This window comes from Ursus arctos, unplaced genomic scaffold (assembly GCF_023065955.2).
Source record: "Ursus arctos isolate Adak ecotype North America unplaced genomic scaffold, UrsArc2.0 scaffold_4, whole genome shotgun sequence".
In the NCBI taxonomy this organism is placed as follows: Eukaryota; Metazoa; Chordata; class Mammalia; order Carnivora; family Ursidae; genus Ursus; species Ursus arctos.
This window is the reverse complement of record NW_026623056.1, coordinates 25,114,256-25,258,434: the sequence shown is the minus strand read 5'-3', so window position 1 is coordinate 25,258,434 and position 144,179 is coordinate 25,114,256. Positions and strand designations below refer to the sequence as shown.

General features: G+C 40.5%; 1 protein-coding gene and 2 long non-coding RNA genes across 9 annotated transcripts; 2 read left to right on the top strand and 1 right to left on the bottom strand.

Annotated features, from left to right (window-relative positions):
* Positions 1–33,473: 33,473 nt before the first annotated feature.
* Positions 33,474–35,831, bottom strand: LOC130542612 (uncharacterized). Its single transcript, XR_008957284.1, has 2 exons — positions 35,750–35,831; positions 33,474–33,700 (listed from the first exon to the last, which is right to left on the bottom strand). It is a non-coding gene; the product is annotated as an uncharacterized LOC130542612 (long non-coding RNA).
* Positions 35,832–46,909: 11,078 nt separating this feature from the next.
* On the top strand, positions 46,910–50,311 carry LOC130542641 (uncharacterized). Its single transcript, XR_008957334.1, has 2 exons — positions 46,910–47,074; positions 49,614–50,311. It is a non-coding gene; the product is annotated as an uncharacterized LOC130542641 (long non-coding RNA).
* Positions 50,312–54,004: 3,693 nt separating this feature from the next.
* On the top strand, positions 54,005–141,444 carry ATP13A3 (ATPase 13A3). 7 transcript variants are annotated; one of them, XM_044383203.3, is made up of 35 exons: positions 55,669–55,831; positions 56,588–56,631; positions 74,319–74,378; positions 79,408–79,506; positions 80,555–80,728; positions 82,882–83,064; positions 83,349–83,419; positions 85,102–85,182; positions 86,353–86,422; positions 88,376–88,510; positions 88,988–89,060; positions 91,684–91,815; positions 92,915–93,094; positions 93,235–93,392; positions 94,138–94,326; positions 96,023–96,084; positions 99,472–99,622; positions 105,932–106,048; positions 106,665–106,682; positions 106,775–106,928; positions 107,028–107,148; positions 111,468–111,592; positions 113,182–113,357; positions 114,312–114,434; positions 114,518–114,597; positions 115,180–115,222; positions 115,314–115,423; positions 115,728–115,824; positions 116,755–116,827; positions 118,521–118,698; positions 120,202–120,389; positions 125,633–125,721; positions 129,123–129,203; positions 130,716–130,805; positions 137,994–141,444. In XM_044383203.3, the coding sequence occupies exons 4-35, from the start codon at positions 79,456–79,458 to the stop codon at positions 138,189–138,191; spliced, it is 3,771 nt and encodes a 1,256-aa protein (XP_044239138.1). In that variant the 5' UTR covers positions 55,669–55,831; positions 56,588–56,631; positions 74,319–74,378; positions 79,408–79,455; the 3' UTR covers positions 138,192–141,444. The 7 variants fall into 7 exon arrangements, with proteins under 7 accessions (XP_048070925.1, XP_044239138.1, XP_026352069.1 ...); XM_048214968.2 differs by lacking the exons at positions 55,669–55,831; positions 74,319–74,378 and adding an exon at positions 54,005–54,025; XM_026496284.4 differs by lacking the exon at positions 74,319–74,378.
* The last annotated feature ends 2,735 nt before the right edge of the window (positions 141,445–144,179 follow it).

Sequence of the window (144,179 nt, the reverse complement as noted above, 5' to 3'; positions counted from 1 at the left end):
AGTTAAGTACCAGAACTGCTTTGGCATATTGTAGAGGAAGGAATCCAAAAGCTTAGGGAGATTAGTATGTTTGAGTACATTTATCATGTAAGACCTGCTCACCAACTCCAGCAGGGTCAAGATGATACACCTTTCACTATGACTATGAATATAAGTTTGTGAGGGGAGCCTCAGCTTCCTTGAAGAGTTCCCTGGTCACTCTTCTTTATAGGTCAAACATTACAATAAGAATTGCAACTACCAAATCAAGATCTCTAATGCCATGGGGATAATGGGATCTCGAAGTGGCAGGTACCAAATGACATCACTTAGTCACCAAAGACAAGATGGGTATGGTTACCATAATGGACAACTGAGTCAAAGCAATAGTCACACTAGTTTGACTCACAGAGACCTCTGGAATTTAGCTTGTAGATCATGATGCCTTTGAAAGAAAGATGAACAGGGTTAGTAGAGTTCTTTCTCAAGGGAACCTGGACTCCACTTCCTTCAAAAGGTTCTAGGTCTGCAAACCAGTGCAAGTGCAGGAATTGACCAGTGCAAGTGCTGGAAGGCCCATCATGGCTCTCTGTTTTGGTGATCCAAGATATACTATTACTCACTCAACCTAGAACTCTTCTGCTCATACATAGGCAAGATTCTGTGCTGTTTCATGCACTGTGGTCAATGGTTTGGCTGAATGGTCAGGGATTTGAAAGGAACAATATTGGAAAGTTGGTGACAAGGAGGTCTGGGGCAGAGGTAAATGTATAGACCTCTCTGAACGGGCAGAAGATATGAAGATATTTGTGTTTTGTGTGAATGCTCACCAAAGGGTAGCCTCAGCAGAGGGAAACCTTAATAGTCAAATGGATGAGACACCCCATTTCGTGGATACCTGTCACCTTATTTCCTCAATTAGTTCTATCATGCCTATTGAGCTCATGAACAAAGTGGGAATGTTGGCAAGGATGAAGGTTATGCGTGGGCTAAGCCACATGGACTTCCACTCTTCAGTGCTGACCTGGCTAGGGCCGCTGCTGAGTGCCCAGTCTGCCAGCAGTGGAGACCAACGCTGAGAACACTATATGACTCTGGGGTGATCAGCTAGCTACATGGTGGCAAATTGACTACATTTGACTGTTTCCATCATGGAAGGACAAGCACTTCGTTCTTACTAGAAGAGCCACTTAGTCTGGATATAGATTTGCCTTCCCTGCACACAGTGATTCTGCCAAAACTACTATAGGTGCACTTGCAGAATACTTTATTCACCATCATATTATTCTATACAGCACTGCTTCTGCTCAAGGAACTGACTTTCTAGTGAGTGAATGCAGCAGTGCGCCTACGCTCAAAGGACTTCACTAGTCTTACCATGTTCTCCATCATCCCGAAGCAGCTGACTTGATAGAATGGTGGGATGGCCTTTTGAAGACTCAGTTATAGCACCAATATCCCATGGGGCTGAGGCACTGTCCTCTAGAATGCTCATATTTGCTAAACCAGTGTCCAGTATATAGTGTTGTTTCTCCCACAGCCGGGATTCATGGGTTCAGGTATCAAGGGCTGGAAGTAGGAGTTGCTCCACTCACTGTTTCTCATAATGATCCACTAGCAAAATTTCTGCTTTCTGTCCTTGTGGCCTTAGGCTCCGTTCGTCTAGACATCTTAGTTCCAAAAAGAGGAATGCTTCTACCAGAAAATACAATGATTCCATTGAACTGGAAGTTGAGACTGTCACCCAGCCACTTTGGGCTCCTCATGCCTCTTTATTAACAGGAAAAGAAGGGGGTTACTGTCCTAGGCAAAGGATGTGAACATCTTTAAAGAAACTTGATACATACAGGCACATTTTCTACCTGTTCTTCTTATAAGAAATAGAAAAAAGAAAGAAGCACATATATGGAACGAGTCACTTCCAAAATTCCAATATAGGTATTGAGGAATGCATCCACTCGGCTAGACTATAGTCCCCAGTTTTCAGTCAAACATTAATCTAGTTAGGGCACCTGGCTGCCTCAGTCGGTATCACGCGACTCTTAATCTCAGGGTCATGAGTTCAAGCCCCACACTGGGCATGGAGCCTACTTAAAAAAAAAAAAAGATAAAAAACAAAACCATTAATCTAGATGTTGTGTGTGAAGGTATTTTGTAGATATGATTAACGTCTCTAATTAATTGGCTTATGTAAGGGACATTATCCTAGATAATCTGTTGATTTAATCAGTTGAAAGGTCTGAAGAGCAGAGCTGAGGCTTCCCTGGAGAAGAAATTCACCTGAGAATTCCAGCCCATGTTTCCTGGTCTGCCCTATAATTTCAGGCTTACCTAGTCAACCCCCACAATTGCATAAACCAATTCCTTGCAATCATTCATTAATCATTAATATATTCATATATATCTCTTACTTGTTCTTCTCTAGTTGAATCCTGCCTGATATAGACATTAGAAACCCTTGTCTCCAAAGCCCCTCCCTTTTCCCACCTTCCCATCCAGCAGAGAAACCCAAGAGTTAGGGAGCATGCAGGCATAAATTTCTAAAGTTAATGGAAGAACACCTTGTATTGAAACTCGAGGATTTGGAAAACAGAGGGACCTCTGTTCCTCTACAAAATGAAAGATTAAAATTATGTTGACAAAAGGAATAGAAAGTATTCACATAGATCCACTGAAGGTTCACACTCGTCACTGGAGTAAAGAAGTGTGTCCACCATGTTTGGGGTTCTGAGATCTAAAATAGACTCTCTCCTCCAAGGTGGTGTCAAGAATTGGAAACACTTTCATTGAGGCTGCCAAGGGGCAGTGAAGGGAACAAGTGAATAGTGCCTTTTGCACACCTTTGCAAAGTGACTCAGAGAGTGGAACATGGGGTAGAAGTTACAGGGTGACAGATTTACTTCTGCCAAGAAACATCCTTTAAGCGCTCTTTCTGACCAAAGGGAAAGGGGCTGCCTTGGGAGGAAGTGAGAGTCTTGTCTCTGTAGGTGTTAGTAGGTACGGGGTGCCACTGAGTAGGGGTGGTGTGGGAGGTATTCAAGCAGCAGACTCTGAGGCACTATTCAACAGTATAATTTTCTAGTTACTGGAAGACTTAGATACTGAGATAACTTTAAGAATAGTTGGGACCAGGACTATGAGATGTACTATTATAATCTCAGTGTTAAAACTCATTGTAGAGAGCCAGAGCTGGATAGGATCTTTAAAATCATCTTGTCTAACTTCCCTCCTCCTCCCCTTTTATACAAGTGAAAAAGGTTAAGACTCAGAGAGAAGTGACTAGCTCAAGGTCATACAGCCAAAAAGTGGAAGACCTGGGTTGGAACCTGGAACTTGGAGGTGGGTTCCATCTCTCAACATCTTTGCTGGTTTCGTCACCACATCTGCCCAGCAATATCTAGAGACTTACCAGGAAAAAAAAAAATAATGGAAACAATTAAACCTTGACAAATGACCGCTTCTTCGGATATCACTTAAACACAAAGAAATATAAGGAACTCAACTGCTGAGACTCCTAGATAACATCGAGGAAAAGGAGTCATTTCACATAAATCTCAGGGATGATGTCATCTAAACATAGGAGCAGCTGGTGGAAGTGCCAGCTCATTATGAGGGAAATGATTCTTATAAATAGTTTTGATCTAGGGATACTGTTTGGCGTCTTCGCATCATAGATTCCTGAAATAGGAAGACCTTCCATAGAGGTCATCTGACCAGGTCATCTGCTCCTGCAAATATGGGGCTGGGCAAATGCTACCCTCACCCCCGTTTCCAGGGTCCCTCGCCAGCCGCTGCTCCAGCATTTTGAATGTTAGAGGATTCCTAATTGAACGGAAGCTTTTTTTTTCAAACTGAAAGTCGTTTTTTTTTTTCCTATTTATAAAATCAACATGCTCATTACGAAATTTTAAATAATACAGAGAAGAATAAAGAAGACTTAGCAGAAGTCTTACCACCCAGAGGTAACTATTGTTTGCATTTTGATGATTTGATAAGTATCATTGAATTATTTCTCCACGCACGTCTGTTTACACTGGCACAGCCACGGTTTTGTAAAAGTGGGACTAGAGTCTAAGAATGGGCAGTTTTGTCACATGCTTTTTTTTTCATGATTTGTATTAATCTATCTTTTCACTTTAACGGTTTCATGATAAATCTTCATATGCTGTGTGCATAAACCTTAATGCAGTGAGCCAGACCCCGGCCGAGGGATTCGTTTTTCCCAGGTTTTTGCTAACTTGGGGTTATTTCCTACTTCAGGGAGAAAGGTCGTTTTGGTCACCCTTGGAGGGGTGAATCATCTCTTGAAACTAAAAGTAGCTTGCTTCCTCTCAAGTGGTGAGGGGAGTGGGTGTGGGGCTGAGGCTCCCTGGAGAGCGAGGGGGTGGGTGAGAGGCGCTGCTGTCTGCCGGGGAAAGGGAGCAGAAAGGGGCCTTGGGTTTGCTGGAGAAGCTGCCTTGCTCTGGGTGGAGGCCTCAAGGAGAGGGCAGGGCCTGGAGCCCATCTGACCTTGCAAACCCGCCCCCACCATGCCCGGAGCCGCAGCCAGAATTGAGGACCGGGCCAGTGCCCAGCCCAGGACTCAGCTCAGCCAGGCCAACTGTGGCTCCGTGATCGGGACTCCATTCCTGTACCCAGCAGGAGAGGTGCCTGCTTCGTTCCTTAATTCACTAAATGAGGTTGAAGTTTCATCCACTTCTGGGCTTTGGGTACAGATTACTTAAGCAGCTGCCATTCTAGTCACCAACTATTCCCCTCACAATTATAGTGAGAGATACCACCATCCACTAATTCTCGCAGGTGCTCTCTGAGGTTGGGACTGGGGGGCTCTAGCACCCCCCCACACACTCTGGGGACAGCGTGGGATACAAAACTATCCCCCCCCCCCCCGTCACTGAGGAGGAAGGCAGATGACAATGCAATTGTTCTGCATATGCCTTTCCGTACTTACCCAACTCTCTCCTTGGCACAAACTCCTCTAGGTGGAGTTGCTGGGTCTGTGGGAAAATGCTAAACAAATCTTGCGGTGACAGCGGGTGGGGCCTGGGCAGGAGCAGCTGGCCAACTGCTGAGCGCCTTCTTGAGGGGTAGAAACCTAGTGTGGAAGCAGCCGCTGTCCAGGGTCTGGCCTTGAAGGTTCAGAAACTTGATCTCATCAGGGCCCCAACAGTAATGGGACTCGGAAAGCTGACTCACTCCGAGGAGACTGGAGGGGATAAAGCAGAATGCCAAATGATTAATGTATAATGAGACGTATAAATGCCAGGTGAAGCAGGCATCTGGGTCAGCCTGACCAGCCCGTTCCTTCTCCCTGCGGGGAAGTCAGCGGGTGAAGCCAAGTGGTCATCAGGAGGATAACGGTGGCCCTAGAATAGAGTAAGGAGAGTTAGTTTAGTGAGCTGAATGGGGACCCGCTCCAGTCACTCCCCCACCAGGGTGATGGGTTCCCCACAGGTGACAGTGGTTGCAAAGGGAAGTCAGGTGGGTCAGAGGTACAGAAACTGCTCTGTGGCCCAAGCCATTCTCCTTACAGACATCTTTCTTCTATCAGGCAGTCTCGAGGGGCGTGGGGACTCACAGCTTTTCTTGCAAACCGAGAGGGTACAGATGGATCAAATGAGAGCATAGGCCCCTGTTTGGTTTTTTAAATAGCCTATCCATATCTCACGTTTCTCTATTCATCTTTCATCTATTCACTTACTTACTTGTTTAAAAGTGATGATTGGGTGCTGTTCAGGTCCTGGGAGATGGCAGTGAGCAAAGGAGATAAAATTCCTGCTCTCATGGAGTTCACATTCTAGTGGGGGAAGAAAACAATAGACATACGGTCTAAGAAATATACAAAAATCAAAGGAAATACACCAATAAATAAATAAGACAATTACTAACTGCAAAACCTATATGCAAGATATTAGATGGCAATATTTGCTATGAGCAAAAATTAAGTGAGGTAAGGAGTTACAGAATGGTGGTGGGGAATAATTTTTATAGGGTGATCAGGAAGGTCTTTCTAATAAGGTGACATTTGAGCAAAGACCAAACTATACAGATATCTGGGGGAAATGTATTCCAGGTGGAGGGAACAACACATGCAAAGGCTCTGAGTCAAGAGCACACCTGGGACAGACAGCAAAGAGGCCAGTGAGGCTGGAATATATCTATAGGAGACAATGTGGTCGGAAATGGGGTCAGAAGAGTCATGAAGTGGGGGGAAATCAGATCATCTAGGGCTTTGTAGGCCTACATTGCAAAAATTGGATTTTATTCTGGATTATATGGGAAGCAACCATTTCATAAGGAGTTTGGCTGCTGAATGGTGAATAAACTGATTCTTCTCATGTGTCAAAAACAGAGCCATTGAACATTAGGAAAGGGACTGAGACCTCTGCTACTCCAAGTGGGGCCTGCAGGTCAGGACTAGTGTTGCCTGGAGCTTGTTAGACATGAAGAAACTCGGACCTCACCCCAGACCTCCTGAATCCGAACCTGCATTTAAAACAAGATCCCGGGGCGCCTGGGTGGCTCAGTCATTAAGCGTCTGCCTTTAGCTCAGGTCATGATCTCAGGGTTCTGGGATTGAGTCCCGCATGGGGCTTCCTGCTCAGCGGGAAGCCTGCTTCTTCCTCTCCCGCTCCCTCTGCTTATGCTGTCTCTCTCTCTCTGTCAAATAAATACATAAAATCTTTAAAAAATAACAATAAACAAATAAAACAAGATCCCCAGGCAATCTATGTCCACGCGGAAGTATGAGAAGCACTGGTAGAGACCAACCTCCTCATTTTACAAGTAATGACACCAAGTGTCAGTCCACAGAAGTGACTTGCTCAAGATCACAAGGCTGAGCTCATAACAGGGCTGAGGTTCAGGCCCAGGTCTGCTGACTCTGGTGAGCCCGCTTTCTATGGCCCTCACATGACCATGAGGCCAGGGGATAATCAGTCAATGATTCACTCTCCCCCTCCCTCCCTCATCACTAATGCACCATCCCGTAGTCATATACGATCATCTTGCTAAAGATTTTTACCCTTCTATGAACTATAGAGCAAGTCAAGAGAAACTGATGGAAGACTAAGCTAGTCTAATGTAACTGACCACCTACAATGATTGAAAAACCCCGACCATACTATAGGTTTCAGCGGCCATATTTTTCCAACCCCATCTCTTCATCTGCTAAGATTTGCAGGAAATGCCCAGGATGTTTAGGTGTGGTGCCCCCTGAAATATTTCTTCCTCCAGAAGGGTGGGAAAAAGCACAAATTTCATTGTCTTCTCAGCAGAAAATTCCCCTATGGCCTGAAGCAATTAAAAAAAAAATCTCTAGGTGGGTACCACCCTAGGATCTTGGAGATTAGACACAGAAACCCAGGTCATGTCCCAAAAGGGAAGAGTGGAGATAGGAAGGACTATTTTAAGGGATTGATTGGGTGAATGACTGGAAGTTTCTACAATGGAAAAAAGAAGGTGGGGTTATCATCTCTGTCACTGCTATTGTTGTTGTTGTTATCAAAAACTTGTAAATCGTGCTCTTAAATGATTGTCCCTTTCAAACAATAACGGAGATAACGGAGCCTTCTGTGTGCATTTGCAAAGAGAATATTGCTGTTCACCAGCAGCTTTGCTTTAAGAAAATTGGCCCAGAGATGACTGTTGGGATCCAGGCAATTCCCAGAGCAAAACTAGGTATGTTGTTTGAGGACCGAAGAAGGTCGGAGGGCCCCATAAAGAAATGGTTCTGGCAGAGTCGAAGGGTGCTTCCAAGGGAAGCAAAACACCCTCTAGAATCAGTTTGAGTCATCCAGGTGGTAGCAGCAGGGGAGAGGGGAAGCGGGGAGAGAAGGGGTGGGAGGGCGACTTCCATGAGGGGCAGACGGGAGGGCTTGAAGATGTCTCTCAAAGATCAAGCCTGAGGGATTGAGGGGTTACCAGGAAAGTTACTCAATTTCTGTATTAGCCTGGGCTGTTGGCACCAGCTGCTGCCCACCCTCGTCCGCCCCTCCTCTCAATATTAGGCACGACACAGCCTTACTTATATCCCTCTCCTAACAGTAGGATGGTGGGGCAGGGCTCCCACACAGCTCTCTTCCAGAGACATCGGCATCCTGGCTGGACCGCTCTGCCAACTTCACCATCTTGGAATCCTTAGCTTCCAGCCAGATGGACAGAAAAGAAAGTGGAGCTCTGTCTTCACCAATACCCGAAAGGTATTGATCCAGCACTTTCGCTTGTTTCTGCTGGTAAGGATGAGTTACACGGCCCCAGCGAGCCTCCAGGGGTTGGGAAAGCTGGTTTAGGTGTAGACCCAGGAAGTGAGCCCGTGCGCAGCCACAGGGCTGACTCAGCCGAAGCAGGGAACGTTGGGCGCCCACACCCTGAGCGGAAGCTCAGGAGGCAGGTCCGCCCACAGGGAGCTTGCCCCTCCGGGAGAGGCGGAATGGTTCGTGTTTCCTCGCTCCAGATCGCACTCTGGTGCTCTGTCTGGACTGTCCTTGGTTAGGCTCAGGTTGGAAGCTGCCGGGAGCTGCTGAGGCTCTGGCAACCCCCCCCCCTTGTAAATGGCAGAGTCCTGAACTTTGTCGTTGATGGTGAGCAGTGGGGGTGACTTGCACGCTCCTTGCAACACTGAGGTTACGGGACAAATACTCAGGAGCTTTGGATTCTCACCCTGTCTCTCTCAAGGGAGTCTCTTCTCCCTGGATCTTCCTCTCCCAGAGGCAAAGGGAGTGGATGGGCCCAGATGACCTGTAATGTTCTTTCCAGACCTGAGAATCTACTTCTCCTTAGGCACTAGCTTGAACCAGCACATTTCTACCTCTCCTGAGCCCTTGGAAAGGAATGAGGCCTGAAAAACTTGGAGTGACCACCATGAGCTTTGCCCCGACCCGATCCTGCCCAAAGTTGTATAACAAACTCAAGAGATTCCTTCAGCTGCCCAGCTGCTGGTGTTCAGTAGTTGGTAACTATCCAAAAAAAAAAAAAAAAAAAAAAGGCAGGACCTGAATGAATAGAGGGAGAGAGCCGTGGGCCTGTGTGCTGGGACCAGAGGTCAGATTTGAAGGCAGCAAAGTGTTCTGCCTGCTTGGACCTCAGTGAGATCCAGAGCATGAGCAAGGCTCAGAGCATCCGTGGATTTGAGAACGAGTCCCTCAGTCAGGGTCCCGGCAGGCAGCAGTGCATACTCGGAAGTGCTTAACTGGAAGAAGGGGGAGAATAAGAGCTTCACGGAGAACTGTTTACAAAGGTCTGGCTAGAGTGAAAGAACCAACACAGAATGGCAAGGCAGCCAGAAACTAGGACCAGACCCAAAGGACCAGGGGAGCAAAGGGTGTGCCAGGAGGCCTTGAGAACTTCCGCCACGAGAGAAGGGCCTCCCCACGGAAGCCAGAGGGGCAGAGGACATGAGCACTGCTGGAAGAGCAGTAAAGTAGGGAGCAAGGCAGTGCGGATGGGGTGGGACGGACTGGGGAAGCAATGCGTCAACCTGGAATGTCTTGCCAGTGCCTCCCATCGGTTGAGCCCAATAGGAAGCCAGAGGAACAGGGAGCCTGGTGTGACAGTTACAGAAAACAGAGGGTACAGAGCAGGGCAGGGAACGGCTGGGGAGACACGTGGAGAATAACCAGGACTCCGGTCTTGGGTCTCACCCGGTCTTTCTCCCCAACAGTGTGAGAAGAGTCTGAATGGCCTGGACCGGATGGCGCGCTCCCAGGGAAATTCCCAGCCACGTGGGTGACGACAGCAGTAAATAAGAAGGCCGTGACTTTATCTTGAGTCTATATACGGTGTTCCCCTGAAGTCATATCCCATGGCAGGGAGCAGCTTTCACCGCATGTGACGGAGCCAGGTCAAATCTTCCCCGTCTTTCATTTGAGATATCTTTCTGACATTTTGACACAGATTTGGACCCTGTTCTGCCTTTTTCCTGAGTGGTGACGCTCGCCGCTGTCAATCCTGTGAGAGCTGGAGGAGGGCGATAAATTTAGACCAGAGGGTTATTATGCCAGAGCCAATTATTTTAAATACTTGATTTTTTAACATGACCTTGACCTCTATGCCTGGCATAACTGCATATTGCCTGTCCTCGGCTTGACCAGCTTCTCAGTCTCTTGCCGGCACGCTGCTCTGTACCTCCAGCCCCCAGCAGCTATGAATAGCCGGTGTGGACAATGTGACTGGGTGTCGGGCTGTAATCAGTTCCCACTCTGTCAGATAGCATCACTGTCAAAACAAAGTCAGTTATGTGAAAACCCTCGCCATTCCGCCTGCCTCCTTGTGGAATGCACTGTTCTGACTGCAAGCACAAAGCGGCAATTTATAAGCATGAGTTGGTGCAGAAAACAAGACACAAAACCAAGAAAATGAATATGACACGGCCTAGCATAAAATCCAGACCTGGAAACAGACAGGCAGGGGATCAAGAATCAGATGACTTTTTGAGATGAAGGTACACGAGATGAGAAAGCCAAGACACCAGACCTCAGGTGTTTCTTTTATTACGGCTTTGCATGGCCACGTTCACGGTGGAATTACTGTCGGTAGATAGTTTTCCCATGGCACCTTGCAAAGTTCTGAAACAAATGTGTTTGTGCATCGGCCGTGTCTTTTAGTACCCTAGAAACGGGGCAAGGTATAGAAAGATTTTTTTCCTACCCTGTAGTATAGAGTACTATTTTCAAACTCTGGGTCACAAGCCAGGAAGAGCTCACGGAGTCCATTTCACGGAGTATGGTCAGTAGTTTTCACAAAACGGAGTAAGAACGGAAGATTGGCGTCAGAGTAAATTGCCTAGTCAGGTTAACTGGTGGATAATACGCACAGACAAATGTGTGTGGGCTCTTCATGTGGGAATGCCTCTTGGCGGCGGGCCTCAGTTTACTAGAGTTGGCTCTGTGTCAGGGCACTTGGGTCCTTGTTCCAACAGCTATTAATCTCATGAGCGGCCTCCTCTAGACACGTGTCCTCTCTGGCCTTGGTATCTTCATATGTAAAGTGATCCATTCGCACCCAATGAACCCTGAGAGCCTCTCCATCTCCCGCTTTAATGCACATTTATTGAGCACCTACTAGGTGCCAAGCTCTGGGGCTTTAGCCACGAACAAAGAGATCCTGCTGGCCCAGAGTTTATATCCTGGGGCTGGGGGTGGGGCTGGGGGTGGAGCTGGGGGGTGTTGGTTGACAGCCAATCAACAAACAAAGGAAAAGATAAAATGCTGAGGGATGAAGGCAGGATAAGGAGCAAGAGACTTCTGAAGGGTGTGGGTGCCCTTGACAAGGAGGCCTCCCTGATAAGGTGATCCTGCAGTGGAGACACTGGGAAAGAAAATGAAGGGATCAAGCCCAGCGGCTCTCTGCCCAGGCTGGAAAGTGCCTGCCTTGTTCAGGGAAGAGGCCAGAGGGGCTGGCGCGGAGCCAGGGGTAGGGGCCGGCTGGCAGGGCAGAGGGAGAAGGCCAGGCCCAGGGGAAGGGAAGCCAGTGGAGCGCTCCCACCTGATCCGACTCTTGTTGCAAAAGGATCCACATAGACCTGAGGAGGTGAGCTCAGAGGCTCCTAGAATCCTCCAGAAGTGAGATCACGACGTCTTGCCCCAGGACGTAGAGAAGGGAGGTGAGAGGGATACACATTTTGGAAATAGAGCAAGTTAAGATTTACTGATGGTTTAGATAGGAAGTGAAGGAGAAAGAGGGATGTAGGATGAATTCTGGGCTTAAGGCCTGAGCAGCTGGAAATAGATCTGATTGAGGGTGATGAAGAGGGAGGAAGAAAGGCTCGGAGGAAGGGAGGGCTAGGGAAATGTGAGGGCGGACTTGCTTCGTGGACATGCCTGTGGTGATGGATGTCAGCGGCCCTTGGCAGTCAAGATCTGGAGAGAGGCATTCGGGAATAATCTGTACAGGACGAGACAGAAAGCCAGGGGGCTGGATCAGCGGCCCGCTGGAGGGGCTACACAGTGATTCGAAAAGGGCCCCCGGGGCTGATCCCCAGGCCCCTCCAACTATAGAGGGGCCCTGAAAATGAGAAACAACCAGCTAATGGTATTTGACTCTCTGATTCTTTTTAGAAGAGGTTGCTGAATGAGAAGAGGAAAATCTGAAAAATGTGGGTTTTGTTTTGGCATAATTAGCATGGTTTTCCAACCCATCATTGCTACAATTATCATTCCTGATTACGACGATGATCGCTTCTTGCATAAAGCCAGGCAGAAGATTCCTGGCGGATTAAGTGGAAATACGTAGGGATTGACTCAGAGTTTCTTCTAGTTTCTCGGTGTTGTGAAAAAAGGGGGTACATGGCCGCTTCCTTGCTTTCAGCCACCCACTCAGACCAGTTGAAATTGACCCCCAGGGGCTACCCCAGCAGCCCCCAGGCCCGGAGGGGCCCTGCCCACTGGACCGGCCAACTCTGCTCCCTTCCGGCAGTGCGGCTGCAGGGACCCAGCCCTCCCGGGAGCTGCTCCTTTCCCACCAGGAAGGCCAGCCTGAAGCCCTCCTCACACACGCCGCTTTGGTGAGTTCTCGACTTCAGGACTAGCTCTCCAGCCGGGAGCTGAAGACTTCCTGAGTTGAGGAGGACTGAATACAAGCCGCGGCTTATGAAACCTTGTCTCCTGGAAAAAAAGGATTCCAAACTGCAACGTTGAGCAAAAGCTTGTAGGGGTTGCAGGGCGTATCTTTCTGTCTGCGCCTGATCGCAAGCAACTGCACTGCCTATCGGCCATGGGGACGCAGCCGCTGGAAGGCTGTGGTGGCCACACCGAGATTAGAGGGGACAGCAGACTGCTATATTAGGAGCAGCCACAAACGGAACTAGCAATTTTTGCACCCCAGGAAAACTTCCTAAACTGCCTCCCCACCCCCACCCCTCACTGCCACCATTGTCCTCTGCCCGCTGGACCTCTTTCCTTCCCCTAGCAACCAGTTCTCTGATTCTATTGTGACTTCTCTGGGCACCCAAGCTAGGACCCCATGTGTTCCAGAACTGTACCCTGGGCCTTCGCCCTCCTCTCTTTACCCGCTTAGCGCTTAGAGCACCAGACTCCTGAAATGATTACCCTTGGCCTGCAAGACAAGGTGATTTGGAAGCTCACCACCCAAGAGACATGGTGTAGTTAAATATTGTCTGAATCAGAAAGGGAGACGTGGTGAACACTTTTAAGCCTTCTGAGAGCATACTTGTCGGGCTGAGGGAAGGGCAGGCTGCTCTCCTCTCCTACCCACCAGCCTGGAGGGAGGAGGGGTGGAGAACAACACTGGGGCCAATGCACAGCCTCATAGAAAGTCGGATTTTGTTCCTGGCTGTACTATCCTGATCAGAGTACATATTATTTTGGAAAGTCCTTCTTTAGTTTCCTGGTACCTATTGTGCAGGGACTAACCTTATGGCTCCTCATTCCAAGCCTCATACCATTTAGACCCTTCCCAATAGTAAATCATATCCGTTTCACTATTTCCTGTACAGGACACACACACACACACACACACACACACACACACACGCTCTAACATTCTATTCACTAGGGCCACAAGGTCTTTACCCCAAAGTCTTCCCACATCTCTGGGCCTTTGTCCAAGTCTTTCCCTCATCTCTTGGCTCTCAAATCCACCTTCCTAAACCTTAAATTACCTCGTTCTCTTCTCTGGGCTGTCAGAAGAATTTATAACATGACTTCCCACAGTCTGCATGGCACTCACAGCTGTGTGGGTTCCTGTCCCAATGTCCCTGTCCCCGTCTCCCCCCCACCTTGCCCCCCAACTTCACGCCCATGCACACTGGAGGTTGAGCTCTTAGAGGGCAAATTCGCAATGGCGACAGTCACATGGCAGGGGCGCGGCCATTTTTACAGAATCAAAATGAAGAAGACTTTGCTATTTCAAAATGGTACCAACCTAGCAGCTCCCATTGTACTTTCTGCTAATTTCCTGTATGAGGATTCCAAAAAAAGATGAAACTTGCCATCTTCAAAAACAAAGAAAAGCTGGCCCATTGCCTGGGACTCGGGTCGGGCACATCAAACACCTTCCAGCTGGGGTTCCTAGAAGGTGGCGGCAGGACGCTTGATCAAGGCAGCTACCTGAGTGCAGGCTTAGAAAGGTGAGCGCCTCTTGGACCCAACAAGTATCTTGCTAGGAATTTAGCCTGAGGAATAAAATTTAAATGCAAGGGAAAAATAAGAGCAAATTACATGCCCGCCAGAAAGGATAGGCTGAAAAATGGGGACCAATCTGTGTGAGCATGAATTGCACATCAGTAAGAACCGTGTTTTAAAGATAAGTTTCCTGACGCGGAAACTGTCCATGACTTATTATTAGTTAAAAAAAAAAATCAGGTTATAAAACAGAATACATTAGCACCCAATTTTTATGGTAAAAACCTACCATAGATAAATGCAGAGGACAAGGGTACATGTGGAAATGTTAACAGTGGTTATCTCTGGGAAATGGAGTTATAGCTAATATTTACTTGCCTTTTTTAGCCTATTTGTTTATTTCTACAATGAACACGTGTTTCTTCATTAATGCGTAGGCAGGCATGAAACAAAGGAATCACAGAGAGCCCTGGACAAGAGCATAAACTCATCAGCAGACAACCTGAGTTGGATTTCATCTGCCAATGACTTGCCGTGGGATCCTACAGAAAGTTCCTTAACCTCTTTTCTTCTGTAAAATGTGTGTAACAACAGTATCTAAGGCAATTCTACGGAGAAAAAAAAAGTCTTTTAAAAAGACTGGACCAACTGAACATCCACATGCAAAAATACAAATTGAGGCGCAGACCTTATGCCCTTCATAAAAATTAACTCAAAATGAATCATAGACCTCAACATAAAATACAAAACTATAAAACTCTTAGATGGTAACATAGGAGAATATCTAGGTGTTTTGTTTTGATGATGGGAGTGACTGGGACATGTTTAATTAATCAATTTATTTATTTATTAAAGATTTTATTTATTTGTCAGAGAGAGAGAGAGAGCACAAGCAGGGGGCGCTGCAGGCAGAGGCAGAAGCAGACTCCCCGCTGAGCAAGGAGCCTGATGTGGGGCTTGATCCCAAGACCCTGGGATCATGACCTGAGCTAAAGGCAGATGCTTAACCGACTGAGCCACCCAGACACCCCAAGACATGTATAATTTAAACACCAAAGAGGAAGGATGCTTCCTTCACGCCTGTGAGTGCCAGGAAGAGCATGGGTGCAGAAGAGGCAGTGGGAGGCTGAGGCAATCCCCAGTCCCTGGTAGAGACTTGTCTTTTCTTTGGGCACTAGGGAGCCAGACCATTTGCTAAGACAGCAGAATCAGAAGGAATCGGGGAGCTGAGCAAAGTGGAGAACGTTTGAAATGGACTCTGCAGAGAGCAGGACAGCCATAGACTGAAAGCTACGGAAGGACTGTGAGGTCCTTATACAGGTGGGGGTCCTTCTTCCTCACCTGTAATTCTTCCCCATCTCTAATTCCACAGCCAAGGACACTGAGACCCAGAAGGGGTCGTGACTTGCCCAGAATGAATGGCAAAGCTTTGGCTGGCGTCAGACAGCTGGGCTTCCCGGGAAGGCACTTCCATCACAAGGAGGCAGACATGTTGTCAGTCATCCACCTGTTCCTTGTCGCCTATCTTTCATAGTTACGTCCGGCTCTTTGCCAAGGATGTCTCCAGGGTCTTACTAGATGTTCCATCATCCCTCACACAAAACCTTGCATAGAGAAGGAATATTTTCTCAGTAAAGGAATGATGGACAATCAGGCCATCCTTTTCTGTCTTACTCGTCCTTAGAGGGAAGTCCACCTTTTATGTAATCCCCCACTCAACTCTACATCCCTATTTCCAAATAAGCCAAGGATAGAGCAGAAAAAGGGCGTCCAGGCTCCTTGGCATTTAGAGTAACAGACATCAATTCCTACAGTAGCTTTTTCCCCAAATTGGGACATGGATAACATATTTATTCATACATACCCCGCTTTGTTCTGGAAAGGAATTCATACCTCTAGGGTGTATCACTCCACTCATTAAAAAGTAATGAGTCCTTCAGTTTATTGCAGATGTCCTAATGTACCATGTAACAGGATTTGGCTATTACAGATTCCACTAATTAATTCTGGTATTTCCTCAGGGGCTTGGGAACCCATTTATGTATATGGATGCAAAATAGATGACAAATTAGAATTCCCAGCCCGAAAACTTGCCATAGAATGAAGATAGAATCAGGAAGGGTAATCACTATTTATCCACTCAACAGGCTAGCTGAACCAATATGGTTCTTGCAGTTACAAAGATGTAACCCTAAATAGATGCCAACAGAAGACCCATAACCTTGCCATGGTGGGTGGCAGGCCCTTGACTGTGGGCTCCTCAGATCGTGGGGTCAAAGACGCACAGTGTGATGGTGACAACAATGAACATGTGGCTATCAGGAGAACTCTGTTCTAGGCTTGGTCTTATTACTTTATTTCTAAACCACATCTCTTCCAGGTCTGTTTCTTGATGGACTAGATAAAAGGAAGCGTTCTAGTGTCTCTGACACAGCAAGAACTTCTGGAATCTAAACTACTTCTGGCTGTGGGCCAGGCCTTACACCACTTTGCTTGTCCCTTCAGGCACAGCCACCAGCGGCTTGTCCCCAGGGCGGTCTGCACCTCTCAGTGAATGTGAGGAGCCTGGTCCCACCGGTCTAATCACTCATGCTGGACTTGAAAGGGCTGAGTCTCACCCAGAAACTTCTGGTTTGAGCTTATCTATAAGCTTGACTAGAGGATTGTGTATGTGTTGATAAGGCAGGCAGAGACCATAAAGTGACCTGACTGGCAAAAAAAAAAAAAAAAAAATGTGCCCGTGGCCTGAACTGCTCTGCTTCTATGTCTATTTCTGGAACTCCTGAGCCCTTGCTATGGGCTGAGTATTCAGGCCCGGGCAGGGTGAATGAGAGCATGAGCTTGCAGTGTGGTGGGTGATGTCTGTTCTCAGCAGGGGATCAGGCCACCAGGTCCTAGTGATGGCGATTTTCAATGTTGGTGAGGTCCAGAGCCAACAGCCAAGAGAGAATTCTTGGGAAGTCTTTGCAGGAAGGTGGTTTGCCATTCTAACTGGTATAAGGTGGCATCTCAGTGTGTTTTTGATTTGAATTTCCCTGATGGCTAAGGATGTTGAACATTTTTCCATGTGTCTGTTAGCCATTCGTATGTCTTCATCGGAAAAGTGTCTGTTCATAACTTCTGCCCATTTAAAAAATTTGATTATTTGTTTCTTGGTTATTGAATTTGAGAAGTTCTTTATAGATCTTGGATACCAACCTTTTATCTGTAGTGCCATTTGCAAATATCTTCTCCCATTCCATGGGCTGCCTCTTTGTTTTGCAATTGCACTACTGGGTATTTACCCCAAAGATACAGACGTAGTGAAGAGAAGGGCCATATGCACCCCAATGTTCATAGCAGCATTGTCCACAATAGCTAAACTGTGGAAGGAGCCGAGATGCTCTTCCACAGGCGAATAGATAAAGATGTGGTCCATATATACAATGGAATATTACTCGGCCATCAGAAAGGACGATTACCCAACATTTGCAGCAACCTGGACGGGATTGGAGGAGATTATGCTAAGTGAAATAAGTCAAGCAGAGAAAGACAACTATCGTATGGTTTCACTTATTTGTGGAACATAAGGAATAGCAGGGAGGATATTAGGAGAAGGAAGGGAAAAATGAAGGGAGGGAATCTAAGGGGGGAGATGAACCATGAGAGACTATGGACTCTGGGAAACAAACTGAGGGTGTTAGAGGGGAGGAGGGTGGGGGGATGGGCTAGCCCAGTGATGGGTATTAAGGAGGGCACGTACTGCACGGAGCACTGGGTGTTATACGCAAACAATGAATCACGGAACACTACATCAGAAACTGATGATGTACTGTGTGGTGACTAGCATATCATAAAAAAAAAAAAGAAAGGTGGTTTATTAAAGCACGGGGACAGGACCTGAGGGCAGAAAGAGCTGCTGCGCTGGGGTGGTGAGGAATGGCTGATTATATACTATGGGGTTGGGGGGAGGTCAGGAAGAAGGGAGGTGCCAAAAGGACTTTCATATGCTAAAGAGGACCCTCAGGATACTGGAGGCCTTGCTATTAATCAGGCTAAGGTTGTTTTTTCTCTCTAGCAAAGCATTAAGATAGTTGGAAGTTGGGGCACCTGGGTGGTTCAGTCGGTTAAGCATCTGCCTTCAGCTCAGGTCATGATCCCAGGGTCCTGGGATTGAACCTTGAGGTAGGCTCCCTGCTCAGCAGGGAGTCTGCTTCTCCCTCTCCCTCTGCCCTGCTCTCTCTCTCTCTCAAATAAATAAATAAAATCCTAAAAAAAAAAAAAGAGAGAGTTGGAAGTTTCCTGGAGGAATGTCACACATATCCCATGGGGGCTGGGGGTGGTAGAGGGGGGTTTGCAGGATGTCACCTTGCGCTTTGTCTTCAGCTTGCCTTCTGCTCCCTCATCACTGGGAAGGGAGCTATTGCTCTAGAGCAGGAATGGATATTCTATCTGGAGCACAAGAGTATCCAGGTTGCCTGAAAGTCTGTTAACTGTTGTCACAGGTAGGACGTTGCTAGGCACTGAGAATTTAGAGATGGGTAAATCATGGTCCCTATTCTCAGGGAGTTCACCAGTGACTGGTCATTAGGAAGCGCTCCCTCCGTGCCCCAGGGGGGCGTCCAAAATCATTTTCTGGGACATGCCAAATCCAGTATCAGACTGATGCAGGCTGGCTGGGTCCAGGGACCCAGAGGGGGTCCTGTAGGACCAGCCAAGAGAGTCCTTAGCTTTTCTCAGGATAGAGATTAAATGTGAGCAGAGAAGTGAGAATAGAGTTTATTGAAGAAATGGAGAGAGAGCAGATACAGACAGAGCATCTGGAAGACTCTGGAAGGCAAGGACAGGTCTCATCTTTACTTGGTGTGGGGGTTTTTATTGAGGATTGTGGTCTGGTGTACGAGTCTTCTCAGGCATCCAGGAACTGGTTAAAACAAAGATGAGTTTTTAAGTGTCCTTCGCAAGTCCCTTATGCCCTGGAGCCAAGGGTCTTGGTGAGTTAGTGGCCTGGAAAATGTACATCATGACACCACCCACTCCTCCAGTCACTCCTTAGATGGTATCTATCCTGCTGGGTGGCTCCAAAGAAATCATTAACTCTTTCACCTTTTATGAGGAGGACGGATTTGAAGGCATGTGTAAGGCAGGGCTGCAGTCCTAGCAAAGATAGCAGGCAGCAAAAATGCAGCCTTTCCTGGGGTCCCTTTGGTTTCCCTATCTCAAGAACCTCAGCGCATGTGGACCCCCGCAAGGTGCTGTCATGCCGGGAGGGCCTGGAAAGCCAGCTGCATTTTGCGCTTTCTCTGCTCAGTCAGGGGACTTCATGCAATAACTGCTTTCCTCTCTAACCAGGCGTAGATTTATTAGTACGTTAGAAAATAACCTTCGCCTTTTGTACTTAACTTGCTACTGGCAGTGACTCTGCCTACTCACTTGCTGTCTCCAGCTCCCACCCTGAAGGAGGGAACCAGTGTCCTGGGAGCACTGCCGCCTCCTTTTAAATTAGGAAATGCATCACGTTTACAGAAAAGTACATGCACAGTTTAAAGATAAATAATAAAACAAACACCTGTTACCACTAATGTCTGAAGCCCAGATGTGTGCCTCTCTCCAGCCCCTGCCTCTTCTGAACACCCCCATCGTCCCAGGTAAGCACCATGCTGACGTTTATGGTAATCACTCTAGTTTTCTTTACAGTTCCGCTCCCCATGTTACACGGCCCTAATCTATCACTTGGATTTGAATACCACAAAGCCAGCTCTGCAAGGAACCAGCACTCCTGCCAGGATTAGATGAGATGGGCCCAGAAAAACAAGCTGAATAGAGCCCCTGGGTGAAGCTGCAGCTTTCCTGAGATTTTAAAAGCCTCTTCTGGGGAAGTCGGAAGGCAAAGTTATGAGTAGCAGCAGATCTAGGATTTGTGGGGCCAACGATGATGTCATGGGGGGGACTCTTTAAGAAGATTAACAGTTCAGGGGCACCTGGCTGGCCCAGTCGGTAGAGCATGTGACTCTTGATCTCAGGGTCATGAAGGCCCACGTTGGGTGTGGAGACTACTTAAAAAAAAAAAAAGGATTATGAGTTCAAAATTACAAGTACTGAATTGGTCACAGGGCCTTGAGTGGGGCAATTATGAGTAAGGAACTTCAGTTTATAAGGTCAGTCTCAAGCCATGAGGGCTCACCTGTGTCCAGGCCTCTGGGAGATTTGCAGTATGGGCCAGGTGCTGAACACCTTCCAGAAAGAGAGGCAGAGGGAGAGCGATGCTTTGTAATGTCGGCTTCTGAGCGTAGCAGAGCCCATGTGCCGCTCTCAAGGATAGGGCAAAGCAGAACACTTCAGAAATGGGAATTTTTTTTTTTTGGAAATTAATGTTCTCAGCTAATTCTAGCAGCGAGGCATAGAGAGATGGGCAGGAATTTCCTTACGTGGTGAAGGCCTGACAAACACAGATAAACCTGTCCTCAAGTTTCAATGAGAGTATAATGTTCATGGGGATTTTGGTGGTTAAGGTGAGAGTTGCTAGAATATTTGTTTCTTGAGTCGCACTTCTCCAAATGGAAGTGGTTGCTCTCTACGTCTGGCACACAGCTATGATCGTGGGATTTCCCTTCACTGTCATCTTGGGAAATCTCTTTTTCTCTCCTCTGTTTGAGATCTTTCTCCTTGATTCACTTTATTTTTCAGTGGAGGACATTGTCCCATAGCTATTTGAGACAGGGTGCACGACAGGAAAAATTTGGACTTTACATACTTGAAGATATTGTTTCTTTTACTTTCATACTTGACTTTTTTTTTTTCTGTTGTAAATTCAGCCTCTTTTTTTTTTTCAGTTTGGGTGTGTGTGTGGTTTTTTTTTTTTTAATTTAAATTCAATTCATTAATGTATAATGTATTATTGGTTTCAGGGGTACAGGTCTGTGATTCATCAGTCTTACACAATACACAGGGCTCATTAGGACCCACCTCCCCAATGTTCATCACCCAGCCACCCCATCCCTCCCAACCCCCTCCACTCCAGCAACTCTCAGTTTGTTTCCTAAGATTAAGAGTCTCTTATGTTTTGTCTCCCTCTCTGGTTTTATCTTGTTTTATGTTTTCCTCTCCTCCCCTATGATCCTCTGCCTTGTTTCTTAAATTCCACATAACAGTGAGATAATATGATAACTGTCTTTCTCTGATTGACTTATTTCACTTAGCATAATACCTTTTAGTTCCATCCACATTGTTGCAAATGATAAGATTTCATTTTTTGATGGCTGCATAATATTTCATTGTGTGTATATATACACACTACATCTTTATCCATTCATCTGTCGATGAACATCTGGGCTCTTCCCATAGTTTGGCTATTGTGCACATTGCTGCTATGAATATTGGGGTGCAGGTGCCCCTTCGGATCACTACATTTGTATCTTTGGGGTACATACCCTGTAGTGCAATTGCTGGGTTGTAGGGTAGCTCTATTTTCAACTCTTTGAGGAAGCTCCATACTGTTTTCTACAGTGGCTGCACCAGCTTGCATTCCCCCCTAGAGTGTAGGAGGGTTCCCCTTTCTCTGCATTCTCCCTAACATCTGTCATTTCCTGACTTGTTAATTTTAGTCCTTCTGACTGGTGTGAGGTGGTATCTCCTTGTGGTTTTGATTTCTATTTCCCTGATGCCGAGTGATGTGGAGCATTTTTTCATATGTCCGTTGTCCATTTGGATGTTGTCTTTGCAGAAATGTCTGTTCATGTCTTCTGCCCATTTCTTGACTGGATTATTTGTTCTTTGGGTGTTGAGTTTGGTAAGTTCTTTATAGATTTTGGATACTAGCCCTTTATCTGATATGTCATTTGCAAATATCTTCTCCCATTCGGTCACTTGTCTTTGGTTTTGTTGACGTCATATTTGATTGATAGTGTGGCTGGGTATAGATCTCTGGATTGGAAATGACAACCTTCAGAATCTGAAGGCTTCATTGTATTTTGGTTTCTAGAGTTGTTGATGAGAAATCAGAAGCCATTCTGGTTCCTAAACTTTGTATATGACCCATGTTTTTATCCTATCTGGAAGCAGTGAAATCTCCTGGTCCCTAAAATAGTACTGGCCACTTAGGAGTCCTTCAATCTGGCAGTCCTTCATTCTGTTTTTGAATTATACCATTGATAGTCCTCCCCCCACTGCCTTTTTCTCTTCTCTCTTTCTGAAAACACTGCAATTTGGTTACAAGAACTTCTAAACTAGTACTCTAATTTCTTACCCTTTCTCTCCTATTTTCTACCTCTTGCTCTATTTGCTGGAAAATTTCCCCAGTGTTATATTCCAACCATTATGTTAGTTTTTTATTTCTACCTAGGCAGATAATATTCCTTTCAAAATACTTATGCTTTTTTTTCCTGACTACAAAAGTATTATAGTGCATTATTTAAAAATTAACTATTACAAAAATGTTTTCCAGAGAAAATACAAAGTTTTTATAGTTCCATCTAGTAGATCATGGAACAGACTAGAGTCCAGAAATAGACCCATGCATATGTAGCCTAAGCCTTTGTATACAAACCATGTTGTGTATTTTTGACAAAGATGCTGTGTAGTAAGAACTGTGGCTTCACAAAAGAGCCCTGGCTTTTGTCCCAGTTCTGGGAAACAACCTCTAAACCCTTGGAATTTTCTGAGCAATAAGGGTGTCTTTGTTATTCATGGCAGCCCCTGGAACTACACCTACTATTTTATGCTAATAAGATGATTTTGAGTAAAGGCTGGTCAGGCAAGAAAGGCCAACTATGTGATTAGAGGTTTGGGACTTTGGGTGCTGTGATATCAGGCCAACCTCTAGGGAGGACAGAGTTAGAGACTGAGTTCAACCACACGCGCAATGATTCCATCAATTGTGCCTATCGATGAAACCTAACTAAAATCTCTGGCTATAAAGCTCAGGTGAGTTTCCATGGTTAGCAATGCTCTGTGCCTATCAATGCCAATAGGGTAACACATTGCTGATGGTGATAGAAGTTTCATATTTGGAACCTTCCCAGATTTGCCTATGTGTCTCTTGCTTTGGCTGGTTCTAATTTGTACGCTTCCACTATAATAAATCTGTAATTTCCTGAGTTCTGTGAGTCATTTGAGTCAAGTATCAAAACTGAAGATGATTTTGGGAAACCCCTAACCTTGAAGTTGGTGTCTGAAGTGAAGGCAGCCTTGTAGGGACTGTTCCTATTGACCGTGCAGTTTGGCAAAGCCCTTCGAGTTGAGAAAACGGCACTCTTCTACAAGTCATGCTCTAATCATTGATACCATACGTAAACAAATGAACCTCAATGCTTAACCTCTTACTATATACAAAAATTAGCTTGAAATGGATCATAGACCTGAATGTAAGAGCTGGAGCTAGAACATTTCTAGAATAAAAAATAAGCAAGCGGGGTGCCTGGGTGGCACAGCGGTTAAGCATCTGCCTTCGGCTCAGGGCGTGATCCCGGCGTTATGGGATCGAGCCCCACATCAGGCTCCTCCACTATGAGCCTGCTTCTTCCTCTCCCACTCCCCCTGCTTGTGTTCCCTCTCTCGCTGGCTGTCTCTATCTCTGTCAAATAAATAAATAAAATCTTTAAAAAAAAATAAGCAAAGATTTTTGTGACCTTGGGTTGAGCCTACATTAATATATTAAATAGACCACAGAAAATAGGAAAACATGAATTATACTTCATCAACATTGAAAACTTCTGGTCTTCAAAAGACTGTTAAGAAAATGAAAAGATAAGCCACAGACTGGGTAAAATATTGGCAAAACGTATCTGTCAAAGGGCTTGTATCCAGAATATATAAAGAATTCTTACAATAACCAGTTACAATACAACCAGTTTAAAAAGTGGGCTAAAGATTTGAATGACAATTCACCAAAGAAAACATATGGGTGGCAAACAAGCACAGGAGAAGATGCTCAACTTCATCAATCATTAGGGAAATCTGAATGAAAAACACACTGAGATACCACTATGCATCCACCAGAATGGCTGAGTTTTTAAAAAATTATTAACATATAATGTGTTATTTGTTTCAGGGGTACGGGTCTGTGATTCATCAGTCTTACACAATACACAGTGCTCACCATAGCAATACCCTCCCCAATGTCCATCACCCAGCCAGCCCATCCCTCCCAACCCCCTCCACCCCAGCCACTCTCAATTTGTTTCCTGAGATTAAGAGTCTCTTATGATTTGTCTCCCTCTCTGGTTTCATCTTATTTCATTTTTTCCTCTCTTCCCCTATGATCTTCTGCCTTGTTTCTCAAATTCCACATATCAGCAAGATCATATGATAACTGTCTTTCTCTGATTGACTTATTTCACTTAGCATAATACCCTCTAGTTCCACCCACATCACTGCAAATGGCAAGATTTCATTTTTTGATGGCTGCGTAATAATCCATTGTGTGTGTGTGTGTGTATGTGTGTGTATATATATATATATATACCACATCTTTATCCATTCATCTGTGAATGAACATCTGGGCTCTTCCCATAGTTTGGCTATTGTGCACATTGCTGCTATGAATATTGGGGTGCAGGTGCCCCTTCAGATCACTACATTTGTATCTTTGGGGTAAATACCCTGTAGTGCGATTGCTGGGTTGTAGGGTAGCTCTATTTTCAACTCTTTGAGGAAGCTCCATACTGTTTTCTACAGTGGCTGCACCAGCTTGCACTCCCACCAAAAGTGTAGGAGGGTTCCCCATTCTCTGCATCCTTACCAACATCTGTCATTTCCTGACTTGTTAATTTTAGTCCTTCTGACTGGTGTGAGGTGGGATGTCATGGTTTTGATTTCTATTTCCCTGATGCCGAGTGGTGTTGAACACTTTTTCATGCGACTGTTGTCCATTTGGATGTTGTCTTTGCAGAAATGTCTGTTCATGTCTTCTGCCCATTTCTTGACTGGATTATTTGTTCTTTGGGTGTTGAGTTTGGTAAGTTCTTTATAGATTTTGGATACTAGCCCTTTATCTGATATGTCATTTGCAAATATCTTCTCCCATTCTGTCAGTTGTCTTTTGGTTTTGTTGACTCTTTCCTTTGCTGTGCAAAAGCTTATCTTGATGAAGTCCCAAGAGTTCATTTTTGCCCTTGCTTCCCTTGCCTTTGTGTCTAGGAAGAAGTTGCTGTGACCAAGGTGAAAGAGGTTGCTGCCTGTGTTCTCCTCAAGGATTTTGATGGATTCCTGTCTCACATTTAGGTCTTTCATCCTAGAATGGCTGAGTTGTAAAAGACTAGCCATGATAAGTGTTGGCAAGGATGTGGGGCACCTGGAACTTTTGTACTTGTCTGATAGGAATGGGAAATGATACAGTCACTTTGGAAAGCAGTTCAGGGATTTAAAAAATAATGTTAAATGTACATTTACCATATGACCCAGCAATTTTACTCTGAGGTTTTTATCCAAGATAAATGAAAACATGTATCCATGTTTAAAAAAACTGTACAGGGGTGCCTGGGTAGCGCAGTCGTTAAAGCGTCTGCCTTCGGCTCAGGGCGTGATCCCGGCGTTCCGGGATCGAGTCCCACATCGGGCTCCTCCGCTGGGAGCCTGCTTCTTCCTCTCCCACTCGCCTGCTGTGTTCCCTCTCTCACTGGCTGTCTCTCTGTCACATAAATAAATAAAATCTTTAAAAAAAACAAATAAAAAATAAAAAAACTGTACATAAGCTATAAAAGGAAAAATGGATAAATTGGACCTTCTCAAAATTAAAACAACTTGTGAAAGATGCTGTTAAAAAGGATGAAAATACAATCTAACAAGTGGGAGACTAATCACAAGCCACATATCTGACAAAGAATTAGTTTCCGGAACATATAAAGAACCCTCAAAACTCAACTGTTAAAAAAATCCGATTAGAAAATGGGCAAAGACATGCACAGACATCCTAAAGAGGATCTACAGATGGTAAATAAGCACAGGAAAAGATGGCCCTCATCATTAGCTGTTAGGGAAATACAAATTGAACTACAATGAGATCTCACTGCACACCCAGCAGAATGGCCAGAATAAAACTGACAGCACCAGGTAAATGCTGGAGAGGGTGCGGAGAAACGGAATCACTCGTAAGGTGCTGGAGAGAATGTAGTGGTACAGCCACTCTGCAAACCAATTTGGCAGTTTCTTCTACAACTAAACATATGGAGCGCTGGGGTGGCTCAGTCAGTCAAGCGTCTGCCTTCAGCTCAGGTCATGATCCCAGGGCCCTGGGATGGAGCCCCACATCAGGGTCTCTGCTCCCCAAGGAGCCTGCTTCTCCCTCTCTCACTCCCCCTGCTTGTGTTCTCTCTCTATCTCTCTCATTCTGTCAAATAAATAAATAAAATATTTTTTAAAAAGATTTTATTTATTTATTTGAGAGAGAGAGAGACAGAGCATAAGTGGATGGGAGGGGCAGAGGGAGAGGGCCGAGCAGACTCCCCACTGAGCAGGGAGCCTGATGAGGGACTTGATCCCAGGACTCTGGGATCATGATCTGAGCTGAAAGCAGATGTTTAACCAAAGAAGCCACCCAGGCGCCCCAATGAATAAAATGTTAAAAAAAAAAAAGTTTCTCTCTCCCTCTCTCTGCCCCTCCCCCCATTCATACTCACTTGGTCTCTCTCTCTCAAATAAATAAATAAGTCTTAAAAAAGAAAACTAAACAGACACACACACACAAACAAAAAACTAAACACACAACTATCCTACAACCCAGCAATTGCCCTCCTGGGCACTTATCCCAGAGAAAAGAAAGCTCATGTTCACATAAAAACCGGTACACAGGGGCGCCTGGGTGGCGCATTCGTTAGGCGTCTGCCTTCGGCTCAGGGTGTGATCCCAGTGCTCTGGGATCGATCCCCACATCAGGCTCCTCCGCTGGGAGCCTGCTTCTTCCTCTCCCACTCCCCCTGCTTGTGTTCCCTCTCTCACTGGCTGTCTCTGTCAAATAAATAAATAAAATCTTTAAAATTAAAAAAAAAAAACCTGTACACAAAGATTCATAGCAACGTTATTTATAGTAACCCCAAACTGAAAACAAACCAGAGGCCTCTCCACAGGTGAATGGCTGAACACACTGTGGTACAACTGTGCCATGGGACGCTCGTCAGTAAATAAAAAGGAACAAGCTATTGATATTTGCAAAGACTTCGATGTTTCTCCAGAGAATTATGCTGCATGAAAAAAGTCACTTCCACCCACATCATATATTGCCTGATTCTATTATATGACAGTATTGAAATGACAAAATTATGGAAATGGGGAAGAAATTACCGGTTGCCGGGGACTGGAGAGTGGAAAAGGGAGGTAAGTGTGGCTATAACAGGGCAAGACAAGAGGCCTCTGGGGTGATGGGGCTGTTCTGTATCTTGACCATATCCGGGGTCAGTACCCTGGTTGCGATTCTGTGCTCTACTCCCACAAAATGGTGCCATTGACAGAAATTGTATAAAAGGAGCTCTCTGTATAATTTATTTTTCTTTTTTAATGTGTCACATTTTATTTATTTTTCTTCTTCTTTTTTCTTTTAAAGATTTTATTCATTTGAGAGAGAGCATGAGAGAGAGAAAGCACGAGAGGGGGGAGCATCAGAGGGAGAAGCAGGCTCCCTGCTGAGTGGGGAGGCCCGAGGCAGACCTCAATCCTGGGACTCTAGGATCATGACCTGAGCCGAAGGCAATCGCCGAACCAACTGAGCCACCCAGGCGCCCTGTCTGTATAATGTCTTACAACTGCATGTGAATCTATAATTATTTTGAAATAAAGTTGAATTAAATAAAACTGCACTTGAACGTTTAGAGTGGATTTATCACAATGAGCAAAAGCTGGAAACAACCCGAATGTCCATCCATAAATTGTGATACATCCTCACAATGGAGCACTATTCAGCAATAAAAAGGAATGGACTATTGATAGGCAACAACATGAATGAATCTCAAAAGCATTAAGCTAAGTGAAAGGAGCCAGACTTGAGATGATATACTGTACGATTCCATTCACATGAAATTCTAGAAAAGTAGAAAACCATAGTGAGAAAAAGCAGATCAATGGTTGCCAGGGACCAGAGGATGAGGGCGTAGAATATGAAAGGTTTTGAAGTAACTTTTTAGGGTGATGGAGGCCTTTTATCAACATTATGATTGTGGTGGTGGTGGCTCTATGACAGCATATGTTTTTAGAAGTCATCTAATTGTGCAGTTGCTTAGTGTTGGTGAATTGTACTGTATTACACCTCAACAAAGTTGACCAATTTGATTATGTATTATGGACTCCTAGCTCTGAAGCATATACCTTTACCTTCTTTTTATGATAGTTGCCTAATATTTCATTGTATGGATGCCCATAATCCCACAATGAATTTAATTAGTTCCCTTTGGATGAGCATTTGGGCTATTTCCAATTTTTTATTTTACAGATAATGTTGAAACGGTCAACCTTATCATATATCTTTGCATACTTGAGTGAGTGTCTTACTGAATGCGATCCTAAAAGTGATACTTCTTGGTCAAAGTGTACACACACATAAAATTCTACTTGCAAGAATCAAATCGCCCTGCAACGTAAGGTTGTGTCAACTTGTACTCTCACCAATGGTGAATAAGAGTCCTGTGGTTGGTCTGTTTAAGCTTCTTTATTTGTTCCTTTTCCCACGGCCTTTTCATCCAGTTGATGTTTACCTTTTTCACAACTCCCAGAGGATTTCTGTAGCTCTGAATTTTGATTGTTGATGCTTTGCCAGGGCTGGTAGAATGACCTAGTTACTTGAGGACAATTCCATCAACAAGGAGCTCATATGGTAGTGGGGAGACCCACACGAAAAGCAATACTGCATCACATGATAAATGGCATGATAGCTGTACATAAGTATATATAGCAATATGAATGATGAAAGAAGATGATGTTAGTGCCAATAATCATAATAATAGCGAAAAATTATCAAGCACTTACTATATACCAGGAAGTAGTCTTCCCACAACAACCCTCTGAGGTAGAAACTATTACTACCATTCCCATTTCATAGATTCTGAGGCTGGGCATTGAAGGATGAATAGGAGTTAACTAGATGAAGAAAGGTGGTGGCAGATTCCATGGAATCCAGGCAGAGTGGAAAGCACACACAAAGACGCTGAGGCTGAAGCGAGTGAAGTCTATTCAGGGGTGCTGTGAGTAATTTCAGGGGGCTGCCCCCTAAAGGGGACTGGGGGAAAAGAGGAAGCCAGAGAGAGCTCATGAATGGGTGGATGTGGATATTTCTCGTCTCCTCTTGCCAAACGCACACACGTGCTACATTTGGCTGTCCCCACCTTCCTGACCTGTGGTTTCTGATGGAGTCTAGGAAGCGATCCCTGGGTTCAGACTCAAAGGTTGGGTAAGAGTCATCCAGACACAAAAGAGGAACTGAGTGTTCAGGCAGAGGAAGTGGCATGAGATGTCTTGGCTGGTGTGCCTGAGGAACTGATGGATACAGGGGGGTGGCTAGCTGTAAAGTGTTATGGAAAGGAGACATGAATGAGGCCAAAGAAGGTTAACTCATATAGGGCCTGTAGGCCATGTTAAGGAGTTCAGACCTCACGGTGATTACAAAATCAATCCATAGGAAAGGAAAAATCAAATATCCACTCCAGGCAGGCTCTGTAGTAGGGGCCTAGGGAGATATAAAGATGCTCACAGTCCCTAAGGAGCTCACAGAGTAGCTCAGAAAATAAAAACTAAGTGAATTACGGGAGCTAATTAAGGATAAAAGGCCACACATAACAAGGAATACATACTCAGTGCTGGAGTTTATGCAAGGGAAAGACAATTGGCTGGGAAGGCAGGGATAGTTGGAGTGGGGAAAAGAAGGGGGCCTTGAAGGATGGGTACCATTTGGTAAGGAGACAGGGAGACAGCTTTCTGGATAGGATAGCCCAAGCATGAATAAATGGATCTATCAGACATATGCCGACAAGACTGAGTAAGCCCTCCTGACCAAAGGGTGGCTATCAAATCATGAAGGGTCCCCTGTGCAAGGCTAAGGAATTTGAATTTAAATCTCTGTGGGCTGTGGCGCCTGGGTGCTGCAGTCCTTAAGCGTCTGACTTCGGCTCAGGGCGTGATCCCAGCGTTCTGGGATCGAGCCCCACATCAGGCTCCTCCGCTAGGAGCCTGCTTCTTCCTCTCCCATTCCCCCTGCTTGTGTTCCCTCTCTCGCTGGCTGTCTCTATCTCTGTCGAATAAATAAATAAAATCTTTAAAAAATTTAAATAAATAAATAAATAAATAAATAAATAAATAAATAAATCTCTGTGGGCAGACAATGGCCCTCCTAGCTTTTTCAGTAAAGAGCAACTGGATTAAGGTGATCCTGTTTGGTGATTAATCTGGAATAAAAGAGATAGCCAAATCAGGGCAACAATTTAGGGGAGTGCTTATGTCCACGTTCTGAACAAGGTTGGCTGAAATAAAGATGAAATGAGAGGTTAGAGGAAAGAAAGTGTGGCCTGGCATTTTCACCTTTTTGCAGGAAAGTTTGGTCCTCCTCATCGTACAACTGGCTCTTGCTGGACACATTTTCAAGGCAGTAAACATTTTTTGAGGAACTACAACGTGACTGACACGGAGAGAAAAAGAAAGGTCATGAAGACTGCCTTGTAGGAAGTTTGTAGCCTGAAAGAGAGGAGGAAGGAGGAGAAACAGATGTATATACAAAAAAAAAAAATCACACTCATAAAAAACACCAACGATGTGTTAAAATAGACTGTGGGAAAGCTGTGGAGAAGGGAGGGGTACTAATTTTGCCTGGGGGCAAAACTTGAAAGGGGCCCTGAAGAATGGGAAGGATGTACAGTCAGCTTTCTTTCCCCTCCCCCGCCCCATTTTAGCCACAGGAAGAGAGAATTCCTGGGTCCCTGTACCCATCTCCACTAGTCTTACCACGTGGACTCCACACCAGCCATTCCAAAAAGAGGAAGGGTCAAAGTATGTACAGACTTCACGTCAGTAATTAATAGAAGTGGCTGATAAATGCCAAATGTTTCGCAACTGTCATCTCTAACCCTGATAACAACAACATGCTGGTGAGCGTTCTCTCCATTTTACCAAGGAACCTGGGTTCACAGCGAGAAAGTGGCTACACCAGGACTGAACCTGAGTCCTTTTTTTTTTTTTTAAGATTTTATTTATTTATTTGAGAGAGAGAGGGAGAAAAATCACAAGCAGGGGGGAAGAGTAGAGGGAGAAGCAGGCTCCCCACTGAGCCCAGAGCCCGATGTGGGACTGGATGCCAGGACTCTGGGATCATGACCTGAGCCGAAGGCAGATGCTTAACCGACTGAGGCACCCAGGCGCCCCTGAAGTTGAGTCCTTCTTACTTCAAAGTCTACTGTCTTTCCTCTATGTCATATGGCTGCTGTGGGCCTGTATTGAGGCTTTATGACGGGGACACCTGGGTGGCTCAGTACGTTAAGCGTCTGCGTTCTGCTCAGGTCATGATCCCAGCGTCCTGGCTTTGAGTCCTGTATCAGGCTCCCTGCTCAGCGGGGTGTCTGCTTCTCCCTCTGCCTGCTGCTCCCTCTGCTTGTGCTCTCTCTCTCTCTGACAAACAAATAAAATCTTAAAAGAAAAGGCTTTATGATGTCATGTATTACACTCAAACACACACATAGCAGACACTTCATACTTGTGTAATGAACTGGGTATTTACCCAAAAAATAAAAGAACGCTAATAGCTCAAAGGGATACACGCACCCTTATGTTTATAGCAGCATTATTTACAATAGTCAAATTATGGAAGCAGCCCAAGTGTCCATCAATAGATGAATGGATAAAAAAGATGTGGCACACTCACACACATATACACACACACTGGAATATTACTCAGCTGTAAAAAAGAATGAAATCTTGCCTTTACAACCACATGGATTGAGCTAGAGAGTATAATGCTAAGTGAAATAAGTCAGAGAAAGACAAATACCATATGATCTCACTTATGTGGGATTTGAGAAACAAAACAAATGAGCAAAGAAAAAAAGAGAGAGAGAGACAAACCAAGAAACACTCTTACCTACAGAGAACGAACTGATGCTCACTGTAGGGGAGGTAGAGGGGGGAATGGGTGAAATACGTGGTGGGGTTTTAAAGAGTACATTTACCCCCATGAGCACTGAGTGATGTGTGGAATTGTTGAGTTACTATACTGTATACCTGAAAGTAATATAACACTGTTAACTATACTAGAATTAAAATAGAAAAACTTTTAAAAAATCGTGCAGTGAATAAATGGATAAGAACAAAAGACTAAGCTTCTCAGTAAGGGCAGCCACTAGGAAGTGCATCCTGCATCCTACAGAATGAATTTACCCTCCTTGCTGTTGCCAGATCCAGGGTCAGAGCCTAGGGCGCTGGGACACGCGCCCCGAACCAAAGAGAAACAGCATCTCTCAACGGAAACTAACCCTTCAAGCCTGCGTGGGTTCGTCAAATGGTTATTGAGAGCAGCCTATACTTGGGGCTGCGGTAGAGCACGGAGAACTCTTTTCCTGAATTCCAAGGTCATTGAAAGAGCTGCTCACCGTGTCTTTATGCCACCAAGAACTCGATAGAACAAGTTTACTTGTTTCGTCTTGTCGAATTTCTCATGTATTTACAAACACCCAAAAGAAACCTACCAAATGAGACACATTTAGAAAAGGCCGCCTTTCAACCAGTCCTCACTCTGGCCCCTGTCTCCTACGGATAACCTTTAAAACATTCTTACGGTCTCTCTTTTTCTGTTTCTATAACTAAATAAGCATATATAATATATTCATGTGTCCTTTCCCGGCGACAGCACGCCATGATGAATTTTTTCTCCTGTCGTTTTCCACGTAGCCGCACGTCCTGGCGATTCCTCCCTAGCAATGTGGGAATACCCCTCACCTCCCTGCGTGGCTGTAGGCGCTCCAGCAGGTGTCCGAACCCTCGCGGATGCACCGGGGCCTCTATGCTACAGGTTGGGCGATTTTCAGTCCTCGGCTACCACCAATAGCGCTGCGGTGGGTAGCCTGTGTAGTTGACTTAATTTCTGAATTTTTGCCGGTGTTTCTTGAGGATGGACGCCGAGGAGTGATATTTCCGAGTCAGGGTCAATGTCTCGGTAAAATTGTGAGCTATTGCCAGCCTCCCCGGGACACTGATTTCTATTGCACCGCGAAATACAGCAGCGACATTACAATGACAGGATGGGGAGGTGGGGGAGCCCCCAGGGCGATCCCACCCTCTCCGCAGCAGGGACCCCACCTTGACTCGTGGTGTGTTCGCTCTGCCGCTGCTCGTAGGCAGGGCCCCTTCCAAACCCCTGCCAGAGACCCCGTGTCACCCTGCAGTGGGGTCCCTCGGCTCTGCTGCGCCCCCCGCCCGGTGGAAGGAAGGCAGAGGACCTGTGAAAGCAAAACCCGCCCCCTGCAACTAAAAGGCTCAAGGTAACGTAGCAATTTATTATCATCAGAGTTCAGTCGGCTCTCAGGAAACCGAGTGGAGGTCAGGAGACGGTGTCATGTGGCCATCAGCTGCGCTTGGAAGAGGACAACCCGGGGCAGAGCTGGTCACCTGCCCTAGCTGGGAAGAGAGCAGTCCCCGTTTCTCTCAGCGTCGCTCTTTCGGCTGCTAGTGACATCGAGGAGGTCCTGGTGAGGTCCTGACAGCTGGAGAGCAAGCAGCCTTTGTTTCTGACAGCCTCCCTTCCGTGGGGGTGGGGGGGTGGGGGCGTAGGGGGGTGTAAGTCTGTCCCCACCCCCCCACCCCCCCCACCCTCCGCCAGCACCACCGGGTGACACGTGGATCTGCCCAGCCGGAAGCCGGCCTGTGCCTGAAAGGTGATGGCACCGGCTCTCATCGGCTCTGCCAGGCCTTGCCACTGTCTGCCCTGGACGGTCACCCCGTATGGACAGAACAAGACGTCCTGAAGATGGGCTCCCACCTGCATCACCACCCTGCTGCCCACGGTCCCTGGGACTGACGCTCCTTGTCCCAGGCTTTCCTAAAGATTTATAGAGGCAGGCTTGTGACTTGGAGCCCTTTGTAAAGTCTAATGTCAGATAAAATTATTGTTATTATTAGATAGGCACTTGATAAATGTTTAACAAGTGAGTAAATAAACGATGGTGTGGAGAAAGAGGGTGTGGTGGGAGTACGTGTTTCAGAAATTCAGGTCCAGGAGGGGAAGGGGCTGCCGAGGAAGGACAGCCAGGTGGGCATCTGGGAATGGGGACAATCTGCAGCCCGGAAACACTAAACCAGCACTCAGTTCAGCCACAAGCACCATTTATCCGCAGCAACACCCCGGTCAGAGGGGCCCATGCGGAAGCTGTGAGAAGGAGGGTCCCCAAATAACTCAGTGACAGCTAGCATTGATCAAGGGTCACTTTGTGCTAGGCGCCGGGGTGAGTGCTTTATCTGGGTGACCGCGCTCGGTCCTCCCGACAGCCCCATGATACGGTTACTATTACGATCATCCTCAACCAACAGAGCAGGTAATTGAGACCCAGAGAAGTTAATTAACCTCCCCTGAAGGCTAGCGAGAGCCAAATCATTTGGTGCTTTGAATGCCAAATGAGGACTCTAAATTCCCCGTAGTGGTAGAGGGGAGCTGTTGAAGGTTCTTGAGCAGAGGAGTGACATGGTGTCTTAGAAAAAAGCGGTAAGGCATAGCAGTTAGGAATTTGGACTTTGACACGGATCTGGTTTTGTAAAATCCCAGTACTGCCAGTTGCTAGCTGTATAATCTTGAACATATTATCTGACTGTCCTGTGCTTCAGTTTCCTTATCTGTAAAATGGGGGTAATAAAAGCATCTAGGTGTTAGAGTTTTATGACAGTATATAAGAGAGCAAAAGTAGAGCCCTTAGAACAATGATAGCACGTATGTGTATGATCACTGTCGGCTATTATCAATATGTTAGCTGTGTACGGGACCGGCTAGGGAGAGGTCAGAGGCAGGGAGGCCAGCAGGACACCGGACGAGGCATTGCTGCCAAGGGTGACGGCAGCTGGAATAGAGAACAAGATATTTTAAAGTAAGATCAGTAGGATTCATTCACTGCAAATGTGGGATAAAGAAGAATCGTAGGGGTGCCTGAGTGGCCCAGTCGGTTGGGCATCTGCCTTCAGCTCTGGTCATGATCCCAGGGTCCTGGGATCGAGCCCCAAATTGGGCTCCTTGCTCAGTGGGGAGTGTGCCTCTCCCTCTCCCTCTGCCTCTCCCCACCGCTCATGAGCTCTCTCTCTCTCAAATAAGAAAATAAAATCTTAAAAAAAAGAGAGAGAGAGAATAGTTAGCAAGGACTCTCAGGTTCCCACTCTCATTAACTGGGAGAAAAAGGACGTCTGAGAGCAACAGAAAAACTAGGAGGGGAACTAGTACTTGGAGGGCGAGACACAATTTGGGAAGCATGGGAGTGATGTCGAGGGGATCTTAGGTTCCATCGCCAGCTCTGCCACCAGCTGGTCCATCCCCTTGGCGAAAGCCTCCTTCCTCCTCTGGGCCTCTGTTTTCCCATCAGTAAAATGAAACTTTTATCCTTGAGGTCTCAAAAATCTCTCCCAACTCAGGTATTTTCCAGCCTCACCTGGGAGTGCTCTAACGATCCTGATGGCCTAGCTCCTCGGCTTTTTGACTTCAGGGTTAGGTGATAGGAGGAAGGCAGTAACAGAAGAGGACCCCCCTTTTTTTTGTACCCCCTTAAATGTTGTACCTCAGGCCCTGTGATAGCCCCTCATCCCGGCTCTCCAAAACAGCCTGTCCCGTAGATCCTTGCCCCCATCAAGAGATTTGGGGCACTGGTATCAGAGAAAGTGAAGTTCAATGTTTATTTGATTTAGCCACACTCTCTTCCACTTGATTGGTTCCTGACTCGGGCTTTGTTTATCTACCAGATTAGAGAAGAAAGGGGAGGTTGTTTGTAAAAGTTCGCTGTCCTTAGCACTGGCGTCACAGTCACAGCCACAGTGAAACTCTACCCTTGGGGGTGGCGGCAGACCAGGAGAGCTTGTATTTACAAGAGGGGGCACCTGAGGGGGCGGGGCACCACCTGCCCGCGTGCCTGCAGCTGGTCCCAGGCAGGTGCGCGGAGCGACTTCCATTCAGGATGGCTACAGGAAAAGGGATGGCACTCTTCTGAGAAAAGCTGCATTTTGAAATAAGAGTTTCACATAAAATAAAATAGAATGACAAAACCAAGGCTGAATAACAGAAATGTTGAATGCATGTCAATCCACTTAGATGGGAACAAACCTGGGGGAGATTTTTTTTTTCCAGTAAAGTATCATTTAAGCCAACATAGGTGCTCCCCCCACTTTTCTTATGCTGGCAACTGTGCTGAGATCTTTTTCTTCAGGGTGTGACAATATTTAAGAATTAAATTTGGGGCTTAAAATTAATTCTAACATCTGGTGATTGATCGTCACTTAAGAAACCTTACATTGTCAGAAAGAACGAGTCTCAACATTTGCTGCAACACGGACGGCACTGGAGGAGATAATGCTAAGTGAAATAAGTCAAGCAGAGAAAGACAACTATCATATGATTTCTCTCATCTATGAAACATAAGAACTAGGAAGATCGGTAGGAGAAGAAAGGGATAAAGAAAGGGGGGGTAATCAGAAGGGGGAATGAAACATGAGAGACTATGGACTATGAGAAACAAACTGAGGGCCTCAGAGGGGAGGGGGGTGGGGGAATGGGATAGGCTGGTGATGGGTAGTACGGAGGGCACGTATTGCATGGTACACTGGGTGTTATACGCAACTAATGAATCATCGAGCCTTACATCGGAAACCGGGGAGGTACTGTATGGTGACTAACATAATATAATAAAAAAATCATTAAAAAAAAAAAAGAAACCTTACATTGGCTCTCTAACTTAATAATCAGAGGGAACTTTGACATTAAGAAGACTTCTTTCAGGTCACACAGAATCATCACTGTCATTTGTGTCGGATAAATATTTACCGGGCATTTCTGTATTTAAAAAAATCCTGTCTGGGCGCCTGGGTGGCTCAGTCGTTAAGCGTCTGCTTTCAGCTCAGGACGTGAGCCCAGAGTCCTGGGATCGAGCCCCACATCGGGCTCCTCCGCTGGGAGCCTGCTTCTTCCTCTCCCACTCCCCCTGCTTGTGTTCCCTCTCTCGCTGGCTATCTCTATCTCTGTCAAATAAATAAATAAAATCTTAAAAAAAAAATCCTGTCTGTCAAAAGTATTTTATACACTTCAAAGCACTGTGCAAAGATGTTAGTGTATTTGGTAGATTCACAGACTCCAAAAATAGCGTGCCCTGTGTCTTACAGGTAGGGAAATGGAGGTCCTAGGAAGCAAAAAGAATTACTGAACACCTTCCTCTATTTTAAGCGATAGCACCGGGCCCTCATGAGTCAAGGAGATGAGACATGCAAATAATTGATAATCTAGCTCAGGAGAGAAGACACTGAGAAATTCAATCCGCAGTGTTGATTCCTTGTTTGTACTTCATTCGAATGGTGCGCCCTCATTCCTTTGGGGGTGATCGGGCCAGCTGGGAGCCCAAGTCTTCCAAGCAAGGTTGGAGAGACAGAGAAACTGAGTGGATACAGAAGCATAGCCACAGCTCCCTGGAGAGAGAGTGCTGCTGCAGACTGACGATGACGGACACCTGACACGAGTGCCGGCCCTCTAGGGGACAGCCTGCGGAATCTCTTTTAACCAGCACCTGCAGGGACTTCCATGATCTGCTAAGTGTCAACCTGGAAAACACAGGGAAAGGGTGAGTGGGGTGTGGGGAGAACCCTCCTTTGGCCAAGTTGTTCCATGAGGTCAATCTCCGTGAAATAATCCAAAGTATGGACAAAAGGGGGGGTGCCTGGGTCAATGAGTCGGTTGGGTGTGGGACTCTTGATTTTGGCTCAGGGCGTGATCTCAGAGTTGTGAGATCGAGCCCCATGTAGAGCTCCGCGCTCAGTGGGGAGTCTGCTTGAGATTCTCTCTCTCTCTCTCCCTTTCCCTCTACCCCCTCCCCTGCCTTGCTCTTTCTCTCTGTCTCTCTCTCAAATAAATACATCCCCCTGCCCCAAAAAAGAACTGTGGGCAAGGTTATATACTCCAGAATGATTTATAGCAGCCTCTGTTTGCCCCCATTTCTCTGTCCAGCCCTTGCCCTGGTCATAGTGGAATACTTGTGCTTCCCCTAAACGTGCAGCACCCTCTCTCTTGTTGCTAGGCCTTTGTATGTATGCTGCATCCTTCTATCTCCCTTCATTTTCCATTCTTCACCATCCTTCCAGAAAGGTAAGTGTCACCTCCTTCATGAAGCATTTTCTGTTACTAAATGCTTTGGGCTGAATTGAATTTACATGAATTGAATTATGTGTTGAGGCCCTGACCCCAAGGCCTCAAAATGTCACTGTGTTTGGAGATCAGGCCTTTATTATTTATTTTATATGTTAAATTATGCAATTATTTAAGTGATTTCTACACCCAACAGGGGGCTCAAACCCATGACTGCGAGACCAAGAGTCACATGATCTCCGGACTGAGCCAGCCAGGCAGCCCTGGGGAGCTTGGGTCTTTAAAGTGATGATTTAAGGTGAGTTAAGAGGAGATGGTGAAGGTGGACCCTAATCCATTCTAGGGGTGGTGTCCTTATAAGAAGAAGACATTTGGATGCACAGATACCAGGGACGTGAGCACAAGGAGGAGGAACTGACTGAGGACGCAGCCAGAAGGTGACCATCTGTGAGTCAGGGAGAGAGACCTCAGAAGAAACAGACCTGCTGACATCTTCGTCTTCCAGATTCCAGAACCATGAGAAAATACACATCCATTCTCTTCTTTTTTTTTTTTTTTTTTTGAGGGGGGCAGGGCAGAGGGAGAGGGAGAATCTTAAGCAGGCTCCACACCCAGCATGGAGCCCGATGCAGGGCTCAATCTTACCACCTTGAGGTCATGACCTGAGCCAAAATTAGGAGTTGGACGCTTAGCTCACTGAGCCACCCAGGTGCCCCTATATATCTGTTCTTTGAGCCAGCCAGTCTGTGCTACTTTGAAAGCCCTTTCCTCTTTAGATGACTGAAATCCCTTGTGCTCCCTTCTGTCATCTCACATTAACTGTAGAGTCTGCCTGCCAGTCACTCTGCTTCTACCTTTGGAGCTCCTAGAGGCCCAGACGTACTCATCTCTGTATCATCAAACCCAGTGCCCAATTCTTGCAAGGCAAGGGTTCAATAAATGCAGAACGAATTAATATGAATGAAAACAACATGCAATGTAACCGATGAGCAATGGGGGACTGGATAAGGAGATTACAGCATAGTGATATGGCTAAAATAATCTCACAACCAATTTTTACCAGTGTGGGGAAATGTTCATATCTTTTTTTAAAGACTTTATTTATTTGAGAGAGAGAGTGCAGAGCAAGAGTGAGAGAGAGCGAGAGAACACAAGCAGGGGGAGGGGTAGAGGCAGAGGGAGCAGCAGGCTCCCCACTGAGCAGGGATTCTGACTCAGGACACTATCCCAGGGTCCTGGGATCATGACCTGAGCCAGAGGCAGACGCTTAAACCCACTGAGCCACCCAGGCGCCCCAAAATGTTCCTATTCTTGTAATAAGTGGGAAAAAAAGTCAGATGAAAGAGTCGGTCTTCAGGATAAGCACAACCATATGAAAACAAGTGAAAGTGACTGAAGGGAAATGTGCACAACGTGTACAGTGCCTCACCTGGGTCGTGCCGTTGGGGGTGTTTGTCTTCCTTCTTGCTTCCTATTTCAGAGATTTGTACCATGCTGTTTCTTATCGAAAGTCTCCCCTATGTAACCAGGAAGTTGCCACAACCATCTGTACTCAGCTCCTTTGCGGCGTCTCCCTCTCTGTGTTTCAGTTTTCCTGGTTTCTTAGTCCTCTGATTCATTACCTTAGACTATCAACCCCTAGGAACGGGAGCACTGTTTCGTACTGTTGTTTCTCCCGTGCTTGGCACATTCTAAAACACATGGTAGTCATTCACAACATAATTCTTCAGTGAATGATGGCAACAGCAACCACAAACAGAAGGTGTTTTCTTTTTTTTAAAGAAAGTTCTCATTAAACCTCTTTTCCCTATGTCTCATAATCCAGAAATAAGCAAGCAGAGGAGAAGGTTTGTCACTGTGAATGGAGGCCAACAATGATTTGGGTAATCTTGCATGGGAAAAAAAGGGATGAGGGGCGCCTGGGTGGCTCAGTCGGTTAAGCGTCTGCCTTCGGCTCAGGTCATGATCCCAGGGTCCTGGGATCGAGCCCTATGTTGGGCTCCCTGCTCGGCGGGGAGTCTGCTTCTCCCTCTCCCTCTCCCTCTCCCTCTGCCTCTGTACTCGCTCACCCTCTCTTTCTCAAATAAATAAATATATATATATAAATTTTTTAAAATTAAGGAAAACAAAGGATGAAATGGGTCCATAGGGAAGAGACGGATTTTGTGATTTAGAAAACTGAGAGGCCCAGGTGTATGGTATGCTGAGGGTGAGGAAAGAAAGCCTATCCACATTTTTTTTAAAGATTTTATTTATTTATTTATTTGACAGAGAAAGAGACAGCCAGGGAGAGAAGGAACACAAGCAGGGGAGTGGGAGAGGAAGAAGCAGGCTCCCAACAGAGGAGCCTGATTCGGGGCTTGATCCCAGGACTCTGGGATCATGCCCTGAGCTGAAGGCAGACGCTTAACGACTGAGCCACCCAGGCGCCCCAACCTATCCACATTTTGTCAGAGCTTCTCAAAATCCCTTACCAATCGGTGCATTTGCTCATCTGTAACTTGAGGTCTTGGTCAGATAACATGTGCATGTTTGCAATGAAAGGTTACTAGCAAAACATATGGAGTGTTTAGGTGTTACAAGCAAACCCTTATTCCTCCGACGCTGAGCCTCAACTTCTGGTGAAATGTAGCAGTGAACACCTACTTCCATCCGCACTTGCAGACGACAGGGAAACTGTCTCCATAAATACTAGGTCAGAGTCTCCTTCTATGCTTGAAAGCTGATGTGACTGTTTGTGGGACCCACCGCAGAGTCCCACCATGAGAGCAGCACTCGGGGTTCCTCTGGGTTTTGCTCACAGACGCAGAAGAAGGTGAAGCCCAGGGGGCCCGAAGCAAAGGTGAGGATCTTAGAAAAACACAGCTGCAAGTCTGAGCTTGTGTGTCAGTTTCCCTGCATCATACACATGCTGTTCTCTGATTTGCTTGGCTCTCAAAGCTAAGCTTTCGGGCTTTAAATTTAATCCCAACAGACCTGAATTGATGCCTCTTAATTATGCCTATGATGTAGTAAATCAACACCCTATTAGGAAGTCATTCAAGTATTAAATATTTAGGAACTTATTACAAGACAATTGTAACATGTAAGCCCTCAGGCGGGAAGAGATGCTGCTAATCTCTTTCACGTATAGAGCAGCGCTAGCGGACGTTGTGCAAGACGGCGCTGAGCTACTGCGCCCATGCCCGTTCGTATATTTCATCAACCCCAAAGCCTACAGCCCATCTTTCAAACAATGAAAACATTCAGTATAACCCCTGTCCTCCATCTTTCCTACCTTTTTTTACCCCCGTCTCTTTGTGGTCCCTTTTAAGTGGAAGTTAAATCCTGATTTGCAGAGAGAGAATATTCATTCAGCCAATGTTTCCAGTATTGAGCACCTCTCTGTACCGGGCCCTGCTCTAAGCACTTGGGATTTACCAGCAGATGAAACAAAGATCTCTGCTCTTGTGGAGCATGTTTTCTAACAGGGAAAACTGACCATAAACAAAAAGCATAATAAATAAGAAAACTGAATAGGTGTTAGGAGACAAGTGCTATGGAAAAAATAAGCAGTTGGTCCAAGTATTGTTGGGAGGTGGGGGGGGGGAGCTGCAGTATTAAACAGGTGGTCAGCCACATGGAGGATCTGAGCACAGGTGCAGAAGGTGAGGCTGTTAGGCAATCAAACATTTGGAGGACGAGCTGCAAGAAGAAGGATGGGCCAGAGCAGCCCCCTAAGGCTGTGTGTGCCTCTTTTGTCGGAAGAACCCCAAGGAGACCATTTGGCAGGTGAGGAGTGAGCCAGGGCAGGGTAGCAGAGAAGGAGGATGGGGAGAAGCAGGTCAGGAAGGCTCGTCCATGGATGTTTGTTGGCTTTTCTAGTCTACACAGAGACTGGAAGAGGTCAAGTGATTGAATGAACGCTGGTTCTTGGAGCAAGCAGAGTGGAAACCTGGGGATCAGACCTAGACTTTGCTTCTCTTTCTACTACTAAATTAATTCAGCTTGAGCAAGGCCTTTTTCAGAGCTACTGTCCCCAGGGTTGAATTAGATCATTCCTAAGTCTCCTTTCAGTTCTGGGATCCTATGCCTTTAGGCAGTCATTTCCAACATGTGGCTTAAGCAGCCAGAAAATGTTTCCAAGTCCAAGAATCTCACGTCTCTGCAGCCACCCGACCTACAATCGCCAGACAAGCCTCAAGGCCTCAGCCTTTCTGGAGTCGTGGGTCCCCTTTGAATAAGATCGGATAGGAGCTATAGCACGTCTCCCCAGAGAAAGGTAGAGCCCCATCTGTACTAAGAATGTTGTTCACAGCTATAGGGGTTCATGCGGTTCTCAAAGCATCACCATGTACACCCCCACCCAAAGTGATGTGTGAGTTACTCTAAAATCAGTGCATCAAGGAGGCTTGTTAATGTCACTTCGACTTTCTATTAGAAAATATTTCATACATTCTAAGAATTCCTTTTATATAGCACCAGGATTCTAATCAAGGTTCACACATTGCATTGAATTGTTGTTTTTTGGTCTATTTTATTCTAAAACAGTCGCTCCATGATTTTGTTTTTTTATTGTTTATTTTCAAGATGCTGACTTTTTGAAAGAGTTCAGACCAGTTATCTTATAGCATGTTCCCACTTCTGGATTTGATTGAATCCAGTGTCTAACTCATTCCTCCATCCCCTGCGTTCTCTGTAAACAGGAAGTTAGATCTAGCGGAAATTTGTGAGTTTTAATTAAAATATGATGTCATCTGAGAAGGGGTAATCTGTTTTCTCAGTATTGACTGGGTTAAAGGCGCTATTTTAGATTGTTGATGCTTTATAAGACCATCTTTAGCCTCACAGAACTCCATCCCTAACGTTTACCCACCTAGAGCAGGACAGCGGTGATATGTGGACAGAAACAGAGAGAAGGGCAGATTTCCCTAGCAGTGAAAGGAGCAGCACTGAATTTGAAGTTTGGCCTGAAGTTGACCATTTTCACTCTTCAGTTTCCTCCTCAAAAAACTGAAATAATAATAATTTCCTTTTTAATGGATCATTGGGCTCAAATGACATAATAGCTCAGAAAATTATTTCCTTGTAAAATGAGAAGATCTACATGGAAGCAGATCTGCTTTAGGAATTGACCCCAAGTGAAGAGATATTCTGGATTTATCTCAAGTAAGTGAACAAAGTATGAATGTATGTATGTCTGTGTATGTATCTATCTACGTATCTGTCTATTTATCATCTATCCATCCAGAGTGATGAATTTCTGATACTTCTCAAGAGTTACTGGAAAGAGTGGTAGGGTCAATTTTTTCCAATGATGGTTTAATGGCAGTAGTTCTCAGGTGAGGGCAATTTTGCCCTCCAGAGGACATTTGGCAATGTGTCAATACATTTTGGTTGTGAAACTGGGGAGCCTCTGCTGACGTTTAGTGGGTGGAGGCCGAAGACGTCCCTACATAACCTACAATGCACAGAACAACCTCGCACCCAGCCCCCACCTCCAAATTATCTAGCTCAATATGTCAATCGTGCCAGTATAGAAAAACCTTGACTTAATGGGAGGCACAATTAAATATTGAACCTTACCCAAAATCCTGGACCAATCCTTCAAATAAATATTGGGATTTAAGGTGACTTACACCAAAATTCCATGCAATCAAATCGCAAATTATCACTAGAAGAAGAAAAACGGGAAGAAAAAAATGGAGATAAAAATGTGAATTATTTCAATCAACATAATTGCTGTGGTTCAACTGAGTTTCCTCCCAGGCAAAAAAGAAATTAAAATCGGTTGTATAGTTTTGATTATCAGAAAGGATAATTCCTAAGGGACATTGCTTTTCCTGAAATAAGCTATAACATCAGATTTTCATGAAGTTCTCTATAACACAAAGGACAGTAGTGGTGTGATGATGGGATGGGCAATGTTCTAATTATTTGTGCAAAAAAAGTGCAGAAGTAAGCTCCATGTGGCTATTACAAACTATGGGCAACATATTCAGATGAAGCTTTGTGAGGGTAATTGTGAGCACTAAATTAATATGATTCCATTTGGAGCCTTCTGATGGTCTAATTCAATGAAAGAATTGAATTATGCTACCTGCAGGAGTATAAGCTCTATGTAAATTGCTACTGAACCATGGCCTGTAGCCCTTATTATGTTATTTAAAACCCTTTGTAAATATACTATTTCTTTTGACATAACATCTTTATTAAGATATTACTCACATACCATAAAAATCACCCTTTTAAAGTATACAGGCCAGTGGTTTACAGCATATTCACAGAGTGGTAAAACCATCACCACTATATGACCATGGAATATTTTTATGATCCCCAGAGGAAATCCTGTAGGCATCAGCAGTCACTCCCTATTGACCCCTTCCCCCAGTCCTGGCAACGCACCATTGGTCTACTTTTTATCTCTATGGACTTGCCCTCTCTGGATATATCATAGACAAGGTATCGGGGCATCTGGATGGCTCACTCTGTTAAGCGACTGACTCTTGGTTTCAGCTCAGGTAGTGATCTCCGGGTTGTGGGATGAGCCCTGGGTAGGGCTCTGAGCTCTGGGCTCTGTGCTCAGTGCAGAGTCTGCTGGAGATTATTTCTCTCTCCCTCCCCCTCTATTACTCCCCACTCCCCCCCCCCCCGAAGCACTCTTTCTCTCTTTAATAAATAAAATGTTAAAAAAAAAAGGAAAAAGAATCCTATAATATGTGGTCTTTTGTGACTGACTTCTTTTACTTAGCATGATGTTTTCAAGGTTTATCCATGTTGCAACGTGTATCAATATTTCATTTTTTAATTGTCAAATAATCTTCCATTGTATGGATATACTATATTTTGTTTATTCATTTATCAGTTGATGAACATTTGGATTGTACTCACTTTTTGGTTATTATAAATAATGCTGCTATGAATTATGGCGTGAATGTTTTAATCATGAAAGTGTATTGAATTTTGTCATGTATTTTCTCTGCATCTATTGTGGTGATCATGTGGTCTTTGCCCTTTATCCTATTAACATGGTATATTACATTTACTGATTTTCCTATGTCTTTTTTGAATGTCAACTTGGCTAAGCTACAGCTCCAGTTATTCAATAAAACACTAATCTAGGTGTTGCTAGGAAGGTATTTTGGTGATGTTATTAAATTCCATAATCCATTGACTTTAAGTAAAGGAGATTATCCTAAAGAATATGGGTGGGTCTAATTCAGCCATTTGACAGGCCTTAAGAGTAGAGCTGAGGCTTCCCTAAAGAAGAAATTCCATCTAAGAGTGCCTGTCTGCCCGTGCTTGGGACGAGCCCTGCAGATTTCAGCCTTGCCTTCCAGCCCCCACGATCATGTCAGCCAATTGCTTGCAATAAATCTTTCAATATATGTCAATATGTATCTTCTACTGACTCTAATTCTCTGATTGATTCCTGACTCTTACAAGGAGGACTGAATTTATTGAAAAATATGTTAAGAATTCTAAACCTCCTTCTCCTGCATTTAAGGGTATAGGCTAATTTATTCAATATTTATTGAGTGGTACTACCGATGGGTTATCGTTCTAGTTTCTGGGGCTATAGGAATGAACGGAATCGAGAAAGTTCCTATCTTCAAGAAGGTTACATATCAGCAATAGCAATTACTGACCACCTACTATTATGGCTACGTGTTGTGGTCCATACAAAGGTGTATATGACTCTGCCTTCTCTCTTGGAGCTTGTGAATTAGTCTGTGAATATTTAGATTGGTATGGAGGAGGATGGAGCTAGGCATGATTTTTATTTGTAGGAACACATAATTTATTTTTTTTAATTAATTTATTTATTTTGGGGGGGAAGGGCAGAGGGAGAGGGAGAGAGAGAGTCTCAATCAGACTCCAAGCTGAGTGTGGAGCCCAGTGTGGGGCTTGCTCTCACGACCCTGATCTCAAGACCTGAGCTGAAATCAAGACTCGGACACCCAACTGACTGAGGCACCCAGGTGCGCCTTGAGTCTTCTTTAAATGTAGGTATATTTATTTATTTTTATTTTTATTTTTAAAGATTTTATTTATTTATTCGACAGAGATAGAGACAGCCAGCGAGAGAGGGAACACAAGCAGGGGGAGTGGGAGAAGAAGAAGCAGGCTGATAGCGGAAGAGCCTGATGTGGGGCTCGATCCCACAACGCCGGGATCACGCCCTGAGCCGAAGGCAGATGCTTAACCGCTGTGCCACCCAGGCGCCCCTAAATGTAGGTATATTTAAAAAAATGAAATTAAGTTTATAAATTTATTTAAATATAGCTTAAAGAAGTCACACAGCTTACAAAATTGTAAAGGGAATTTTTAGTAAAGCCCCAAGGGGTTTTGCTTTGGTTGTCTTTACTGGTAATAATGAGTGACTTAAATGTACTTAAAGAGTGCAGTGACAAAGAGCAGTATGGAAATAGTGACACGTTTCTGGTGTTCTCCACCTTGAAGTCTTCTTCTCTCTCACGGTGTGCAGCTGTGTGGAATTTGCAGCACCTCGAGCTGTTTGGACAGTGCTTCCCAGGCTGGATTAGATTACAGGTAACCTCATGGGGGAGGCGTGTTTTGGACTGACTCACTTTTGAAATGTTTGTGAAAGAAATTCTTTGGTAATGGCACTTTCACACAGGAGCTCAACCAGTGTCTCCTTCATTTACCCATTCCAGTGAGGCATCTCTGCTTTGAGGAAAAAAAAAAACTCAACAAGAAGAGCACATGGGTTCTTTTTCTCTCTGACTACGAGGAAGCAACTGTTTTCAGCAAACAGAAGGTAACAAACAGCGTTCTGGTGATCTTGAGGTATTGACCCATGGTTTACAGTGAAATAAAAATCTACCGACCTGAGTGGGGCAATCAGGCGCCCGTCTGACTTACAATCCTTTCACCGAACAATTCTTTTTTGGTGCCAGGAGCCCAAAGGAAACAGTCGACCAAACGTAGCTGGGCTTGTTCCTCATTTACTCTGGTAGCCGGAACTGTCAGCCCAAAATAGGTCACAAGTCACTAGCAGTCCCCAAGAGACTCACAGGAAGTGGCTGCAAAGGTCAGGGGAAGTTTTTAATGACTATCCAGGAGGCCAGTGTGATAGGCTTTGAGGCGCTTCTCTGCTTGGCATTTGAAACAGCCATGTGGCGGAGCTCCTTGGCGACAGAACAGCAGGTGTGGAGATGTGAGCCTGAGGCCGGATTCCGTAAAGAGATGCCTTTGTTCTGCTGTGCAAAAAAGCCCATGTTGGGGCACCTGGGTGGCTTAGTTGGTGAAGCGTCTGCTTTCGGCTCAGGTCATGATCCTGGGGTCCTGGGATCGAGCCCTGCATGGGGCTCCCTGCTTGGTGGGGAGCCTGCTTCTCCCTCTCCCTCTACTACTTGTTCTCTGTCTCTCTCTTTGTCAAATAAATAAATAAAATCTTTAAAAAACAGAAAAAACCCCCAAAAGCCCACGTCTATGGAGGGGAATCATCTTGCAGGACTCAAGGGATGATCATGAAGGATTTCCACCATTAACTCTGGAAACCTGAAACAGTATCTCCAATCAAAGAGTTTGGGTTGGGACAATCTGTGAAATGATTCCAATCCTGAGATGTTGGGATCTCATGAAGTCAGATACATGTTTCTATTAATACACATTTTCATGGATCATTTGTTACCGAAGCTTACATTTTAATGCGATTTCACCGATACAATTGTGACAGTACAAATGTTCGGGTACAGTTACAGTCTTGACATGATTTTTCTACTTGTCTTATTGGCCCAGAACACAATTTCAGAACAGCTTGACCCTGGGGACTAGAGGCTCACTCCATTCAAATAGGCAAGATATCATAGAGCAGGGATCAGACAACTTTTTTTTTTTTTTTTTTGTAAAGGGCCAAATAGTAAATATTTGGGGCTTTGCAGTTCACATGGGCTTTGTCAGGCCTAGTCAACTCCCCTATTGTATCACAAAAGTAGCCACAGATAATATGTAAGTGAATGAGCATGGCTATGTTGCAATAAAATTATTTATAAAAACAGGCTTGGACTTGGGGTTCTAGAAGGTAAAAGCGTGGACTCTGGAGCAGACTCAAATCCCACCTCTATTACTTGTTAGCTGTGTGACCTTAGAGCACTTAGTTAACTTCTTTGTACTTTGGTCTTTTCTAAATTCATCATAGTATTTACCCCACAGTGTTATTATAAAGATTAAATGAGTGTATTTGTTAAGTACTAAACAGTGTCTAGCAGATAGTAAATGCTGGGTAAATGTTTGTTGGGTAAGCAACCATCCTGTGAGGTGTGTAATATTATTCCCATTAAAATTGAAATTCCAAGAAATAAATACGTTACTTCTAGGAAGGCTAAGACTTGAACACAGTTTTGCATCTCCAATACAGTACAATTGCTCTTTTGTCATCAGAGGTGACATCGTTACATCTAAACACAGGGAAATTCCCTGTAACAGCCGATGAGCCAGGTCTTGTCCCTAAAGGGCTGTTTGTATTTTTCCTCTCTCCCCATCCACATGAGAAGTTCCTGTAAGTAGCAATGTGCTAGAGCTGGTTTGTGTTGGCTCATTAGAGCAGATTGCTAAATTTTGAGGAATTTTGTGAGCCGCTTAAACTGTTGGTAGCCTGAGTGGGAGTATTTACACCAGGAAATTGGCAGATGCAACAAATCCGGGCTTTTTTCCTCTTGGAGGACTGGTTTGCTAGCACCTGACTGGTTATATGCCACCCGTGAGCGCTCTCCAGCAAGGACCCTATGTCCTAAACAGTGACTTAGTAAATAATATTCAGTGTCATGTGACCCACTAGATACTAGGGTACCATGACCTGACAAGAATGTGGGGCCCCTGGTTTTTGCTTCGTGGCAGAGGCAAAAAAGATTATATGCTTTGCTTAGCAACAGAAACAATTCAGTAGGGATGCCTGGGAGCCCCTGGACTCTGATTTCTAGACACTTGACTCACAGCTCTGTTCCCTGTTCCCGTTCCGACACACACAAACACATACACACACACATACACACAGGCCTGTACGGTTCCAGCTAAATGAGGACAGAATAGCTTAGGTGGAGCTAAAGGAAAGAAAGCTTGTTAGGCAAACATCATAATCAAATAACGTTTTGGTTTTTTTTAAGTCAACGCCAGGGCCTGAATCTTGAGCTAAGATCAAGAGTCGGAAGCCCAATTAACCCAGGTGCCCCACTGAAGAACTTTTAATGGCCACTTTTTCTAGGCAAGGCAGTGAGTGCTGTGGGTTTTTTTTTTTTTTCCAGTCTTTCTTAAAGTAAAGTCTTCCTAATCTAAACACGTGTCCTCTAACCTTTTAGGGAAGCATCAGAGGAGATACAGAAGAGCTGGAGTCGGTCAGAGGACAATTGGACAAGTCACTTCTTGTGAGGTTGTGAAACTGATTTTTCGTCTCTATAAAATGGGAATCATAACCATTCCACTGCTAGTCTGACATCGTGGTTGTGAAAAATCAAGGGGCATTTGTTATCCATTACCCGGAATATTTGTCACTGAATACCGTCATGTGCTGGGGCCTCTGCTAAGGGATGAGGATATGGAGATGCGTTAGTTAGGTCCTTGCTTACAAGGAAGTCAGAGTCTGGATGCTTAAACAGGTAATCTGAAGTGTTTGAATCCTAGAGGATGAATCACTATGGCTTCCTTTGATCATATGAGTGAAGAATTTGGCCCATATAGGGAGCCAAGTTGCCTGGGTTGAATCCTGGCTGCGCTGTTGTTCCCTAGATCTGTGAACCTGAGTGAGTTATTTCACACCTTTTCCTAGTCTGTAAAATGGGATTTTAAGCTTTCCTCAATTTCATTTGTAACCATACAGATGATAATAGTACCTATTTCCCAGGATTGCTCTAAAGATTAAATGAGATCATCCATGTAAAATTTCCCTAGTTCCTTCACCTATAAAAAATACAGATAATAGTAACTACAACTTTTAGGATTGGCAACGTTGTTATAATCAAATAGCACATGAAAATATTAAGAAGTATAGAAACAAAAATATGAATACGACATAAACAGAAGATAGAAACACTGAACAGATACTTATTTAAGGTTGTAAATATGACCAAAAAAAAAAAAAAAAAAGATACACAGAAGAGGAAGTCTTACCTGGGATTCAGGAAAGGCATTTGAGAGAGATGATTTTTGAGATTGTGACTTCATCCACTCATTCACTCATTCATTTGACAATAAAATTTGACTGTCTACCATATGCCGGGCTTCATCTACTGTGGGGTATGTAGTGATAAATGAGATCAACTCAGTCTCTGCCAGTAGCAGCACCAAGAGATGGCTTGGGAGGGATATTTTATGTACCTCTTCCCCATAATTCCCAATGTCCTCTCCTCCAATTACAAAAATGGACAACCAACACTTTGTCACTCTTCATTAAATGCCATGCAAACATAGTCTTGGGACAAACGCTCATTTCCTCTTCTAAAAAGATTACCACTTTTAAGCTCCTTCTAGAAAAATTCTGGAGCTACAGCTGGTCCTCATCACAGAGCTTGAAGTCTAGTGAGAGAGACAGGTGTTAAATACATACAGAAACTCACATGTAATTACATAGTGTAATTAACACAATTAATTAACATTGCGATAATGGTTATCAAGAAAATAAATGGAGGTCATCAGAAAATAAAGAATGAGTGGCCAGGGAAGGCCTTTTTCAAGAATTGATGTATACTCATCTAAGCCAAGAGCTGAATTTGTAAGAGCTAGCCCGGTGAGGGAAAAAGGGAAGAGACAGAAAGAACAGGTTTTGCAAAGGCCCTGAGGCAGGAAAGAGTTTGGTGTGTTTGGGGAACTGAAAGACAGCATACTGTGGTTGGAATGAGATAGGGTGGGGAAGCAGATGTGGGGTAAGAGGAGGGTGATGGTGGAGGAGTGCCAGCGAAGGGGGAGTAATGGGTAGGCCACATCCAACACTGGAACTTGTAGGGCAAAGAAATTCACATTTTATTCTCCGTGAAAAGGGAAGCAATTCATCAAGAACTGTACTCCAAGTTACACACAGTAATAAACTCTGGCTGCTGTGTGAGAAAGGATTGGAACGGGGTGAAGGGTGAAAGTAGGGAAATCAGCTGGGGGCTAAGGCAGTATCCCAGGTGAGAGATGGACGTGGCTTGGGTTATTCTAAGAGCAGTAGAAATGGAGACAGGTGGAAGGATTTGAAAAGGACTTGGTATTGGATTGGAGAGAATGACTCCCAGGTTTCTGGTTTGAGCACTGAGTGGGCAACTGTCTTTTGCTAAGGACGAGAAGCCTGGGAAAACGGCTGGTTTGGGGAAGAAGAGCTAGAGTTGAGTTTCAGATAAGCGGGTTTATAAGGTAGGAGTAAGACATCATGTGAGGATGATAGGGACGTATGGCCCAGGGACTCTGAAGAGACACGTGGGTTACAGGTATCTGGTTGAGAATTATTAATGTGCACGTAGATGTTAGCTACATCCATGGTGGAGAGATCACCAGGATGAATTGGGGTCCCAGACATCTTTAAGAAGCTGATGAAAACTATACTTCCTTTAAAAGATTTTGCATTGAAGTTTAAGGAATATACAGGCCCCCTTGAAGCCCATCCACAACTCTTGGGAAGTTGATAGATGACAAATTAAACAAAGAAACCACAAAACTTGTGTAGAGAGAGACGTGCACCCGGACTGAGCCCTGGGGACCGGCACCGTTTAGAGGTAGGATAGAGGAAGCACATATTCACTAAAGGTTGAGAGGGGTAACCAAAAGAGAGGGGCAATTCCAGAAGCGAGTATGGAAACTAAGAGAAAAGTGGTTCAAGAACAGGAGATAAATCCTGAAGAGAAGGTCTGAAAAGAGTCAGCTAGAGTGGGCAACAGTGCAGCCTTGGGGAGGCCCAGGACCGTTCCAATGAAAGGCGAGCTCTCTTGGGGGCAGGCACCGACCCTCTGCCCAAACTGGAGTGTGGTTAATGTTTGGGTGTTTCCCCTTGGTGGTCTGGATGGTGAGGTGACCGTGAGCGGGGGAGGCAAGCAGGATGGGTAGAGAAGATGGCACATAGTCCTTGTGGAAGGTGAAGTCAGAGCTTACCGGGAGGACTGTTGTCTATTTGGCGCTGTGATCGGGGCCTGGGTCTTAAAGAGAGAGCAGGATCAGAGGAGGGAGGGGCTGGGCCCTGTGTGAGCAGCTGCTGGGCCCAGAATCATCTTGGGTGGAGAATCAGCCAGCCTCCCAGAACTTCTCAGGACTTGCTCCACTCTTTTTCTATCCTTCTCGGCCTTCTCCTCCTTTCCTGGCTCCGTCTTTTCTCTCAGCCTATAAACATGCTCAAGCCTTTCCTAGTGACTCAGCATCTCCTCCAAGCAGTGTCCAAATTCTCTTCTCTAGTCCCAAGGACATCTGTAGTGGAGAATTTCTTGAAATGTTCGATTGGTTTTTTTGCTTCCTACAGTTTTCCCTTGCCGGGCTGTGTGTTGGCTTGCCCTGGGGATTTTGGCTGCTTCTTGAAGTCCGGGGCTCTTCGGGGTGTTTGAAAAGCCTCAATGGGGGCGCCTGAGTGGCTCAGTCATTAAGGGTCTGCCTTCGGCTCAGGGCGTGATCCTGGAGTTCTGGGATCGAGCCCCATGTCAGGCTCTTCCGCTGAGAGCCTGCTTCTTTCTCTCCCACTCCCCCTGCTTGTGTTCTCTCTCTCGCTGGCTGTCTCTCTCTCTGTCAAATAAATAAATAAAATCTTAAAAAAAAAAAGTGCCTCAATGCATTGACAGGTTCACGCTGGATGCCTTGGAGGTCCACAGGCAGCCAGAAGCCAGGGGAACTTCTGCAGCATTTTCAATGAGAGCACATTTCAGGTAGTTCACTCTGGAGGCTGAGTGGAGGGTGAGTTTATCTGAAGGCCGCTGTCAGGAGGCTGTTACAAAGGATGGCTGGAACCTCACCCAGTGGGAATGGAGGTAGGGATTCGAGGCTTATTAAGGAGATGAAATAGATAGGACTGGATAAGGCAAAGGGCTGAATCAAGATTTCCAACTTTCAAATTCTGATGGCAGTAGGTGGTGGTGGGGACAGCTGAGGGAGAGGCCGCTATGGAGCTGGTGGATGGGCTCAATCTCTCCCACATGCTGAGTTAGGGGTGTTTGTGTGATGGATCTAGATAGAGCTGCCGGGCAGACAGCGATTTGGGTCTAATTTTTGTGAAAGAGCTCTGGGCTGGAGATGGCTGACCCGGTAGTTGAAACCGTGAAGATGGAGGCAATCCCTGGAGAGTGGAGTGAGAGGAGCTGTGGGGCTTACCGGGAGTCTTGCAAGTCAGGCACAGACTCATAGCTGGTGTTACTTAAGGATGTCACCAGAGGAGCCAGGGGCCTTATTTACTGAGACCTGAGAATTGGGAGAGCACTCTCCTTTGGAATCCAAGATGGTATTCAGATTCTAGAAGGTGAGAGTGATCTGGAGGTGTCAAAAGTAGCAGAGAGATCCAGAGAGATAGGCCTGAGGAGTACCTGCTCACTTTGGGAAAATGAAGGTCAGAGGTTACTTCTGCCCGAGCAGGGTTAGGGAAGGGTGTGCGGGGGGGGGGGGGGGGGGGGGCGGGGGAGAAGAAGCCAGACTGCCAAGTGTTGAGAAATGAAGACGTGGAGGGGTTGGGGGTGGGGGCAAAGGGACAGGAGGGCACACACACACCGTTTAAGAGGCCTGCAGCCTGCATGAGAGGGAGAGAAGCACTTGGAAGCTAACTGGAGAGGTTAGTTGGGAGTGGAGGGCTGGCGCTAGAGTTTGGTTTTTAGATTTGAGAGACCTGAACTTGTTTAAAAGCTGAAGGGAAACAGCCTGGAGCCAAAGAGCCTGGAGAGGTGGGGGAGGAGGCTTTGAGGGCTACCAACGCTTCCACACCCCTTATCTCCTGTCATCATTTGAATACTGTGAGGCGTGAGGCTGTGCCCAGGGCTTGCGAAGAGAGATGTGAACCCACTAGGTGCAGTGTGCTGTCTACGCCACGTGAGGAAATATGCGTGGAACTGGCCAGCTCCACACAGCTTAGGGGGCCAGAAGCGGCGTGTTCCTGGCTCCCGGTGAGGTGATATCTGCGCCGTGGACTCGGGGCAGTGTGCTGTCCCAGATGACGTATCAGCATATGTCGCTGACCCGGCGTAGTAGCCCCAGAGAAGAGTCACCACGTGCTACGAACCGGTGCTATGTTTAAGCAGCTAAGAGTTCTGTTAGCCGCAAGGTGTAATAATAATAACACTGATGGCCGAGATTCAAGGGTGCGGACGCGGTAGGCTCGGGCGGAAAGACTGCCAGAGCACGAGGCAGCAGGTGGCGGGGCGCGCCCCCTGTGCGCGTCGCCGAAGGGGAAGGGACGCCGCGAAAACCAAACGCACGATTTGTATATCCGGCCGGGGCCCTGCGCCGAGATAAAGCTTCTGCGGAGGGAAGTATTTAATTTGCCTCTAGCGCCATCGGAAGAAACTCCTTTACGCCGGAGGCAGTGGGGTGGGCGCGTGGGAGCTTTCTCTTGGGTATGCTTCCCAGTCCTCCGCCCGAGGCCGGGTGCGCCCAGCTGGTTGTCAAAGACGAATTACAGTTTTTTGTTTGTTTTTGGAGGGGGTGGTGGTGGTGCTGTTACGGAATGGAGGAGACCTGGATTAGAGCTAGGATCTGGCTTCCTCTCCGTTGTAGCACAAGTTTGCTCCTTGACCTTGACTCTGGGCAAGTCTATTCTAGGTCCCTCACTGGTCCTCAGTTTCCCTGTTCATTAAATGCGGATTTGTACTGTGAACTTGTTTTTGCACGGCCAGGGTGGCAAATTCCACCTCCTCCAGACCAAAAAAACCCGTCCTCCGTTGGTAACCTCCCCTCCCCAGCACCCAGCTATTTTGAAAGGTCCTTTCCTCCCCTTTCTTTCCTTCCCGGGTCTAGGGGGCTAAAGGCGAGGTGGGCCGGGCCGGCCCCATGGCCCCGCCCGCCTTCGCTGGCCCCGCCCCCCGACGTCCCCTCTGCGCCCCTCCGCGCTCGGCGCTGGGATGAGGCAACCACGTGACCTCACATCCGGGCGCGGGAGTCCCGAGCTTGCCGCGCGCGCGCTCCCCCGCCCGCCGGCTCTCCCCGCAGCGTGATCCGGGCGCCACGGCGGAGGGGAGGGGGGTTCGCTTCGTCGCTGGCGGCGGGAGGCCGTTTCGGAGTGCAGACCGCCCCCCTCCCCTGCCCGCCTACCCCTGCCACCCTCCCTTGTTCTCGCTCTGTCCTGGCTGCACGCCGCCGCCGCGGGCGCCGAGGAGGAGAGCGCGGACGCCCCTGTGCCCGGCTCGGCCAGGGCCTGGCCGCGGCGCCTCCCTCCCCTCACCCCGAGCCGCAGCGCGCGGCGGCGGCGGCGGCGGCGGCGCCTCGAATCCGAGCGACCCGCGGCCGCCGGCGCCCGCCGAGGGCGATGGGGCTGGGCTGAGGCTAGGCGGCGGCGGCGACAGCGGCGGGCCCGGGCCCCGGCCCCCTGCGGTCCCTCGGCTGCTCCGGCCTGGAGGCCGCCGAGGAGACGGTGCAGCTGCGGCGGGTGAGTGGTCCGGCTTTCCCGGGGCGCCGGGGGGCAGGGTGAGCGGGACGCTGAGTAGGTGGGTGGTGGTGATGATGGCGGGGGTTGAAGGAGGCGAAGGGTGTTGTCGGGTACCAGGTGAGCTTGTGGTCGGCTCCTTGGGCCAGAATCCCGCATCAGTTCCCCGGTGAGGTGAGTGGGGTGGGAAGGGGAGCGCTAAGACCGCGGAATGTCTGCCTGGGACAGGTGAGGCGAGAAAAAGAGATCCACGTTGTGGGTGCGAAGGCCTGATTTGGACACGCTGCTCGCGTTGTGACTGGGGAGTGGGATGGTGGTCCAGCCCTTTTAGAAAGTCCGGGAGATGGTGTGCTCGAAGAGCAGGACGCTTGCTGTGTTTCTGCGGATGCTGTCTAAAGGCATCTTGAGTTCATCCGTAACCTCGGAGTAGGAAGAGCTTCTTGCCATCACCGCATTTTATGGATAACTAAGTGAGGCCCAGAGAGGAAAAGTGACTTCTTAATTGATTAAGGTCTCTCACTTTGACTCTGTAAGTGAGGACTAGAAAAACCCCGGGGTCCTCTCCTCCAGTACTTAAGTGGCCACTCTCTTTATGGCCTTTACTTCTTCCCATTGCCTTCACAGAGTTAGGTTTGGTAGATATATCTTTAGCGGGGCTGTGGCCGGGGAAATGGATTGGGGATTGACAATAATTCAGTTCGGGGCTTCCCAATTTGGAAAGCTTTTGTGACAGGTGTTTATCATTTCCTCTTCCCATAGATCTGACAGAAACATCCTTGGATCTTGGTGTCTGGACATAGGAGGTATGAATCACTCACGTAATTAACTCCTTTTAATCGTCAGTGTCTTAGAGAGCTATATTTAGTGGTTATATTAGTGTAAAATGAATGGGTATGGAGTCGTAAACCTAGAAACAGAAACCTGTGTTTCCTACGTATGATTCTGAACTAAATAAGTAGAACATTTGTGTATGTAATGACTATTTTAGATCTGTGAGTCAGGAAGTTAGAATTTTTTTAAAATCCAAGAAATGTAGGAACGTTAAAGATTATTGTAAAATGAATACTGTTTTCTAAAGCCTTTGTTGCTAAAGTGAAGGCGTTCTGATTTTCTTGTCTTTTAAGGGGTGATTTCATAGTTAAAAGTGCTCTGCCTTTGGTTAGATCTCAGCCTCCTTACCAAGGCACATATATTTTGTTTCACAGGAGTATATGTGGCATTCTTTTCTCAGGAGGACTGTTGCTTTGCGGGATAGGTTACAGTTGCCAAAATAAGTGTAGGCAGGTATCTCATTCTGGTTTAGCAACCCTTTTTTAAATGCAGATCAGTTCCTGGAAGTACCAAATAGTAAGCCTATTATTAATAATTATTATGGAAGTTTATTTTTGCTTATGGAAGTGTCCTTTTGCATTATCCACTGCTAGATCAGGTGAGCCTGAGACAGGTAAGTGAGATTTTTGAACATTGTTAGAACAACAAAGCTTGTTTTTGCTCAGGGCGTTGGGTAGGAAAATTGATGACACTGGTTGTGTCAATGGATAAGTAGTATAGTTATAAATGAAAATATGAAGTAGCAATTTATTTTGGAAGTACAGTTGACAGGCTTCAATTTGATGCAGTGTTCAAATGATGTAGTAGGAGGGCTGATTTCTTTGACCAGGTCGACCAGAATGCTTTATTTGGGGTATGCTTGGTAATTAAAATTTTAATTTGTAACTGATTTGAGATAAATATAATAAATTCCTACATAGGTAGGAAAATAGTGTTATAGTCATTAGAACAAAGCTTTGCTAAGCTTGTATGTCTAAACATTATCTTCTGATGAGTTTGTGTGGTTTTGCTTATTAGATATTAGAGCTAAAATACTTCTGTTGGTTTAGTTAGCCCTTAATAGTTCTCTCATTTAGGTAACATCAGTGTCCCACCTATCTCATATTTCAAATATGGATTCTTATGTGAATAATAATTGTGTGTTGGTAGCTAACAACATAATGTAGTAGAAAAAGCACGGACTTGGGAAATCAGACTGGAGTTTGATTTTTGACTTTTCATAACTAGCTGTTTGATTTTGACCAGTGCTAATAGTTACTGAGTAAGCTTATTACATAGTAGGCTTTAAATTAAACACTTAACATGGCTTATCTCATTTAAACAGATGAGGAAACTTGAGGTTCAGAGATGTTAAGTTGCCCAGAGTCATAGACAGCTAACATGGTAAACCTAGAAATAGAAACTGCTTGTCACTTACACTAACAGAGAGCTGAGATTCGGCCTGTCTTCCAAGTTCCTTATGTTGTAAGTTGCTTAACTTCATATAGTAACAGAGCTAGGATTCGTGCTGTCCCTTATATTGTAAGTTGCTTAACTTCCCTGATCATCATCTAATTCTTTTTTATTGAAAAAGAATACTAAAACTTACCTCAGAGAGTTTTGAGGATTAGCTGAGAATTTATGTTCTTCCTTTCCCTCTTCCATTCCATATACTAAATCAAGCTCTGCTTGTATAACATGGTGGTCTTGTAACCACTGTGAATATGAGGTTTTAAAATGTGAGTATGCTTTATTCCCAAGATTAATAGCAGTCCTAGGAGATGGCCCATGATCAGTGATGTGGGGGCATCCCGTGAAACTTTGTCTTTATTCTGTATTTTTTTCCCAATGGTCTGGGTGATGGTGGAAATAAGAACTTTATACTTGAATGACAACATGATGGTTGTAATTGCTAAAAATCTGGGAAGAAAGAAATAGAATTTTATAATGATCTTGATTACTTGGTTTATCTAACACTGGATCCTGTCCACTGGTATACTTGGTAACCTAAACTAACTATATACGTAGTAAGTGGAAGACTTGTGAATGGAACATAAACTGAATAAGAGTTAGCAGCTTATCACTTATTAAAGATAACACTCTTAAAACAATTTATAGTGGTGTGCTGAAAGAAGATAATCTAGTGCTGGACATCTACCTGATACATCAGCAGAAGTTTTATTCCAGTGGCGAAATGCATTCTGAGTGTGCCGTATAGCTCATCTAGTTAAATCTGCACCCCAGAGATAGCTGATGGGATTTAATCTTTGGTTTTGGGACAGTTTGTATGAAATGAAGCTAACTGGACTATAGAGAGAATAAATCTGTAGTCACTAAAACCATGTTCTAATTATTAACCCATTTAGCCCAGGAAGCAAGGAAATAATTGTTAGAGTCTTACTTGAATTTTGTTGACTTCATATTTTGAGATAGAGAAATAAGAGAGCATTGGAATTAGAGCACGTCTTTTAAGATTTATGTAAAAAAGTAAAAGGTTCTGGGTTTATTTAATCTGAGAAAAGTAGGTGGTATCTGTAGCATGGAATGTCCTGGACTTAATGGTCACTAGTGATTATGTAAGCTATGAGTTAAAAACATTTGTATTAGTGGGGTGCCTGGGTATCTCAGTTGGTTAGGCGTCCAACTCTTGATTTTAGCTCAGGTTGTGATCTCGGGGTCATGAGATTGAGCCCTGTGTTGGGCTCTCTCTCTAATTAAAAAATAAAAGTAATAAACACAAAAGATTTGTATTAGTAAGATTAAAAATAGAGGTGATATGAAATGTCACGAATGAATGGTAATAAAAAATTATCACTTTTGTAATTGTGAGTTAAAAAACGGCATTAGTAAGGAGGGAGAAGAATGGAATGAAGGAAAGGGAGAGTTGATGAGATAATCCAATGTTTGAGAATGAGGAAAGTTGAGGGTGTGGATTGCTGAAGAGTTTCCATAGAACAGTTGTCCAGAGAGAACTGTCCCAACACCTGATCTGGTAACATCTTAGACCCAAAGGCTCATAATGGGGCCTTTGTTAGGTCTGAGTGGTAAAACATTAACTCAAATAGCAAACTTTAAAACTGCCAAATTAAAAAAAGGAGTTTCCTACCACAAGGCATCTCCCCAGGGAAAGAGGCCATATAGACCTTTGCAAACAGCTCCACAGATGCCTGTTTCTTTGAAGGTACAGGTGAAGATACATCTTTTACTTCTTCCTATCACCCAAGACCACTAATGCTAGTATGAACTGAGAATGCAGTAAAAAGTACCCTGTGTTTAAAGTCTATTTGTGTATGTGTATGAGTTGAGTTGTAATCAATCTCTTAATTGAAATTTCTCTCTTTCACTGACTCACTTACTCCCTGTGGATCTTGCTTTTAAATGATCTGTTGATACTCAGATACTAGTTAGGTAAGAAATTGAATTTCTGGGAAAAGTGAGTTGACTATGTAAAGTAGAATTTACTGATTATATAATGTGGAACTTGATGATGTATGTAGACTTTCTCAGATGTTTTAAATAAAAATATTTGAGGACACCTGGCTGGCTCAGTTGGTGGAGTATGCGACTCTTGATCTTAGGTTGTAAGTTTGAGCTCCACGTTGTGTGTAGAGATTACTTAAAAATAAAATCTTGGAAAAAAAATATTTATAACTTTTTGGATGGTGATATGAAAGACAGTTCTACCTCTGATAGCAAGCTAGATTAATTGACTCCTATTTTATTTAGTTTTTACCTATTTTCTTCACACGGAATTTGTGAGTTGGATATTGAAATAATGAGGTGTGAGATGGGGGAAAACAGTAATGGTGAATGGTCACAGATAGGTGATAGACTAGTCCCTTCTTTCTATAGAAAAGGAAACGTGTGGAGAGTAAGCGATAGCACGCCAGTAAAGGATCTGGGGTTGGATGGTTTTTTGGGGAGGGTATTCTTTCCACCCTTGCCTTTGTTTTGTACTCTGGTAATGGCTCATCTCACAACTCACTGTTTCTTTTTCCTACTGAGAACCAATGTTAAGGATTGCTTTTGATTACATGACAGACTTTTTTTTTTTTTTAAGATTTTACTTATTTATTGGAGAGTAAGAGAGAGCACAAACGGCGGAGAGGTAGAGGGAAGCGGGAGAAGCAGGCTCCCTTTGGGGAGTCTGATATGGGGCTCTATCCCAGGACCCAGGGATCATGACCTGAGCCAAAGGCAGACACTTAACCGACTGAGCCACCCAGGCACCCCACATGACAGACTTTTATTACATTTTTATTTTATTTAAAAGTAAGTCATGGAACAGTTCCCACATGTGTCTAGCATGCCTTTTTTTTTTTTTATACTTTATTTATTTATTTTTGCACATGCACGAGCGGGGTGGGGGGATGTAGGGGTAGAGGGAGAAGCAGACTCCTGCTGAGTAGGGAGCCTGATATGGGGCTTGATGTGGGGCTCTATCCCAGGACCCTGGGATCCTGACCTGAGTCGAAGGCAGACGGTTAACCAACTGAGCCACCCAGGCACCCCAAGCGTGCCTTCTTCTGACAGCATCCCTGTTGCTCTGTGTTTTCCCATTTGTGAAATAGGATGAGTAATGCATTAGTTACTAACTTATTTTGATATACAAGACAAATGTTTGGGTTCCTAATTCTTTGTATTCTAAAGAGCTGAGTAAAGTGAAATCAACTTTTATGTGGGGGCTTTGGGTCTAAATTCTCATTTAAGGTAGAAATCCTGTATAGTCAAAATTACCGCTGAAAAGGTCCTTTAGGAAGATACCGGTTTGAAAACTGGTTCTTAACTGACATACTGTTTTTCAATTCCAACAGCCAGTTTTTCCTCCAGCTTTTAGAATAGGTTGCTTTTTTGGTGAGCTGGATCATAATTGGCTGTGCAAGATACCTTTTGACAGGTGAATGGGACTTTAGACTGGCTGAGGAACAGCAAATCGATAGTCTTTAGTGCCTACTCTGGGACAAGGACGTAAAGGCAGGCATCCTGCCATCATTATTTAACGTATCTTTTTCTCTTGTTTTTCTTTTTTCGTGTAGCACAGATACTTGAATGGGTATAGTTAAATGCATATGTGATGAGCATCCAGAGTGTGAATAATGGAGAAAGAAATTAGGTATCTGTGAAAATGTGTTTACTCTCCAGGGTTACACTGGGTATTTTATACCACACAAAGAACCTAGCATAATTAAAAGGCTGGGTAATAACGTTGGGAGTATTGGGGGACCATTTGTACTTTGTATAATTTTGGATTGATATTCAGCTATATTTGGTGTTAGTTAATGTCTTCCTTACTGCTAGTAAAATCTGCATTATTTTAAAAGAACTATGGGGGCACCTGGCTGGCTTAGTCGCTAGAGCATGAGACTTTATCTCAGGGTTGTGAGTTTGAGCCCCGCTTTGGGTGCAGAGTTTACTTAAAAATAAATAGATAGATAGATAGATAGATAGATAGATAGAACTATATAAGTTGTTGATGTTTTTCATGAAATTTAAAGTATCTGAACCTTAACATTACTGTTGGGACAGCACAGTGAAAAACAACAGTCTTTAAAAAAAAAAAAAAAAGGAATGGTGGCTAGAGATGCCTCTGGAGTGGGCATGGTATAGTGGTTAAAATGTGGGCTTCAGGGGCGCCTGGGTGGCGCAGTCTTTAAGCATCTGCCTTTGGCTCAGGGCATGATCCCGGGCGTTCTGGGATCGAGCCCCACATCAGGCTTCTCTGCTAGGAGCCTGCTTCTGCCTCTCCCAATCCCCCTGCTTGTGCTCCCTCTCTCGCTGGCTGCCTCTCTCTGTCAAATAATAAATAAAATCTTAAAAAAAAAAAATGTGGGCTTCAGAGCCCTATACGAGTGACTCTGAGTTCCAGCCTCATCGCTTATTAGCTCTGTAGTCAGGTTCAAGTCACTTAACCTTTTTTAGTTTCTTCATTTGACAAATGGAGGGAATAAAAGCTACCTTAGAGAATTGTGAGGATAAGAGGCTCAGTAAATGGTAATGTACTATTATTGGTTTAATAACATTTAACATATTCAAAACAAGTATTTGTGTGTGTGTGTGTGAGAGAGAGAGAGAGAGAGAGAGGGAGAGAGAGATGAGAATGTGTGGGGGCAGGATTGAGGATTGCTGCCTATTTTATTTTAACTAGAGCAGTAGGCAGTAATGACATAGTGTTGTATTCAGGCTTTTCATAGAAAGATACCATGATTTTGCATCTTTGGGAACAACATCCTAAAAGGCTTAAACTGTTAACCTCATGTATCTCTAATGTACATTTTATGTGTATTTTTGTCTTTCCCTTTCTGTCTCTGGGTGTGTCATTTCTCTCTATCCTCTGTGTTACTGTTATCCATTCTCTCTCTCCCTGGTCACATTATAAAATGTAAAAATGTTTAATTAGGTTTACTTAATGGCATTTTATGTGCCCTATTTTCTTCTTCTTTTTTTTTTTTTTTAAGATTTTATTTATTTATTTGACAGAGACAGCCAGCGAAAGAGGGAACACAAGCAGGGGGAGTGGGAGAGGAAGAAGCAGGCTCCCAGCAGAGCAGGGAGCCCGATGTGGGGCTCGATCCTAGGACTCTGGGATCATGCCCTGAGCTGAAGGCAGATGCTTAACAACTGAGCCATCAAGGCGCCCCTATGTGCCTTATTTTCATTTAAAAATACTGCTTAGTAAAAAAAAATAATAATAAAAAATAAATAAAAGTAAAACAATAGAAAATACTAGTTAGTGAAATGTATCTACATCTTTTCTTTAAAAGGAAGATTTGAAATTTTCTTTTACTCCACTGGCCTTTGGTTTGATTTCTTTAAATGAGGGTCACCGGTTCTTAAAAGACCAAAGATTTTTCATCCATCTCTAGATTGTGCCTTAACTTCTTTTTTTTTTTTTTTTTAAGATTTTGTTTATTTGAGAGAGAGAGCACGTGTGAGCAAGTGTGCACACAGAGGGAGAAGGAGAAGCAGACTCCTTCCTTGCTGAGCAGAGAGCCCGACTGGACTGATGTGGGGTCCATCCTAGTACTCTGGGGTCATGACCGGAGCCTAAGGCAGACGCTTAACTGACTGAGCCACCCAGGTGCCCCTGTGCCTTAATTTCTTAAGCCATCAATTTTCTAAGCTCATTTATAATTTAGTTTCGTCTGTGATTTCCTAAAGTTTCTCTTGAAAATTTTTTTTGCCTTACTGTTGCCCCAAACAGAAGAGATGGAATCCTTATTTATATGCCAATTATAATAATGTGATTCAGTTTGCTAAGTTAAATGTAGGGTACTACAGGCAAGTAGCCTAATTTTATCTGGAGCACTTAATTATTTGAAAGACTAGACTAGGGGTACTTGGGTGGCTCAGTCGGTTAAGCGTCTGCTTTCGGCTCAGGTCATGAGCCCCATATCAAGCCCCGTATCAGGCTCCCTGCTCAGCGGGGAGTCTGCTTCTGCCTTTACCACCTGCCCTCCCACCCCCACCCTGCTCATGCATGCGCAAAAATAAATAAATCTTTAAAAAAATTTGAAAGACACTAACCTAACAAATTCTCAGTTAAAATAGATATTTATTTCATGGATCCTTTTGATACAAAAATATGCTTTTTATAATTATTATCACTGCCTTAGAGTTCATTGGTGAATAAATTTGAGCCAGCCCACGGTTGTTTTCTGTTCAGTTTTTGGTGAGAAGAACAGAATAAAGTGCTTCATTTAGTTAGGTTCAGAAGCATCTTAATGTGTTTTTTCCCTCCGAATCCTTTTTTGTCTCTGATGCAGCTCATGGTGAATGACCTTTCCTCATGTTCCCTTAAAAGTTGCGGCAATGACCAATTATTGTGGTACATAAGAGTTGTGATTTTTATAGGCAGGAAGGAAGGAAGGAAGCTTGGTTAGGGCCTCTTGGTTATGCCCTCAGGGTTGTGTTGGCAAATTTAACTATTCAGTATTTTTTTAGTTCCCGTATGTGCCAAGCACAAGGCTAGATGTTGGATCTATGTGGATGCGTGCGTTCTGCCCTCTTGAAGGTAAACATTCCAGCAGGTGAACACAGTGCTGCTGCACTGTGCAAGTCCCAAAGACACCATTCACACTGTGTGCTTTGGAATATGGCCCGTGCTGTGGGCTTCCGGTCTCTCTCAGTTGAAAAAAGTTCAGAATCTCCATCACATGCAAGTTAATCCATATGTTTATCATATCAGGCAAGGCCCTTCATCATAATCTGATCCTGTCCCGTGTTTTTAGCTAGCTGTTCCCTAGAGGCTACCCTGTGCTCTAGCCGGTTTAACTTGTATTCATGATGTTTTCTAGGATTTCTCACCTTACTACTTTTTTTTTTTAAGTTTTTATTGTAATTCCAGTTAGTTAACATAAAGTGTTATGTTAGTTTCCGGTGTACAATACAGTGATTGAACAGTTCCGTACATCATCTGGTGGTCCTCATGGCAAGTACACTCTTTCATGTCCATCAGCTATTCAACCCATCCCCCCAACCCCCTCCTCTCACCTCAGTACTTCTGTGTGTGGTAATTCCTCTACTTGGATTCCATCCCTCTGTTATTTTCCCTCTTTTTACTGCCTGTTTGCCTGATGAACTTCACACCTTTCAGGTCTTAGATCAAGGGATATAATCTCCAGCACTTAGCACAGTACTTGGCACATGTAGACAGTGACTTTTTTTTTTTAAAGATTTTATTTATTTGAGAGAGAGAGGGAGCATAAGCCAGGGGGGAGGGGCGGAGGGAGAGGGAGAAGCAGGCTCCCCACTGAGCAGGGAGCCCAACATGGGGCTCCATCCCAGGACCCTGGGATCATGACCTGAGCTGAAGGCAGACACTTAACGGGCTGAGCCACCCAGGCGCCCCAGACAGTGACTTTCTAAAACATGACTTTTTATGAAATCAGAAATGGTGATAAGCCATAATGATTTTTGCTAAATGCTAATTTAGTATTTACAGATTTATTCTGAATTATTAGGATACTTGGACAACATTGGTTTTTTGCAACTACTTTGCTTTTTCCTAAATCAAACAGTGGTGTAGGGTATATTTCAAGATACAACCTGGCTAGGATAAAGGCACTGTTTTAAGTTCATTGGAGAACATGTTAGTGAGACTTTCTGTCCAGAATAATGAAAAATTGGTCATAAATGGTCTCTCAGATGAACAGAGCTTTTCAGTCCACGAGTGGGTAGCCCAAAGGATGGCAGTAGCACTAGTTCCAGCTCTGTTTCTGCCAGGAGTGCCCGTTGCTGCTGCTGTGCAGGAGTGGATGTAGTGGAGAGGTGAGAACACTTGAGGGAAGCCCATTCAGGAATACTCTGAGACTTTTACATGGGCCAGCATTTGAATGGTGGCACTACAACGCCCACTCCCCACATCTCCCCCATACTTGTTTTGTTTTGTTATTTGGAGATTTATCTTCTGTTTCTCAGCTTTGAGAAGTTATAACTTATGTATTAATTTCTGAACAGAATGACTCTTGAAAAAGAAGTAGTTGATACTGAAGAACATAGTGTTGTAGATGGCAGGTGTGCAGGGTTACCTGAAGTCACCCAGGGACCTGGGAGAGGGTACTGGGAGAATTGGAAAAGAGCGTTGGGATGAGTGTGGAAGCATGCCAACGACAAAATGTACTTGGTTGTGAAATTTAACCCAGAAAAACAGGAAGGATTTTACCCTTTCCTCACACCCCTTGTCTTGCTCTGTCTCATTCATTCTCCTCCATTGCTGGGTGCTGGCCTGGTTCTCAGCCTTTAAGGTTTTCAGTCTGTAAGTCCAACATTGTGGGACAAATGTTCTGATTCTTACGAAGAGAGACAAAGGTAGGAGCTGTCCTCTGCTTGGAAGGTAGAAGGGACAATCAAAGCTTGGTGGAGGACATACTTGACCAGGGTCTGGAAGGACTTGTAAGTGCTCTTTATCCAGACTGTTAGGGAAGGGCCTTCTTGGCAGAAGGAACCATGTATGTAAAGGAATGAAGTCAGGAAACAGTAGCCCTTAGAGGAAGTACAAATGTGTTCTATATAGATGGGATGTAAAGTTTGTAAGAGGTGAATGATAACCATTGGTGAAAGGCAGGTGGTGTTGACAACTAGGTGGGGCCACATTCTGAAGAGTATTCCATTCTTCCACTTAGTTGTAACTTTGTCCTTGGAGCCCAATTGGGCCTCTCTTCTACTTTACTTCCCCTTGGTAGGGAAACACATAGTATTGTGCATTGTAAGACTTTTCAGTGTCTTTTTTTTTTTTTTTAAGATTTTATTTATTATTTGAAAGAGAGGGTGGGAGAAAGAACATGAGCAGGGGGGAGAGGCAGAGGGAGAGGGAAAAGCAGAGAGCCCAAACCGGGACTCGATCCCAGGACCCCAAAATCACGACCTGAACTGAAGTCGTATGTTCAACTGACTGAGCCATACAAGTGCCCCTAGACTTTTCAGTGTCTTGCTAGTAAGAGGATTGTTCAATTTTGCTTAATCCAGTATATCTCTTCAATTTATATGAGTTGGGGATGCTTTTTTAAATTTTTAAAAAATTTTTTAAAATTTTTATTTTGGAGGGATACCAGTTGGGGAAATGCTGCTGCAGACAAAGGGAAGCTATTGAAATTTCAAGCAGAGAAATGATCATGTCTGGATTATATATTGATTTGAATGAGGGTGACTAGAGAAGGCATCAGGACCTTGAGTTGAGGGCAGTGCCAGTGGAGATAGGGCATGGTGAGGTGGATGGGAGAAAGGTAGAAATGATGACTAAGTGCCTCCTTGTGGGATAGGAAGGAGTCTAGGATGACTTCCAAAATCCTGGCATGGAATTTTAGCAAATCATATTCATTTAAGGAGTAGAGGGAATTGTTCATGTGGGGGTGAGTTTGGAAGAAAGATAAAATGAATCTATTGAATTTTAGTTGTATGTAAAGACGTATGGTTGATGTTTCAATCTGTGGGTCTGGAGCTCGAGAGATTAGTGCCAAAAATATTGATTGGGAGCTATTGGTAGTTTTCACTGTAGACGCGTTAGTGGAGCCCCTCCTGGCTCTTTGTGTTGTTATAAAGAGAGAAGGCCAGAGAATATTAGTAATTAAGTAGTGGGCAGAGGATGTGAAGGTTTGGGGTATATTAATAATTAAGAAGTGGGCAGAGGAAGTAAAAACTTGGTTACCTGGCTGCTTGCCCCATGACCCAGGCTACTGTAATATGAAGTATAATTTAGCAGAATTGTGGGAGGTAAAAGGTCATTTGTGGGCCATCTTGAGAACCTAGTCAGTATTTCAACTACATTTGACTTTCGAATGAATTTTTGAAAAACAGACCCTTGAAAGATGTTGCTGTCTATGTGTTAATTCCTTAATTTGTTGGTAAGGCTTTTTGATATAAAGTCACCCCATGCTTGACTTCGTGGGAAAGTCAAAAGTGCTGATTTTGGGAAGTGAACATTATTTTTTTTCTTGTTTTTAAAAGATGATATTGATTGAGAACTGGTAAGTAAAGTAGAAAAGTCCTGTAAAAGTGTTTTGTAAACTAAAAATCCCTGTACAAATATCGGTTACTTTTGTTATATTTGGCAAAGTACCCAAATGCATTGATTTTTTTTTTTTTTCAATCCTGGATAGTGGATTACCGAATGACCATAGGAAATGAGAAAGTTCAGATTTCTATGATGATCGTACTATGGGTAAGGCCATTATCCTCTTCAACAGCAATTTAAAGTGTGTTTTTGAAATATTTGTTGAATGCAGATGTTAAGGGCTTTGTACTTCCTTTCTATGCTGAGTCAACATGGATAGGTTTCAAATTGGGGGAAAGGAATAAAGTGGAAAAAGACAAGTTCACATAATTTTAAAAAGGTGATTGAAGTGCCTATCAGTTATAATTGTAAATTAGGATTGTACTTTTTGTACAGAATAGCTATCTAGTGATTTCGTGCTTCCTTTGTGGTCAGGTTCAGGTCTTCATAACGTCTGGAAGAATAAAATGTGAGCCATAGTGTAGTACAGATGACAAGTAAAACTAATTTTGCTTTCTTGCCAACGCAATACAGTAATTGTGAAGTGAACCATGTTGAGTTAATAAAGAAAACTTATTTTGGGTTTTGCTGTTAATAAGAAAAATGAACATATCTGAATTCTGTGTGTAACTTCTTAACATACTACTTAAGACTTAGAATATAATTTTCTGTAATGTTTTGTTCCTGCTCCCCCCCTTCTTGATTATTCCCTACCCATCCCCACCCCTTCTCCTCTAAGCCCTTCCTCTGCACCTTGCTGCTTTGTTTGGGTACCTATCTGTGCATATTATTACTTTTTGTTTCAAAATGCAGCTTTGAATGCATTTTGTAATCTTTTTGAATACGTTTAATCAACAATTTCAACTCAGCACTGTACTACCAACAATGTACTTTGCTCAGCTGAAATGACACAGTACTATGAAAAGTTGAGACCAACTTCAAGCAGTGCATGCAGTGACCACTGCATCGTGATGGTCACCTGCCAGTAGCAACTATAAGGTTTTATCTGAACTATAGCCTGGTTTCTGTGTAAACATGTGGATAATATGAGTCTTAGAATTGGTGAATGTTGAAATTTTATTAATTATCATTTTTTAAAGTAAGCTCCACATGCAGTGTGGGGCTTGAACTTAAGACCCCAAGATCAAGAGCCACATGCTCTAGGCATGCTCTACTGACTGAGCCAGCCAGGTGCCCCTGAATGTTTAAATGTAAATTTTATTTTTTTTCTCTTTTTTTAAAATTTAAATTCGGTTAGCCAACATATAGTACATCATTAGTTTTTGGTGTAGTGTTCAGTGATTCATTAGTTGTGTATAACACCCAGTGCTCATCACATCACGTGCCCTCCTTGATGCCCATCACCCAGTTACCGCATCACCCCCCCCATTTTGATTTTAAATTGCTGATTGAAATGGCAAACAAGTTATTAGGGATTTGGATTAACAGTATTACATTTTAGAAGAAATAATCACTAATTTGCATTAAAATGGAAGAAACATTCATTCATTCATATATTGATTAACAAAAATCCTTATCTTCTAAATTTAAAAGTGTAGCTTTTATTTGGGCAGTTAAGCTCACTTACCAATATGGGTTGTGTATACAAGCTGTTGTTAGAACTCTAGATTTGTTAATTCCTTATTTTAATAAATGCCAAACACTTTCTTCAGTGCTTGCTTTAAAACTTCATTCAGTTAGGTTTTTCTGCTTGTAAGTACCCCTCTCACCCCCAAAGCACAAAACTCATATACTCTATTTCATGAATTTGAAGAAACAGTTAATGGTAACATGTATGTATATGTAATGTGACAATGGATTTCTAATTGGGATTGTTGGATCGAAGTGTGGGAGTATTAAAATTCTAAAATACTGTTGGTTTTCCAAAAAGGTAGTACAGATTCACTTTTTTTTTTTTTTTTCCTTTTCTTTTGGTGAGGGGGGCGGCGAGAACGGGGGAGAGAGAGAATCTTAGGCAGGCTCCACACCCAGCACAGAGTCTGAGGTGGGGTTCAGTCTCAAGACTCTGAGGTCATAACCTGAGCCTCAATCAAGAGTCGGATGCTTAACCAGCTGAACCACACATGTGCCCCCAGGTTCACTCTTAACAGCAGTGTATAAGGGTGCTCCTTTTTTTTTTTTTTTCCAGTTTAATGGGCAAGTAGTGTTTTACCACATAATTTTATACTTTATCTCATCTTGTTCTCTAATACGTTCATGTGCTCTTTAATTGTTACTGTTCTCCCGTCCCTTGCTTCACAACATTATAAGATCCCTAAATTCTAGTTTCAGACAATTGTGAACTTGGGAGTAATCTTTGTAAAGGTAGTAATAACATACCTGCCTTCTCTCCCTCCACCACCATTATCATTTGTTTTGTGTTTGTGTCTTATTTTTCCATTGAGACACATGAAACAGAGGCTATATTATTTAGCCAACTCCTGCTTTCCCGGGTTAGTACCTCCAGTCATACTAAACAAACAAACAAACAAACAAAAATCTTAAAACTCAAAATCACTTTAGATGAGCAGCTTTTCTATTAAGGCTACTGAAAACTGTCAGCCCTTTTCCTTACCAATGTTGGAACATCACCTAGTGGTGGAAGAGTGCAACAGCAAGGTGCATACAGAGACGATAATTAATGTAGGTCAAAGCTTTCATGGTTGGAATGAATCATACAGACTATTACAACTGCCTCATTTCAGTGGGGAAGAAATTGAAACCGTGACAGGTGAAGGAACTTACAGAATAGTTCATGTTGAATTGTCTTTTAAAACAAGTTAAAGCTGACTCTTGAGATATGTGCTTGCTTGCTTGCTTTCTTTTTCTTTCTTTCTTTTTTTTTTTAATTTTGGGGTAAAGTTGTTTATCTCCTACAGTTCCTAATATAGTAATAGACATGGCATATATGCTTACTTAACGTTTGTAGATGGATTAATTTTTTTAGATGGATTAATTTGATTAAATAACTTAGAATTTGCTGCTATTTTATGCTGTGTCAGTGGCTACTACTTACTCCTCAGTGGAGCCAGAACGTGGAGGGGATGTAAAAATGAATATAATCACACTGTTGCTTACTAGAAATGTACTTGTTAAGGGGGCCTTCAAAATGACCACTTTATGTTGCCTGGGGTAAAAAAAAAAAAACCTAATTAAGAGAGATCCAGAGAATCTGGAGAATGGTTTGATACAGCACCATGAAGTGTTTTGCAGGATCCTGCAAGTTTCAACCCAAGGATGGCCATGCATTGTAGAATTAGAAGTTTATATATACGTTCAGCCTACCTTCTTTCTTTAACTATTTAAAAATAGTTAAAATAGGTGGTAAAAACATTCAAAATCACTAAAGTCTCTACCTCATTTTCACTCTGCAACGCACAGTCACCACTAGTAGCCACTGTCTCCAATTTTTTTGGTTTTTGATTATCTTAGGGGTAGATGCTAGTTTTCTTTCTAGGCCTTTTTGATTCTTCCTGTTTCGAATATTGCCTGTAGGACTGGTCTTATAGCAGTGATCCTATCTACTATTTCCTATTGCCTGCTGCAACACTTTTATAATAGATGGTAAGATTTTGAAATCAGTTTAGCAGTTATAATACTTTTGTAACTCTCAGTCCTTGATTTTGAAGATGAAAAGTTACATACATGAGGAAGATTTAAGAGGAAGTGTAAAAGTTTTAAGATCAGGGGCGCCTGGGTGGCACAGCCGTTAAGCGTCTGCCTTCTGCTCAGGGCGTGATCCCGGCGTTCTGGGATCGAGCTCCACATCAGGCTCCTCCGCTATGAGCCTGCTTCTTCCTCTCCCACTCCCCCTGCTTGTGTTCCCTCTCTCGCTGGCTGTCTCTGTCAAATAAATAAATCAAATCTTTTAAAAAATAAATAAAAATAAAAGTTTTAAGATCAAAGTAGCTTCAATAAATGAAAATCTCTCATTCATGTATGTAGACATTTTAAAAGCGCAAACTCTTTATTATGTTGTATATAAAAGAATTTTTTACACATTTCTATTTTTACAAAGCAAAAGTTGTCAGTCCAAAGCTACTTTTTCCCATTTTTACTAATTAAATACTTTGTAGTTAATTAATACTCAAAGCCACTGTTTTGCCTAATGATGACACTCTTACCACATGGAGTTTTCTCTGAATAAAAGTGTTGATTTGTTAAATAGTGTGTTTAATCAAAGTGATAAAAATGTATATGAGTATGCTGTAGTGTGGGCTAAGTTGTAACTCTTAATGTTTCTAATATTAATTGTAAGACAGATAATTACATTTTTTTCCTAATTATAACTTATTTTGTTTTAGCTATCGCATTGTTTTGTAACATACAAAAAAGTATAATTACACAAAGTCTGCACTTTACAAATGTAAATAGTTCTGGTTTGGTGTATATTGGATACAATGGTCTTCCTTAAGCCTAAACACAGAAACAAAAGCATGTATTATAAGAGAAAGTTCAAGATGGGAAGTGATAAAATGGGTATTCACTAGAGCTTTGTTAAAATTTAGCTGGTATCCTTGTAAAATTTCCATGTATTCATTAAATTATATTATGTCATTCTTATTGTTAGGAGCTGACTTGAAGTGTTAAGTTTTGCCCTCATAAAGAGTTGTGACCATTTGGTTTCTGTAGTTAGGAGAGTGAGTTTTTTAAAAAATTCTTTTACACAAATATTTGTGTAAAATACCTGTTAAAATTGAGATTGTTCAATGAGTAGATTAAGGATTTTATATGTATTAGGGTACTTTTTATTTCGAAGGGAGAACTGCTTTTGAATTGCAGAAGGTTATCTTAGTTGCTGTGGATGCTACAGATTTGACAATGAAATAATATTCACAGTGCTGGCTGAACTGTTTGTACTTCAGGATCTTTTAAAAAATCTTTTGCTGATTGGTCCTTAAAGATGGGTTTGTCAAATTTTTATTTAACATGGGTAGGTGTGTTTAAGTCTCAGGAAAAAAATCTAGAACTACAGAGCCAAGTAGGATGATTCATTCTGTCTTTCAACAATGGAGGGTGGCCCAAAAAGTCTTTTTTTTTTTTTTTTTTAAGATTTATTTGTTTATTTCAGAGAAAGAATGAGAAGGAAAGTGAGCACATGCGCGAGCGAGCAAGGGGGAGGGGCGGGGGGTAGAAAGTCTTAAGCAGACTTCGCTGAGCGGGCTGTACGGGGAGCTGGATGTGGGGCTCGATCCCACGAGCTTGAGTTCAGGACCTGAGCTGAAACCAAGAGTTGGACACTTAACCGACTGCGCCACCCGCGTACCACAAAGTGGCCCCCAAATCCTGATGCAGTTTTAATTTCTAAAACTGCAGTGTATATGTTACAAACTTATAAAAACCGTTATTTAAGAATTTCTTTTAGAATAGCTTATTTAGTTTTGTGGATTTTGAGTAATACATTTTTAATTTTAGTTTTTTACTTTCATCTCTCTGAACTTGGTGAATACTTAAGTAAAAAACTAAATAGCTTTACTTGAAGTCTTACTCAAGTTATAGATCACTCTTTAAATCACCTTATGAAATTACCAACTTTGTGATCCTGGGTACATACATAGAATAGCCTTAAAGAAAACCCTCCACACATATACTATTATAAAACTGTAGTTCCAACTAATAAGAAATTCAGGTTTGAAGCAAAGAGGGCTTAGAGGTTTGGGGATTTCTATGCCTGTTGAGGCAACTCCTCTTGTTTTAGGAAATGTGATATGACTAACTCTTATCCTAGAACACTACAGATGGTTCTTAGTAATTATATAATGTGAAAAAAATAAGTAAACTTCCAAGAATTCACATTTGATTTAGTGAGATTTATTCTTGATAGCTTCACTTTGTCCTGTGCTGCTGTTTTTACTCACACAAAAAATCATGTTCATTATAAATGCAAGGAAGGGTTTGGTTAAGCACAATAGCCTATGAGCTCCTTGCTATTTAGATAACATCAAGGCTGAGGCATGCACTGTGGAATGGGGACTTCAGTGTGCTGGCTAGATGTGACTTATTCAATAGTAGCTCTACCAGTGGCACAAGGGTATATCTTCTGAAAACCCACTTAAAGTCAGTGAATTTCAAAATCCTAAATTTTAACATCTTAGTCATTTTCTAAGCAGTTCAAAAAGTCAAAACAGTATTTGGCAGAAAATTCTCATCTGAATGGATTTTTATGCTTAGTTTTATTTTTATTGTTAATAGCCAGCTTTTGAAAGTGCTGCTGATACAGCAATTGGGAAGAATGATGATATAGTGCTTTTGGTAAGAAAAATTTCTTTAATTTGTTTCTTGTGATCTAGAAATCGACTTGATTAAAAAACATGCATTCCTGCAAGCTACGATAGTTATATTCTGAAAGTTAAATGGAGTTTAGAAGTTTGATATTAATGCTTAAAATGCTCTAATTAGATCTATGGTAGAATAGCTTAATATGTATTTTCACCATAATAGGCAATATAATTTAAAATATATTTATAGATTTTTTCTTTACAGAGTCGTAGAAATGTTAGAGGCTTTGTATTATGTACAACTTTTTAAAATTTAAATATGCATTTATAATATATGTATGTTTTAAATGTAAGCTGTTGCAATTATTGTCTCATTGGATTTTATTAGTTTATGTGAGAGTCTTGGTAATTTCCTATGTGGTATAGTATGCTTAAAGGAATAATAACTGATGGTTTTTAGAGCAACTTTTTGTTTAAATTATTTAAATTATTTTCAATGCCTCATTTTGGTAAAATTGGTAAGACTAAATAATTTTGCCTTAAAAAGTAAGCTAAATTTTACAGCAAGAACACTTTTAAAAATAGTAAAGAGATAAAATGGTCAAGAATTGAACTTAGAGGAGTGTGAAAAATGATTGTTATAGGCAATGTATAGTAGCTCATTTAAAAATTACTGTGGTATTATTTTGCTGTGGTCACTTTTTAACTCTGGAAGATGAGTTGATAATATAGCTGTGTTAGACTGAGGTGAGCTCTGTCAAGATCTATTTGGGGAAAAGGTTTTAAAAGTTATAAGTATGTGAAGTTAATGAACACATTGAATAGTAATGAAATTCTTTTTCTAAAATTATAAAAACATGCTTATTCATCTAATACATTCTTATTGAAAAATTAGGATTTACCAAAGTGGGGAAGTACATCTCTATTTCTAGGCAATGGATAAAAGACAGGAGTGGAGAAGAATGAGAGTCCAAACTCAGCAATAAGAAACTATGGGTAATGCCTGGTATATGATCAGTTGGGTCAGTGGATTTGGGGTTTATAGAGTCAGAGTTCTCAAGATTTATGGCCTTTGGTGCCCAGAATGAATATTTTCTGAAAATGTTTTTCTATCTAAAAGCTTCAAATGGGTGACTTTCATTTATTTAAAAACTTTCTGTTACAATTTTTACGTGTTAAAAAACAGTAGGAAGATTAGTATAATGAACTCTCATGTACCTATTACACCCAGCTTTTAACTCAGCTGTAGCAATTACTAACTTGTGACCATCCCGTGACCGATAAAGTTAGAGGGTTTTTAATTTAAAAATTTTTTGTTTGGAAGTAATTTCAAACCTGTAGAAAAGTTGATGTATTGGTGTAAAGTGTTCCTTAAGTTCCTTGATTATACTTCTGCCACCTGCAGAATCTGTAGTAATATCTCCTCTCTTATTCCTGATATTGGTACTTTGTGCCTTCTTCCTCCCCTCTTTGAGTCTAACTAGAAATGATCACTTTTGTTTGATCTCAAAAAAAACAGCCTTTGGTTTCATTGATTTTACTGTTTTTTATTTCATTGATTTCTACTGTGAATTTTATCAGTTTCTCTTCGGCGCTTACTATAGGTGTAATTTGCTGTTCTTTTTCTACTTTGTTAAGGTTGAGTTTAGGCATTTCTTCTCTTCAGATTTTGGAATTTAGTGCTATAAATAATTTCTAAATACTGTTTTAGCTGCATCCCACAAATTTTGATATATTTTCATTTTTATTCAGTTCAGAATACTTCATAATTTCCCTGTTGATTTCTGACTCATGGATTTTTTTTTAAAAGTGTATTTTGTTCCCAGATATTAAGGCTTTTCTACTTATCTTTTTGTTACTGGTTTCTAATTTAATTCCATTGTTTTGAGAGCTTACTTTGTATGACTTGAATCTGTTTTATGTCCTGGAATGTGGTCTTTTTTGGTAAATGTTCTGTGCACATGTTAAAAGAATGTATATATTGCTGCACTTGAGTAGAATGTTCTGTGGATATCAGTTGGGACCAATTTGATTGATAATGTTTTCAGATCTTCTATGTCCTTTGTGATTTTGAAGATCTGTTAAATGTACACATGTTTAGGATTATTGTTTTCTGTCCATCAGTTGACCCCTTTGTCATTATGAAATGACTTTATCCCTGGTAGTATTCTTTTTTTAAAATCCCTGATAATATTCTTTGCTTTGAAATCTGCTTTGTCTGATATTAGTACAGTTATTCCAGCTTTAATTTGAATAGTACTTGCACAGTATACTTTGTTTTGACTTTTAGCTTACTGTGCCTTTATTTTAGGTTGCATTTCTTATAGGCAACATATAGTTGTGTGTAGCCTTGCTTTTTTCTTTTAAGATTTTATTTATTTATTTTAGAGAGAGAGAGGAGAGGGAGGGGCAAAGGGAAAGGGAGAGAGAGAATCTCAAGCAGACTCCCTCCTGGTATGGAGCCCAAAGCAAGGCTGGATCTCAGGATCCTGAGATCATGACCTGAGCTGAAATCAAGAGTCAGACAACCAGCTAAGCCACTAAGGGGCCCCTGCAGCCTTGCTTTTGAAAAATAAAACCACAATCTCCGCCTTTTAATTACTGTTTAGACCATTTATATTTAATGTGATTATTGATATTGTTAGGTTTAAATCAGCCATCTTGCTATTTGTTTTTTGTTTGTCTCTAGTTTCCATTTTCCTCCTTTTTTTTTTTTTTTTGCCTGTTATGTCAATTTAGTATTTTGTATGGTTCCATTTAATCACCTTTGTTGATTTTTTTTTAAGTTGTGACTCTGTTTTATTTGAATGGTTACTTTAGACTTCATAGTGTACATCTCTAACTTATTAAACTTTACCTGCAAGTAATACTAAACCTCATTCACATAACCTTGTAAGGTTCTTATACAAGAGTATACTTCCATTTCTTCCTGCCGGTTGTGCTATTGTTATGTATATTTACCCACATATATACCATGTCTGATACTTTTCATTCCTTCGTGGAGATCCCTATTTCCATTTCCATTTTTCTACCTGAGGACTTCCTTTAACGTTTTTTTTTTTAATGGTGTAGGCTTGCTCATGATGATTTTTTTTTTTCAGATTTTGTGTCTAAAAAAGTCTTTATTTCACCTTTGATTTTGGAAGATACTTTTACTGGGTATAAAATTCTCTGAATATTTTCTTTTTCTCAGTACTTCAAAGATGTTGCTCAGCTGTTCTCGCCTGCATTATTTTTAGCAAGAAATCTGATGTCATTCTTATCTATCTTCCTTTGTATATGTAACATATCTTTTTCCTCGTCTCCTTTTAAGATATTTTTCATCTCTGCTTTTGAGCAGTTTGATAATGACATGCCTTGGTGTAATTTTTCATTGTTTCTTTGCTTAGTATTAGTTGGACTTTTTGGATTTGTAGGCTTACAGTTTTTCATCTGATTTGGAAAAATTTTGGCCATTATATCATCACATATTTTTGGTCCCTCCTACCTTACATGTATATTAGGGTACTTGAAGTTGTCTCATAGTTTACTGATGTTGTTATGTGCTTTTCTCCCCTAGTCTTTTTTTCTGTTCACTTTTCATTTTGGATATTTTTATTATTTTGTCTTCAGGTTCCTTAATCTTTCTTCTGCCATATTTAATCTGCTGTTAATCTCATCTAGTAAATTTTTCATCTCAGATACTGTATTTTTTATCTTATAGTCAAGTTGGTTCTTTTTTATATCTTTCATGTCTGTACTTAATGCGTTGTCTTTCCTCTTGCTTTTGAACTTATGGACTACAGCCGTTTTAATGTCCTCGTCTACCAGTTCTGTTATTTGTTCAGTTCTTGGTCTTTCTCTTCTGATTGATATTTCTTATTATGGGTTTTCTTCTTTGCATACCTGTTAAGTTTTAATTGGATGTCAGATATTGTTACTTAATTGAGACTAGATATTTTGTGTTCCTATAAATTCCTTGAGCTTTATTTTGTGAAGCTATTAAGTTATTTGGGAACAATTTATTATTTCATTTTTTTTAAAGATTTTATTTATTGGGACGGCTGGGTGGCTCAGTTGGTTAAGCATCTGCCTTCGGCTCAGGTCATGATCCCAGGGTCCTGGGATCGAGTCCTACATTGGGCTCCTTGCTCAGCAGGGAGCCTGCTTCTCTCTCTGCCTCCCACTCCCCCTGGCTGTGCTCCCCCCCCCGACAAATAAATAAAATCTTAAAGAAAAAGATTTTATTTATTTGAGAGAGAGAGAGAGAGAGAGAGAGCGCGCACACACATTTGGGGGGAGGGGCAAAAAGAGAGTGAGAAGCAGACCCCCCATGGAGCAGGGAGCAGGACACAGGGCTGGATCCCAGGACCCTGGGATCATGACCTGAGCTGAAGGCAGACACTTAACAGACTGAGCCACCCAGGCGCCCCTCCAATATCCCTTTTTAATACAGGAAGAAATTTGTCAGTGAGCTCCATGAATTTTCTGCTAGACAAGCATCATGGTAGTCAGACAATCAGAAGATTGCTTAGTAGACTTGGAATCAGAATGGGGGAGTGATCTCTAATAGTGGTACACCTGCTTTAGGAATTGACTCCTGGCCAAGGATTACCATTCATGTAAAAGGTGCTCAGTGAATATCTGTTGGATGATTAATTTAATAATCATGGAGAAGTTTTGGGGTTGGTTTTACTGCTGGTGCTTTACCTTTTCACTGTACTTCACGCAATAAATTGAGTGGTGTGAAGCACTTTTAGCTCAGGATGGTTAAACTAGATTTGTTCTCTGAGTGGGGAACGAAAAGAGAAGATTTTATAGTAGTTTCTTATAGAACTTAAATTGTTTTGTACGAAGACTATTGCTAATATAAGTTAATTGATGAAATATGCCAGGTTTTGTGATAGTATCACAAGAACTAGCACATTATTGAAAATGTCATTAAAACCAGCCAGCACTTCAGTGAGTCTTAAATATCAGTTAAACTTTGATACATATATCACAACAAAGTCTTACGGTATGAAGTTTTATAGTCTACTGAGATACAACAGAGTTCCCTAATATTTGTTGTTCTTTCCCCTCAGTTATCTTCAGCTGTTCTGAAGCACAAGACCTATCAAACCACTATAGATATGGACAAAGAAGAAAGGAAGACTATCAACCAGGGTCAAGAAGATGAAATGGTAACCAGTTTTTATAATGTATTTGTTAAGTGTGAAGAATTTATCTTTGTAATTTATTATTCCAGGGAAGTAGAAAAGTACATAAAACAACAACAAAACACTAAATCAATGTGCTTTCCTCATCCCAACTGCGTTTTTGAATTGGGATTATGTAACATCTCTAGTTGTTGGGTTTTAGTATAATTCCTGTTTGTGAACTTTAATACTTAGAGGAGCGTATTATGCTTTTTTTTTATTTGATAATTTAAGAAGTTACATTAGGTCATGTTTTAAATATAATCCCAAATGTAAGATTTCTAATTTTGATTTATAAAAAATGTTTAAAATCAGTTTAATAAAAAAAATGACTTTTCAGCTCTTTGTGTGTAGAAGGGCGGAGATAAGGTTGTCAGGTATAAGACATCCCATTGAATGTGAATTTCAGATAATCAAGGAATAAATTTTTTTCTATAAGCATGTCCCAAATATTGCATAAGGCAAGCAAAATCAATTTTTATTGAAATTTACATTTAACTAGGCCCTTTGCATTTTCATTTGCTAAATTTGGCAACCCTTGTTGGGTTATAGTGAGGTGGGGAGGGAGTAAACTGAAACAATTGAAATAATTTGGGTCAGGAGGTCAAATTGATCAGTCACAGAGGTATTGAGACAATTAGCTAATCATTTGGGAGAAAAATAAAGTTAAAACTTGCTTCATCTAAATGCAGTGTGATATTATAGCTTATGTCCTGGAGTAGAAATAAGACACTGGAAAAACTAGTGAAATTCTAATAGATACTAGGTTTAGTTAATAAAAATGTACCAGTGCCAATCTCTTGATTTTGACAAATGTACCAAGTTAACAGGGTAAACCAGAGGAAGGGAACTCTTAATGTTTTTGTAACTTTTCTGCAAATCTAAAATCATTCCCAAATTAAAAGTTTATTTTTTAAAAAAGCCTACCTTTTATGTGACAAGACTGTTAATACTTATTGGGTAAATAAAAAACTTTGGCAGTTATCTCTCCTATCGTTTGATACTCAGTCGTGTGATCACTGTGTCCATACAGGAGATTTATGGCTATAATTTGTGTCGCTGGAAACTTGCCGTAGTGTCTCTAGGAGTGGTTTGCACTGGCGGCTTTCTCCTCCTCCTCCTCTACTGGATGCCCGAATGGCGGGTGAAGGCGACCTGTATTAGAGCTGCGATTAGAGACTGTGAAGTGGTGCTGCTGAGGACTACTGTAAGTCCACATATTCACTGGTAGCTGATTATTCGGAGAGTAATATAATGCTTTTGTGTGTACTTGGTTCAAAATAATACATGAGGAGAACATCACTGCTAGGATATATAATCAGGAACGCTAATCCTAAAAACATTTGTATTCTAAGTGAGAGTGATTAGAATATAAAGGAATCTTAATGATGATTGTATTGACCCCTTCTTTTATAATTCTTGATGCATTGAGAGATTAAATGCTTGTCTGTCAAGGTCACTAGCCAGCTTAAGGAGTATATCAGATGTGTTACTCACTGGACCAGCTGCCTTTCTACTATGTGATGCTGCTGCTTCCCTGGTGGTTGTTTTTGTTTGTTTGTTTGTTTAATCTTAATTGGAAGCATTTTATCAGAGGCTTTAATTTCTTTTTTCTTTTTTTTAATTAAGTTGTTTTTATTGAGGTATAATTGGCACATGACATTGTATTAATTTCAGGTATACAACATAATGATTTGCATAGATTGCAAAATAATCACTATAACAACTGCGTTAACATTTGTTACCGTACACAGTTACAGAAATTTTATTTCATGTGATGAGAACTTTTAAGATCTGTTCTCTTAGCAACTTTCAAATATACCCTACAGTATTGTTAACTATAGTCACCATGCTGTATGTTAGATCCCCAGGAAGTTTATACCTTTTGACAACCTTTACCCATTTCACCCCCCGCAACCCGTACCTCTGGCAACCACTCCTCTGTTGTCTGTACCTATGAGTTCGTTTTGGGTTTTTTTTTTGGTCATATATATTTTAATTGAAGTAGAGTTGACATACAATATTATATTAGTTTTAGGTAGACAACATAATGACTTGACATTTATATACATTATGAAATGCTCTCCACAGTAAGTGTAGTGACCATCTGTCACCATTCGAAGTTATTATACTACTGACTATATTCCCTGTGCTGTACTTTTCATCCCCATGACCTAATTCTTTTATGCTGGAAGTTTGTACCTTTTTTTCTCTTTCACCTATTTCACCCACTCCTCCTTCCCCCTCCCTTTTGACAATCACCACTTTGTTTTCTGTATTTATGAGTCCATTTCTGTTTTTGTTTGTTTTGTTTTTGGTATTTGTTTTGGTTTTTGTTGTAGTATTTGTCTTTATCTGTTTGACTTATTTCACTTAGCATAATACCATCTGGGTCCATCCAGTTGTCCCAAATGGCAAAATTTTATTCTTTTTTATGAATGAGTGGTATTCCATTGGAAATATATATACCACATCTTCTTTATCCATGTATCAATGGGCATTTAGCTTACTTCCATATCTTGGCTCTTGTAAATAATGCTGCAGTAAACAGGGGTGCATATAACTTTCTGAATTTGTGTTTTTGCTTTCTTTGGGTGAATATCTGCAGGTGGATTACTGGATCTCATAGTATTTTTATTTTTAATTTTTTGAGGAACCTCCATATTGTTTTCCTTAGTGGCTGCACCAGTTTGCATTCCCACCAGCGGTGCACTAGGGTTCTCTTTTCTCCACATCTTCACCAACCCTAGTTATTGCGTGCCTTTTTTGATACTAGCCATTCTGACTGATGTGAGGAGGTATCTCACTGTAGTTTTGATTTGCATTTCCCTGGTGATTCATGGTATTGAGCACTTTTTGACACTCGGCCATCTTTATGTCTTCTTTGGAAACAGGTCTATTCTTTCCTCTGCCCATGTTTTAATTGGGTTTTTGTTGTTGTTGTTGAGGTGTAGGAATTCTATATATGTTCTAGATATTAGGCCCTTATCAGATATATCTTTTGCATGTATCTTCTCCCATTCAGTAGGTTGTCTTTTCATTTTTGTTGATGGTTTCCTAAGAGGCTTTAATTTCTAGTCTTAGTATGTTGATGATTAAATTAAGAAATTACTCATGATCTTGTATGGGATATTGCATTAGTGAAGTATGACATAAAATGGTGAGCAATGGGAAGCATTTATACATCTTTATGTATAGAATTTATATATCCTCATGAAATGGTTTCACATTTAGTGAGTAGGAAGTGATGGTTTCTCAGAGAGTAATCAATAACATGGAAAGAATGGGAATCAAAAAATATATATAGGCAGTAATGTAATATATACATAATTGACTTTTTATCCCTTTCTCTCTTGTAAGGATGAATTCAGAATGTGGTTTTGTGCAAAAATTCGCTTTCTTTCTCTGGAAACTCACCCATTTTTGAGCCCCAAATCCATGACTAATAAAGTTGCAAATGGCCATGCTGTTCATCTAAGTGAAAATTTGGCTGAAGAGACTAGGCATGAGATGAGTAAATATTCACAGACTCAACCACAGCAGGTATTGTGATCTCAGTGTCAAAGTTTCTTTGAAAACCAGAATTGTTACCTTTTACGACACATAGCCTATAATTTTCTGCATGCAGTTATTTTTGTTTGGAATAAATCCATATATATAAAAAATATTTATTACTATGTATAACAGTTTAGGTACTACTAGAAGAAGCAGATTGCATTTGTACGTGATCACTTTAATTTTAATAGATAATACATTTGTGTTAGTAAACTTAATCATAAACAATGATGATAATGCTTTTTGATGTAACATTTATGTGTGTTGTACAGGTTCGTTATTTCACCCACCACAGTGTAAAATACTTCTGGAATGATACCCTTCACAATTTTGATTTTTTGAAGTAAGTATTTTTCTTTTGTTTGGATTATATGAGTATCTTGAAAATGTTCTAGATAAAAAAGAATTCATTGTAGTGTTACATAAAATCAAAGAGGTATTTATTGCATAACTTTTTTTCACTTATTAACAACTCCCTGCCGTTACTTGAATACTTATTAACCATTTTAGGATAAATCCTACTTGTAACTTGTACCTTGGCAAAATTTACATAAAAGTTTGAAACAGTATGATTCTACAAATCCACTCTGAGTCTGAGTTCTTTTCTTTTTGTGGGTTCATCTCAAAGTGAATTTTGGGTACACTTTACAGCCTGTCAGAATATCTGAATTCTCATTTCCCACTTGCTGACAGTTCCATCTATTTATCCTTGAGGGATGGAGTAATAGACAAACAGAAATTTTACTTCACTATATGGATTAAGATTTAGACATTGTCAAATGTGTTAAGACTTGAGTAGGACAAACTGGAGGAATCCCTTAGACGTTTTTTGTGGAGGCTTCAAGTTATGTAAGTACTAGATTAATTAGGATTCTATTTTTATTGCTTTTGTTAAAGTGATTATTATAAACACTCATTAAGTATCATTATTTGAGTGCTGAAGGAATTCTTAATATTAGCAATACAAAGAGAATCACCTTATGAACATTTAAAATATTCATGCCTGGATTTTTTTCCTCAGACAAAGAATTGGAATATTCTGGAATAGTCCCAGGCATTTCCACATGCCTAGTTCTGAAGACCATGCCTAATTAAGAACTATTGCCTTATAGAACACTGCCAGTGAGCTGCCATTTTGTTTTTTTTTAAAAAGACTTGAGCTGATCCTTGCTGCTTTTGGAGAAGTTACCAACTAAAGTGGGAAAAAAATGTCAAACCAATTTGCCATGTGGTGTTTGCCAACTGTAGAAACTTGTAGAATTTAAACTTATCCCAGTGATAGCTATTAAGTATGGAGCTTAGTTTTTCTATCTGAAAAAAGTAGAAAAGGATTGAAGTTAAGTGATGTACAAAACTCTATTCAGAGTTCTATGACCGGTAGTATCTCAGGTAAAATAAGCAATATAATTAAGACATTTTGGGGGGAAAGTGGATCTGTTGGTTAAATCCAGTTAGAATTGTTACAGATTTTAGGCAATGCCTGTGACTCATATAAATCTTGTACTTCTCTCCTAGGTTTGTATTAGAACAGGGACAGATTTGGATTGATGCTTTTGTAGAAAGAAAAATCAATGAATAGGATTTCTTAGCATGAAGCTTAAAAAATTGAAGAGGGAGAACTATATAGATAAAAAGTAAAAAAATTTTATCTTTAGTTTGGAATTCCCAAGTTAGTCGTACTTTACCTTTAGTTTATTATTAGCTTAATTATTAGCTCTTACAGCTTTGGTACAGCCTTAAAGGATAATAATATTATTATATAAACTTGAGTATTTAGAGCCATCTTATTATGTGATAGATACATTGGATAATTTAGAATTTGGCACTTTTGAGACTTAGAACTGTCATTATTGTTTATCTTAGGAATTTGAGATTTAAAAATTCTCATTCATTATCTCAGTTTTTGTTAAGGGTTTCTGTTTGTAAGGAAGTCACACTTTAAAATCAGGAATATAGAAAAATGAGGCATTAAGACATTTGGATATTTTAAACTTTGTTTAAAGTAAAAACTTTGGATTTATTTAGGGGACTGGATGAAGGTGTTTCTTGTACGTCAATTTATGAAAAGCATAGTGCAGGACTGACAAAGGGGATGCATGCCTACAGGTAATTTTTATCCAACTAAAGTTAGATCTGTTATCAAAATTCCTAAATAAAATAGTATATATAGCCCACCCTTTTACCATATAGTTGTACATATTGACAGGTATTTATTATAGACATAGTAGTTGACAACTTATTGATATTTTATTTGGGTAAGACTGTCTCTTAGTTGAAGAATTATGAAAATGTTGAAGCTGATATCCCTGAAAATATACCATATTTCATCAATTCTAAGGTGCACATTTTCCCACATTTTTATATATCTAAAGGGGGGACATATCCTATTGGGTGGAGTGTTATCCTTTACTTGAGAGCATTTTTATCTTGATGGCATATAAAATAATGAGTATGTTTTGTAATTGGTAGCATCTTAGATTTTCTGAAATGTATTGGGAATTTTAAGCATGAGCTAAAAATTTACCACAATGATTATTTGTAAATTGGGATGGATAATCTTTTATATCATGTTATTCTTTGCTACGGTATAAAAATATACCAGTGTATTGCATATTTTGAGGATAAATGTTATTTTCAAATTAAATTGGCAGTTTTTTTAATATTCCTGTAGCATGTTTTTTCAGCAGGTTAGGATATTAAAAAATTAATTCATTCAGACTTATACTTCATAAAAGGCAAGAATTACTCATTACCCTTTCATATGGAAAGTACTACCAGGAGTTTAAGTTGGAAGTATTTAAACGAGTTTTTGAAAGCATTTTTTTGTAAAAATCAAATGTACAGTTGTTTTTGAAATAAATATTCTTAGTATAGTATTCTCATTGGAGAAGTAGTACAAGACCCCCCAGATATATTTTAGTCTCTTGCAAAGATTAATTGCAATTCAAAATTTGTGATTCTTGCTGTGTTCAAGGATGAAAAAGAAAGTGTTTGCAGACGTGGTTATTATAGACTAGTGGGAAAGATACTTGTCACACAAAGAGATAAGAGGCAGAATGAAACAACAGTGTAGTTATCCAGTATTGACTACTTTGATTTAAATACTGTAGGTAGAGAATTGAATTGTAGAAGACAAGTATGTAGAAACATGAATGTTTAAGTTCCAGATTTTAAGAGCATCTGTGGTTTGAACCTTATCTAATGAAATGCCATCCCTAAATTATACTACTATTATATAATATAATGTAACACTATTATTATGTTTTCCTGTTATAGAAAATTGCTTTATGGAGTAAATGAAATTACTGTGAAAGTGCCTTCTGTTTTTAAGCTTCTAATTAAGGAGGTAAGACAATGTTTGTGATCAATAGAGTTGTCAGTTTGAAAAGAGCCATGATTTAAGTGATAAGATAGTCTTGGTTTTCTGTTTCTTAGTTTCTCCCTCACTTTTTTTTTTTTTTTTAACTTAAAATGTAAAGGTAGTACCTCTGGTAGAGAAATAATTTGGGGGCATAAATTGCCTTTTTATTACTTACCTTATAATTATTTGTTTTGCTTTTCTTGTCTGTAAATTTTTTTTTACTCTCAGTATGTTACGCATGTAAATCTTGCCCTGTCTTACAGATCTTTACACCTGTCTTTTTTCTTCAATTTTTAAACAGTTTATCATCTTTATTCGTCAGGTGGTATTTTGTGGTACATTTTGGACAAAGAAGATATCTTTTTTTTTTTTTTTTTAAGATTTTACTTATTTATTAGAGAGACAGCCAGTGAGAGAGGGAACACAAGCAGGGGGAGTGGGAGAGGAAGAAACAGGCTTCCCACGGAGAAGCCTGACGCGGAGCTCGATCCCAGAACTCCGGGATCACGCCCTGAGCCAAAGGCAGATGCTTAACGACTGAGCCACCCAGGCGCCCCTGTGGTACATTTTGGGAACTAGACATTGTACCATTGTACCAAGTTTGGAATACAAAACATGACCTGCTGATTGACATTGAGGAACTTGTACTTTATCCTGGGAGGGAAATGGGTCAATAGTTACTTTAGTGAGTTACAGCTCAGTTACAGGTGACATTGAAGAGCTGTGAATAAAGGTTATACATGTAAAGGAACGAGGTACAGGATTTTGCCTGGCAGTTAGGCTCTCTAGTCTTCCTTTTGATTTTTGGCTAAAGATCAAGAGTTGGGTCAATACTTTCAGTAGATGTTACAGATTAGTTTCCCTCAGTTCCTGAGAGTGGCCATATAATGTTGTTGTAGAACATAGCAGAGTGCAGTGATTAGGAATTAGAAAGTCTGTGGGGCGCCTGGGTGGCACAGCGGTTGGGCGTTTGCCTTTGGCTCAGGGCGTGATCCTGGTGTTGTGGGATCGAGCCCCACGTCGGGCTCCTCTGCTATGAGCCTGCTTCTTCCTCTCCCACTCCCCCTGCTTGTGTTCCCTCTCTCGCTGGCTGTCTCTGTCTCTGTCGAATAAATAAATAAAATCTTTAAAAAAAAAAAAGGAATTAGAAAGTCTGGTTTGTAATATAACTCCATCAGTAACTAGCTTTGATCATTAGAAAACCTTTCTGCTGCCCCTTTATCTATAAAATTGGAGTAAGTCCTTTCAAATTATCTTGTTTAATTTTGAAGCAGAATGGGACTATATATGTGAAAGTCCTTTCAAAAGCACACAAGCATCAATTTTAAGACATTTGGGGAGGTTATTAATGAAATTGATAGAGTACTATGAAATTTGGCTTAACGAAGTCCATTGCCAGGATTCCCTTATCTCTTTGTCTCATTTAGCTTTTAATCCTTAATTATTTCCTTAGAGAATGCAAAACAGTGTAACTTATTACCTCATATTTGTCTTCCCTGTATATGCCAGTGAACCTTTGACTTATAGGAAAATTGGTTTTTGGAGTTCATAATAAGTAAACATTTGTTCCATTTAATTAAAAATGTTATATCCTTTAGTAACCCTGTAATTATTGGAAGTAAATGTACTTTATTGCTGAAGCAGAATGAAGAACAGCTAAATACACACATTTTAGCTATTTCTAGATGAGTGTGTATTGGGTTTGGTATGTATCTAAATGGATGCAAATAATTTAAATTAAGCTTATTTAGCCAAATTCTAGTAGGTTAGTGGTAAAAAAAAGTACTATACTAACATCTTGCCTTCCTCCTTCAGTAGTACATGTTTCCTTAAGGTACTACAGAGCTTATCCTTTAAATATCTTGTTGTTTATTTCTTAAATGAAAAGGTGGAACATCTGTGTGGTTATAAATTTGATTTAAAAATCTTGTTTTTTAGGTTCTCAACCCATTTTACATTTTCCAGCTGTTCAGTGTTATACTGTGGAGCACTGATGAATACTACTATTATGCTCTAGCCATCGTGATTATGTCTATAGTGTCAATTGTAAGCTCTCTGTATTCCATTAGAAAGGTAAGTCCAATTTATTACGGCTTTCACAACTGTGTATTTTGTAGTAACACGTAAGGTGTGTAGAATAGTACTTGGTACAAAGTAATACTCGATATAGTTATTCTTTTAGTTATAAGAATAAGTACTCCTTTCCCTCTCTTTTTGAGGTGGGGGAAGGCGGATGCTTTTTAGAGTTAAACTACCACTTGACTGCTTGGAGGCCATAGGGATCTATAGGTGTTTATTACAGACTGGAATACTGGGGGGCTTATTCTCTTGTTTTCAGGACTATCTTATTATTAAAGTGTTTCTTATTTTGTCTTGAGCTAATCATTGAATAATCTTTGAATCTTTTAGTCTTGACATTTTTAATGGCAGAGTAATATGCATTTACCATATTAACTTACCTTATTTTATGGCACCCTTGCTTTTTAATATCTTGGAGAGTGGGTTTATATTAGCTAGTTTTTACTTTTTTTTTTTTTTTTTCTATTTCAGCAATATATCATGTTGCATGACATGGTGGCAGCTCACAGTACTGTGAGAGTTTCAGTTTGCAGAGTCAATGAAGGTAAGTACTTAAGGTAACTCTTGGAAAAATAAACCAAATAAGGTACCCATTAAGCACTAATAACTAAAGCAAGATAGTATATTATACATATACATTCATTTTTTTAAAAAGGTTTTATTTATTTATTTGAGAGAGTGTATGCATGTGCACAAGTGGGGGGGAGGCGCAGAGGAAGAGGGAAAGAGACTTGCTGAGCAGGCAGCCCCAAGTGGGGCTGGATCCCAGGATCCTGAAATAATGACGAGCTGAAGTCAGACGCTTAACTGACTGAGCCACCCAGGTGCCTCTGCACCCCTATGCATTCGTTTTTTAAGAAGTAAAAATAAGTGTTTGGATTTGTACTTCTCTCTGAGGTTGTATCAGATTCATTCCTGTAAAATGGTACTTTTGTTTTTCTTACTATGTGACAGGTACTGTGGTAGGCTCTGGAGATGCAGTGGTTACAAGATGGACACAGTGCTTGTCATCATTGAACTTCAGTGTAGTTGGAAAGGCATAGTAACAAGAAAGTGTGACAAATACTATGATTAGGGGAGGTCAGGGAATTTAGATGTTAGAGCTCATTTGCCATGGGTGTCAGGGATGGCTTCTTGAAGAAAGTATTTTTAAGTGGTTGAACTAGTCAGATAAGAGGTAAGTGAAGGGGTGTGGTGAGAGAGGGAGAGGAGAGGGTTTTAAGCGCCCAGTCTTCTGGAAATGAGAGAGAGCTCGGTCATTGTAATAACTAAAAGGAGTTCAGTGTGCCAGGTGCAGCAACTAGATGATGGACAGCCATCTAAAACATGTTAAGGAATTTGACGTCATTCCCAAAGGCAATGGAAAGCCATTGAAGGGTTTTTAAGCAGGGGAGTGATCTGATGTTTGCCTTTTGCAAAAATCATTCTGGCTGTTGTGTTCAGATGGGTTTAGAGGAGAGTAGTGTTGAAGGCATGAAATGGATCAAGATGAAGGTTGTGGAGATGGAGAGAAATGAGATGGGGCTGGAAGATACTTAAATGCGAGCGTTGAACAAGATTTAATAATTCATTGGATATGAGGTGATAGAGCAGTGTCAGGCTTGAGGGATGGACATCAGTGCCATTTAATTAAATAAGGGACACTGGAGGAGCAGCAGTATTGGAGGAAAGGCTAATGTTTTGGACAGACATGTTAGTTCCTTTGGTGTGGTATTGAAGAGGTGTAAAGGACATAAAGGAGAGACAACACAGCGGCATGGGCCTTGGGTGCAATAGCCATTTTGATTGATTGAGAATACCAAATCAGTCTCTGTTCTCTTGGCTCAGTACACTACATTGGAGCATAAACACAGTTTGGCCTGGCAGGGGCTTCCTTCCCTGTGCTTCCTGGTCACGTGCTGCTTTAGTTGGGAGTGTCTCTCTTCTCTCTTGGTACTTATCCTGTTACTGCTCTGAGGCCGCTGAAGGCATTGGGGATGCCAGGACATGGCATTCGACTCGTGTCTCCCTTACCCCTTTGTAAAGTCTAACAAGTCATTGGTCTTTTGTTTCCTGGTATACCTGAGAGGAGTAGACTTTAAGTGGCATCAAAGTTTTCCAAGAGTCAGGTTTATTAAAAAATGGAAAGTATTATGCCTAGTATGTGCTTAACATCATTAGAATTCTTTAGAAGTTGTTTCCTCATAGCTTAGTTAAAGGAAAAGAGTTTTTGTCCTACAGACTAACTCACAAATAATAGTGTCCTCTTACAAACTAGCAGAACTCTTTTCTGACCATAGTATTAAACATAAGGAAGGGAAAGACTGAGAGAAAGAGTCTAAATGTAGGGCAGTCTTAAAGAAAAACCTTTTACTTGGGAAAATCTTTTTAAAAAGTGTTTAGCTAAATTGAATATAATGTACACATTTCTAAGGAAATAATGAACTAGATAAAATATTGCAATGTTTATTTTGTAAATTTATTTAAGATCTAAAATATTAGGACTATTTTAGGAATATTGAGAAGGCATTGAAATGTTATGAGTTATAAATAGTGGCAGTGAGAAAAAGGATAGTGTAAAAAAATTGCTGTTAAAAAAGAAAATACACTGGGGTACCTGGGTGGCTGAGTTGGTTAAGTGTCTGCCTTTGGCTCAGATCATGATCTTGGGGTCCTGGGATTGAGCCCCGTGTTGGGCTCCCTACTCAGCAGGAAGCTTTCCCTCTGCCCCTCCTCCCACCACTCATGTTCTCTTTCTCAAATAAATAAAATAAAAATACACTAAAATTTTCAATGCTTTCTGCTGTTTCCAAGGAGTTCTAGAAATCTGAGCTTATTTACCTGTTGCAGGGGATCTCATGTGTGGACTCACTATTTTCTAAGAGGGCTGTTGTACTGAGTATTGAAGTCCAGTCACCTGTTTGGTCAGAAGGGACTTGGCATCACCTGTGTGCAGTTGGCATCCTGTCAGGGGGCAAAGTACCTGACGTACTTAAACACCATACTTTGTTACTCTAAGGCATAATAATTTATTTGTCTTATTTTCATGTACTGAGATTGTCCTGTTTAACTACATTATATTTTTAACTAAGTATTGAGGTCAGGTGACCTTCAGGCATATCTTTTATTTACTATATTTTTATTTGAAGTTAATATTCGGATTTCTCTTTTTCTTTCTTTAAATCCAGAAATAGAAGAGATCTTTTCTACAGACCTTGTACCAGGAGATGTCATGGTCATTCCATTGAATGGGACAGTCATGCCTTGTGATGCAGTTCTTATTAATGGTACTTGCATTGTAAATGAAAGCATGTTAACAGGTAAACTGAGTAAAAATCAGATCAGTTGTTTATAATGGTATTAAGATTAAGTAGTTACTGATTAAACTATTTAAAAACTATTTTGTATCTGTGAAACTGTGTTGTTTATATTTACTCCTGAATGTCATGAATGTGTTGGATGATGAAGATTTTTTTTTTGTTTTGAGGGGATCAAATTCTGCATTATACGCGGTTGTGATACTAAATCATTATGCTGGTGTTCACCACATTTTTTTGGCATACTTCTTTTGACATGAGGAAATATTTTTAGTAAGGGAAGAGGAAATAAGTCCTTTGCTTACAGAGAATGGCAGCATATTTACTTCCCTATTCAATGTGTAAAAAGTGGAAATAAAGATTTTATATTTTCCTTAAACTGGGGGGAAATAGACTTTGAAATGACTTCCCTTTGGAAATTCATAATCTGAAGGTAGAATTTGATAGCTTTTTATCATGTTCAGAGTCAACCTGGAAAGAAGCTATTGCTATGTTTTCAAACTATTAGGAGTCTTCTCTTAAAACACAGTCACACAAATATCCCTATATACTTGCCACCTCTGAAACAAGAAATGTGAATGCTATAGAGAATTAAAAGTTAATGTTGAAAAGAATTTGACAGTTTGTTGTTGAGAGAACTACCATACTCCGTATTTTCTCCACTCCCTTTCCTAGATGCCTTTTCTCTTCCTTACGTGTCTCTGTGTGTGTATGTATTGGGGGTTAGGAGTAGGTCTTCACATTTTTGTGTGCTTGAGGTTGCAGAATGCTTTCCAGTTTGGTTTTTGGGGATAAGTGAACAGATGCTGGGGATGTGGCAGCTACCTGGTCTTTTTATCTGAAACTTGACAAAATCATTTGCAGATGATTGCTTTGACTCACAACTCACTTTCAGGAATTATTGTGAGAGACAAGACTTGATATTTTCAGGCAAGGAAATTGGTAGACAGAAAGCTAATTGAGTAAGCTTTGTTATCCACATATGAGAACTATTAGTAACTATTGAAATAGTATAATAACATTCAGGTTATTTAACAATTCAAGATTTGTGTGTTTAATACAGATTTCTGTGCTTTAAATTATGATTTTTTTTTTTTTAAAGGAGAGAGTGTTCCAGTGACAAAGACTAATTTGCCAAATCCTTCAGTGGACATAAAAGGAATGGGAGATGAATTCTATAGTCCAGAAATACATAAACGACACACTTTGTTTTGTGGGACTACTGTAATTCAAACTCGTTTCTACACTGGAGAACTTGTCAAAGCTGTAGTAGTTAGAACAGGTAGAAAACATTTCATCTCTTCTTACATGGTTTAGTGTATTTGATGCCTACTGAATGTCTAAAAAGAGATTCTCTTTTGGGAGATAATTTTCATTTTCTTTTAAAAATACAGTCATTTTCTTCTTTGAATTTTTTTAAAGGATTTAGTACTTCCAAAGGACAGCTTGTTCGTTCTATATTATATCCCAAACCAACTGATTTTAAACTCTACAGAGATGCCTACTTGTTTCTACTGTGTCTTGTGGCAGTGGCTGGTATTGGATTTATCTACACTATTATCAATAGCATTTTAAATAAGGTATGTAAATGGTAAACTTTTAATAGGGTTTGATTCTTAATGATGACATGTGGCTACTGAGGGTTTGAAATGCGGCTAATGCGAATGAAGAACTAAACTTTTGATTTAATTTAAATTGACTGTATGAAACTAGTAGCTGTTATTTTAGAATGTATGGATATAGAACATTTTCATCATAGCAGAAAGTTCTTTGGGACAGCTCTGGTTTAGGTGGTCTTTTTCTTGTTCTCTTGTGACTTAAAAAAGGGAAGCATGACCACATATTCACTAAAAGCTTTATTTCTGTCTCTCTTTTTTTTTTTTAAATTATGGGATATACAGCATTAAAGTTATTTGCGATTACTTAATTGAAGGTACTTCTAAGAGACCTCGTCACATTTCTCTTTTCCATCCCCTTTATGGAGATGGGCATAGTATGGTGCTGGTAGTAAGAGTCAGTATCTGATAGATGTGTATTGAACTTTGAAGTGTGTAGCTTGTGACGCAAGTAGAGCTCTTAAAATGAAAATTTCCTTTAAAAACAGTTTTCGTTACACTTCATTGTCTATTGACAATTCACTGAACTTCCTATTTTGCAGCCTCTAAAGGGAAAAGAATTGTAAATGGTTGATGAATGTAACTATATACACCTTTATATATAAAATTGAATATGGTTTATGGATTCTTCACTAAAGAAATACCCACATTAGATTAGTAAATATTTGATATGGGGGGGTCCTGACATTTATTTTTGTGTTAATTGTAGGTAGAAATTGGGGTCATAATTATCGAGTCTCTGGATATCATTACCATTACTGTGCCACCTGCACTTCCTGCTGCGATGACAGCTGGTATTGTGTATGCCCAAAGAAGGCTGAAAAAAATTGGTATTTTCTGTATCAGTCCCCAAAGGATAAATATCTGTGGACAGCTGAATCTTGTTTGCTTTGATAAGGTTGGTTTCGTAGTCATTCTCAAAGCTTACTTTCATAGCTTTTAAATACTTAGATGAAGGTTTTCTGTATGTATTCTCTATCAACCAGTTTACACTCGTTTAGTGTTTTTCTAATGTTCCTCTTTTTCAACTTTCTTGGCATCGTTTTTATATATTCTCACTGCTTTTTTTTTTTTTTTTTGCTTTTTCAATTTTTAATACTTTGGATATTGCTTATTTGCCCAAATCTGCAGTTGTCTAATCATTCACATCCAGAATTATGCCTTATAGTAGTAGTAAAAATTGTGTGATCTTTTATGTTTTTAACAGAGTAAGCTCCGTACAGATAAATTTACTGGAATTGTATTGCTATTATGTATATATGTTTAGTTAAAGTTTGTTCTGTGATTTTATTAAATATGTTTCAAAATTATGAAGGTCACTGATTTTACGGTTTTATGGGAAAGCAACAAATAATGTACCTGTGTGAAATAGTCCTTGCCTCTTACAAAGGGTTTTCCTTTCCTCTGCTGAAATTAGTTTTCTTTAAAGTTCTATTTTGAGAATTACACATTGACCAAGAAACCTCCCATCAAGCTTTTCTTGGTAACTGATATGATAGGTATATGATTTTTGTGCATGTTCATTATTGACGGAAAAAAACATTTTGTTTTTTAAAAAAGTCATATTTTGGGGCACCTGGTTGGCTCAGTCGTCAGAGCGTGCGACTCTTGATCTCCAGGTTTGAGTTCGAGCCCCATGTTGGGCATACAGATTACTTAAAAAAAGATCATATCCCATGACTTCATTTCATATTTATCTGTTTGGAAAATTTCACTTATGCCTTTTTGGGAAACATTACTATTAAAATTTTTAAACAGTCATAAAAGTGGAGAAGATACAAGTATAAAAAGCCTTTATTTACCCATTACCCAGCTTTAACAGCTAATCAGCATTTTGTCAGTCTTACTTCATCTGTCCCCTCATTTTGAAGGTGGCAGCGTCATTCTTTCACCCAGTATACCTCAGTTTTATATCTAGAAGTTGTCAAAAAAAAAAATGACTGCAATACCATTATCTTACTCCACTTAACAAAATGAACTGTTCTTTGGTATTATCTGATATCCAGTTCTCATTCAGATTTCCTTGTCTTTCACAAAGTGTCTCAAAATTTTACAAATTTTTTTTTCTGTCAGAATCCAAATAATGATTGCAATGGTTATAATTAATCTGTAACAGTTGCTTTTCTTGCCCCTTATCCTGAATCATCTTACTGAAGAAACCAGGTCATTTACATCCTGGATGTAGCTGATTGCTTCCTCTTGGTGTCATTTAACTTGTTTTGTTCCTCTTCCCCTTTTGGCTTGCTCAGTCCTATTGTCTGCTTCCTAGGTAGGCCTTTATTGATTGATAGGTTGATTGGTGCATTGTTCTGTTTTTTTCATAATATAAGCGCATAAACATACAGTTCTAGACGTGTACTCCCCCTACCCGTCCAGAGGAACCGTACTGTAAGGAATGTTCTGCACTCTTTTGTTAACTTTAGTTATTTCCTGGTAGTTATTCTTTGTCAATATACAGAGATCTTACTAGTTTCCTTTGTTGACAGCTGTATTCTATTTTATTATGTATATGTAGTGTAACTTTTTGTGATTTCTGTTTTTGGAGGCACTATTCATACTTTGTCCATGTGTGCTTTTTTTTTTTTTTTTTAAAGACTGGGACTCTTACTGAAGATGGTTTAGATCTTTGGGGGATTCAACGAGTGGAAAATACACGGTAAATATTAAGCTAGGTTTGATTATTAGTTACTTCATATTAAGTATCTTAATATATGAAACATTCAAACATAAGGTAATATGAGAGCTGTGTACCCAACACCAAGATTAAACAGTTGACATTTTCCCACATTGGCTTCAAATCTCTTTTAGAAGATTTAAAATACGCAGATATTGCTTAAGTCTTAATCTGTCCCTATGCGATCGTTCTGAAGTTGTGTTCTATTATCTTTGCATGTTTTTATATTTTCTCTACGTATACATCTGTCTCTAAACAAGACCTATCTGTAAATAAACATACATGACTGATACACTGTACATGTATTTGCTGCTTTCTTTGCCTCTTTAACATTGTTTTCAAGATTCGTCCAGATTGGTATGTATAGATCTAATTTATTAATCTTAACTATTGTTTAATATTCCATGATAGGATTCAACCATAGTATCTGTTCTACGAAGGGGCAATTTCAGTGTTTTCTCCCTTTCCCCTTTCACAGCTAGTGCTGCAGTTGTAGTTCTTCTACACAACTGGTGAGCATGTGGTTGAGTTTCGATAAACCAGCTTTTTAAGGATGTCAGTGCTGGGTTATAGCACCTGCACGGCTGCAGGTTTAGTAGGGGCTGCCTGGTTCCTCTCTGGGTGATGCTGCTCACACTCTCCCTCAGTACGTGTGAGATCCTGTTGTTCCAGTCCTTGCCCAACTTGGTACTGTCAGACTTCTCATGATTGCCACATGGATAGACATAGAACGGTCTTACATTGTGCCTCTTTGCAGCTTCCTCAGTACTTAATAGGCTGATCTTATTTTCACCTTTTTGGAAGGATGGTCATTTAGCATTCTTCTGTGACACAATTTTTCTGTTGTGTTCTTAGTCTTTATCTTACTCATTTATTAGAAGTTCTTCGTATTTTGGGGTGGTAATCTTTTTCAGTACGATGAATTACAAAAGTATTCCAACTGTCTGTCTGGTCTTTTTACTTTTGTTTTTGTTGTCTTTTGACGGCTTAGTAGTTGTGTTTATGTCATTTGTCCCCCCTCAGAAGTCTGTGAGATTTAGGTTTGTAGTTGGAGAGAATATTGTTTGGTTCATGTAATTTCAAAGTTGTTACATCTTCTTGATAAATAGTGTGTCACATTGTGACTTTGTGACCTTATTTCTCCCTAATGCATTTTGCCTTCAATTCCCTTTCATCTTATATTTCTACAGCTTTCTTTGGTCTAATGTTTGCCTAGTGTGTCTTCTTTTCCATTGCTTTACTTTTTGATCTTGTGCCGTTGTGTTCACACTTGTAATTACAGATATATTGGAACTTATTTCTACAATTCCTCACCCTAGTTCACACACACATTTCCTCAAATTTCTCTCTCATATTTTTGCACATTTTCTCAGAATTTCTACATTTTAATCCTTTACTGCTTGTCCTAAATTAACGGTCTTATTTAGAGTCTATAAAGTTCATGGGTGTCTTTTCTGGGTTTCTAAAACCCCCCAGGAAACCATGGACCGTAGAGTGCTTTTTTGATTATCCCCCTCCCTTATTTATGTGGATCTGTTGGCACAGTATTTTATGATTAGGCCTTGGGTTTTATGCCATCTGCGTGCTGAGGTTTTCCTGAGTTCACGACTGTCTTTGCCAACCACTGCTGCTTCTGCCTCACTCCCCTGGACTGCACTGCCCTCTTCGGCAGCTGCGTTTGTTAGGGCTTCCTCCATTTTCACTTTTGAAGGACGGCGTAGCTCCATAGCTTTCCAGGGTGTCAGCTGTTCTCTCAGCGCTTTGATGGCGTGATTCCATTTCTCCCGACTCCTTTTCTTATTGTTGTTTTAAGAGTACTTCTTTATCCTTGATTTTTGCAGTCTCTTTTTATTTGTGTAGGACTCATTTGCTTTTTGATTCCAAAGATTCATGCTTTTCATAAATTCTGGAAAAATTGCAACTTTTCCCCCTATACCGTTATGACTTTTCTCCCATTCTTTGTTTTCTCCATCTGGGAATCCTGGCCATAGGTTAAACAAGAAAGTGCATTTGGTTCTTTCCAAGTCTGCCTCTCCTCCTTTCCCCCCGTGGTGTCTTGTTCTTTTTCTGAGTCTTTAATTTAAAAGTGCCCTTTTTTGCATTCTTTCTGATTGCTATTCTATTATCTCAAATTTATGGGATTCTAATTTTGTCTTTGTTGTGTCTGTTGAGCCATGGGAATGTTTCCCAGTGCATTTTTAAATTATGGACTTAGGCTTAGCAGGATTTTTCTGTGAAATTTCTTTGTGGCTGTGTGGGAGCTCCTCCCTGGAGAGTTTTGACTGTGCTTGGCCAAGAGTGGTATCCGTGGTGCCAGATGAGCTTTAATGTTACTTTCATAACCTGAGGATTTCTGGACCTGCAGTAGTGTGTATTCAAACCCAGATCCTATCCTGAGTGGTGTAGTGGTTCAGAGTTGAGGCCCTAAAGCCAGACCTGTGTTTGAATCCTTGCTCTGCCACTTAACGCACTGTGTAACCTTGGAAACTTACCTTCTGTTTCAGTTTCCTCATCTATAAGATGGGGACAGTAAAACATCTTCCTGTGGTGTGAGGAGAACATGTATCAGATATGTTTAAAGTTAAAAGAACAGCGCCTAGCACATAGTAAACATTGTACAGATGTTAACTATTTCCTTGAACTTTGGGTAGGGGGAGAAAGAAATAAGCTTATTCTTAGTTGTGCCTTTGGGTCTTAGGTAAATTATTTTTAGTATATTCTTTTTCCAGGATGCTCCATTCTTTTATGTAGTATATTCTTTTTCCAAGGATGCTCTTCAAGAGCACTGGCTATTTTTGGTGAAAGAGGTCATCTCGGTTTGAGCTCCCCACTTTGGCCAGGACTTCGTCTTCTGTTCCTGTGTGGGTATTAAAGCCTGGGGCTTTAGGGTACTGAGGTGGCTCCCTTCCCTTCTTCCTTCTTCCTCAGGCAGTCAGCATCACTCAGGTTCACACCTCCCTGGTTTTCCTTTCCTTCCATTTCTGGCACTTGAAAATTTCCTTTTCTTGATTATGAGCTCAGTTTCACATTGAAAAGATTATGTGTTACACATTCATTTTGTGTTTTTACAGAAGAGATTTTATGTATTCTTATCATATGCCTATAGGCAGGAGTTTTGATTATTATTTGTTATCTAGTTTTTTTTATATTGGTTTGTCTAGCATCGTTATTCAGAATCTTAGGTAATTTGGTATTTTAGTTATGTGTAATTTACATGGAAGAAAATGTTTTTGAATGCCAAAAACTATAGTGCAAATTAATACATGCAGAAATACAAACATTTCCATTTTTTAATTTAAAACTTGAGTATGTGTAGAATATTTATTGTCTTGGGATTTATGAATCTAATTCAGTGCATTTTCTATTTAGTTTCCTTTTGCCAGAAGAAAATGTTTGCAATGAGATATTGGTAAAGTCTCAGTTTGTTGCTTGTATGGCTACTTGTCATTCACTCACAAAGATTGAAGGAGTGCTTTCTGGGGATCCACTTGATTTGAAAATGTTTGAAGCCATTGGATGGGTAAGTTCAATATTTTACAGCACAAGTAACTTCAAGGAAAATAATAGTAAAAATTACCTTGCAGAAGGAGGTTGTTTCTGCTAGTTGTTTTGATGACAAGTCTATCTCGTACCGTTAAAGGAACTGTATAATTTCTAAAGATATGTCACTGGAAAAAGATTTATAATTCTGTAAAAAAGTGTCTGTTTTAGTTAAATTAACTCACTTTAAACACCTTTCATAGAGGATGACCTGCTCAGGCGCCTGCATTATGTTTATAACAGAAACCAGCTGTCACCAGCTCGAGTCAGTAGGATGATCTTCAGCAGTGACGTTGTTGAGCATAGGTGAAAAGTATAGCCCGCTCTGTGTCTTCAGTGTTCTTTTGTCTCCGTTTTCTACTTTCTGTATTTACACACACACATGTATACACACACAGGTTTATTTGTTTATAGCTTTCTATTTGTTGTTGATCATTTTAATTTGAGTGCTTGCTATGTTTTCTGGTTATCATTTCACAGCATTAAGTTCTTTTACAGATGGAATAATAAGTTTGTTTTTAACGTTCTCTTCTGGCTTCTGAATCGGTTATTTTCTCTGGGTCAGTTTTCTTTTTCCGTCCCTATACTTGGTCTTCCTTCATGCTTTTGGTTTTCATTATACATCTGGATGGTACTTCCATATTTAAGAATGAAGGTTTGATTTGATAATTCTGGGTAGCTGCAATCAGGTTTTTATTCTTGCCTGTAGTGTGTTAGTCTGTTTTCTTGAGATGTGTCTCCCCTGAGATGAAAGGCTGACCAAGGGGAGCTCACTGTGTGCTGAGGGTGAGGTCTCTTCAGCAGGCATGCCTCAGTCCAGAGTTGCAGAATTAGCCTTTTAGGTTGCTTTCCCCACCTGCTCCCACAGTGCTTCCCCGGGCAGAGCTGTGTTCTGGAGTGCTGACCCTCACATTAGCAGCCCTTCTTCCTCTCAGGTAGGTAGTTCATATCTCTGGACAGTGACCCCTGTTTTTTTTTGTTTTTTTGCTTAGCTCCACTATTCTGGCTATTAAGAAATGTACCTCTCCTGTATGTCCACTTGTGTTTTATTTTGGGCTACTGTTTATTTCATTGCTATATCCATCAATATGTTTCAATTTTCCTTTTATATTTATATTTGAAATCCTTCTCCTTTTTTTACTTTCTGTTTACTTCTATAGGTTTATAATTATTATTATTATTACTATTTGTATTTGGTTAATGTTTTGTCAGGGAGAGAGATGAATGGCCATCTTCTGATAGCCCAAAATAAATACTTGTCAAATTTAATTCCCAAAAAGCCTACAGAGAAAAATTTAAGAGTAAGGGAAAATAGGACTGATTGATCATCTTTAGATTTAGGGTTCTGTTTGCAGGTCTTAAAAAAAACAAAACAAACTGGCTTTATAATTAAGTTTGTATAATAGCATGCTTTGTTTACTCTGAGATGCCTTGATGTTTAATCTTACCCCACAGTATCAATGGAATATTTCCATGTAACCAGGCACTGCTGTTACGTGATGTGATGGATGCCATATAAGATACATCTCAATTTCAGAGATGTTAAACTTGTCTTAGAATTGTATCCAGTTGGCTAATTGGATACAGTTCCCTTCCCAATCATTTTCCCATTGATTGATTCCTTCGTTTTTAAGTCAAATTAGTTTATTATTTCTTGTATATGTGTATTTATTTATTTATTTATTTTTTAAAGATTTTATTTATTTATTTGACAGAGAGAGAGACAGCCAGCGAGAGAGGGAACACAAGCAGGGGGAGTGGGAGAGGAAGAAGCAGGCTCATAGTGGAGGAGCCTGATGTGGGGCTCGATCCCAGAACGCCGGGATCACGCCCTGAGCCGAAGGCAGATGCTTAACCGCTGTGCCACCCAGGCGCCCCTATATGTGTATTTAATACAGTTTTTGTTGGAATTATTTCACCAAAAATATGTTTTTAAATTAAATTTCAAGCATTTAGGGTAGTAGTATCTTAACCAGAAATGTTTAGTCTGAAACACTAAACTCAAATCTTTGTACCTTAGTGTGTGCTTGGTCCAGAGGTTCTACTTAACCATATCTGAGCTCCATGTACTTTTATTTTTTTATTTAAATCCAATTTACTTAACATGTAGGGGATTATTAGTTTCAGGGGTAGAATTTAGTGGTTCATCAGTTGCATATAACACCCAGTGCTGACTTATTTCGCTTAGCATAGTACCCCCTAGTTCCATCCACATCGTTGCAAATGGCAAGATTTCATTCTTTTTGAAGGCTGAATAATATTCTGTGGTGTGTGTGTGTGTGTGTGTACGTACGTACGTGTGTACACACATATATATACCACATCTTCTTGATCCATTCATCTGTCGATGGACATCTGGGCTCTTTCCATATTTTGGTTATTTGTGGACATTGCTGCTATAAACATCAGGGTGCATGTGCCCCTTGATTAACTGTTTTTTTATTCTTTGGATAAATACCCAGTAGGGCAATTGCTAGGTTGTAGGGTAGCTGTATTTTTAGTTTTTTTATGAACCTCCATACTGTTTTCCAGAGCAGCTGCACCAGTTTGCATTCCCACCAATAGTGTAAGAGGGTTCCCCTTTCTCTACATCCTCACTAACACGTGTTGTTTCCAGAGTTGTTAATTTTAGCCATTCTGACTGGTGTGAGGTGGTACCTCATTGTGGTTTTGATTTGTATTTCCCTGATGCCCAGTTGTGTCAAGCATTTTTTCATGTGTCAGCCATTTGTATCTTTGGAGAAATGTCTGTTCATGTCTTCTGCCCAGTTCTTGATTGAGTTTTTTTGTTTTTCGGGTGTTGAGTTTGGTGAGTTCTCTATAGATTTTGGATACTAGCCCTTTATCTGATATGTCATTTGCAGATATCTTCTCCCATTTCATAGGTTGCCTTTTAGTTTTGTTGATTGTTTCCTTTGCTGTGCAAAAGCCTTTTATCTTGATGAGTCCGAGTAGTTCATTTTTGCTTGCCTCTGAAGACGTGTCTAGCAAGAATTTACTGCAGCTGAGGTCAAAGAGGTTGCTGCCTGTGTTTTCCTCTAGGATTTTGATGGATTCCTCTTAAATTTAGGTCTTTCATCCATTTTGGATTTATTTTAGTGTATGGTGTAAGAAAGTGGTCCAGTTTCATTTTTCTGCACGTGGCTGTCCAGTTTTCCCAACACCATTTGTTGAAGAGATTGTCTTTTTTCCATTAGATGTTCTTTCGTGCTTTGTTAAAGATTAGTTGACCATAGAGTTGAGGGTCCATTTCTGGGTTCTCTATTCTGTTCCATTGATATATGTGTCTGTTTTTGTGCCAGTACCATACTGTCTTGATGATTACAGCTTTGGAATTGTGATGCCTCCCAACTTTGGTTTTCTTTTTCAACATTCCTTTGGCAATTTGTGGTCTTTTCTGGTTCCATACAAATCGTAGGATTGTTTGTTCCAGTAAAAAATGCTGGTGGTATTTTGATAGAGATTGCAGTGAGTGTGTAGATTGCTTTGGGTACTATAGAAATTTTAACAATATTTGTTCTTCCAGTCCATGAGCATGGAATGTTTTTCCATTTCTTTGTGTCTTCCTCAATTTCTTTCAAAAGTGTTCTGTAGTTTTCAGAATATAGATCTCTTAACTCTTTAGTTAGGTTTATTCCTAGGTATTTTATGGTTTTTGGTGCAGTTGTGAATAGGATCAATTCTTTGATTTCTTTTTCTGCTGCTTCATCGTTACTGTGTAGAAATGGACCATACTTCTGTGCTTTGATTTTCTGTCCTGCCACTTTGCTGAATTCCTGTATCAGTTCTAGCAATTGTTTTGCTGGAGTCTTTCGAGTTTTCTACATAGAGTATCATGTCGTCTGTGAAGAGTGAAAGTTTGGCTGCTTCTTTGCTGATCTGGATGCCTTTTATTTCTTTTTGTTGTCTGATTGCTGAGGCTAGGACTTCCAGTACTCCATTGTTTAGTAACAGTGGTGAGAGTGGACATCCTGTTGTGTTCCTGACCTTTGGGGAAAAGCACTGTTTTTCCTAGTTGTGGGTGGTATTAACTGTGGGTCTTTCGTATATGTCTTTTATGATGTAGAGGTATGTTCCATCTATCCCTACATTGTGGAGGGTTTTATCAAGAAAGGATGCTGTACTTTGTCAAATGCTTTTTCTGCATCAATGGAGAGGATCATATGGTTCTGATCTTTTCTTTTATTAATGTGTATCACGTTGATTGATTTGCAGATGTTAAACCATCCCTGCCCAGGAATAAATCCCACTTGATTGTGGTGAATAATCCTTTTAATGTACTCTTGAATCCTGTTGGTTAGGATCTTGGTGAGAATTTTTGCATCCATGTTCATCAGGGATATCGGTCCGTAATTGTCCTTTTTGTTGGGGTCTTTGTCTGGTTTTGGGATCCAGGTAATAGTGGCTTCATAGAACAAGTTTGGAAGTTTTCCTTCCATTTCTATTTTTTGGAACAGTTTTAGAAGAATAGGTATTAATTCTTCTTTAAATTTGTTCTTCTTTGAATTTGTTAGAATTCCCATCGGAAGCCATCTGGCCCTGGACTCTTGTTTGTTGGGAGATTTTTGATTACTGATCCAATTTCCTTGCTGGTTTTGGTTCTGTTCAGGTTTTCTTTTTCTTCCTGTTTAAGTTTTGGTAGTTTATATGTTTCTAGGAATTTATCCATTTCTTCTAGATTGCCTAATTGTTGGCATATAATTGCTCATAATATTCTCTTAAGATTGTTTGTATTTCTTTGGTGGTGGTTGTGCTCTCTCCTCTTTCATTCATGCTTTTATTTATTTGGGTCCTTTCTCTTTTCTTTTTGTTAAGTCTGGCTAGGGGTTTATCAATCTTGTTAATCCTTTTAAAGAACCAGCTCCTAGTTTTGTTGATCTGTTATGTTTTATTGATTTCTGGTCTCATCTTTATTATTTCTCTTCTCCTGGGGATTTAGCTGGATTTATTTGCTGTTCTTTTTCCGGCTCTTTCAGGTTGAGGTTAGTTTGTATATTTGAGACCTTTCTTATTTCTTGAGGAAGGCCTGTATTGCTCTATACGTCCCTTGGAGGCCCACCTTTGCTGCATCCCAAAGGTCTTGAACTGTTGTATTTTCATTTTCATTTGCTTCCGTGTAGTTTTTCTGTATTTTAGCTCTGGCCAGTGACTGGGATTCAAAACTCCCAAGTTTTAAAGGGCCTGGCAAGGTGCAGATCCACTCCCCTACCCCAGAGGAGAACCTCGAGGCGCACCTAGCAACATCCTGTCCCAGAAAAGCAGTCACACAGTTCACACATGGAGGCTAGAGTTTATTGTAACGCACAGCGAAAAGCTGCCACTCAGTCCACTTCTCTGTTCTGTCCCAGAAAAGCAGTCGCACAGAGGTCGAATCTGTTGTGGCAGGCAGTGAAAAGCAGCGGCCCGGTTAGCTGCACTCAGTGGTGTAGGTCTGTTGTGGCTCACAGTGAAAAGCGGCTACAAGGTTATCTGCCTTCTGCGCACACCTCTGTCCCTGCTGTTGAGTTCTGCTCAATGACTCCCAGCTGGCCTTTTGTCCTTGGAGAGGCAAAGTATGCTCTTCCAAGGGAGCAATCTCTCCCACATGTGACCCAGGGGATCTCCTTACCCTAGCTTATTGTGTGCTCTCTCCCACTCTCTCTCTCTTTCTGACTTTGCTCCTTGGAAAGGGTTCCCTTCCCTTCAGGGCCCCTTGGCTTTCCTTTCCCCCCTGTTCATGGCTCCAGACCTCGCATCTGCCACGTTCTCTCCTTCCAGCTATGCAGATTGTTTTCTTAATCCTCAGATCATATTCCTACTTGTTCAGAATAGTTGGATGTTGATCTGGCTGTGTTCGAGGGACGAGGCAAGCTCAGCGTCCCCTACTACTCCACCATCTCAACCCCTCCCCTGCACTCTATATATTTTGAATCCTTTCCTGGTAGCAGAAAAGAACCCCTGGGTGATAGACTGAACATTTTCGGTACTGCAAGAATCTTCTGCTTTTGCAGAGATAGTCTAAATCAGCAGGTTGTAGGAGCAAACTGAGACGTTTTTCTCTGTTTCTCTGGTTCTTATTCCGCTTCTAACCTCTGCTTCTCATCTTCCATGGGTTGCTAGGACTTTAACTAATTTTGTTTTTATTTTACTCTACTTATATTAATGATCTAGTAGTGCTCATTTATCCCTTGGGCCCTGACTTTTTTTTTTTTTTTACTGAAGATAGCCATAATGGTTTTTTTGTTTTGTTTTAAAGTAGAACCAGTGAATTGAATTTTATGAAGTAATGTGTTGGATATTTTCCTTTCAGATTCTGGAAGAAGCAACTGAAGAGGAAACAGCACTTCATAATCGAATTATGCCCACTGTGGTTCGTCCTGCAAAACAGCTGCTTCCTGAATCCACACCTGCAGGAAACCAAGAAATGGTGCGAAATCACATTAAGTTGGATAATACTGTTGACGCTCATATTTAATTCTCATTTTGAAATGTTGCTAGAAGATGAAATCACATGTCCTTTATTTAACTCTTATGCAGATATGAGTATTTTAACTGCATTTATCCGAAACTACACACCTGGTGTGTGGCAGGCAGTATTTGTGTAAAACATTAAGATTTAATTCTCATTACCATTACTTTTCCTTCCTATTTATTGAACAACTTAGTGCCTAGTGATTTAGATACTTGGTGATTAATCCTTTTAAATTGCACCAGTATTCTTAGGATTCAGTAAAAAGAATATGTGAAAGGCTTTATTTTTAGGTGAATTTCAAATTATGTTCCCCCTTAGTTTATTTAAATGCTTAATATGGTAACATTTTAGGATAGCAAAATATGTGAAAATATTCAAGGATATATTTTTATTAAATGAGAGGTGGTAGAGAAGCAGTCTTGAAACCTGACTTTGAAATAATCAAAGCTCCTTGCTATTTTGTAAGTAATGTTTTGTGGATGTATCAAGTTTTATTTTTTTTAAACTTGAGTATGTTAATGGACCTAATCTGTACTGTTTCTTTATTCTTTTTGCTTTGTTTTATGTTTAGGAGCTGTTTGAACTTCCAGTAAGTAAAGAATGTTTACTTGTTACTTAAGTATACTTGCTTTAGTTCTAAAAAAATAGTAAATGCTTTATGCATCTTTTGAAATCACATAGGCTATTTATGAGATAGGAATTGTTCGCCAGTTCCCATTTTCTTCTGCTTTGCAACGTATGAGTGTGGTTGCCAGGGTGCTAGGGGATAAGAAGATGGACGCCTACATGAAAGGAGCACCTGAGGTCATTGCCAGTCTCTGTAAACCTGAAACAGGTAAGGAAGCAACTAGGCTTTGAGTAGTGAAATTCTGCCATTTGCATGAGCTTATATTTGCAATTTTAACAATGACGTTTATTTTTTCCTTTTTAAAAGTTCCTGTCGATTTTGAAAAAGTTTTAGAAGATTACACTAAACAGGGCTTCCGTGTGATTGCTCTTGCACACAGAAAATTAGAGTCAAAACTGACATGGCATAAAGTACAGAATATTAGCAGGTAAGGTGGATGAATCGTTTTCCTACAGTTTACCCAATAATGTTTATGTTTATATAAGTCATATACAGCAGTTTACATGTCGTATTTATTAAATATTTATCAAATGTATGCAACCATACCCAATGCAATGTTATGTTTTGGGTGATTGAGATACAACTCTTCAGAACTCTTACCAGTTTGTTTGTTAAATATTTACTTAGTGCCTACTGTGTGTCAGGCATGTTTTAGGAATACAATTATGTTTTAAAATGTAAACATAATTGTCCTGTATTTTTTTTCCCCCAAATAATCTACTTGGTTTTGCCCAGTGGTTGAAACCAAGTATTATTTTGGTCAGAGTTTCACAATAACCAGTCATACCAATCCCCCCTTCCCAACTCCCAAAGGTCAGATGACATTGCCATCATCACATTTACTTTTCTCCAGTCTTCCTCTCTCCAATTGGTGTTCCACAGTGCCTCCAGAGAGCTCTGCTCTCATATCAGTCTCCTACCTAGAATTCTAATAAATGGCTTTCCATTATTTACCGGAAGAGTTCACCATCAGGAATATGCATCAGGAAAGAAACAAAACACATAACACTTAATTTGAAAAAAAGGGGAGAGTGATAGAAGCAGATAAGAATCAGAAAAAGGCATACAGGGACTCCTGGGTGGCTCAGTCAGTTAAGTGTCTGCCTTTGGCTCAGATCATGATCCCAGGACCCTGGGATCGAGCCCCGCGTCAGGCTCCCTGCTCAGCGGGAAGTTTGCTTCTCCCCCTCCCTCTGCTCCTCCCCCCTTGCTCATGCTCACTCTTGCTCTCTCTCTCAAATAAGTAAAATCTTTAAAAAAAAAGAAAGAAAGAAAGAAAGAAAGAAAAAGGCATACAAATGGCCAATTAACACATGAAAATGGTAGTACACTTTATTTAGTTCTTTGGGGAACTACAAAATAAAACCACAAGGAGACATCACTTCTCTCTTGAGGTTGGTGAAATTGAAAAGATTGATAATACCAAGTGTTAGTGAAGGCTTGAGAAAATGTTAACAGCATACTGTTACTATAGTGTTGTATAGTTCATAATGAACATGTGTAGTACCTATCAAAATTTAAACTGCTCCTACAATTTGACTCAGCAAGTGCAGTTCTAGGAGTCCAGCGTAAAGAGCTGTTTCTATGTGTTGTGCATAAGGTTCAGGTTTAAATAGTATCAATAGCATAATCAATAGGGTAGTGGCTAAATTAGGGACTATTAACACTTCTTTTAATTACAGCTTTTCCCACTATGCAAAAGTAGAGCGTTCCTGTGAAGCTGTTCATAAGCCAGAATGGCTTAAAGTGAAGAAACAGAAAACAGAAACCATTAATTGATGGAGAAAAAATTCTGAGTGTTTCCAGACCCCAAAAATAATCTCTCTTAAGCTCTGATACCTTAGGACACATCTCGCTAATGCAGGCACAAAGTAAATCAAGATAGAACAAGACGCTCACAGACACAGTTCAGACCTACGTGGCTTGATGCCGAGATGCTGGTTGTGATCCCCAGGGAAGGAGCTTGGGAATGCCACTCTCACTGCTTGGGGGTGCACTGCCTCTGAAATGGCTCGTGGCGGAACAAATGCTGAATGCTGTTTTTGCCTCTCACCTTTTTTTTCTCGAAAGTGAAAAATCTTCAGATTTCTTTGGGTTGGTGAAAACAAGTACTAATGTAGGTCTTCGTACAAGCGAAATGGCCTAATGCAAGCTTTTGAAAAGCGGGAGATACCTGTATTCCAGGCATGCTAAGTGTAAAGAGTTAGGGCAGTGTTGATAGTACAATCCTGTTTTTCTGAATGAGAACTAAAGGAGTGGAGTGGATAGCCCAATAGTTAAAAGGAAAAGCTATGTTAGGAATTCTGCCTATCCACACAGAATGTTTGGGGGATGTGGTTTAAGCTTGAACGTTTCAAAAAAAAAAAAAAAAAAAAAGCAGTAGCCAGATGATGTGACGGATGTGCATGGTTGGGAGGTACACGTGTAAAATACTGTGTTCGAATGCCTGTGAAGGGCACGTTAGGCTCTTCTCTCTCTACAGCTTTGTCTTTTGCCATTTTTCACCTTAAAGACTAACTACTGATTTGTCCGTATTTCTTGAACCTGTCCTATCCAGTCATCCTTCCGTGCCCTTGAAGAGGCTATTCCTTCTGCCCAGAATATCCTATCCCTGTCAACTTTCATCTCTTTTCTCTGCTGCCCTTCTTTTGCGTCTTTAAACCAAGACCTTGGCCATCTTTCCAGTCTATCTTTTAGGGGCAGGTTTTGACATTTCTCTTATAGCTTGAACCTTCATATCTTGAATATTGTATTGTTCATTCACTAGGGGACAAAATTTCCACGACCTATGTCATTCATTGGAAAGTTAGGAAGCCAGTAGCAGCCAGAAACTAGCAGGTCATGGGGAAACGGCTACAGTGCTTGGACCCCAGAGTTTCACATCAGTATAGCTTTGTTCCTTGAAATGCATTTTCAAACTTCAAGGCTTATTTCTCCTGTCACCACCAGCAGTGTCTGTCATTTGTATTGTTTCCTGTTGTTTAATACCTTTACCACCCATACTTATAAATTATATCTCAAAGATTGTTTAGGTTTTAGAGCTACGTACTTAAAGTGCCTTTATTGAATTTTGTCGAAAAACCACTTCTTATGGCAAGTCTGGAATTTTGGTCCCTAACCTCAAGTCTTCTTTCTTCATTGAAAAAAGTATTTCTGGGGCACCTGGGTGGTTCAGTTTGTTAAGTGTCGAACTCTTGATCTCAGTTGAGGTCCTGATCTCTCGATCATGAGTTCAAGCCTCGCATTGAGCACCTTGCTGGGTGTGGAGCCTACTTTAAAAAAAAAAAGGAAAAAAAATATTTCTGTGATATAATTTTGGTGGCTTGAGATTTCTTAAGAATGCAGCCATCTCCATGATGATGCTGAAGCGCACGCTAGTTTTGCATGCACATCTCTGTCTCTTTTTTTTAAGAGTATTTCTTTATTTGAGAGAGAGTGAGAGGGAGGAGGGGCAAGAGGGAGAGAATCTCAAGCAGGTTCCATACCAAGTGTGGGACTCGATCTCACAACCCCAAGATATGACTTGAGCCAAAATAAAGAGTCGGATGCTCAACCAACTGAGCCACTCAGGCCCCCTGCATGTATCTCTTTGTCGTCATATCTGTTTCCCCAAAAAGAGCACCTTGACGGTAGAGATCATGACTTTTCATCTTTGACCTCCCAATGACTAGTAGTACTACTTGGTGCAGAGTAGGTACTCAACTTTTGAAGGAATAGCATCTTGATAGCTATTGAATATTAATAACTATTTTTTAAAGGAAAAAAATTTTAAAAAGATTTTATTTGTTTATTTGACAGAGCGAGCACAAGTAAGAGGAGTAGCAGGCAGAGGGAGAGGGAGAAGCAGGCTCCTTGCTGAGCGGGGAGCCTGAAGCAGGGCTCAATCCCAGGACCCTGGGATCATGACCTGAGCCGAAGGCAGACGCTTAATGACTGAGCCACCCAAGTGCCCCGATTATTAATAAATATTGTAAGAGCCCTGTCTCTGTGACCCATGTAGATCTCATTGTCAGACTGCTAAATAGTTTTTGTATCACACTTTCAGGGTCAAGAATTTGATCAAGAGTCAGTCTAGAGGCGCCTGGGTGGCTCACTCCATTAAGCGTCTGCCTCCAGCTCAGGTCATGATCCTGGAGTCCGAGGATCAAGCCCCATATCGGGCTCCCCCCTCAGCGAGAGTCTGTTTCTCCCTCTGACCCTACCCCTTCTTGTGCTCCCTCTCTCTCTGTCTCTCTCAAATAAATAAAATCTTAAAAAGAATTTGATCGGGAGTCTTCTAAAATTCACCAAAGGCTTGATAATAATGAATCCAGTATTACTGTATTGAGTGTGCTTATGGTCACGTTTTCCTTTTCTCTTAACGTTTATGTTAGGGTATGTTGTATGGGGGGACAGTAAAGTATAGATTTGTTTATGCTTACTCATTTTGTGGGTAGAACACAAGATGAACATTCTTTAGTACTACAGGTGTTTAGTGTCTTACAAAGATAACACTCCCAAATTATCCTTATTTCTCACATTTCAAAGGGTAAAATTTTATTTCAAAATACACCTCTTGGGAATTATTTTTCCAGTGATAAATTTTTTTAGATATTAAACTCAAATACACACATTTATGGCTTATTCAGTATATAAAATGTTTCAATTTGTAATTTATGAGAATTTTAAATTGCTTTAGTAATATAAAGAGAATAGTATCTGTTCTCTGGACTAAACCATTGTCCGTTAAAATTTCTTTTTCTGCAGAGATGTCATTGAAAACAACATGGATTTTATGGGATTAATTGTAATGCAGAACAAATTGAAGCAAGAAACCCCTGCAGTACTTGAAGATTTGCATAAAGCCAACATTCGCACTGTCATGGTCACAGGTTAGACTTTATAAAAGGACACAGTAAAAATTGAATGTGACTCTTAAGAGTTCAGGTTATAGGATATTGTGGAATGATCAGTTAGTTATAAAAGCATGTAGTGGCTCCACCCTACCTTGCCCCATTTCAACTCAGAATGTTTTTTAAAGGTATAGATAACTTTGCAATACTCTTTTGAGGTCTAGCAAATTCTGCGTATAGAAATAGTAAAACAGTGAAGGGCATACTGTATAAATTTAGATTTTGCTTCTTTTTTTTTTGCCTCTCTTTAATCATATGTTTTTTATAGCAGTTATTGTATCTTGTGTAAGCTCTTTGTAGATATGTTTTCTCTACTAGAGCATAAGATTCTAGAGCAGAAGATTAAAAGAATGTTTTGTTCATTTTGGGGTCTTCTGCAATTTTTAGAACTGTGTCAGATGCCTAACAAATGATTAATAGATATTTGTTAGAATTACACTTTTATGTGTTAGAGTATGTTTATTATCATTGCCTGAATGCATACTAGTGAAAATAGCCATTATTTGATTGGTTTTTGATTTCTGATGACTATATCCAAATGGTTCTCCTGGTGGTGTTATATTGTTGATATTAGATAATTCCCATTCCTTAGCTGTGTGAAATTGTGGCAGCTCTAAGTACTTTTCTCTTAGTAAATAATCAGAATTAAGATAATCATTTTATGGCTCTTTTGTGTGTTCGCTAAGACTTATATGGAAAAGGCAGTTGACATTTTTTTGTTTCAGACCTTGAGATCCATCTAATAGCATACTTACCACTATGTAGCTCAGGAAATGAAATTTATTAGCATTCCAGCAGTTCATTGATTTTAATGATTCCTCCTTCAGAGTACTTTCCATCTCTTTCTCTTCCCCGTCTTTCCCTGCCATGACAGATTGTGGCCTGTGTCCCACGGGGGTCTGTCTGGTCACAGGAGGACACCGTTGGAAATAGTGTGTGGGAATTGGGGGAGGAAATCCTGTTGCCCTTTAGTTGTGGCAGTGGTGGACTTCCCAGACCTTTGCCGGCCTTTCACATATATTTATATTTTCTTGATCCTGTCCTGACAGGGCTTCTTTTCATTTCTCTCCTCCTCATGACTGAGAAGATGTCTGTCTTCTCTTCATATCTTCTAAACATTGTATTCTTGTTACCTTGCTATAGTGTTGCTTTTGTAATCCATTCCTTTTTTCCTGTGATATTAGGGATTCTTGTACAGACCACCAGTCACTCCCAAGTTATTTCAACAAGTATTGTGTGAGCACCTGCTTGGTGTGTATGTAGCACTGTGCCAGGTGTCGGGGGTACTACTAGTGCATGACTGAGAGAGATGCACAGTGTATCTGGCTTTACAAATTGTAGGTGAGAGTGGTCTATTTAGCATACGTGTGCTTGAATTATTTGAGGCTTCCTTTGAAAAGTATGTTTTGATTTTTGTTATTTTTAAGATCCAAGAGTAATACGGTACGTTGTCTTCATTTTGCCAAGCCCAGTCATGGGGTAATAGATATTCTTGATAAGTATTTATTGTTGAATACATTTATGTTTCCATCTTAATTGTAATGTATCTTCAATGTTTTGAAAATTAGGTGACAATATGTTGACTGCTGTTTCTGTGGCCAGAGACTGTGGAATGATACTACCTCAGGATAAAGTTATTATTGCTGAAGCATTACCTCCAAAGGATGGAAAAGTTGCCAAGATAAACTGGCATTATGCAGACACCCTAACACAGTGCAGTAATTCATCAGCAATTGACTCAGAGGTAATGTCAAGAAGAATTTTTCCTTTTGAAGCTTGCTTGTTTGAATTTAGTCTGAAACAATAAAAAGTGGTGCATTAAAACACAACACAACAGAAAATACATGAAAACAGACGCCTGGGCCATCTTCTCAGAGATTGATTCATTAGGACTAGGTAAGACCCAGGTACCTCAAATTGTGATATTTAGCCAAAGCTGAGAAAGCACCATTTTAGAGTATGAGAATCCCAGATGTTTGTCCTATTTTAATTTTTTAAAAAGATCTATTTATTTATTTGAGAGGAGAGAGAGTGTGTGAGAATGGGGGGAGGGGCAGAGGGAGAGAATCCCCAAGCAGACTCCCTGCTGAGCTAAGAACCTGACGCAGGGCTTGATCCCACGATCCAGGAGATCTGAACCGAAACCAAGAGTGGCCACTTAACGGACTGAGTCACCCAGGCACCCCTATTCTATCTTAAAAGTAATGATAAATGATGCAGGTGGTCCATAGTATTTATTAGTCTATGCATTATTTCAAACCGAAGCTGATATTTAGGTTTTTTTTTTTTTTAATAAGCAGTATAGGTAGATTACCTTAAAACTGAATTTCCTTTTACTTTTAATAAGTGTTAAACTTTCATTATTTTATGTAAAATATCAGATGGAAGAATTTAGTTTTAGATGAAATATATATATATATATATGTGAATTTTTTTAATAAAGATTTTATTTATTTATTTGACAAAGAGAGTACAAGCAGGGAAACGGCAGGCAGAGAGAGAGGGAGAAGCAGGCTCTCCCACTGAGAGGGAGCCCAGTGTGGGGCTCGATCCCAGGACCCTGGGATTATGACCAGAGCCGAAGGCAGACGCTTAACCAGCTGAGCCACCCAAGCGCCCCTAGATCAGATGTATTTAAGATAGGATTGTATTACTTGGTCTGGCTGCCTAAATATTGTTCTGAATGTCTCATGCACAGGCTATTCCAATTAAACTGGTCCATGATAGCTTAGAGGATCTTCAGGTGACTCGTTATCATTTTGCAATGAATGGAAAATCATTTTCAGTGATACTAGAACATTTTCAAGACCTTGCTCCTAAGGTTAGTGACTTGCGTTTGTGTATGTATGTGTTCACGTGAATATATTGCAAACAATATTTTAAAGAAATTCATATTTTTTCCAGTTGATGTTGCATGGCACTGTGTTTGCTCGTATGGCACCTGATCAGAAAACACAATTAATAGAAGCATTGCAAAATGTAGAGTAAGTATTGTTTTTTTTTATTTTTATGGATTTTAGTTTCATTTTCAAAACAAAAGTAACTAACATTTCATGTATAAAGAATTGTCACCTATCAGGTGAGAACTCTAAAGTGCCTTTTTAAAAGAGGCTCATGTGCTCATTTATTTAGCTCAAGTACAGTATCCACAATTCCTTTTCCAGATAATATCTGTAAGATAGAGTTCATTTACTCAGCTTGTAGAGGTGACGTCATAGTTTCTGTAAATAATTATGTTTAAGCTTTAGTCTTAAAAGCAGGTTACTAAAGACCATACAGGCCCAAGACCTTTGCTCTAAAGATTACGAAATTGAGATGCCAGATGATAAACTGATTTGCCCAGCTTGTGACAGAAACGGGACAGTAACCCAGGTCATTTGATTTGCAAGCTGGTGCTGTTTGCAAAGCGACATGCCTGTGGTCTTTGTGATAAGAAGATTCATTAGTTCCAGTGGGGAGGTCTCGGTTTGTTAGCTCTTCATAATAACATATTGGAGAAATCTTAAGTTAAATGTTGTTTGTTTTAAAAAAGTAATCAAAATCTTAACGTAAGTTTTGTTTCTCAGTTACTTTGTTGGGATGTGCGGTGATGGTGCAAATGATTGTGGTGTAAGTATGGTTTTTGTGATTTATAGTTCTTTCTTTAGCCTAAGTCAGACCATTTACAAAACTTAACCTCTTTTCTTCTTCAAACCATTAGGCTTTGAAGAGGGCACATGGAGGCATTTCGTTATCAGAGCTCGAGGCTTCAGTGGCATCTCCCTTTACCTCCAAAACTCCTAGTATTTCCTGTGTGCCAAACCTTATCAGGTAGCACAGATTGAAAGTTTTCCCATTATCTCTTTGTGGCGTGATCTAATAACATAGGAAAACAGTGTCATAGAAATTAATATGAATTTGTTGTAATGATATATTAGTATTTTCGACATCTAACTTCATTAGCAACAGGTTAGCTACTCTTCATCTCTTTCAGTTCTGCTTTGGTTTAGTTCTTTTGGTAGAAAATGCTTTGTTGTAGCTGTTGAGTGTTGACGTTCAGATGTCAAGATATAATTGTGATTTGGAAGAGGAGTTCAGAATGCCTTTATTCACATGTCAACATTTGTTTTCACAGGGAAGGCCGTGCTGCTTTAATGACTTCTTTCTGTGTGTTTAAATTTATGGCTTTGTACAGCATTATACAGTACTTCAGTGTTACTCTGCTATATTCCGTGAGTACCGACATTGCTTAAAGAGATGGTCCTTTTGTTAAGACATTTAAACCAAAAAATTGAGTATGTATGCGTCCGCTAATTATGGAACTTACATAACTAGCATCTATAAATTTTCCTTTAGTTTATTATATTTTGAGTAGGAGATTGAAAATCTCATTAATCTAGAATAGCATTTTCTTCAAGGCTGACAACTGTGGCTAAAGCCTTGTGAATAAAAGGTGATTGTATTCTTTTTTTTTTTTTTTTTTTTTTTTTTTTTGCCTTTAGTACAGATTAGGCACCTTAGAACTCTTCAAAATGTCAAGCTGTGACATATTTCACATTTGTAGTTAACTCTGCTATACATTTACAGAAAAAGGCCAGAATGAGAAAGATGTTTCAGCAGTAGTTTATAGGACTTTATGCATTTGGAGAAAAAGTATAAACAGTGATGCCCATAGGTACTCCATCAGATTTAATAATTGAAGTGTTCTCACTTAGAGTTTTCTCAAAACAAACAGTAGTGACACCCCAGGGAGTTTTTGTGAAGCCATCCCTCTCTACCATTTGTAGACAGGGTCAGGAGGGACGGTGTTAGATGGTATTAGGAAGCTTCGAGATACTAATTTCCAGGAGTGTTGAATGTTGTGAGTAAAATTTGTGTTTTCTTTTTGCCACAAAACTTAAAAGATTTTTACTGAATGAATTTTTAGGAGATGCCTTTTGTATTAATAAATTGAATCTTTGCAAATATATATTTCACTAATATCAAAGGCAAATGTATTTTAATTTTTAAGCAGGTTCAGATGTCACTTTGAAGTTTCATTATTGGTGGGGGTGGTGTGGAGTGGGGAGACTAAAACCAAGGAGGAAAAATCTAAAGCCAGGGGAAAATGGTACAAAAATAGTTTCTGAAAACTAATTATTTTTTAAAAATTACTTCTGTAGATCCTAAGTAACCTAGGAGACTTCCAGTTTCTCTTCATTGATCTGGCAATCATTTTGGTAGTGGTATTTACAAGTGAGTAAATTGCTTTATTATTGATTTAAAAGCATATAAAATTCTGATGTAACTCATTGAACTTTGGTAAAGTTATATCAGTAACTATAATACAGTGGATACTTCTTCAGATTTCCTGTAAATACATTCTTTCATTACCAGTTGTTTTTATTTGCCTTAGTTGTTTTATTGTTCTTTCTCCATCTTTTTCTCCCACTGAGCAGAGAGCCCAATGCGGGGCTCCATCCCAGGATCCTGGGATCATGACCTGAGCTGAAGGCAGACGCCTAACCAACTAAGCCACCCATGCACGTGCCCCACTTTAGTCTTTTTATTTTATTTATTTTTTTAAAGATTTTATTTATTTATTTGACAGAGAGAGACAGCCAGCGAGAGAGGGAACACAAGCAGGGGGAGTGGGAGAGGAAGAAGTAGGCTCCTAGCAGAGGAGCCTGGTGTGGGGCTCAATCCCAGAATGCCGGGATCACGCCCTGAGCTGAAGGCAGACGCTTAACGACTGAGCCACCCAGGTGCCCCCTCACTTTAGTCTTTTTAAATCCAGAATATTACATCAGCCTTTTTGGGGGGCATCTTGATGTTGACATTTATGAGAGAAGAGAAACCAACTATATGGATTTGTCTCGTCGACGTAGTCTCATTAGACTCAGGCTATGAATTCTTGGCAGGAATATGGCAGAGTGATACCATGTTCTAGGTAGAGTATATGAGGAGACAGAAGATATTGGTTTATTTTACTCTTGGTGATTGTATCAAAATAAATAATGATGTAATGAGATATGACCCGTTTAATCAAATAAAAATTCACAAGTCCATATTAGAAGTAGGGAGAGAAGAGAAAGTTCTTCCTTAGAGTAAAAGGCAAACTAATAAATATAGAAGGAATGATGGGCTTAGACCATGGAAAGACTCTGATCTGATTGACCTTTTAGGCCAGATACTTCTTTTCTCTGCATTAGAGGATGCTTACAGCGTCTCTGGTCTTTACCTGCTAGATGCCAGTAACACGCCCCTGGTTTTGACAACCAAAAATATCTCAAGACATTGCCAGATGTTCTCTGCAGGGCGAAATCATGTTGGTTGAGAACCAGTGAGTTAGTCTTTAGGGGATACGAAAACTAGTGAGTGAAAGTTTAATGAGGAATAGGATTTTTACTATCTTTTTATAAATTTATTACAAAGAGAAAAGCAGAAATGTTATAGTAGAGAAACTTGGTGGACATCACCTTAATAAGTGATCAAAGCCTTTTTTGGTTACTGTTTATATAGCTTTCAACCTTTCTTAATGTCTTCTTTGTGTGTGTGTCTTAATGTCTTCATAAGAGGAAGAAATAAGTTATTTTTACTATAGCTTTTCAATTAAAGATTCAGAAATAAATTCTTAGACATATAAGAATGGTAATTAATGTTATAGTTTATATGTTTATGTTTAGTATTCTTTTTACTTGTACTAGTATTTCTCTGAAATTCAGTAGGCTAATGTAAAAGTACTTGTGAGGCACTTTTGAAAAAGCCTAAATTATTTACTTTTACAGGTGACTTAAATATGTATGACATCTGGCTTGGGTTTTGGACATTTTTTGTATTAAAGATTTGTTAGACAAAAACGAATATAAGTTCCTAAATGAATCTGATTATGTATTATATAGCAACTAATTTAGATAAAAACTTCTCCTCTTTTTCCTCCTCAATATAGTGAGTTTAAATCCTGCCTGGAAGGAACTTGTGGCACAAAGACCACCTTCAGGTCTTATATCTGGAGCCCTTCTGTTCTCCGTTTTGTCTCAGATCATCATCTGCATTGGATTTCAATCTTTGGGGTTTTTTTGGGTCAAGCAGCAACCTTGGTATGAAGTATGGCACCCACAATCGGAGTAAGTTGGTCAATCCATTTTAAAAATCTTTGTGAAATGTGTGTAACATGTATGCATAGTAAAAATAAGTTTTAGAATTTATATAAACGTTTGCAGGCAGCTTGACAATTAAATTATTTGGCCTATATTTGACTTTATATCATGGTAACTCCTTTTATTTTTAGAAAGATGGTCAGGCAAGGTTCTCTATATAATCATTACCAAGGTGGGGATATCGGACCAATTTCTTAATTAGCTACTGAGCCTTGCTTTCCTTATCTGTAAAATGAGAAAGTTGAAATTAATCAATAGTCTCTTCTAATGTTTGTGCGTCTTAACTTTTCTACCCCAAATTTAGGAAATGACATTTTAAAACCTAAAAAAACTTGTAAAACACTAAGTGCTTCTCGTATTTATGGGTAGAATGTTCTATCAGTCACAGATTATGATAACATCAGTTTAATTAGTTAAACATGTAAGCTGGAGTGCCTGGGTGGCTCAGTCAGTTAAGCATCTGACTCTTGATCTCAGCTTAGGTCTTGATATCAGGGTCACAAATTCAAGCCCCACAGTGGGATCCATGTTAGGTGTGGAGCCTACTTAAATTAAAAAAAAAAAAAAAAAAAACAGCAAAAAACATGTAAGCTAGTCACTGAGGTAATTTTGTAGAATTATATTTTTAGATGCAAACATTAATTTATAGTTGGCTTAACGAAGGGAACAAGTTGTCTTTTAAAGTTTTAGGAAACTGAGAAATTTAACATTAATGTTTGCTTATATGTACATATAAACACTGCACATGCAAAGGAATAGATGGCATTGTTCTGGAGCAGCTTTCCAGAATTCATTTGTAGCAGATTAACATTTTGTTACTACTTGCCTGTGCTTATGTAGTTAATGTTTTAGTGATGGGTGTGATATGTTTGACAGTTCTGCCCACCCGGAAGTAGGGCTGAGAGAACACCATCGCCAGAGCATAGTGAAGGCATCTCAGTGCTAAGTGCTTTGCCAGGCATTTGCACGAGTCATCCTACTCATTCCCCACAGAAACCCTGTGATGGTGCAGGTGGTGTCCACCCTCACAGGTCAAGAAATGGAGGCTTGAAATTGAATAGTATTTCCTCAGTTAAGCTAAAAAGTGGTAGAGCTAGAGTCACACCTAAGGTCTGTGAACCTTTACTATATTCAAATTACTCCCAAAATTTAGTTTCTTTTTTTTTTTTAATTTTAATTCTAGTATAGTCAACATATAGTGTTATATTAGTTTCATCCCCAAGTTTAAAAAGTAAGAGGGGCCTGTTAAATAAGAAGTTTCTAGTTTTTTTAACTGATTGGAATGTGACTAAGAAGAGACCCTTAACACTCTATTGCCTGTTCTATAGATTTTACCTTGATATTGTTGGATCTTTTCCTATAAAATCCTCATTTCTGTTATGCGAGTGATTCAAAACAGTTAAGGTAAAATTGGTTTCTTTTGGAAAATGATTATTGTATTTAGTAATGTAAAAATGTTTTGTGTTCTAGTGCTTGTAATACAACAGGAAGCCTGTATTGGAATTCTTCACATTTGTACAATGAAACCGATCTTGATACACATAATATACAAAATTATGAAAATACCACAGTGTTTTTTATCTCCAGTTTTCAGTACCTCATAGTGGCAATTGCCTTTTCAAAAGGAAAACCCTTCAGGCAGCCTTGCTACAAGAATTGTAAGTTTGGCATTTGTGATTTTTATCATGTTTCCTTTCTTTAAAAATAATGTAAGAGGAGTAGAGTTAAAACTGTTCTTTCAAAGTGAAACAGGTCTTCACAAATAGAGTGAACCTAGTGATTTAGATGTTTACTGTCTTGTTTTGTTCTCGTGGTAGCTGCCACTCTAAAGTTGAAAATTGAAGCCACCAGTTCTAAACATTCCTGGTTTTCACATCCTATTGCTTCTGGCTCCAGCTTTTATTTTTACAGCCCATTGCAGACAGAATTAGAATTAGAAACAGGAACAGAGGTTCTTCAGTGGGAACAGTGGGTATTATACTTCGCTTCTGGGTGGTCTGCACAGTGCCAGCTGTCTTTTTCGTCATTTTTGACACTGGTACCTGGAATTCTTCATTTGTGTCACCTTTGCGTCCACTGCTGAAAGGGTCAGTAGAATGGAGTCTTGTGCCTCTGTGACTCATCTATCTGTGGCAGTAGGAAATAGCATCTTGATTGATCAAAATTAGGGTTTACGGGAAAAAATCAGTTACTACATATAAATTCCTAATTTTTCAAAAATTGAGAATATACTAATTACTATGTGGGACAACTTAATTTTTTTCATAAAGAACTAGATTTTTGCAGTATCTTGGAACGAATAGTCGTCATTCTTTTGCTATAGTTAGAAAGAAATGTCAGTGTTCTTGTCGTCAGACTGTCCGGTCACAGATTTCGGTATATCATAGGCCTAAGTAACAACTGCTAGCATCTGTCTCAGAGTTTATAAAGCATTTTCACATAGATTTCATTTATTCTTCTACACTATGTGGTTTGTAGGTCACATTTTATTACTTTCTATTTTGGACAGGTAAGACTGTTCAAGTATCAGTGATATTGAAATCTGGTTTTACTTTTTTCTTTTTTTAAAAAAAACTGATACTGGGGCGCCTGGGTGGTGCAGTTGGTTGAACCTCCGACTCTTGATTTCGCCTTGGGTCGCAGAGTCTGCTTAGGATTTTGTCTCTCTCCCCCTCTGTCCCTCCCCCCTCCAAATAAATAGATCTTGGGAAAAATAAAACAACAAAAAACCCTGATATTATCTAATAAGTAGAAAGTGTATTACTGAGAGCCGTATCGGAAGCATGCTTTGGGACAGAAAGCCTTCCGTAGAAGCTCAATCACTTCTTCTAAGAGTACTTCTTAAGTAAAGTTAACTTTAGTAAAAGTGAACTTAATTAAAGTTGACATACATGTTTTATTTTTAGTTCCATATTTTTAAATTTCAAGGAAATATTTAGCATGCTCAAGGGTAGCCAAAACATGTACCAGAGAATAGTGCTTTCTTCATATAAGAAAACTGGTGTTCAGACTATTTGATAAGCAAGACAGCCATGTCAGTAAAGTTAATTTTAGAGATCTAAGTAAATCCACCCTATCCATGCTTCTCCAGTTAAAAAAAGAGATTATTAATTTTTAAAATGTATCTTTTGTATTATTTGGAAAACTTCAAAAAAAAATTAAAGGCTTTGAATTCCCATTTAATTGTGTATTAAGATATTTTGTATTCCCATTTAATTTCAAGTTGACTTGAATAAACTCAGTTGTTGATCACTGGACTATTTTTTTTAAAACATAGTATTAAAAATTGTGTTTTAGCAAAACTATAACCATAAAACCTTTGTCCTGAATATAAGCAGCTTGTGGAGTGTTTGTTGGTGGATAAACAGAAGTGCGCGCTGTCTTAAAACATGCCTCCTGGAAAATAAAATAGGAACACTAAAGACAACATAAACGTATTTTGCTAATTTTAGGTTTTGTCTCTTAGTCTGTCATTGGAGCCCTTTAATCTTGGAGTTCCTGATGAATAAAGAAAGAAAAGTAGAAAAAAAAAGTGGCAGAAATAAAGGCTATCTGTATAAAGTAATATACAGTGTGAAGCATATAAATGAAGCTGAGAACGAATGGGGAAGGGTTAAGGCTTTACTAGAGCTGACATTACCTTTTCATTATCTCCTTTAGAATTGACAGGAAAAGGTTCTTGTTATGACTTGCTGGTTACTGTTCTCTGTATCTAAACAGTGAAATGTAGTAAACCTATCTTGAGATGATTGTTTTTAAAAATTAATCTCAATCAAGCATTTCAGGCATTCTCGTCAGAATGTTTTTGTTCTCTTCTACTGGTTGGATTCTGAATCAAACAATTTCAGTCTGCGGTGACCCATTCTCAGCTTTAGCTCAGCCCAGTTATATTTTCTCCTTTGACCATGCTATCATTCAGGGGCCGTGATGATATGGACTTACAGTGTCATTTAACTAGATGTGATCTCTTGGGATTTGGCTTCAGTTTTTGCTACTGTTTCTTACTTACCTCCTGTAACTTCCTGCTTGTGACATCCAAGCCCTTTCTCAGTCTGTGAAGATATCACGGCTGAACTGCCAGTATCTCCTCCTCTTCAGGGTCTGTGCATTTTCCCTATTCCTCTGCCATGCCTGAATTGGTCGGAGCAGATACTTAGAGGCCCTGCAGGATGAGGTGGCCTTTCAAAGATAAGAAACTGAGTTAGGAAGCACGGTTAGGAATAAAAAGACTTGAAACTTGTGGTTATAGGTCAGAAGACCCCAGTTCATATTTTTGAGGAAGGAACAGCAAGAGAAGTATATATCAAAGTCATGAATGAGTATTGTAGGTTTATTTATTCTATGTAAGGTTTCATTTGTGAGTCACATACTAAGGGGAATATAAAGGAAATCCTTTATGGTGCCTGGTTTTGATGCCATATTCCATCAGAACCATCTGGTATCATTAACAAATCTGTGATGCCATAAGCTGGGTCATATTTAATCATAACTTGAATTTACAAATGCTTCGTGTTTTAAGGACCAAGTCTGCTCTTTCCTATGGTATCCTCATCATATCTCCATCTTATTAGTTAAAATACTTTGACTCCTAAGGACTTGTTCATGTTCACGCAGCTTTGTGGTAGAATCTAAGTTTTTAACTTAAGGAACATTCTCCCTTATCTCCAGTCACCACCAACACAGAATTTGTTTTGATGGCTGTCCTCTGTTGAAGAATATTACTTGTACTTCAGTAGCAATGCCAGGACAGTCTAGGAGCAGAGAGCACAGTCTACTAGAAACTCCATAGCTCTCGAAAGTGAATACCTGAGTTTCCCATTCTTGGTTTCTCTATTGATCTTTTCATATCAATGTTTAGATACATCTGCTAGCCATGCACCGTCCCTGTCAGATTCTTTTGAATAGTGCCTCTTTTTCTCCCCTGGCTAAACAAAGGAGAGGTTTAATTACTTATTTTCTGCTTCACAGGAAATCTTGGCAGGTTTTTAGAGATGTGATCAAAGGGAGTGGCTCTAGGAGAGAGACAGGAAAATTTGAGAAACACTGTTGAGGTGGATGTAACAGAAGTTTGTGAGCCTGCGTAAAAAAAAAAATGTATTCTGGCAGCATGTCAGGAACTAGATTGCAAATCTATTTTGCTTATAGCTATAAAAATGCAGTAAGATTTGGAAAGCATTCAATATGGGCTATTACTATTTTGAAACAACTTTTTCCGTCTCCATGTCTCTCTGTTTGTATTCTCTGGCATTTGTATTCTGATCGTTTCTTCTTGTCCTTTTTCTGATTTTGTCTTTTGTGTGTTTCTGTACTTCCAACTAGCACTTTCCAAATACTTTTTCTTTAACTGACCACAACAGCTATTTGAATTAACTTACATATTGCTTTGGTTGCTACATTATTCAACAGAATGTTTTATTTCCTGTTTACAGTTTAGGAGTGTGTTTTAAAAATAAATATCTAAGAAAAAAAGTTTTTAAAAATGTAACGTGGGTCCCAGGTTTTTCATCTTGTTGGTCAGTGACTGACTCATAATAAAAGTTTCCCCCCTTTGGCATGAATGTTAATATAACTTCCAGCCTAAGTTGTTAGAACAGTGAATATGGATATTAATATATATAAAACAATAACTATATAATATGTTATTTCTACAGGACAGTAAATATTGGCCTATGGTTTTGAACTGACATACTACCACTGTTTATATTTATAAATGACTCCTACATTTAAAAATAGTATGAGATCCCTCTTTTACAGTCCATAAAATAGGATATAAACTTTTTTTACCCAATCTGAAGACTTTATGATAAAATTTTGTTTTACATGGTATTATTAAAATTTAAGTTTCAAGATGACTTCAAATAAGATCTTGTAAATAAATATCCAGGCCAAAGAAAAAAGGGGAAAATGTTGGGGGATATCAATATTATAATGGGGAAATTTATGAGCCTTAAGGCTCACTACAAAAGAGTGTGCTTGTATATGTGCAAATGTATGCATGTATGTACACAGTTAACAAAATGGCCATGAGCAGGGAGTTTTATTTTTGAGTTAGGAAAGTAATGTAAAGTACTACTGGATTGAATTTACCATTCCTAGCTACTGCAGCAATCAGGTTAGCCCACATGTAAAATAGTAAATCAGGGCGCCTGGGTAGCGCAGTCATTAGGCATCTGCCTTCGGCTCAGGGCGTGATCCCAGCGTTCCGGGATCGAGTCCCACATTGGGCTCCTCCGCTATGAGCCTGCTTCTTCCTCTCCCACTCCCCCTGCTTGTGTTCCCTCTCTCGCTGGCTGTGTATCTCTGTCAAATAAATAAATAAAAAATCTTAAAAAAAATAAAATAAAATAGTAAATCAGCTCAGTTTCTGGGTTTTAGCTAACATTTTCTGTGGAAATATTTTTACAAAGGAAGTCATTGAGAAAGTGGGATTCTCTGAACAGAAATATAGTCAAATTAGAATGCCTCTATTTAGGATTATAACATACCTAATACTGGGAGTAAATGTTATTCAGTACTTTTATAGTTAACAGTAATTATTGCATACATGTTTTAAATGATAATCTCATTTTGCTCTACATAGTCTAGTCTCCTGTCTTTGAATTATATATGGGCTTGATTATCTTATAAAGTAGCTGTCTGGGAAAAATAGAAATAAATGTCCATGAAGGGCTGTCTCTTATTTTTATAAATGCTGATTATTTTTGTATCACGTAAATGAATTCTTTGGGCCTAAATGATGTACTGTACTCAAGGAAATAACATAAAACACACACTTTTTATACTTCACCAACCTAAATAGTTGTATTCAAAACCAAATTTAGGATTGCCAGTATGCCAGTTGTATTATATGCATTTTTATTTAAAGGAACTTCTAATTTAATTGTTTTACTTTCTTTTTCAGATTTTTTTGTTGTGTCTGTGATTATTTTGTATGTTTTCATATTACTCATCATGTTGCATCCAGTTGCCTCTATTGACCAGGTTCTTCAGGTAAGGGTTCAGCACATCAATTACTACTGGTTGTCTGAGGGTGATAGTCAGTAGGACAGCAGTAGTAAGACAGTAATAGAAAACGACACATTAGTATTACCTGATACTTACACAGCCAAGTGGGGCTTCTGGACGTTTCCTAAGGCTTTCGATCTACCCCTCTCCTTTGCTCTCATATTACTGGGGACAGAGATTCAACTGTCAAGATCTTTTTCCCCAGTATCTCTTCTTTCTGAATTTTCTAAGATGCAGTTATATTAACCCAAATATACTCTAAAAAGAATAAAGAACATAATCAAACAGCAGCTTTATATTGAGTCTACCTGATATCTTGTTTCTTTCCTGTTTCTTCAGTCTTTGCTTCTGGTTCCATTTCCTTGTCTACAAACATATGTTCTTTGGTCTTTAAAAATAAAAAACTTTGACCCTGTCAAAGTTCTGTCCTTTCTCAACCTACTTCTTGCATAGTCTGTACCTACTGCCTCTTCACTGTCCACTGAGTTCATCTTTTCATTAAAAACTCAGTGAATGATGAAGTACTTGATTTGTATAGAAGAGTTTGCACACATATTTAAGTTGTTAAGCGTACTACCAATAAAATAACATCCACAAGTTCATTTTCCAACCTAAAAAAGGTAACGTTACCAGCACCAGTAAGGCGTACACTATAGTGTACCTTTCTCCAAACACCCTGAGGGAACCACTATTCTAATTTCTTACCTCATTGTCTTGCTTTTCATTATACACTTACCATGCTGTATGAAGCCATAGAGAGAGTTTTGCTTGCTTTTGACCTGCATGACGATGGCATCTTACTGTTTGTATTTTTCTGTGACTTGCTTTTTCCCATTAGCATTATTTTTTAGATGCGTCCATGATACATGCATTTCATTTTCACTACTACATAGTATTCCATTATAGGAGTATACTTGTGTTCATTTCTCCATCCTCTGTTGGAAAATAATTAGGTTGTTTGTAGTCTTTTCCTGTGTTCAAGGGTGGTTTATCTCGGGTACAAGCAGCAGTGTTATTGAACTTTGAAGAGGTTGGGCAGTTTATAGTCTTAACCAGCAGTGTATAAATGAGCCTGTCTCTTTCCCCACGTGCCTCATTGAGGGATTTAGATAAGCACTAAAAGCAAAAGAAAACAGAATAAAAACCCATTTTTGTTTCTCTCCTGCCATATATGTCTTCTGCTTCACAGCCAAATTATTTCTTGAAAGTGTGCAACATTCGACTCACCTCTCACACATTAATCAAATAGTTTGGCTTCTACCCCTGCCAGTCAAATCAAATTGCCCGGACCAAGGCCATTAACAACTTTTTTCTTAAATCCAGTGGACTTGTCCTTTTAGTTCCCCTCCCCCCGCCAACCTTACTTGACGACTCAGCAGTATTTGACAAGTGAGCCAGGCAATCATTCTTGAGACTCCCTCTACAATTTTGTGATACTGTACTTCCTTCTGATTTTTTCCTACCTCTATGACTCCTTGTTCTTATTCTCCATGGTGGTTCCACACTCTCCTCCTTTCCTGAAATGTTAGTGTTCCACACATTTCTGTTCTTCTCCCTCCTGTTACTCTGTACATTTGGATGAGCTCATCTATAGTGCTGGCGTCACCCATAGTATCTTCTGTGTTGGCCTGAGCTTTAGAACTGATTATCCACTGACATACTGAATATTAAATGCATGGTTCACCTCTCAGTTCTCTCATTCAGCATCTTGATAACTAAGCTTATCCTCATGTCCTCCCTCAACCCTGCTTTTGTCTTTGTTTTTTTGGTACCACTATTTATCCAAGTCAGAAATGTGTATATTTGTCCTTGTCTTCTTTGCATAGTCAGTCTTTGCTAGATTCTCTGTTTTCTTACTCTGAATCTATTTAGCTTTACTCCATCCCGTTTGCCACCTAAAGGGAATCTATTGTTTCCTCTGCTCAACAGTACTTCTGTCACCAAATGCGTGCCCCACACTAACCAGTTGTCCAACTCTGGACACCACCTGGGTGTCTTAAAATTCAGTTCTGATATCAACTACCTGGAATTAGCACAGACCCTGTAGGTTAAGGGTTCTGTCCCACAAGAGTGTTCCCCAACTTCAGATACTTGTTAAGTCCTGGGTAATACCCCGTACTTCTGATTAATTAGCTATAAATCAGGGTTCCCAGAACTACCTTCTCAGGTTTGATAATTTGCTATAAAACTCAGGTTAACACTTAATGTTTATTGGTTTGTAATAAAGGTACTGTGTACAACCAGATGAAGAGGCAGATAGGCCAAGGTCTGGAAGGGTCTCGAGCATAAGAGCTTCTGTCCCTGTGGAGTTGGGATGTATTACCTTCCAGCACATGGATATGTTGACCGAACCAGAAGCTCTCTAAACTCTGAAGTTTAGGGATTTTTTTTTTAATGGAGGCTTCATCATATCATGGTCAAGTCTCCAGCCCCTCTCCCTTCCATGGAGGATGGGGGAGTGGGGCTGAAAGTTCCAAGCTTCTAATCATGGCTTAGTCTTTCTGGTGACCAGCCCCCATCCTGAAGCTATCCAGGAACCCACCAAGAGTAGCCTCATTAGAATAAAAAAAGTGATCCCCAGGAAATTCTGGGGGATTTAGAAGCCTGGGTAAAATGTTCCTGTTGCCACCATCATTCAGGAAATTACAAGAATTTTAAGAGTTCTGTGTCAGACAGAGACCAAATATATATTTACTATTTTGTGCCCCCATCACTAGTTTTGACTTCCATCATCTCTTGTCTTGATCACTACAGGAGTCTCTACCCCTGAAATCTTTCTTGCTTGGAGTCACAGGTGTCTTTCTAAAACATTAGATTGTATCACTTCTCTGCACCTAGCACAGTATTTTAGGTACTCAGTAAATATTTGTTTACTAAAAGGTGAATGTATGAATGGGACTTTTTTCTTTTATTTTTTAGATTTTAGAAATTAAGCAGATTTTAAAGTGAGAACTTAGACTGTATTTGTTAAATTGATTTGTATAGTTCTTTTATGAATTTGTCTTTATAACAGTATATAGAGTTTTGAATGATACTTCATTATTCGATCAATATCTACTTCATTGTTTAATGACAGGATTTTATTTTAAAAATAGGAATTTGTTAGAAATTCATGAGCTAGTCTAAAGCATGGGCTTTTGAGTCTGAGTAAACAGGATTTGACTTCAAGCTCAGTCACTTTATCCTATTCTTTTAACCGTGAGTTACAGTTTGAGGTTCACCCTCTGCAGAGTGGACGTACGTTGTGGCATGGTAAGGGTCGAGTAGATGACGCATGTGAAAGTGCTTGGTATGTGATAGGGGCTCAGGAAATTTTGAAATCATGATATAATGCTGTAATATCAGCAGCATACTACAATTTTAACTTAAAAATTTTTGTCTTACAGATAGTGTGTGTACCATATCAGTGGCGTATAACTATGCTCATGATTGTTCTTGTCAATGCCCTCGTATCTATCATGGTGGAGGTAAGCACTTCAGATAATCGAATGGCTACATTGCTGCTTTGGGATTCTTGGTGATTTAATAGTCCTGGGGGAACAGGACAGGTAACATTATGGAAGCCCACAAAGAGTCTCATTTTAGTTAAATTGAGTTAGCTCTCTCTTCTGACCTTCTCCATGAACGGATAATCGTCATATTAAGTGATATGACGTAGCTGCACTCATACAGATAGGAGAAAATTAGCAGTGAGATAGCAAAAATTAGAAAGGGGAGAAGACTGGTGCTCAGGTGGTCCCTAAACTAGTAAACCAGTGGTATGAAATCAGAGTGGGTGTGTACCACCAGAGACCTGTGATATACAGTAAAATCTTCCATTTAAGGAAGGAAAGGAAGGAGGGGGCTTTCTCCGTGAAATATAGTAAGTTTTAATAACAGTATATTGAAAGTATAAAATAATGACCCCTGTGAACTTACTGGCACTGATTACTGGAACTTCCTCCTTGGTATTTACTTTTGAGTTTCCTCTGGAGGTCTTAAGTCCTCTTTGATCCATTGTATATTATATAGTTATTCTTTTAGGGTTGCCTTTAAGTTGGCTTCTGTAAAGGGAGCTAGTAAGTTCTCATTTGCTGCTTATTAATAAAATTTTGTCTGTTCTCAGAACTATTATGATTCACACCTACAGTAGCAATATCTGAAATGGAAGAAGGAGATACAGTTGTGATTTTTAAGTGAAGGGTTTCTTCATAGGGCAGGATTTTGAATTAAAATTAGGTAATTTGTGGGAAAATATGTATACTTTGGTGATAATACTTCTCGACTTGGAAATTTTGCTTAATTTGTTATCTTTCTAAAAGATGACTTGGTATTTAAATTTGGACCTTAGTGGGCAACATGGATATTATGTTATTGATCTTTTCAAGTCCATGGAAAGTATTTTTGCTATTTTATGGACACTAGAAAGCACATCCAAGATATTGTATTTTAAAAGCTTTCCTTTTTCTGTGGTATAAGTTCTCAAGTCACGCAAATGTTATTTAAAATAAAATTTAAAGGAAAACAATTTTAGGGGAATCCTCTAGTAGTCTCTTAATTTATTATTCTCGCTCACTATCAAAAGAATTATTTGTGTTGGACTCTGATCAAGTCACTCATTTATAGATACAGAACTAATATTATGTTAATTCAATGAAAATAATTCATTGTTAAGAAAAACGACTCAGATTATAAGCATTATTTTAATATGGGAAGGACCCAAGGATTCAAATAAAAGCCATATTTTGTGGAAATTTTAGAGGTCCCATTTTATCAAGAATTTTATGGTGATTTATATTTGTTACAAAAGTTCTCTTGTAAAAAAAAAAGTTCTGTTGTTATACTTAATCCTTTTCAAATATTAACAGAAATTGTCTATATAAAAACCAAGTCATGTTTTTCACTAATGATGCAGCATTGTATGAGCCTTTTAAAATGTGCACATTAATAAAGAATGACTTAGTCATTTTTAATTCTTAACTCACTGAAATATCTCTCAGAACTTCTTCCTTGACATGGTCCTTTGGAAAGTTGTGTTCAATCGAGACAAACAAGGAGAATATCGCTTCACCACCACACAGCCACCACAGGTTGGAAATCAGCACTTATCTCCATTCTTCACGTGTGTTTAGGCTCTTTGAGTTGTGTGCTCTGCCTTCTGTAGGATGGTGTTCTGTTGTGTGTTGCCTCAACCTTTTTCCCTATGCCTGGCATGTCATTCCCTGTAAGGAGTCCTAGAAAATTCTTGGCAAACATTTGTTACAGGCTTTTCAGGACTTCAGAAATTTCATAAGTCTCTTTTCCATTCCAATCCTTATCTTCATTGTGTATAAAGGTCTTATTCTCAGTGGTGAGAGTTAAGTTTTCCATTTTTCTCTGGTTTCTGTGTTTACGGTTTTCATGAGTCCCATTAGAACCTAAATGGGATTCATGTAAATATAGTTATGAAATGGGAATTGTTCATGAATCAGAGTTCAGGGGCCAAAAGTTTGAGGAATTATTTCTGATCTCTTGTCAGCAATTACTGTGCCTTAATTTTGGGTGGATTTTTGGCTTTTCCAAACATAGGTCTCTCTTCAGAAAAATTTTCAGAGACCATGCATATCTTCATATAAATCCTGGCTTAGGACTTTTGATTTTCTGGATCCATTCAGTAGCGTGTTATTTGGAAGATATGCAAGCTCCATCGTAAGAAGAGAAGAGGAAGAGATGAATAAAACCCATTTCGTGGTGTTTGGATGTTGCAGTGTAGTTCTGTACTCTAACATGACAGTCATACAGTGTATAACTAATACATGTTATAGAGTATTGTAGAAGCATATGTATGTACTCACACAACATACAAGATAATATGTCAGGTCAGTCGTATTTTTTTTAACCAATACCATTGTAGCTCTGATCCAGCCCGTTTGGGTAGAGAACTTGACAGTACAGTGTCTCCCCACCTCATCATCTGACCCGTGACTGTTTGTAGGTAGGTGATGTGCCTTTACATGTGATTTCTTAATCTTCCTCTCATCCTGAGGCACGAGAAAAGCTTTCAGAGTGCAGGAGGATTCCCTGGCATTTCTGAGTTGGACCACTCACTTATTTTTAGCCTTCTTTCACCTAAGTAGTGACTTCCTGAGCTTTATTTTGGTAATTCAGCAGGCTTGATGCCCGGAGTAATCTCCCAGATGCTTTCTTTGTAAGAGGTCCCATGGAGTGCTGTTTCCTTTTCTACAGCTGTATGATGAAGAATGAGAGTTTGGTAGCGATGAGATGAGTCTGGCTTCAGCTTCAGTTCCTTTTTCTCAAAGCAGTGTAGTGATATGGCCACAGCTGTATCAGGGACTCACGTCCTTCAGCTAAATCTCCCCTGGGTCCAGGTCTTTTTCCTTTGGGTTACCTCACTACATGACTTCAGAGGGTAGATTCTGGCTCATATCAGTCCTCATATGAAATGTTTGTATTGGCAAAGGCCCCAGCCAAGGAAAACATTGACATTGAGTTTTCAGCATCTCCGAAGAGTTCTCTTAAGTGTTGGTCTAAACAGGAAATGCAAGGGCACCTGGCTGGCTCAGTCAGCAGAGTGTGTGACTCTTGATCTCAGGATTGTGAGCTTGAGCTCAATGTTAGGTGTAGAGATTACTTTTAAAAAAAATCTTGAAACAGGAAATGCAGGTTCTGAGGAGGCATTAGACCCCTTTTTAGTTAAAAGTGGGTATCATAAGCCTCCTTTAAATATTTGAATTGGAAATTTCTCCTCACTTTTCAACCAAAATTAAATGGGAGAAAATTCTATCATTTGCTAAATGTCTTCTCTGGAGCTTTGTTAGTATCTGTCCTCCTTATTTTTAAGAGTTTATGTCTCCCATGTGAAGTCCTACCTCTGAAGTATTCAGAGGAGAGAGTGAAGGTAGGGAGTGGTCTGGCACAGGCAGCTCCAAAATCCCCTATGTTTGCCACTTTGTTCTGAGAACCACGGAGTAGACAAGAATGTTAGTCTTTAGTTTCTGTAGTCATGATTAAGAAAGCATTGTTTTAGTTATTGGCTTTAGAAAAGAGTTCTTGAAGGGGCACCTGGGTTGCTTAGTTGGTTGGACATCTGCCTTTGGCTCAGGTCCTGATCTCGGGGTCCTGGAATCGAGCCTCGTGTTGGGCTCCTTGCTGAGCAGGGAGCCTGCCTCTGCCGCTCCCCCTGCTTGTGCTCTCGCTCCGTCAAATGAATAAATAAAACCTTTAAAAAAAAAAAAAGATAAGAATTCTTGTAATGTTTTGGCACAGAATGATACACTTTCTGACACTCCTGTGTGTAATGTGGTTTCGCTATTCATATTTGTGACCCTTCAAGAACCAATCAGCTACTCATATTACCATAAGGCTATGATTCTTAATCAGAGACAGTTCTCTTTGCCCCTCCCCACCCCAGCATTTGCTGGTGTCTGGAGACCTATTTGGTTGTCACAGTTGGAGGGGAGAGGGGTTGCTACTGGCAGGCAGTGTGGGTAGAGGCCAGGGATGCTACTAAGGAAACACCCTACGGTAGCAGGCAGAACAAACCCCTCACAACAGAGAATTTTTATTCTATTTTATTTTATTTTATTATCTTTTTTTTTTTTTTTTTTTTTTTTGAGAGAGAGAGAGCAAGAGAGTGTGCATGAGTGGGGGGTGGGAGGGGTAGAGGCAGAGGGAGAGAGAGAATCCCAGGCAGGCTCCATGCTCAGTGTGTGGAGCGTGACGTGGAACTCGATCCCATGACTCCTGAGATCATGACCCGAGCTGAAATCAAGATTTGGGTGCTTAACCGGCTGAGCCATGCAGGGAGCCTCACCACAAAGAGTGTTTAGCCCAAGATGTCACTAGTGCCACGGGTAAAGGTGAAAAAGAAAGCAGAGGTGAGAGTAAGCTGCTACATCAAGGACTTCTGCGGCCACTGTAATTCTGCTCTGCCACAAACTCTCGTTCCATGTCTGCCACTCTGTGCTCTTTTCTACCAAGAATCGCATGAGATCTTCTCAGACGGCGACTCCCAACCATCTCTATTAATTCTCGGGGGAGAAAAACCCTATTTCTCTTTTTCCCTTCCTTACCATATACACCCAAGGGCCATTGAGTTGGGTTGAAAGTTTCAGAGCTAGAGACCCTGGATTAGGCACCAGGTCTTAGTTGGATTGGGAAGTCAAGAACCTTATCTGAAAATCTCTCATAACTTTGTCTAAATATGCGGTGATCTACAAGGCACACTGCACAACACCTCCAGCATCCTCCCAAATCTTAAGGTATTTCTAACTTCACTTCATACAGAAAGAAGCAACATTCAGTTGACTTGCCAAGGTTATGCATCTAATGAACGACAGAGATGGGAGTCGAAACCCAGGGTTTCTGATTTCAAGAGAGTTTTCTATAAAGCTTTTACCCCTGTTTAGGAAGATCTGTGCTGCATATTATCTTACTAAGAAGCATTTGTGCGTATCCCATGTCTGGTAAACTGAGGCCACTTAGTGGTAGATGTGGACCTAGGATCCTGTCATCCTGTAGTTTGATCCTGCCTGAGGATTTGTGCCTGATTATGTTTTCCTTTTGTGGGGAAAAGCAAGTATTAGCTGTAGTCTTTATGCCACTTAGAATATTATTTGAGCTTATTTAGATAGAATGGTAATTCTGATTGTCTTTATTTTATATTCAGGATTGGTATGGAAGAAGACTACTATGAAAACCACAGTATCATTACAACATTTTCCCACAAGCATGGCTTTATATTTTACATGCTACCCATGAAAACATTCCCTAAAAGTTAAACTGACATCGGGATTCTAGAATGAACAGCTTGGATGGTCTAAGAAGCAGGAGAAATTTAGCTGTAGATCTTTTTGAAAGTTCTTTGTGATCTCTCTGCTGGACTGTGGTAGCCTCTTACCTGTCTTGGAGGGGTACACTTGATCGTTAACCATTCCTTTCGGGAGCTGATGAGAAGATCCAGTTGCTACAGCTGTGGTGTTCTCCTGCTTCGGGGACTTACGCCGAGATGTTTGGGGAGATCTGAGTGCTCATTCTAGGCCCTGGAATGCTCCAGCTCTTCGCCTTCTTGTGGCACAGAGCTTGCGTTTCTCTTGCTGCCGTCTCTCTCCCTTGGTTCATTTCTCATTCTAGCATGCCTGTAGCACCTTTTCTTTTCTCTGCCGGTGAATTATAGTGTATTTGAGGATGTATGTGGTATGTTGGTGTTTGTAAGCTAACCTGTCTTGCCTGTAGTGTATTCTATGTGTATGATGTTGGGGAAGGTGAGGGACAGGAACAGAATGTTTCTAACTGTAGTGGAAGGGGGAGTCCCTAGTGTTTCTTGGGACTTAGTTTATTTTTTCTAAATTACAACAAGTGTACTTGTTTTTAATAAGGAAATGAAGATTTTTTTTAAAACATGCACCTTAATGTAAAAAGATTTCTATTTAATCGTGATTCTGTTTGCAATGAAATTAGTTTTAATTTTATTGCTTGCCTCACTTTCTACAGGTAGGAAACAGTGGATTTAGGTGTGTGTGTGTGTCTTAAATTTGAAGCTGCTGGGCTGTGACTTTCCTTAACTCAGCCTCCTGTGCATTGTTGCATTGCCCTTCAACCTGGCCGGTTCCTCTGGACAGACAAGACCTATATGTTTTTGCTTTTTTTTAAAGTCAGCATTCACCTTTAGCCTTTTCCTGTGATCTTTTAATAGTGCTACAGGCTGTAAAATAAAAAGTGACAGCTTTCAGATTGATTTAGGAACAGTGATCTTTTCCACAATTACGTTGAAGAATTTAAACACCTTGGGGGAAAGATAGATCCAAGTAGTGAGTCTCTTCTTAGGTAAATATTAAGGTGTATTATGTACGTGCCTATGCGTGTGGATGTGGAAAGGAATTACAGTTGGCCCTTGAACAACACAGGTGTTAGAGGTGCTAACCATCCCCCTCCCTGTGCAACCCAAAATCTGTGTATAAATTTTGACTTCTCAAAAACTTAAATACTGGGGCCCCTGGGTGACTCAGTCGGTTAACCTCTTTTTTTTTTTTTTTTTTTTTTTAAAGATTTTATTTATTTGACAGAGAGAGAGACAGCCAGCGAGAGAGGGAACACAAGCAGGGGGAGTGGGAGAGGAAGAAGCAGGCTCCCAGCAGAGGAGCCTGATGTGGGGCTCGATCCCAGGACGCTGGGATCATGCCCTGAGCCGAAGGCAGATGCTTAACGACTGAGCCACCCAGGCGCCCCTGACTCTTGATTTCGGTTCAGGTCATGATCTCAGAGTTGTGAGAGCGAGCCCTGCGTTGGGCTCCCCTGCTTGTTTGCATTCTCTCTCTCCCTCTCTCTCTCAGGTAAATAAATCTTTAAAAAAAACAAAAAACGAATAGCCTGCTGTTGGCCTTACTGATACTGTAAGCAGTCAGTTAACACATATTCTGTGTGTTGTGTGTATTATATACTATATTCTTACAATAAAGCAAGCTAGAGAAAAGAAAATGTTACTAAGAAAACCATAAGGAGGGGCGCCTGGGTGACTCAGTCAGTTAAGCATCTGCCTTCTGCTCAGGTCATGATCCCATGATCCAGCCCTGTTGTTGGGCTCCTTGCTCAGAGGGGAGCCTGCTTCTCCCTCCCCTTCTCCCTCTGCCTGCTGCTCCACCTGCTTGTGCTCTCTCTGTCAAATAAATAAATAAAATCTTTTTTAAAAAATCATAAGGAAGAGAAAATACATTTTCAGTACTGTACTGTATTTATAAAAAAAAATCCGTATAATTGGACTTGCACAATTCAAACCCGTATTGTTCAAGGGTCAGTTGTGTTTGTTATTTGGATCATCTGAAGAATCCTATTATCTAGTCTCTTTTGTATCCTAATGCCAGATATTTTCTTGTAGACTTCTTTTAAGGTGATGATAATTCTATTTAGCTGTGACAGTAAGAGTCTACTAGATAAATGATCTCTAGTGCCCTCCCTCGCTCCCCCCTCCCCATCCTCAGACAGCTTATTTTTGCCTGTGAATTCCTGGTACCAGTGCAGCTTATTGTGTTTTATTGATAGAATAAACTAGAAAACCTTTAAATGTTTTAAAGAGTTTTTATTTTAAAATATTTTTGCTGTTCTCCACTGGCCAATTTAGAAACATGTTTCAAAACATGTTATAGCAAATTTGTTTTCCTTGATGATGATACCATTTTGGGTATCAACATTAGAATGCCTGTCTCCGTTTTATTATGTTTCATTTTGTGAGGTTACTTCAGTTGAGATTAAACCTAGTTGCAGCTGGAGTTACATGTTGGCAGCACAACCGAACAACCTGGGATGAAAATTTTGCTTTGAAGGAGCAACAGCCAGCATAATTAGAAATTGACTGTTCTTCAGAGGTGAATGTAACTAAGGTCTCAGTATAGTCATTTTAGTTTTATCTTATTTCAGTGTTACTTATCTCAAATTTCAGTTAAATTCTGGGGGGGCCTATTTTGAATTTACATTTTTGTATAATAACTAGGGACTGCCTTGTTCTTCAAAGATTATTTATCTAAGATCACATTCATTAAAAACATTAAGATGGGATGCAGAAGGATTTTAATGCCAGCAGAGCTTTTTATAGTGAAATAATACTAGAAATAGTACTTGATTTATACCTTTCTGTGTACGTCTTTCCAGTAGTGGAGCACCAGGGAAACCATAATTATAAAATGAAAAATTTTTTATATTAATGAAAATGTGCAAAAAGAAGTGATTGACAGTAAACATAATCTAAGTTCTAATTTTGACATAACAATATTTTCATCATGCTTCATTTTTTGAAAGATGACATTAATACTAATAATAATATTTTTACACTCCTCTTCCAAAAATGATCAGCTGGCTGAATTGCTAGGAGCACTGGTATAATCTGGGATAGAATATGAGGTTTTCTGTATTAAATATTAAAAGTGTTTTCTTTCTGAATAGTTTAAAGTTATTCTTAACACATTTGATATTTTGTGTTACAGAATCATAGAATCCAGATCTGCAGGTTATTTTAAAAATGTACCTGTACAGAAGAGGATAGGTACATAAAACTAAATAAAATGAAATTGCATTGATGATTTAAAAAATCTAATCTTAAAAAATATGTTCCTAAATAATTGAAAGCTGACTTCTTTTTACTTGGATTTTTTTTTCCACTTATTTGTTGTACTCAGAAGTCATTTCCTCTTATTTTTGTGTGTTGATGTATTATGCTTTTAAAAAGACTTTGTTAAAAACAAGCAGACCTTAATCTACTAGTGTTTTTTCCCCCCTTATTTTCTTAGGAGTCAGTGGATCGGTGGGGAAAATGCTGCTTGTCCTGGGCCCTGGGCTGTAGAAAGAAGATACCAAAGGCAAAGTACATGTATCTGGCTCAGGAGCTCTTGGTTGATCCAGAATGGCCACCAAAACCTCAAACAACAACAGAAGCTAAAGCTTTAGTTAAGGAGAACGGATCATGTCAAATCATCACCATAACATAGCAATGCATCACTCTCGGTGGTATGCTAGTAGCAGGAGAATGTAATTTTAGGACATTCTGATCCTGTGTGTCGGAATGGCACCATTTCAATTTATATCCCTTCTAATACAGTAGCTGATATGAGAGCTTTTTTTTTCTTTTTTTAATAAACGAAGCAAAACAGAAAGATTGGCCCGTCAAATTAATAATCAGTCTGTAAAGTCCTGTATCTTCATTCAGTAACTACATATTACATATATTTCCAGAATTTTCTTGTTACCTTCAGTGATACTCTTTATAGAGGGTACAGAAGAAAGTTGATATTTGATAGGTTTTTAGACATTAGCTTCTGAGACTTGGTTTATCCATTTAAATTTATTTTCACAACCCCCTTATTAGAAAAAGTCCTCATTTATATACCAGCCCAAAATTTGTGATTGGCAAATAAAAGGGGTGTTAATGAGTCTCCAGTGAAAATTGGTAGAAAGCCTGTTTTCATTTGATTCCAAAATTTCTTCCAAAGAATTCCATATATACATACGCCAGTTCCCTTTGATAGCCTAGGAGTTTTATGGTGTTGCTTATAGAATAACTCAGGTAATTTCCATTTATGGTTTTATATTTTCTGTACAAACTGCCTGGGTTTTATTTTTCTAATCAGCAAGGTGCTCCAACTGCCTTCCTCAAAGCTATTAAATGGATCTTGTGGTATGTCTGCTGTCAGTAGTACAGTTAACTTCAGTTAAATGTTGTAGAACCATTTTCACTAGGAAAAGAAGATTATTTTTTTTGGCAGTAGATGTAGATCTGTCTAATATATCTCTTCATACCTTTTTTTTCCTCTCAGGTTTTATATCATTTTAAATATTTTTATTTTCTTCGTTTTCAATTAACGACATAGGATAATAGTGCATTGGGTTTTGTTTTGTTTTGTTGTAGGTTTTTGAGTTAGACTTTAACCTCCTGAAATGTTTAAGTGTTGATACATGTCTCTCCTATCAATAATGAGGCTTAAAAATGAGTGAGTGGTTTTGAGTGCTATTTTTTCAAAGCAGTATGAACTTGGTGAGTTTGTTTTATGCCATTAGGTGGCGCCAGAGGTCAGAGCTTACCTATTTAAGATTGGATGCTTACAGGGAAGCATTATTTGGTTGTAAAAATTTCTGGGAGGAAGAAAAATTGAAATAAAGTTAAAGAATAGACATTGATTGGGCCAAAAGAAATGCGAAAAGTGTTTTTCACCTTTCTCTTTTGTCTGGTTATGTTTAAATTTTAAACAAAATTAAAGTAACTTTAAAAATGCGTTTCTAGGTAAGATCCAGCAGTTTGGCAAAGCCACAGTTACGACAAGCGAGGAAACTGATATTGCTCTAAAATGGACACTAAACTCCTAAAACTATGTGATGTTATCCTATGTTCTTCCTTAACTGGTAGCAGGCTTGTGCTTTCCACTTCCAGCTGATCATTATCTTGCTGCTGGATATTTACCAGTTTATCAGATGTTAGCCAGAACTATAGCACCACACGGTTATCTTTTTTGATGCTGCAGAGACCTGAATGATGTTAGGTAACTATAGGAAAATGTAAGTTACACTCAGGATCACTGTTACTGCTATTGCCACTGATGATTCTTACAACAATATAATCAAAGTTTTCCATCAAAAAGTATAATATGATATTAATACACATTAGATAAGAACAATTGTTCCATGAATGATTCTATGAAGCTATGCATCTTAGACCTCTTGAGCTGTGAATTAGCACTGTTTTCTATAGTTACTTACTCTCTTGATCATTTTCTAATTTTCACATTCATTTTCAATATGTACAAGCATTATTCTTAAGTGATTTCCCAGAATTGTAAATTTTATTCTTTGATTTAAATACTGAGGCATATAATTAAAGTAATCGCTAAGTAGCAGCTTAAAAATCCAGTTACTGGTTTGTATTTAACATCTTTAAGAGCATGATCATAAAGAGCTATGTTTTTTACACCCTTTTTTTTAACATTAGATTTTATAAGGGTTTTATATCTCATTTGTCCATATTACTTTCAAAGGAATGAGGTTATTAGGTAGGTGGAAGAGCATTTGTAGGAAGGTGGATTTGAACATAGACAAGGTGGGTTGTTCAAGTTGCAGTTGATGGTTTCCAGAATGTTATTTGAAGAATGTCTGTGAATCCAGGTGTGGGTCCTACTCAGTGCCATAGATAGACTGAGTTCTCTCTCTGTACGTCACCGTTACGTAGTAATTTTGATTCTGAACTTCACATTAAATTATTTGAGTGTATACAGACCTAAATTTAAAAATCTGTACATATCTTATTTTGATGTATTAAAGATTAATAAATATTGCCGATTTAAATTTTATTTATGCACATACTTAAAGGACAGAAATGTCCAGGAAAGTAATTGTTAAATAATGATATGTAACTTTTTAACTTTTTAAATAAATAACAAGATTTTTAATGTGTGTCTCCCTCAGGGTTGTTTAAAGTTTCCCCCCCCCTCAAATATAAATAGTGGTAACTATATGTTTTGTATCTTCTAGCACCAACTGCTGTAAAGCAATGCTGCAAATAATGCTTGAATAAAAGTGGCTAAGCCAACAACAAAAGAAATACTTTTTATATTAGTTTTATAATTCTTACATTCGAGAGCTTTCCAAATTGCACTTGCATTTGAACAGAACTGTTGCAGTCTCCACTGTATTTATTTTGTCTCCCATGTTTGTGAAGATACTGCACAGTTTCAGAGGCATGCTAAATAACATATCAGTGTTTATGTATTCTGTTCCCCAAATGGCTATAGATACAATATCCAGAGAAGAGCAAAATTCAAGCTTTAGAAAACATTCTAAGATCTCACGCATGCGATTTTTGACATATCTGAAAATAGGTTTTTGTATATTTATGGTGGGAGGTGGTTGGGAACTTTTGACAAAATGTGGGGTGTTAATTTTTGTACAGTCTGTGGGCATTTACACATATTTTTAATGTAATAAAATTTGGTAATTATGTGCACATTAAATTAATAAGATAGTTACTTCCTGTTATGATTTGTGAATTCCCTAAGACTTTGGATTTTTTTTAAGTAACTTTATATCAGAAATGATACTGCATCTTTATATTTTTTAAATTGTATTGCTGCTCAAGAATGGTACCCTGATGTCGAAAAGGCATACATTCGTAATTGTACATTCAGCACTGTAAATAACCTTATGAAATCTTTTTTGGATTGAAGCTATTCAAAATAAAAATTTAAATGAATGAAATAACATTTTTTTTCCTGTGTCGTTATACATTCGTTTGCCTTTTAGCCGTACAAATACTGCTGTCTCTGGATTTATTTTCTTACTTCACACTTTCCCACTTCCTTTTTTCAACTATGCATTTTTGAAGGGAATGAATACCACATCCCACATATATATCACATCATGTGTGTGACCATCCCGTGGAAACCCGTTCACTAGCTACAATGTAGAACCAAATGTTAAGTGGAAAATCGTGAAATGTTGAGACTAGAGGCTTATACTCTGTTAACAGATGGGAAGATCAAACGCAGAGCTAATGCCATGTAACACGTTGTAAGTTTGAAGTGAAGTGGCAGCCGTGGGTGCAGAAGGAGCTCTCCGAAGGAGAGAAGCTGTGGAACCAGCCATGGGTGCTGGAAACCCCTGAGAAGGTGGATTTGTGTTGGCCTTTGTGCTGGGATGGGAGGTCTTTCTGAGTATCACAGGTCCTCCAGGAGGCGTGGCTCCTCTCCCGTGGCCTATGTGGCTGGCTGCCGTGGGATGGATTGGGTGGTGTGAAGATTTAGAGTCCCGAGTTCTCCGCATTCGCTGTGGTTTGTGTAGCAGAAGGGGCGGGGGCACAGTTCTGCACGTCTCCCTCTTGCCTGTGTGTCACTGCCAGGTGCTGTGTATCGAGTATATATTGCAGGGAAGGTTGGAGTTGGAGGAGTTTGGATGAGACCGTCACTGTTCAGAGTTGGAGTTGTGCTTGCTCTGGAAGTGCACAGAGATCCCTCCAGTGCCCTGGCCTTGGAGTCTCCCCTCACTGCGGAGAAAAGCATGTCTCATCCAGGCAGACGGCTCTGCTTTGGAAAGGCCAAACCTCAGAGGCGGAACTTGCCCCTCAGCATAGCAGATTTCTAACCTGCGTGAATCCGAAATTCGAAGGACATGAAAACACGGGAGCCATCGACTTCATTGCTCAAAATACTTCTCGGTACCTCATCCAGTTTTTCAGCGAAAGGACTCAACAATGTTCCTCTCCTGACTGTGGTTTCCATACCCTTCTGGGCATTCAGAATGTTCTGCTCTTTTCAAAGAATAAAACTTGGAGGTCATTCTGATCGGAGCGCTTCCCGGGGAAATCGGCCGCAGAAGCTTATGAGAATCTGACATGACGTCTTCCTCGGATCTAAAATCCACACAGATAGAATCCCATCACGTATGCAGGCTGTGCTGCGCTTGTTTAGTCGTTCTGTGTATCGATCAGAGAAAGACCTCAGCACATGCAGCTCATTTATTCTCTCAAAAGTGCACAAGGCATCCCATTGCATAGATGTGTCAACATTTAGAAGACTTCTTCCCTGTTGATGGCATTTGGGTTTTCTTTTTTTTCTCCTACTACATACAACCCTGCAGTGTTTTTGTGCACAATTATTTTTTTTTAAAGATTTTATTTATGTATTTGACAGCCAGCCAGCAAGAGAGGGAACACAAGCAGGGGGGTGGGAGAGGAAGAAGCAGGCTCCTAGCAGAGCAGGAAGCCCGATGCGGGGCTCGATCCCAGGACCCTGGGATCACGCCCTGAGCCGAAGGCAGACGCTTAACAACTGAGCCATCCAGGCGCCCCTGTGCACAATTATGTTTAAGTAGGCTCCACACCTAACGTGGGGCTTGAACTCCCGACCCTGAGATCAAGAGTTTCGTGCTGTACTGAATCCCCAGGAGCCCCATTTTGTGCACAAACGTTACTGAGCTTAGACATTGGATGAATTTTCAGCAGTGGAATTGCTGGATAAAGGATATGTATATTTTTAATTTGGCTGATGCTTCTCAGTTTTCCCCCAAAAGTTTGCTCCAGTGTATAGTCCCACCATTGTAGTATGAGAATGTCTGTTTCCTCACACTTCTTACAATGCTGCATATTTTCAGGCTTCAAACATTAAAAGGTTATTTTAGTATGGTGCTGGGCGGGGTTATCAAATAGCCCAGAAACAGACCCACACATTCATGAGGTGTTGGCTCATGGCTGCTGACATTGTACCTCTGAAGGGAGAAGGGATTTGATTATATATAAATAGGGCTAGGACAGCTGCTTATCTGAAAAAAATAAAACTGGACTCCACTCACACATCATACACAAAAATCAGTTCAGTATGGATTAAGGACCTAAAAAAGGACAAAACTGTAAAACTCAGCAAGGCATTATAGGAGAACTTTTTACTTGGGAGGAGAGGAGGATCTATTTCAATACAAAAAACACAAATCGTCGAAGATTGATAATTTTGCGTATATAAAGACATAATGTCCATCAAAAGATATCATGAAGAAGATGAAAAAGCAAACCACAAACCAGTTGAAGCTATCTGACACCTATAACTGACAAAGGATTAGCATCCAGAATATATAAAGAATGCCTATCGTTCAGTTTTTTAATTTTTTTATTTTTATTATTTTTTAAGATACTTTATTTCTTTGACAGAGAGACAGCCAGCGAGAGAGGGAACACAAGCAGGGGGAGTGGGAGAGGAAGAAGCAGGCTCATGGCGGAGGAGCCTCATGTGGGGCTCGATCCCAGAACGCCGGGATCACACCCTGAGCCGAAGGCAGACGCTTAACGACTGAGGCACCCAGGCGCCCCTACAGTTCAGTTTTTTAAAAGACATACATATTTTGCATATAGGAGAATGGGCAAAAGAACCCAACATTTATGAGAAGATGAAGCACAAGTGGGCATTAAAATAAGAAAAGATGCTCAAGGTCATGAGAAATGAAAA

Coding starts and splice junctions, on each gene's coding strand:
- ATP13A3 (XM_044383192.3), top strand. Junction 114,435..114,517: donor TTCAAGACCTTGCTCCTAAG/GTTAGTGACTTG, acceptor TATTTTTTCCAG/TTGATGTTGCATGGCACTGT. Junction 115,223..115,313: donor ATGGTGCAAATGATTGTGGT/GTAAGTATGGTT, acceptor TCAAACCATTAG/GCTTTGAAGAGGGCACATGG.